At 42.8% G+C, this 120,788-nt stretch overlaps 2 protein-coding genes across 2 annotated transcripts; both read left to right on the top strand.

The window, feature by feature from the left end:
- The first annotated feature begins 28,504 nt into the window (after nt 1–28,504).
- Nucleotides 28,505–63,950, top strand: LOC106602450 (gamma-aminobutyric acid receptor subunit rho-2). Its single transcript, XM_014195114.2, has 9 exons — nt 28,505–29,096; nt 30,565–30,671; nt 55,562–55,629; nt 56,447–56,670; nt 57,982–58,064; nt 58,318–58,458; nt 58,744–58,896; nt 61,226–61,446; nt 61,754–63,950. Exons 1-9 carry the CDS (start codon nt 28,954–28,956, stop codon nt 62,102–62,104), a joined length of 1,491 nt encoding a protein of 496 aa, XP_014050589.1. The 5' UTR covers nt 28,505–28,953; the 3' UTR covers nt 62,105–63,950.
- A 291-nt stretch (nt 63,951–64,241) lies between these two features.
- Nucleotides 64,242–113,247, top strand: LOC106602443 (nesprin-3). The gene is made up of 19 exons (XM_014195100.2): nt 64,242–64,509; nt 66,129–66,284; nt 74,671–74,843; nt 75,174–75,312; nt 75,656–75,826; nt 79,362–79,517; nt 79,714–80,061; nt 90,210–90,346; nt 92,789–92,963; nt 93,798–93,980; nt 94,371–94,514; nt 94,796–94,930; nt 96,012–96,173; nt 96,413–96,585; nt 97,008–98,103; nt 99,669–99,827; nt 104,290–104,487; nt 105,675–105,719; nt 109,862–113,247. Exons 2-19 carry the CDS (start codon nt 66,141–66,143, stop codon nt 110,048–110,050), a joined length of 3,927 nt encoding a protein of 1,308 aa, XP_014050575.2. The 5' UTR covers nt 64,242–64,509; nt 66,129–66,140; the 3' UTR covers nt 110,051–113,247.
- Nucleotides 113,248–120,788: the final 7,541 nt, after the last annotated feature.

The following is a 120,788-nucleotide window of genomic DNA, read 5'->3' as shown; positions in this document are numbered from 1 at the left end:
TGAATCGACTGTGGAAGAGAGAGCGAGAGGGAAAGAGTAAACTGTTTACAGCAGAGCTCTCCAACTCTGCTCATGGAGAGCTACCTTCCTGTAGGTTGACGCTCCAACCCCAGTTGTAACTAACTTGATTCAGCTTATCAATCAGGTAATTATTAGCATCAAGTGTGCTAGATTAGGGTTTGGCTAAAAACTACAGGATGGTAGCTCTCCAGGAACAGGGTTGGAGAGCCCTGGTGTACAGTATATTCATAGCATGTTTGTCTCCTATTATTCATGATGGGAAGGAAATGGTGGATTGGTGCGAACAGATGCATTATGCTGTGCACATCTGATTTCTTGTATCTATACAGGGGTAAAATTGTGCATAAGAAAACAAAGGCATGCATATACAGTATACTTTGCATATGTGGCTTATTGATATAAGGCAATATAATTGTGCAATATCAAACAGATGCATTCTTCTTGTAAATAGGTCTTGCATGGAAATGCCAACAATGTTTGTGTCCCAAATAGCATCATATCCACTATATAGTGCTATGCAACATTTGTTGGATTTAACCTTTATTTAGTTTAGTATTGTGTAGTGATATACAGTACCAGTCAAAAGTTTATTTCTTTTTACTATTTTCTACATGGTAGAATAATAGTAAAGACATAACAACTATGAAATAACACATATGGAATCATGTAGTAACCAAAAAAGTGTTAAACAAATCTAAATATATTTTAGATTTTAGATTCTTCAAAGTAGCCACCCTTTGCCTTGATGACATCTTTGCACACTCTTGGCATTCTCTCAACCAGCTTCACCTGGAATGCTTTTCCAACAGTCTTGAAGGAGTTCCCACATATGCTGAGCATTTGTTGGCTGCTTTTCCTTCACTCTGTGGTCCAACTCATCCCAAACTATCTCAATTGGGTTGAGGTAGGGTGATTGTGGAGGCCAGGTCATCTGATGCAGCACTCAATCATTTACATTACATTACATTTAAGTCATTTAGCAGACGCTCTTATCCAGAGCGACTTAGAAATTGGTGCATTCACCTTATGATATCCAGTGGAACAACCACTTTACAATAGTGCATCTAAATCTTTTAAGGGGGGGGTTAGAAGGATTACTTTATCCTATCCTAGGTATTCCTTAAAGAGGTGGGGTTTCAGGTGTCTCCGGAAGGTGGTGATTGACTCCGCTGCCCTGGCGTCGTGAGGGAGCTTGTTCCACCATTGGGGTGCCAGAGCAGCGAACAGTTTTGACTGGGCTGAGCGGGAACTGTGCTTCCTCAGAGGTAGGGGGGCCAGCAGGCCAGAGGTGGATGAACGCAGTGCCCTTGTTTGGGTGTAGGGCCTGATCAGAGCCTGAAGGTATGGAGGTGCCGTTCCCTTCACAGCTCCGTAGGCAATCACCATGGTCTTGTAGCGGATGCGAGCTTCAACTGGAAGCCAGCGGAGGAGCGGGGTGACGTGAGAGAACTTGGGAAGGTTGAACACCAGACGGGCTGTGGCATTCTGGATGAGTTGTAGGGGTTTAATGGCACAGGCAGGGAGCCCAGCCAACAGCGAGTTGCAGTAATCCAGACGGGAGATGACAAGTGCCTGGATTAGGACCTGCGCCGCTTCCTGTGCAAGGCAGGGTTGTACTCTGCGAATGTTGTAGAGCATGAACCTACAGGATCGGGTCACCGCCTTGATGTTAGTGGAGAACAACAGGGTGTTGTCCAGGATCACGCCAAGGTTCTTAGCACTCTGGGAGGAGGACACAAGGGAGTTGTCAACCGTGATGGCGAGATCATGGAACGGGCAGTCCTTCCCCGGGAGGAAGAGCAGCTCCGTCTTGCCGAGGTTCAGCTTGAGCTGGTGATCCGTCATCCACACTGATATGTCTGACAGACATGCAGAGATGCGATTCACCGCCTGGTTATCAGAAGGGGGAAAGGAGAAGATTAATTGTGTGTCGTCTGCATAGCAATGATAGGAGAGACCATGTGAGGATATGACAGAGCCAAGTGACTTGGTGTATAGCGAGAATAGGAGAGGGCCTAGAACAGAGCCCTGGGGGACACCAGTGGTGAGAGCGCATGGTGCGGAGACAGATTCTCGCCACGCCACCTGGTAGGAGCAACCTGTCAGGTAGGACGCAATCCAAGTTAGCTTTAGCAGTGCGAAGAGCCTCCGTGACACAGAGAAGAGCAGTCTCAGTTGAATGCCCAGTCTTGAAACCTGACTGATTAGGATCAAGAAGGTCATTCTGAGAGAGATAGCAGGAGAGCTGGCCAAGGACGGCACGTTCAAGAGTTTTGGAGAGAAAAGAAAGAAGGGATACTGGTCTGTAGTTGTTGACATCGGAGGGATCGAGTGTAGGTTTTTTCAGAAGGGGTGCAACTCTCGCTCTCTTGAAGACGGAAGGGACGTAGCCAGCGGTCAAGGATGAGTTGATGAGCGAGGTGAGGAAGGGGAGAAGGTCTCCGGAAATGGTCTGGAGAAGAGAGGAGGGGATAGGGTCAAGTGGGCAGGTTGTTGGGCGGCCGGCAGTCACAAGACGCAAGATTTCATCTGGAGAGAGAGGGGAGAAAGAGGTCAAAGCACAGGGTAGGGCAGTGTGAGCAGGACCAGCGGTGTCGTTTGACTTAGCAAACGAGGATCGGATATCGTCAACCTTCTTTTCAAAATGGTTGACGAAGTCATCCGCAGAGAGGGAGGAGGGGGGAGGGGGAGGAGGATTCAGGAGGGAGGAGAAGGTAGCAAAGAGCTTCCTAGGGTTAGAGGCAGATGCTTGGAACTTAGAGTGGTAGAAAGTGGCTTTAGCAGCAGAGACAGAAGAGGAGAATGTAGAGAGGAGGGAGTGAAAGGATGCCAGGTCCGCAGGGGAGGCGAGTTTTCCTCCATTTCCGCTCGGCTGCCCGGAGCCCTGTTCTGGCTGTGAGTCGTCGAGCCACGGAGCAGGAGGGGAGGACCGAGACGGCCTGGAGGATAGGGGACAGAGAAAATCAAAGGATGCAGAAAGGGAGGAGAGGAGGGTTGAGGAGGCAGAATCAGGAGATAGGTTGGAGAAGGTTTGAGCAGAGGGAAGAGATGATAGGATGGAAGAGGAGAGAGTAGCGGGAGAGAGAGAGTGAAGGTTGGGACGGCGCAATACCATCCGAGTAGGGGCAGAGTGAAAAGTGTTGGATGAGAGCAAGAGGGAAAAGGATACAAGGTAGTGGTCGGAGATTTGGAGGGGAGTTGCAATGAGATTAGTGGAAGAACAGCATCTAGTAAAGATGAGGTCAAGCGTATTGCCTGCCTTGTGAGTAGGGGGGGGAAGGTGAGAGGGTGAGGTCAAAAGAGGAGAGGAGTGGAAAGAAGGAAAGAATGAGTCAAAGGTAGACGTGGGGAGGTTAAAGTCACCCAGAACTGTGAGAGGTGAGCCATCCTCAGGAAAGGAACTTATCAAGGCGTCAAGCTCATTGATGAACTCTCCAAGGGAACCTGGAGGGCGATAAATGATAAGGATGTTAAGCTTGAAAGGGCTGGTAACTGTGACAGCATGGAATTCAAATGAGGAGATAGACAGATGGGGCAGGGGAGAAAGAGAGAATGTCCACTTGGGAGAGATGAGGATTCCAGTGCCACCACCCCGCTGGCTCGATGCTCTAGGGGTATGCGAGAACACGTGGGGAGACGAAGAGAGAGCAGTAGGAGTAGCAGTGTTATCTGTGGTAATCCATGTTTCCGTCAGCGCCAGGAAGTCTAGGGACTGGAGGGTAGCATAGGCTGAGATGAACTCAGCCTTGTTGGCTGCAGACCGGCAGTTCCAGAGGCTGCCGGAGACCTGGAACTCCACGTGGGTCGTGCGCGCTGGGACCACCAGGTTAGAGTGGCAGCGGCCACGCGGTGTGAAGCGTTTGTATGGCCAATCCCTCTCCTTCTTGGTCAAATAGCGCTTACCCAACCTGGAGGTGTGTTGGGTCATTGTCCTGTTGAAAAACAAATGATTGTACCACTAAGCGCAAACCAGATGGGATGGTTTATCGCTGCAGAATGCTGTGGTAGCCATGCTGGTTATGTGTGCCTTGAATTCTAAATAAATCACGGACAGTGTCACCAACAAAGCACCATCACACCTACTCCTCCATGCTTCACGGTGGGAACCACTCATGCGGAGATCATCCGTTCACCTACTCTGCGTCTCACTGTGGTTGGAACCAAAAATCTCAAATTTGGACTCACCAGACCAAAGGGCAGATTTCCACCATTCTAATGTCCATTGCTTGTGTTTCTTGGCCCAAGCAAGTCTCTTCTTGTTATTGGTGTTCTTTAGTAGTGGTTTCTTTGCAATTCAACCACGAAGGCCTGATTCACAGTCTCCTCTGAACATTTGATGTTGAGATGTGTCTGTTACTTGAATTCTGTGAAGCATTTATTTGGGCTGCAATCTGAGGTGCAGTTAACTATAATGAACTTGTCCTCTGCAGCAGAGGGAACTCTGGGTCTTCCTTTCCTGTGGCGGTCCTCATGAGAGCCAGTATCAACAGCTTCATGATGACTTAACTACAAATCTCTATTCTGATCACACAAGATTATGTTTTCACCCCCACACACCATCTTAACATTAATTAAAAAACCATGTCGCTAGCCTACCGAGTGGCGCAGTGGTCTAAGGCACTGCATTGCAGTGCTTGAGGTGTCACTACAGACCCGGGTTCGATCCCAGGCTGTGTCATAACCGGCCGTAACCTGGAGTCCCATAGGGGGTGCACAATTGGCCCAGCGTCGTCTGGGTTAGGGGAGGTTTTGGCTGGGGGGGGGGCTTTACTAGGCTCATCTCGCTCTAGCAACTCCTTGTGGCGGGCCGGGCGCCTGCAGGCTGACTTCAGTCGTCAGTTAAACAGTGTTTCCTCCGACACAATGGTGCAGCTGGCTTCCGGATTAAGCAGGTGGGTGTTAAGGAGTGCGGTTTGGTGTCTTATGTTTCGAAGATGTATGACTCGACCTTCTCCTCTCCCCCGAGACTGTTGGGGAGTTGCAGCAATGAGACAATATCATAGTTGGATCGCAATTGGATATCACGAAATTGTGGAGAAAAAGGGGGTAAAATATAACAACAAAAAAATGTAGGCTGTGCCAAAAGGCTCCCTATATAATGCACAAGTTTTGACCAGAGCCATGTTCCATTCCGGACACTCTACACACCAATTCATGTGATGAAGTCATTGATAGTTAAAATAGATCAACAGCTGTTTCCAGTGGTAGAAAACATGCTACATTTGCCAAAGCTCAGGATTAACACACGTTCTATTTGTTACCACACGTGTTACTATAAACATGCGTCAACTGAATGGGTTAATGGGTTTTTTCCTTTGGCAGAGAGAGAGAGAGAGAGAACATGGAAAGTAATCAAACTGACTAACACTATCGTCAGATTGTGAAACTTTACTTTTGTACAGCTAACTTAAAGTAAACTATTAGAGGTCATCAGAAAAGACTTGGAATTGTACTTACGTTTCATATTCTGGTCAGATTCAGAAGGCTTTGTTCTTCAGTTGTGGGGTAGCAACTAGCTGATAACATCTATGATATGTTTGCACCAGCGGAGGCATCAAATGGAATGTCATCAAACACCTGGAAACCATGTGTTTGATGTATTTGATACCATTCCACTGATTCCGCTCCAGTCATTACCATGAGCCGTTCTCCCCAATTAAGGTGCAACCAACCTCCTGTGGTTTGCACAAAGAGGAGATATTGATAATCGACAGCTGAGCCTTCTATTGCAGTAAAGGGCTCAGTTCGACAGTGTTTTGGGTATTCAGCCAACATGCTGTCCCTGAGTAGAGTTTGGCTTAGGTGAAATAGTATCCTCTGTCTTAAAGAAATCTTCAGCAAGGTGCCAAAGCCAAAAACTTTTACTTCTTGCCTAGTGGTTAGAGCGTTGGGCCAGTAACCGACAGGTTGCTGGATCGAATCCCTGAGCTGACAAGGTAACAATCTGTTGTTCTGCCCCTGTACAAGGCAGTTAACCCACTGTTCCCCGGTAGGCCGTCATTGTAAATAAGAATTGGTTCTTAACTGACTTGTCTAGTTAAATAAAATAAAATAAAAAATATTAAATACACACGTCTTATAGCGTCAAGGCCTTCTGACCAGAGTTGGGTAGGTTACTTTCTAAATGTAATCTGTTACAGTTAATAGTTATCTGTCCAAAATTGTAATCAGTAACATAACTTTTGAATTACCCAAACTCAGTAACGCAATCTGATTACTTTCAGTTACTTTTGGATTACTTTCCCCTTAATGTGATGCTCCAGAACTGTATAATTTCAGCAGCTATTTTTGAAAGTGGTGCTCAGATCAGTTTCTGCTATGTTGCCAGCCATCATATCAAAGTAAACTTGGAGTCACGCAATGATATGTTGTGTGGTCCTCTCACTAAGACTTGGGGAAAGCATGCAGTTTATTATGTTGGGATCACATGCTATCGGAGTTATCGTAAGTTCTTAGTTCTGACTGGGAAGTTTCACTTGAACAACCCTCCAAGTTGGAATTACAAAATGTTGTTCCCCTTGTTACCTAGTTGTGACGTTTCACCACTGACCTTTCATCTTTTCAACCAAAAGATGATAACAAATCCGTTTTTGACAACTACAATATTGTGTATGTTAAGCAAGCTAGCTAACTTTATCATAAACAACGTTAGCTAGCTTATCAAGCTAGCTAAAATCTTATTGGTTGAAGAAATGTTCCGACCAAAAGGCACACGAATGAAATAAAGTTGTATTTCGACATCACAATAAGGAAATAAGAATCTCCGCCGAGCACGTAAACGCAGCATTCGGCTACAGATTAAATAAATTATGATGAACTTCAAAGGGTGGTGAAAGTGGACGATAAGGAGCTTGATGCCCTATTCCAATAAATATCAAGGGTCTTATTCTGGTGATAAGATGATCGATGCACGGCTGCTGTTTGACAAATAAAAATGATCTCGTTCTTTTGTCCATAATAATTTCATCATGATGGTATGCTATACAGAAGAGCTGTTGGCTAGAGCACACATGCCAATACATTGTGGGCACTTTCAATATAACGCAATAGTTTTGGTGACAAAACCATCAGTAGATTTGAAAATGCAATGGAAACCCATTTAACTTTTATTTAATATTCAGCACATGTAAATTTAACCGCAAAAGTTTTTATGTGCACTACATCATCACGCACAGCCTTTTATCCGCAACAAGTCAATTTGATCGAAACACATCTGTTGTGGGAAAATTGTTTTATGCAAATTGTTGAATATTGCCAATTGGATAGAAATCTAGCTAGAGAGAAAGATGTCATAATGTATTTTTTTCTGAATTTAAAAGTAATCCAAGAAGTAATCATCTAGTTTTTAAAAAGTATCTAATCTGATTAGTTACAATTTTTTTGTCAACAGATTACGTATAACTGATTTCATGTGATTTTTCATTACTCCCCAAACCCTGCTTCTGACAGACAAATACTACTACTACACACACGCACAAACACAAACACACACACATGCATGCAGACACACACACAATACAAATCCACTATAACCCAGTGAGTGTGTTGACTGTTGAATGATTGGGACACAACATTGAGTGTTTGTGAAGAAATATGTCTGAGTATACAGGAATGAAAATGGATCATATTATAATCACAATTTCTTCACAGCAGCAGATATTGAATTTCACACATCTCTCTTAAAGCTGAATATAAATGCAGATTTCCTGGAATTGCAGAGGGCAATTCAAACCAAACAGACTACAATAAAATATTATTTTGTCATGGGGACCCTTGGAAATACTCATAAAGAAGCCCCCATTGCAGATACATCGAGTTCTTTAGGGAAAATAACACCATAGTACAAAAAAATATTTTTGTTGGCAAGGATACCCTTAAAAATACTTGGAAAAGTCCCAGTTCCAGAAAGATAGAGAACTGCCGGGAGAATAACTGTACATGGAAAGATTTAGGACACAATGTTCAGAATGTTTCAGGTAGATATAGAAATGCATTAAACATTCAGAAGTTCTCTAGTGTCTATTCAACAAGGTAGAGAATTCCACCTGTTAGTGTTCTATGACTTGCCTGGATGCCGGTCTGTTTGATGCTCTCTATACTCCTCATGGAATTGTCATGTTTGGTGTTACAATGAGTGACAAGGAGTTGACAAGATAGCAGAAACAGATCTGTGACCAGGCTATTCTGACTATGACTCCATTCCATTTGCTCTGCAATATGGTGAATGCTAAGCCCTGCTGAGTCTGGTGACCTGTGCCCTGGCAAAGAGCCTATCCAGCTGTAGTGTCTGTTGAAGCAACACTAATACCCCTGCCCCGGCCGGGAGAGAAGCAATTTACCATCGTCAAGCGCACCAGCGCCTCATGACACTCACCTGGACTCCATCAACTCTGTGATTATCTTCCCTATATGTGTCACTCCCCTTCGTTCTTTCCTCAGGTGTTATTGACTCTGTTTCATGTCGGTGCGTTGTTTGTGTTTCATGTTTTGTTTATTTATTAAATTACTCACTCCCTGTACTTGCTTCCCGACTGTCAGCGTACTCGTTACATTTACCTTCAAATCACAGCCAGATAACAAGACCAATGTTTGACTATTGCCAAAACTTTCTTGGAAATAATGCCAGCACTTTAGGGGGGATCACTAGTTAGTGGCTGGCATGTTCTATTATGTCATTGTTGTTTACTCACAGTCATTGTTAGGACCAGTCCTGTAGCTCTCTTGTCTGCATCCCAGCTCTCTTGTCTGCTTCACGGTGGGAACCACACATGTGGAGATCATCCGTTCACTTACTCTGCATCTCACAAAGACACGGCGGTTGGAAGCAAAAATCTCAAATTTTGGACAGATTTCCACCGGTCTCATGTCCATTGCTCGTGTTTCTTAGCCCAAGCACGTCTCTTCTTCTTATTGGTGTCCTTTAGTAGTGGTTTCTTTGCAGCAATTCGACCATGAAGGCCTGATTCACACAGTCTCCTCTGAACAGTTGATGTTGAGATGTGTCTGTTACTTGATCTCTGTGAAGCATTTATTTGGGCTGTAATTTCTTAGGTTGCTAACGCTAATGAATTTATCCTCTGCAGCAGAGGTAACTCTGGGTCTTCCTTTCCTGTGGCAGTCCTCAGAGAGCCAGTTTCATCATAGCGCTTGATGGTTTTTGCGACTGCACTTTCAAAGAAACCTTTAAAGTTCTTGACATTTTCCGATTTGACTGACCTTCATGTCTTAAAGTAATGATAGACTGTCATTTCTCTTTGCTTATTTGAGCTGTTCTTGCCATAATATGGACTTGGTCTTTTACCAAATAGGGCTATCTAATGTTTACCACCCCTACCTTGTCACAACACAACTGACTGGCTCAAACGCATTAAGAAGGAAAGAAATTCCACAAATTAACTTTTAACAAGGCACACCTGTTAATTGAAATGCATTCCAGGTGACGACCTCATGAAGCTGGTTGAGAGAATGCCAAGAGTGTGCAAAGCTGTCATCAAGGCAAATGGTGGCTACTTTGAAGAATCTCAAATCTCAAATATATTTTGATTTGTTTAACACTTTTTAGGTTAATACATGATTCCATATGTGTTATTTCATAGTTCTGATGTCTTCACTATTATTCTACAATGTAGTGTTATAACCACATTATAACAGTTTATGACAAGCATTTCACTGTAAGGTCTACACCTGTTGTATTCGGCGCATGTGACAAATAACGTGATTTGTTTTTATTTGCACTGCCATTTATGTTATGGGTTATTCTGACTATTCTCTTATCATTGATTTCATATACAGTGGGGAGAACAAGTATTTGATACACTGCCGATTTTGCAGATTTTCCTACTTACAAAGCATGTAGAGGTCTGTAATTTGTATCATAGGTACACTTCAACTGTGAGAGACGGAATCTAAAACAAAAACCCAGAAAATCACATTGTATGATTTTTAAGTAATTAATTTGCATTTTATTGCATGACATAAGTATTTGATCATCTACCAACCAGTAAGAATTCCGGCTCTCACAGACCTGTTAGTTTTTCTTTAAGAATCCCTCCTGTTCTCCACTCATTACATGTATTAACTGCACCTGTTTGAACTCGTTACCTGTATAAAAGACACCTGTCCACACACTCAACCAAACAGACTCCAACCTCTCCACAATGGCCAAGACCAGAGAGCTGTGTAAGGACATCAGGGATAAAATTGTAGACCTGCACAAGGCGGGGATGGGCTACAGGACAATAGGCAAGCAGCTTGGTGAGAAGGCAACAACTGTTGGCGCAATTATTAGAAAATGGAAGAAGTTCAAGATGACGGTCAATCACCCTCGGTCTGGGGCTCCATGCAAGATCTCACCTCGTGGGGCATCAATGATCATGAGGAAGGTGAGGGATCAGCCCAGAACTACATGGCAGGACCTGGTCAATGACCTGAAGAGAGCTGGGACCACAGTCTCAAAGAAAACCATTAGTAACACACAACGCCGTCATGGATTAAAATCCTGCAGCGCACGCAAGGTCCCCCTGCTCAAGCCAGCACATGTCCAGGCCCGTCTGAAGTTTGCCAATGACCATCTGGATGATCAGTAGGACAAATGGGAGAAGGTCATGTGGTCTGACGAGACAAAAATAGAGCTTTTTGGTCTAAACTCCACTCGCCGTGTTTGGAGGAAGAAGAAGGATGAGTACAACCCCAAGAACACCATCCCAACTGTGAAGCATGGAGGTGGAAACATCATTCTTTGGGGATGCTTTTCTGCAAAGGGGACAGGACGACTGCACCGTATTGAGGGGAGGATGGATGGGGCCATGTATCGCGAGATCTTGGCCAACAACCTCCTTCCCTCAGTAAGAGCATTGAAGATGGGTCATGGCTGGGTCTTCCAGCATGACAACGACCCGAAACACACAGCCAGGGCAACTAAGGAGTGGCTCCGTAAGAAGCATCTCAAGGTCCTGGAGTGGCCTAGCCAGTCTCCAGACCTGAACCCAATAGAAAATCTTTGGAGGGAGCTGAAAGTCCGTATTGCCCAGCAACAGCCCCGAAACCTGGAGGATCTGGAGAAGGTCTGTATGGAGGAGTGGGCCAAAATCCCTGCTGCAGTGTGTGCAAACCTGGTCAAGAACTACAGGAAACGTATGATCTCTGTAATTGCAAACAAAGGTTTCTGTACCAAATATTAAGTTCTGCTTTTCTGATGTATCAAATACTTATGTCATGCAATAAACTGTTAATTAATTACTTAAAAATCATACAATGTGATTTTCTGGATTTTTTTTTTTTTTAGATTCCGTCTCTCACAGTTGAAGTGTACCTATGATAAAAAATTACAGACCTCTACATGCTTTGTAAGTAGGAAAACCTGCAAAATTGGCAGTGTATGAAATAATTGTTCTCCCCACTGTACTTATTTCAGCAATTTGAGGGTTTTCTGTATAGTTGTCTAATGTTGGTGGGGCATATTATTCTGTTTTCATGTTAGTCCTAAGCCACTGTGATGAATATAATTGTTTTTCTTGAGTGTATTTTTTAACAAAGCTGAGATTTACTTTGAATTCTAAAGTGTATTAATACAGGTAAAATCAGTTACTAAAACAGACATGGTGGCATAGCAGGAAGATGGGAATGCTGTAAATGCAGAGGATGTGAGTTCAATTCCCAGGAAAAGGACATGTTAAATAATAATTACTGAACAAATAAACATGCACAATGTAGTGAAAGTATGTCAAATATGTCAGTTGAAAACCGTGTAAGTTAAAAGCACTGTGTATTCTAATGATTCACTTTTGCCTGCAGGGCATCGCCTATTAAACATGTGAAAATTTGAATCCACATGTGAAACCGTCATATGAATTATCAACATGTGAATTGTTCCAAAACACATGGTTTCATATGATTTCACATGTGCAAAACAAGAGGAAATGTTACATGTGAAATCATCTGGAAATTTCACGTGAAACCTTCTGGAAACAGAAGATACTCTACAGGAATGATGGAGTCCATCCAAATCATCTTGGCTCCTGGACTCTGTCCACGAATTTCAGGGCTGCGTTGAAACAATGACTGGTAAATGATCCAGGACGTGCCCAGTTAATCCCTACCATTGTGACAATGAGTCGTCATAATGCTGCATCAAATGTACATGATCTTAGGGGCATTGGCAAACACAAATGTAATTGATGTACCCCTAATTGCACTGAATAAATCTGTTTATTCTACAGCTATTGTAAGCAGTAATCATGAGCCTATAAACCAGAGTTACACCGTTAGCACTGAGGCGGTGTGCAATAGTAGAAAGACCACATTATGCAGCTCAACCTGCACTATCAGCTCCAATATAAATAAGATGAGTAAGTCTACCTCTGATAAGCTTCCCAGTAAAGCATTAAAAACGATCAAGCAACCCAGAAAAGTGCTAAAAATAGCCCATATTAACATATGTAGCCTAAGAAACAAGGTCCATGAAGTCAATAACTTGCTTGTAACAGATGACATTTATATTCTGACTATCTCTGAAACTCACTTAGATAATACAGTGGTAGCAAGACAGAAATGCCAACGGAGGCGGTGTTGCTGTCTACTGTATATTCAGAACCACATTCCTGTAAAGCTTAGAGACAATCAAATGTTAAATACTGTAATAAGTAATATGGCTACAGGTTCATCTGCCTCACCTAAAGCCCATTCTGGTGGGAAGCTGCTATAGACCACAAAGTGCTTGTCATGGGCGTTGTAAGGATAGGACCAAGGCGCAGCAGGTAAAGTGCTCATACTTAATTTATTTAAAGTAAACACTTAAACAAAACAAACAAACGACGATAACAAGGCTCCCAGGCTATACAGAAAATAACCACCCACAAAACACAAGTGAAAACATACCCAACAAATATGGCCTCCAATTAGAGACAACGACAACCAGCTGCCTCTAATTGGAGGTCATTGCCAAAACCCCAACATAGAAATAGAAATCTAGATACACACATAGAAATAGATAACATAGAACATAAACCAAATACACCAAAACACACAAAACAAACACCCCCTGCCACGCCCTGACCAAACTACAATGACAAATAACCCCTTTTACTGGTGAGGATGTGACAGTGCCTATAGTCAGTATCTGGATAATATGTGTGAAATGCTTGATAATGTATGTGATATCAACAGAGAAGTATATTTTCTGGGTGATTTAATTATTGGCTGGCTATCATCAAGCTGGCCACTCAGGAAAAAACTTCAAACTGTAACCAATGCCTGAAACCTGGATCATGTTGTCAGTCAACCTACCAGGGTAGTTACCAACAGCACAGGAATTAAATCATCAACATGTATTGATCACATTTTTACTTACGCTGCAGATAGATATTTGCTTTAAAGCAGTATCCAAATCCATAGGACGTAGTGATCACAATATAATAGCCATATCTAGGAAAACCAAAGTTTCAAAGGCTGGGCCTAATATAGTGTATAAGAGGTCATACAATACATTTTGTAGTGATTCATATGTTGATGATGTAAAGAATATTTGCTGGTCTGTGGTGTGTAATGAGGAGCAACCTGGTGCTGCACTTGACGCATTTATGAAACTACTTATTCCAGTTACTAATAAGCATGCACCCATTAAGAAAATGACTGTAAAAACTGTTAAATCCCTTTGGATTGATGCGGAATTGAAAAATTGTATGGTTGAGAGGGATGAGGCAAAAGGTATGGCAATTAAGTCTGGCAGCCCAACTGATTGGCAAACGTACTGCAAATTAAGAAATCATGTGACTAAACTCAATTAAAAAAAAAAAACTACATTATGAAACAAAGATAAAATATATAGATAATGATAGTAAAAAGCTATGGAGCACCTTAAATGACATTTTGGGGAAAAAAAGCCAACTCGGCTCCTTCATTTATTAAATCAGATGGCTCATTCATCACAAAGCCCACTGATATTGCAAACTACTTTAATGACTTTTTCATTGGCCAAATAAGCAAACTTAAGGATGACATGCCAGCAACAAACGCTGACACTACACATCCGAGTATATCGGACCAAATTATGAAAGACAAGAATTGTACTTTTGAATTCCGTAAAGTCAGTGTGGAACAGGTGAAAAAACAATTGTTGTCTATCAACAATGACAAGCCACCAGGGTCTGACAATCTAGATGGACAATTCTTGAGGATACTAGCAGACGATATTGCCACTCCTATTTTCCTAATCTTCAATTTAAGCCTACTAGAGAGCGTGTGCCCTCAGGCCTGGAGGGAAGCTAAAGTAATTCCACTACCCAAGAATAGTAAAGCCCCCTTTACTGGCTCAAATAGCCGACCAATCAGCCTGTTACCAACCCTTAGTAAACTTCTGGAAAAAATTGTGTTTGACCAGATACAATGCTATTTTACAGTAAACAAATTGACAACAGAATTTCAGCATGCTTATAGGGAAGGACACTCAACAAGCACAGCACTTACACAAATGGCTGATGATTGGCTGAGAGAAATTGATGATAAAATGATTGTCGGGGTTGTCTTAGATTTCAGTGCAGCTTTTGACATTGTTGATCATAGTCTGCTGCTGGAAAAACGTATGTGTTATGGCTTTACACCCCCTGCTATAATGTGGATAAAGAGTTACTTGTCTAACAGAACACAGAGGGTGTTCTTTAATGGAAGCTTATCAAATATAATCCAGTTAGAATCAGATGTCTTCAATTAAATGAAACATCAAATTAATAACTGTATGTTTATCAGTTTGTTTTGGCCAATTCAATTTTTCATATTGTATTTCTAGAAATATTGATAGTGGATTAAGTGTGCGTGGGGAATAGTGGCAGTGCTGCAATGCAACAGAGGTAACTCTGGGTGGCGGTCCTTATGAGAGCCAGTTTCATCATAGCGCTTGATGATTTTTGCCACTGCAGTTGAAGAAACTTTCAAAGTTGTTGACATTTTCCGAATTGACTGACCTTTATGTCTTAAAGTAATGATGCTGTCGTTTCTCTTTGCTTATTTGAGCTGTTCTTGCCATAATATGGACATGGTCTTACCTTGTCACAACACAACTGGTTGGCTCAAACGCATTAAGAATTAAATAAATTCCACAAATTAACTTTTAACAAGGCACACCTGTTAATTCAAATGCATTCCAGGTGACTATGTCATAAAGCTGGTTGAGAAAATGCCAAGAGTGTGCAAAGCTGTCATCAAGGCAAATGGTGGCTACTTTGAAGAATCTCAAATCTCAAATATATTTTGATTTGTTTAACACTTTTTTGGTTACTACATGCTTCCAAATGTGTTATTTCATAGTTTTGATGTCTTCACTATTATTCTACTATGTAGTGTTATGACCATATTATAACAGGTTATGACCGTGAAGTGTCTCTCCAATATCTGAGAGATATAAGAAAGCTCAGGATTTTTTCCCCCCTGAGAAAATACCTGTATACCTTTGACGTGGAAATGCCCTATACACTTCCATTCATTTTTGGGCCCGGTACCATGTAACCTTCAGATGAGTCCTGTGACACTTGTGACACACCATTTGGGCGCTGCAGACATTTCAGTGAGAAGACAGATTTTCGAGATGTCTCCTGGTCTGACAAACACCACTGTAGCTTTGTCACCATCCACCACAGATGCAGAAGGCCCAAATCGGTGGATGCAGTGGATTTCGATGCAGCCCATGCTCAAAAAAACATATATCTAGCTTTAACAGATGGATTTTGATGGGTTTTCTTTTTTTTCATGTATTTTGCCTCGAGCGGAGCATGCGGGGGCTCAAGCTGAGATTTTTTTTTATTATGGCCAGCTCATGAGACCCCTTCATGATGTGAGGCCTGAGGCAATTGCCTCTTCTGCCTAATGGTAAGTTTGCCAGTGAGCACAGCAACACAGTCATTTGAAATCTGTTATTCAATTGAACCTTCGCGTTCTATTTATAAAATCACTGCAGTGTGTTGTTTTACAGTTATTCTGCACTGATTCCAATACAGACAAGCTAGTATCGCAACTTAATCACACAACAAATATTAATGTGTTGTGTAAGGAGTTTATTTCCACAATGGGAGTGAATCCATGTAAGGAGAGGAAAAATGACCTGAGCCATATGGAACTGATGCTCATATTCCCGGTGTTATCCCTTGTTTTTGTGATATTTCATTATTTTGGAATGTACAATACAGCTGTGGCTGTTGTATATCCTATTCCCTGTTGTGTTGAGTGTGGGTTAACCCTGAGGAGGATCTGAGGGCCTCTGCAGCCAGAGTGTGCCTACTGGGCACAGACATCAGTTCAACATCTAGTTTTGATTTACATTTGGTTCAGGTGTCAACTGATGTGAACTCAATGTGAAATCAACAACAAATGAAGGTTAAAATGTGGGTGAAAAAAAGATGAAATGCCCTTACGTTGATGACTTTTTACAAATCCAATCAGTTTTCCATTTTGATTCAACATCATCGCATAGAATTTTGGGGGGGTTGAAATTACATGGAAACAACGTTGATTCAACCAGTTTTTGCCCAGTGGGTGAGGTCTTGCCATGCAACTCTAATAGCCCGTATAGCTTTACTATCCACAGGTTGTCGTGGGGCCATGAAGATGTGTCTGGGGCTGACATGGGATTGGGCTTGAGTCTCAAAAGTCCTCCCTAGCTTCATTGAACTTCCCACATCACCTTTTTGACATGTGAGCAATGTGGTGATGAACTAAATGTCTCCATTTGCTTTGGAGGTTGCATTATATTCTATTCAGTCCTTTCACCTTTTAATTGAGCTAAAGATCAAGCATGTCCTGTTAAATGACACCCTATTGCCTATGTAGTGCTCTACTTCTGACCTGGGCTCCTAGGGCTCTGGTCAAAATTAGTGCACTATATAGGGAATAGAGTGCCATTTGGAATATGATGTCATTTGGGAGGCCCCTTATGGAAAAACCACACGAATTTCACGTGAACACGTGATCTCGTGTGATATCAAGTGATTTAATGTGAAGTTAATGTGATAACATGTAACAACATGTGAAGCAACATGTGATAACCTAAAAATACACGTGACAACATGTGAGAACATGATCTCATGTGAAATCAATGTGAAATAAATGTGACAACATGGGGATGCAAAATTTCAACATGTGATACATGACATTTGAACACATGAAAACCCAAATGTCTTTTAGAATATTTTACTTTGAAAGGCAAATTTACATTAATTCAATTTAAACAGTCATGGTCCCATGCAGCTTTTGTCTAGTTCCCGGTTTGTTCCAGGGACGTCCTCAAGGAAGTCCTCAAGGAACGTTGTGTCATGGTCCCCTGGAGGTTATTGTCCAGTTGCGGTTAAAATATGGTAAATCTACAACTAGTTACAGCCGTTAATGTTAAGACAGTGTGCTGCTTACTTAGGATTTGAATTCACAACCTCTTGGTTGCTAGCTACCTGAAGTACCTGCTGTGCCACCAGGTCTGTGGTCTATCAGAAATGAGTATTCAACAATGCCATGGTTTAAAGTATACTACCACACTCTCAAAAAATAAAGGCAGGATTAGGGTACACTACAGTGTGGTACAGTTTGGTACCTTGTAGGTATACTGGGACATTTTTCTACCCAATATTTTGAATATAAGGTACGATCATCACTGCACTTTGATAGGTGGGCGCAATGTATTGGTGGGACTCATTAGCATATTTGGGGGCTTGGTCAAATATGCAGTGTGTGTATTTGTGCCAACCGTCAGTGGAAGTGTTGCGGCAGTTTAAGTGTTTGATGGTTATTCCAATGCAAGTAGAGGACCTCCTTTGACACAGTCTGTTCTGTAAACTTTGTAAGAGAATCTATCAGTAATGAGTTGCACTCTGAAGAGGTTATTGTGCATTTTCCAGTAGCTTAACAGCAACTTGTTGCCAGAAGTTGCTGTGAATTTGTAATTTCTTAACTGGAAACTACTGGTCAGTAAGTTATTGTAAAAGTCACAATAACTTACTGGCAAAATTATATTTTTGTACACCAGGGAACAACACTGTACCATAACGGTACTCTTATTTTTGAGTGTTTGGATATATGTTCTTGGTAACAAATAACCCTATGGTGGCACTGCTGCTGAATGTCAAGTGTCCCTGAGCACTGCTTCTTTTTAGTTGGTGTTGTCAAATAATCACACAATTATTGACTTGATTCCAGGCAACTTTTTGCAGAAATGTATTCTTGCCAATAATTCTGTGGCCGATCTCTGTCACAGCCATAGACCTTGTGTCGAAGCAGTAAATTCAGGTTGCTGTCATCTAAGACAGCTTTTCTTAAAGTATGGGTCGCGACCCGGACCTGTTAATAGGGGGTCGCGACGTGTCAGGGTAAATTTGATAATGATTTCATTAATTACTGGAATTGATTTGGCCAATTGCATATGCGCTCTCTGCTTAGTTTGCCAGCTGCGTGAACGTGAGAGGGACATGCCCATGTGCTTCGCAGTTTACCGGATCTTTTTTCTTCCGTTTTCTTGAAGATCACTCCGCGACACACACAATGAAGCGCTGTCCTTCAGCAGCAGATGATGCGCTGTCTGCCACTAACTTGTCATTCCCACTTGCCATCACTCACCGCTGTCATCAAATGGACACATGATAGCCACAAGTTCTGACTGAGCTCAATTGTCATGAAACACATATATATAGCGATGAGTTTCTCTCTCTTTCATACAAACTTATAACGAGGAGTGCCCACAATGTGTTTTGTGTGTGGAAGTGCTTAGTAATAAGTCTCTCATAACGAATAAGAGTACGACCCTGCCTCACACAGGAAGCGGCGCAGGTCCTAATCCAGGCACTTGTCATCTCCCGTCTGGATTACTGAAACTCGCTGTTGGCTGGGCTCCCTGCCTGTGCCATTAAACCCCTACAACTCATCCAGAACGCCGCAGCCCGTCTGGTGTTCAACCTTCCCAAGTTCTCTCACGTCACCCCGCTCCTCCGCTCTCTCCACTGGCTTCCAGTTGAAGCTCGCATCCGCTACAAGACCATGGTGATTGCCTACGGAGCTGTGAAGGGAACGGCACCTCCATACCTTCAGGCTCTGATCAGGCCCTACACCCAAACAAGGGCACTGCGTTCATCCACCTCTGGCCTGCTGGCCCCCTACCTCTGAGGAAGCACAGTTCCCGCTCAGCCCAGTCAAAACTGTTCGCTGCTCTGGCACCCCAATGGTGGAACAAGCTCCCTCACGACGCCAGGACAGCGGAGTCAATCACCACCTTCCGGAGACACCTGAAACCCCACCTCTTTAAGGAATACCTAGGATAGGATAAAGTAATCCTTCTAACCCCCCCCCTTAAAAGATTTAGATGCACTATTGTAAAGTGGTTGTTCCACTGGATATCATAAGGTGAATGCACCAATTTGTAAGTCGCTCTGGATAAGAGCGTCTGCTAAATGACTTAAATGTAAATGTAATGTAAATTAATAAATTAATAAAACGACACGTCCTGACCAAACATCCACAGTATGATGGTAAACCCTGGGAGTTCTTTCAGAACAGGGCAGAATGCTTCAGGAAAAAGTGCTTCGACAGTGGAAAAGTAAGTCAGCTTGCAAGGCATTGTTGTCATTTTATAACAGGTGATGATAAGCAGAAGTAAGGGAGTACTAACTAACTCTCAGTTTCTCTTTCAAACAATCCCCTGGCCTTGTACACAGCGAATAATAGCTAACATTCGACCAAAGCGAGCTAGCTACTGATAGTGCAACCCTAAGTAACAGTACAGATGAAGATGAAAAATTATCAGGCCTACTGTACATCTTACTGTAGAAATGATTGTTGAAAACTAGTCTAGTTTGCAACTGTTGCTATTAAAATACAATAATAATTGTTATTCTTAACTGGAATAAACTGATTGAAGCAAGATGCTTTTTGAGGCAAACACACTCACACAGTTCTGGGTTGTTCATCTACAGCAGGAAGCAGTCTCCTGCCTGACTGAGAAAGCAGTAGATGTTCTGGTCCAGTTTGGCAATGAAATGTACCAATATTTATGTACAGGTGCATATTTTTCTAAGCTTGGGTAGCAGGAAAACACAGAATTTCTCATTTGGGTCCCAGGCTGAAAAAGTTTAAGAACCCCTGATCTAAGAGGTTGTAAGTTCAAATCCCATGGGGGGGGGGGGGGGTTGCATCCCAAGTGTGCTAACCAATGTTGATGTCAATTCCATTTAAGTTCCAGTCAATTCAGAAAGTGAACCCAATTGTATTTTACTGGTATAATAATTTAATTAGAATTGTAATTTCTGTTGTATATTTACAGACAAAATACAGTTTAGCTGTAGAAATATATTAAAACTTGCTTCCACTATTTTCACCGCAACTTAGTAGCCGGTGACTTACTTTAAAATGACAATAAATGTTTTTTAACAGTTTGTGCCATAAGCACATTTAAAGTATCCTATAAGTTGAAATGCAATTGCAAGTGAGGCATGCTGTAACGGTCGTCGTACATCATGGACCAAGGCGCAGCGGGTTGAGTGCTCATCTTAACTTTATTAGAACACGTAACAAACAAAACAAGACAATGATCGAACAAACAGTGTTGCATGCTAACACACAGCAGTACAACAACAACTTCCCACAAAGGGACAGGTGAAACAGGGCTACCTAAGTATGACTCTCAATCAGTAACAACGATGTACAGCTGTTCCTGATTGAGAGCCATACCAGGCCAACACAAAGAAATACACAACATAGAAAACCATAGAAATACAAAACAAGAACATTACCCAAAAACCCCGGAACACATAAATCAAACACCCCTCTTACATAAATACATATCCCATAAACCCCGAACCACATAAAACAAATACCCCCTGCCACGTCCTGACCAAACTACCATAACCAATAACCCCTTATACTGGTCAGGACGTGACACATGCCAAGTTAATATTTGCAGGATGGGCCAAAAATAACGCAAGTCTATTGCGATTGACAGTAAATATATAGCAAAACACTAGTACAGTATCCCATTAATGTAGAAATGTACACTGTACAAAGACTGTAAAATGTACCACAAAATTAACAGCAATGGCTAACAGTGTAGTTTAATGTTATCACATGTTGAACCAGATGATTTCACATGTGGACCATCACATAAATTCACACATGAAACGTGACATTTCACATGTGAAAATGTGTTTTTGGAACACTTCACGTGTGTGAAAAGTCACGTTTCATGTGTGAATTCATGTGATTGTCCACATGTGAAATCAAGGGAAAACATTTTTGGAACACCACGTGGCATTTCACACGTGAAAACGTGTTTTTGAAACACTTCACATGTGATCACGTTTTCAACTGTACAATTCCACGTGTTATCGCTGTTCAGCTAAAAAGGGGAATAAAATGGGATTTGAATTTACTACCTGGATTTGAGATCTTTCTGCTGCGTCACAGTCTGTAGATTTTCCCTAAACATTCATTACCTACTGTATAATACATCTCTGCACTTAGCAAAAGAGAGCCACTACTCTTTAATTATTTGTTATTTTTCCATTTCTTCTTTTTTTATTGTTTACTTCAGTTTATTTAGTAAATACTTTCTTAACATGTATTTTTTTCTTAAAACTGCATTGTTGGTTAAGGGCTTGTAAGTAGTCCAACGATGTGCGCTGAGAGTCAGGAAGCAAGTTCAGGGAGTGAGTGTTTTAATAAATAAACGCAACATAAAACAAAACAAGAAACATGAACGACGCACAGACTTAGCACTGGAACAGAAATAATAATGCCTGGGGAAGGAACCGAAGGGAGTGACATATATAAGGAAGGTAATCAGGGAGGTGATGGAGTCCAGGTGAGTCTGATGACGCGCAGGTGCGAGTAACGATGGTGACAGGTGTGCGCCATAACTAGCAGCCTGATGACCTAGAGGCCGGAGAGGGAGCACACGTGACAGTAAGCATTTCACTATAAGGTACCTGTAATACCTGTTGTATTCGGCGCATGTGACAAATAAAATGTGATTTGCTTTGATTTGCACTGCCATTTATGTTATGGGTTATTCTGACTATTCTCATCATTGATTTAATCAACTTATTTCAGCAATTTGAGGGTTTTCTGTATAGTTGTCTAATGTTGGTGGGGCATATTATTCTGTTTTCATGTTAGTCCTAAGCCACTGTGATAAATATAATTGTTTTTCTTGAGTGTATCTTTTAACAAAGCTGAGATTTACTTTGAAGTCTAAAGTGTATTAATACAGGTAAAATCAGTTACTGACACAGACATGGTGGCATAGCAGGAAGATGGGAATGCTGTAAATGCAGAGGATATGAGTTCAATTCCCAGGAAAGGACATGTTAAATAATAACTACTGAACAAGTAAACATGCACAATGTAGTCAAAGTATGTCAAATATGTCAGTTGAAAACCGTGTAAGTTAAAAGCACTGTGTATTCTAATGATTCACTTTAATCTGCAGGGCATCGCCTATGAAATATTGTGTGAAAATGTTCATCCACATGTGAAACCTTGTGATCACATGTGAAACTTCATGTGAAATATCACGTGAATTGTTCTAAAACACATGTAAAAATCCACATTATCACAATTGAAGTGTTCCAAAAACACATGGTTTCACATGTGCAACACGAGAGAAAATGTTATATGTGAAATCTTCTGGAAATATCACGTGAAATCATTTGATTTTCCACATGTGAAATCATGTTTTTCCATAAGGGGCACACTGGGCTACATGCAAAGTTCCTATATGCACACACTGATGTCTTCAATTCAATTAAACATCAAATTAATAACTGTATGTTTATCAGTTTGACCAATTCAATTTGTCATATTGTATTTCTATATTGATAGTGCGTTGGGAATAGAGGGGCAATGCTGCAACGCAGACACATTACAGAATGGATTCATCCCTTTTTAATATGAAAAGGCCATGCAGACTAACGTTTCATTAGCCTACATAATAACTGGGAACCAGCAGTACAGTTCCGTTAGCTTGAGTCCGTTTCAGTGGCTTGCTTCGGTGACAGTGGGAGATCTCCAGGCATACTGTACGTGGAAAGCAGTGGAGGCTGGTGACTTGAAAAAATGTACAGGATGGGAGACCCACGGTATAGACGAGGAACGCACAGAGACGACAAAGTGTATTTCAAAAATCGTCAAAGACTAATTATTTTAACCTAAAGCATTTAATAAAGACATTTAAAGTACAATATTATGGTGAATGGGAATGAGAGGGCTACTTACACCGTGTTGGAAAGGGATCATAGCAGTGATTCTATGAGGGTATGAGGCATGAGTTGTGGTGTTCAGAGGCTTGACCAGTGCAGGACAGGATTTGACTGGTAAGACAACACACTACACAGTTAGACAAAAGAGATAAGAATGAGTTAGTCCAAGCAAGGAGTAAAATCATTGATGTGTAATAATGTAAGTGTGTAAGTAATTGACTCTACATACAGTAATGACAGAAAATTGATAGGGGTACTCACAGTGCTTGGAGGAGAAATGTGCCAGTGGATGAGCCGGCACATGAGACGTGGCTTCAGTTCATGTCAGGAGAAAGTTGACAATGGAAGTGGAGTGGAGTAGTCATCACCTCTTATGAATCAGGGAACATGAGGGGACTTAGCTGTAAATACAAATAGCAGATACATTCCATTACATAGTAGGTTTGGACAACAAGTTTCTCTATGAACTTAAACTCAGACATCTCAAAATTCATGAGTTCAAACACCGACTGCGCATCTTGCCCACTTGACACATTAAAGTAGCCCAAGAAGCGTTCCTGACTAAAGCCCTGATCTACTGATATAGAGTTATAATGTTTAGGTGTGGCCTAGGCTGCTGCAACATTTATGTCATGAGTTTTTGCTTGTGTCTGTCCAGAGTGATTATGTGTTATCATCTTTGCTAAATAAATACCGGAGGAAAGTGGAAAGCCTACCTGAGCGCACGCTAAATAATTTGCTGCGTCAACCTCTCTCTTTAATATAACTTCATGGATGAGGCGATGGAAGCGATCAAATCATTCTGAATTGTTTTTAACATCCCAGAAAAGACAGTCGAAAGTTGCATATGTTCAGCAAGTAAAACATCATAATGTGCAATTACCTCTGCAAGGTCCTTGTAGTTGCCCTTGTTAACGGAACTTTCCCTCTCTCTTGTCCTCCGAAAAGCAAATTCTTGCATGTCCTGCTTTTGTTTTTTCGTTTAGCTGAACGATCAATGTTCTTCAGGTCACTGCACCCAACGTTCGAGCAAGGCTCAGACATTCCAAAAAGCAGGTAAGGCCAGCAATAGCCTGATGAAAGGCGCCCTGTTAACCAGCTACACTTTTGATTCAAGTTTGTATTGAACGCCCTCACATTTCATCCGTCTTCATGAAACTGATCGCAGGCAGAGGTCGAACCTCGCTTTTAATTCGCACCTTTTTCGTGTATCCCAGAGAATGAAAGAGGTTCTTCAACAAAAAGTCCACAACATTTTCGGCAGCATTGGCCATTCTACCAGTCTAGCGTAGAAAACTGTAACGGCCGTCGAAGGGAGTAGACCAAGGCGCAGCAGGTTGAGTGCTCATAATTAACTTTATTAGAACACTAAACAAAACAAGAAAACACCAGGACAGCCAAACAGTACTGTCAGGAACACGAAACACTGAACAGAAAATAACCACCCACAAACACAATGAGAAAAAAACCCTACTTAAATATAGTCTCTAATCAGAGGCAACGAGATACAGCTGCCTCCAATTAGAGACATAGACATAGACAACCTAGAATAAACATAGACAACCTAGAATAAACATCTCCAGCGTCGCTGGAGACCTCGGGCTGAGGAGCGTCGCTGGAGACCTCGGGCTGAGGAGCGTCGCTGGAGACCTCGGGCTGAGGAGTGTCGCTGGAGACCTCGGGCTGAGGAGCGTCGCTGGAGACTCAGGGCTGAGGAGCGTCGCTGGAGACTCAGGGCTGAGGAGCGTCGCTGGAGACTCAGGGCTGAGGAGCGTCGCTGGAGACTCAGGGCTGAGGAGCGTCGCTGGAGACTCAGGGCTGAGGAGCGTCGCTGCAGGCTCCGGACTGTGGGTCGTCTCTGCAGGCTCCGGACTGTGGGCCGTCTCTGCAGGCTCCGGACTGTGGGCCGTCTCTGCAGGCTCCGGACTGTGGGCCGTCTCTGCAGGCTCCGGACTGTGGGCCGTCTCTGCAGGCTCCGGACTTTGGGCCGTCTCTGCAGGCTCCGGACTGTGGGCCGTCTTTGCAGGCTCCGGACTTTGGGCCGTCTTTGTCGGTTCCGGACTGTGGGACGTCGCTGGAAGCACTGGACGGGGAACTGTCGCCGGAAGCTCTGGACGGGGAACTGTCGCCGGTAGCTCTGGACGGGGAACTGTCGCCGGAAGCTCTGGACGGGGACTGCGCACTGAAGGCCTGATACGTGGGGCTGGCTTTGGAGGCGCCAGACTAGTGACACGCACCACAGGGCTAGTAGAAGGAGCAGGTCTGGAGGGCACAGCCTGCACAACCCGTCCTGGCTGGATTGTCACTGTAGCCCTGCACGGGCGGGGTGCTGGCACAGGGCGAACTGGGCTGTGCTGAGGAATGATGGCTTCCGTGCGTAGAGCAGGCGCAGGGTAGCCTGGGCCTAGGAGACGCACTGGTGGCCAGATGTGCTGAGCAGGCATACTCCTTCCTGGCTGGATGCCCACTCTAGCACGGCACTTGCGGGGGGCTGGTATCTCACTAGGTTCGTTCTCTGATCCTAATTCTATGATTGGATGGACATCATGTCAGTTCATACTGCAAAAGCTTTGATTGGTTGGAGGACGTCCTCTGGAAGTGGTCATAATTACCATGTGTCTATGGAAGGGGGGTGAGGCCTACGAGCCTCCTAGGTTTTGTATTGAAGTCAATGTAGCCAGAGGAGGACAGAAGCTAGCTGTCCTCCAACTACACCATGGTGCTACCCCAGACAGTGCTGTTGAAGTTACTGTAGACCTTTATTGCAAAACAGTGTTTTTTAATGAATTATTTGGTGACATATGAATATATTTGGTATAGTTTTATCTAAAAAGGACAACATTTTATATGTTTCACTATTTTTATTTTTTATGAAATTTCACTGAGGATGGTCCTCCCCTTCCACCTCTGAGGAGCACCATAACCCTTACCTAACCCTAACCCAGCTAGCAATGAGGAATTAGCCCAGAAGCGCCCCTCTTCAAAATGAATGACTGCCCAGAATCGGCCCAAGGACATCAGGCCGTTTCTGTCTACCAGAATTCAGCCGACTTTCTCGGCTACTTACCAGAATCTCCCCAGAAGCGGCCCGATGCAAGTTTAAATAAATGTATACAAAATGACCTGATTTAGTCATTTTAAATATTACTATCATACATTTTATACATACAAATTATCCCCATCCACAAAAAAATACATTTTGTCTTGGAGGAAACACTATACACCTGGTGACCGAGTCAGCGTGCACGCGCCTAGCCCGACACAGGAGTCGCTACAGTGCGATGGGACAAGGACATCCCGGCCGGCCAAACCCTCCCCTAACTCTCCCGGCCGGTTAAACCCTCCCCTAACTCTGACGACACTGAGCCAATTGTGCGTCGCCTCATGGGTCTCCCGGCCGGCACGGGTCTCGAACCAGCATCTGTAGAAACGCAGTTTGCACTGTGACGCAGTGTCTTAGACCGCTGCGCCCCTCGGGAAGTTCCATCCACAAAGATTTGAATGCTTATCAATTGCCTTGCACAAAGTATGAAAATACTAAAATACTACACAGGACTCCTAAAGAATTTCATTTAAATGTTAATTGTATTTTTTGATCACAGAAACAATGAGAAAATATGGAAAAATAAATAATGAAATGTTAATTATATAAACCAGCCCATGTAATCATCTACCAGAGAGTAGCCCCAATCAGCCCGAGCCCCAGTTAATACATTTGGGCCAGATAACTCACACCAGAATCGGTCCGAGCTCAATCACCGCATCCTAGCAATAAGTAATACTGCAGTAGGCGGCCCAGACTCGGGCCACATGACATCGGCCGAGTCTAACTCTCAACCGAGTGCCCCTACTCTCAGCCGGAATCGGCCAAGATCCACTGTGCTTTTTATTAACTTAAGTTCAATAGAAGTTTTGAACTTCTATTAGCTATTTATGGCCTGTAGGCCTCATTGACCTGAGCTCATACAACTTGTTTTTGAGTAAAAAAGGAATAATGTATGGATTATTTTTTACTGTAACAAATACTAAGATTAAACATATTGTGCTATTTATCACAGACTACTTCACTGTCAGTTTCCTGGCCTCTCTCTTCCTCACCAGTGTCATGAGCAAAGATATGATCAAGAGCCTCACATACAGTATATCGTTTGGTCATTGTGCTACCACAGAATGAATTGTGAGCAAGGCCTCAAAAAAGCTTTATATACCAGAGCTGCAAGAAAAGTTCTATATATCATTGAAACAATGCTGCGATTGTTTGTGAGAATGCCAACAGGTGAAAGGTTCCCATGGGGGTTGACATGGAAGCCAAGAAGGGGAGTGAGGTGTGTGTGTGTGTGTGTGTGTGTGTGTGTGTGTGTGTGTGTGTGTGTGTGTGTGTGTGTGTGTGTGTGTGTGTGTGTGTGTTTGCTCAAACACACATGCATGTGAGGGTCTGGGAGAGGAAGTGTGTCCATCTGATGAATGGGCATGTGCCTGAACTCAATTGTATACACTAATTGTAGTCTGACCTGTTCATTTTTATTGGCCGGTCAAAAAGTAACACCACAGGTGTACAAAAGTTAAATAAAACACCCAAAATGTAACAAAAATCATCAACATGTATTTTGTGTGCTCAGGTGCCCTGCGCGGACAAAGTCATGGAACCTTATGACAATCAGATTAAATGAACTACATCTTTCAGAGAGAAACCGTGTAAATCGGTCCAATTCGACCAGAACACAACAGGAGGGTTATTTGACAACGTCAATGGGGTAGGGACGTCCCAAGGATCCCAAACAGCACAGATCGGGAAGAATTGCACTGAAATCCAGATAATATGCGTTTCAGGGGCTGGAGCTGAGTGAGAGTTGAGTGGGCGACGACAAAACACTTAACAAAAAGCCGCGCGCCATCTGCTGTTGATGTTGCTGCTTCTCCTGGAGGTACCCCAGGGACCCTGGTACCTCTTACCCCCCTGCGGATCTGAGAGCCAGGTCCCAGCGTGGAGCCCAGGTCCCCCCTGAGAATGGCCCTTATCATCTCAACTTGAGAGGAAGGAGGAATCACAGAGAGAATACTAATGGCCATGCCGTTGCACAGCACAGCGCAACTTTGAACTGTGTAAATTTGGAAAGAAGTGATGCATAATTGGGCTGCTTTTTTCTTCTTCTACGCATGCACTTTTCGCTTAACTGTACTGCACAACGAGAATCTTAAAGTGGGCTTCATCTATCCCTATAAATAGTGTTTGTATGTTTACCCACACATTCCGCAACCTCAGTATCTCCACTCAAAAACGAATTAAGACCAAGATTAGTTGTAGCAATCCCTCTCTGCGCCCCCGTACATTGGAGGTTGTGTTATTATTAGGTTACATACTTATTCCCGGGTTTTATCAAGCATGTTAAAAATGACAGCTGTGTAGACCCGGAGCTCCCTGCCTGCGTGTTCGCTGCGACGATGACCAACGGTGACTGGGGGCACTGGGCATCAAAACGGCTGTGCAGTTGCTAACCAATGACAATCGGAAGAATCCTCTCGGAGTATAGATTCCCAAGCGGCCGTATTCAAACACAACCTACACATTACCAAACCATCGCAGTTGCAATGCAATGCCTGTCAGAACGCTTGGTTTCCCGTGAGCGAGGAGATGCGTACAAAGCTGTGTGCCTGTAGGTCAACTGAACGAGGCTTTTGAAGTCACTTGTGGAATTTTAGACTTGCACGCATAACGATGCTTTATCTGACTAAATCGCTATTTTTATTCTTCTGTCTGGTGGTTATCGGGGAATGCCGTAATCACGGACACCGAGTACGGAGATGGACGGGAACCATGGAAACGGCAAAGCATGGCACAGAGACAGCAAATCATGGCACGTAAGTTTGTACCCGATACTGCTCACCCAGGTGTGGTTCTTGGTGTGCAATGGTTCAAGATCCGTTGTGTCTTCTTCATCTTCATCATTGAAATTCACAAAACTTGATAGGCAAAATTGGACATGGAAAAAAGATCCAATAACTAATTATAAAGGACGGGCGGTGAAAATCCAACAAGACCCAGACAGACAGTGGTAGATGACACGCAACCTGCTCTCAGAGCATTTCGTATTATTCTGTATGTAAATCCGTGACACTCCATTTAGTATGAACAGTTAAGTTTGGTATGGTTACATAAGACAATGGTTACTTGGGGCAAAAACTATAATGCGAATGTCTAGCTACACAAAAGTTGCGAGTTCAAATCTCATCATGGACAACTTTAGCATTTTAGCTAATTAGCACCTTTTCAACAACTTGCTACTTTGCATCTACTTAGGATGTTAGATAACCTTTCTCCTAAACCTAACCTTAACCCTTTTAGCTAACTCTTCCCCCAACACTAACCTTAACCTATCATATGTTTAGCAAATTAGTAACATATCATACATTTTGCATTTTCGTAACATATTGAAGGTTTGTAAATTTGTAACATAAAACACGTATTGCTATTATTAACATATAATACAAATTGTAATTCATAACATATCATACAAAATGGGCGATGGACATCCACAAATGATTACATTCGATACGAAACGTAACATATCATACTAAATGGAGTGTCTCTGATTTACATACAGAATAATGTGAAACGCTGTGAGAAAAGGTTGTGACACTAGACAGCCAGGGAAGACCCTAGGTATAGCCTACTTGTTGTGCCCGCTCATCAATTACAGTTTAGCAGCTGGCTGCCAGTGCCTTGAATAAGATCAGCATGACCACGTGTCTCAAAGCCACCTGTCAAAGCCATCAGGGAGGGAAGCACAGTTATCTGGATGTCACCCAGTTGGGGTTGAGAACTGCAGCTACTGTTTTCATTTAATAAAGCAAAGCAACATGAATTTCCATTCCACTTTGATTGTGCTTTATGTTATAGCAAACGTCAGGGCATGAAAGTGAACACGGGTCGCTGGTGTAAAAGGCAAACACCCTATGCATTGCGCAAATAGGGTTAGCCCATTTAGCGGGAATTGTAAAGTGGCTCATATAGCGAGGAAAGCATGTCCCTGTGCTTTGACTACTCAGAGGATGGCCTCACAGTCCGCCATCCCACTTCGGATGCCAATGTAGCGAACTGTGTGGTAACTGGCTTGAAAGGCAAGCACCCTAAACATTGCGCCAATAGGGTTAACCCACTCGCTACAATATTAATAGGCTCAGAGAGACCAAAGTGAGATGTTCTCCACTCATTTAGAATTTTATTTGATCTCATTCCAGATGTGCTTGTGTCAAGTTAGAAATGAATTATTCCGCCAGACAGTCGTCATGACTTATTATGATGTTGTCTTGTGTTGTCTTATACCAGTTCCTTGACAAAGAAGCCTCCAGATGTGACCAAAAATCGCAAGCTGAAGACAGAGCAGCTTCTGAAAGTAGATGATCATGATTTCACCATGAGGCCGGCATTCGGAGGTAGGGGGATCACACACACACACACACACACACACACACACACACACACACACACACACACACACACACACACACACACACACACACACACACACACACACACACACACACTGGCCGAAGAATCCAGATATGCTCCTATTGGATGGTTTTCAGGGGACCCCATTTGTCTGTAAGATGTCATGTGAAACACCTTAAACATCTTTCACAAACTGCATGAATTTCCCATTCATGGTATTTACCTACCTTAGTTGAATGTATGGACTGTAAGTCGCTCTGGATAAGAGTGTCTGCTAAATGTAAAATGGTAATGCTTTAGTGCTAGTTGACTTCACTCAGTTACTGAGTTCAATGGTTTAGCTGTAAGCCCATTCACAGTACTGTAACAACTGCAGTCCAACATGACAGGTCAATTAAGCACATTAGGTAAAGTGAGAGAACATGATCTCAACTTTTATCCTCCAATTACACACCTTCTCCTGCTTGTTAGAAAAGCAAAGCACAAAGTCAGGCTCTTACATCCTGTAAACTAGAAATACTTTTGGATAAATACAAGTATACAGTACCTGTGTATTGTTTAAACAATTAGATTTGCTGAGTTTTAAGCATTTCATATATTTAGAATGATTAGATCGGACATCCCCATTTAAGTCAAAACTCAGTAGTACAGAAAGTGTCTTCTCTGTTTCACCACGCTCTCCACCAGGTCTGCGTCACACCAAATGGTGGGTGTAACAGACACCGGGAATCTTCAACTTCAGTTAATCCTCCTCAACACTTAACGCCACTCCAGTTATCACTCATTTCAACAGCGCTCTGCTCCAGAGAAGAAAGTATGGGATGTTATGGGACGCATTTTATCCATTGTTTTTGATGGTAGGCCACTCTGGTAGGCCCACAGTATGATGAAATAACCACAGTAGCCTACTTGGCCACTGTTAAAACTGTAATTTAAAGTGGGTACAGCCGCAGTGTTCACAGTAAACTGGAAGTTGCACAGAATTTTCAAAACGTTCAAGTTTGCACTCAGCAGAGCTGAAATTTGCTCAGTGCCGAAAATAATTAGAGGGAACATTGCTCCTGACCCCAGATCCTCTCAAGCTCTGTCAGGTTGGGTGGGGAGCGTCGCTGTACAGCTATTTTCAGGTCTCTCCAGAGATGTTCAATCGGGTTCAAGTCTGGGCTCTGGCTGGGCCACTCAAGGACATTCAGAGATTATCCCGAAGCCACTCCTGTGTTGTCTTAGCTGTGTGCTTAGCGTTGTTGTCCTGTTGGAAGGTGAACCTTCACCCCAGTCTGAGATCCTGAGCGTGCTGGAGTAGTTTTTCATCAAGGATCTCTCTGTACTTTGCTCTATTCATCTATCCACCTGAACGTCTCCCAGTCCCTGCCGCTGAAAAACCTCCCCACAGCATAATACTGCCACCACCGTGCTTCACTGTAGGGATGGTGCCAGATTTCCTCCAGATGTGACGCTTGGCATTCAGTCCAAAGAGTTCAATCTTGGTTTTATCAGACCAGAGAATCTTGTTTCTCATGGTTCGCGAGTCCGTTAGGTGCCTTTTGGCAAACTCCAACTGGGCTGTCGTGTCTTTTATTTAGGAGTGGCTTCCGTTTGGCCACTCTACCATAAAGGCCTGATTGGTGGAGTGCTGCAGGTTGTCCTTCTGGAAGGTTCTCCCATCTCCACAGAGGAACTCTGGAGCTCTGTCAGAGTGACCATTGATTTCTTTGTCACCTCTCTGACCAAGGCCCTTCTCCCCCGATTGCTCAGTTTGGCCAGGCGGCCAGCTCTAGGAAAAGTCTTGGTGGTTCCAAACTTCTTCCATTTAAGAATGATGTCCGCTGTGTTCTTGGGGACCTTCAATGCTGCAGACATTTTTTGGTACCCTTCCCCAGATCTGTTGCTCGACACAATCCTACAGACAATTCCTTTGACATCATGGCTTGGTTTTTGCTCTGACATGCACTGTCAACTGTGGGACCTTATATAGACAGGTGTGTGCCTTTCCAATGAATTGAATTTACCACAGGTGGACTCCAATCAAGTTGTAGAAACATCTCAAGGATGATCAATGGAAACAGAATGCACCTGAGCTCAATTTCCAGTCTCATCGCAAAGGCTTTGAATTCTTATGTAAATAAGGTAATTCTGTTTTTATTTTTTATAAATTTGCTAAAAAAAATAAAAAAAAAACCTGTTTTGCTTTGTCATTATGGGGCATTGTGTGTAGATTGATTAGGATATTATATATATATATATATATTTATACACATTTTAGAATAAGGCTGTACCATAACAAAATGTGGAAAAATGGAAAGGTGTCTGAATACTTTCTGAATGCACTATATACTTTTCTTTATTTTAACACAAAATATTGTTTAAATGCCTGATACAATAAGAGAGAGTGCATTATAAGAAAATAAAGTTCAATTTGACAATAAATTGAATACCTGAATTCGCACCAAAATTCCTGAACTCTTTGTCCGTGCCAGTGAAATGTTTTATGTGCTAGAATTCAGTCAATATCTGATGAATTATACAATTTCAAAAAGTTTGGAGTATCTTCGTCCGTTGTTCAACTGTTGCATTTATTAGAATTGTAAAATAAAATGACCGTTGCTACTTTGAATGTGTGAAATCTAAGCAGACTTGTATTATTGGATGAGTTCAGATGAGACTTGCTCAGGGCTAGTCTTTGCGTTGATCCACTTAAAAGTTTGCTTCGTTTGTTGCAACCAAGAAATCTACCAACTCAAACTTTAGGATTGTTTTCTTCGTGACAAAGACAGCTTTTTCTAACAACGTTTGTAGATGCTGCATTTGAAAATGAGAAAAAATAAGGAAGAGAGAGAAAGAGCATGAACAAGTTTTCTTTTCTTTTGATGTTTTCATCTCAACTTGTTTCTTGTTTGGAGATGATCTGAGGAAAGTAGGGGGGCTTGTACTGCAGGGGAACGAAGGGGAATATTGATCAGCAGGGGGCCACACACACACACACACACACACACACACACACACACACACACACACACACACACACACACACACACACACACACACACACACACACACACACACACACACACACACCGTTCAGCGGGGCGTCACAGTGTCATGCAGAGCTGGAAATAGCCTGAGTACAATCATCCCCAACATCCCAACAGAAGGTGCATGGATCTAATCACACTACAATGGAACTGACTAACTCAGGGCTCATACAGTTACAGTCTCCTCTCTTCACCTTGAAGAGAAACACGTATGTGGAATTACACAGGACTAGTACAGAGGAACTAGTGGTGTGTAACTTTCTGCATGCAAATGGCCCAGTAAAGGAGCTTTCCTTGGACAGGCTTGGCTTCCTTTAGTCCCTCCATGCATTTTCAAAGTCTGTGCTTTTTGGGAAGTTTAAAGTGAATGTATGCATGTCGGGACACTGACTTGTAGGCTGCATGCAGTTTGTAGACTTACATTATGCAATTGCTTTGCCCTCTCCTTACAAAAAACACATGTGAAGTTTCACATTACATTTTTTCACTCTTGAATTGTTTTCCACCACTTCTATCTACATCTGGTTTCTCATACAGGAACCGACCAAGCCCGACCCTGCTTAGTTTCAGAGGGAAACCAGTAGTGGTATGCAGGGTGCTATGTTTCTGGAATGAAAGTGCCTAAAATTGCAGCTGGAAAAAAGCCAGCAAAAGCAAAGGCCATGGTAACGTAACCGAATTAGGGAAAATTGCAGGAAAAATGGGTCCGTTTTTATTTAACCGTGTTATCGTTTTACGTGCTCCTAACCAACTGTGTTTTTTTTCTTCATTTTTTTGCATTGTTTGTAACTTATTTTTTAAAAACTTTTTCTGTACATAATGTTGCTGCTACTGTCTCTTATGACTGAAAATAACCTCTGGACATCAGAACAGTGATTACTCACCACGAACTGGCAGAAGCTTTTTTTTCCTTTAACAAGTCCAACGAGCCCGACGTGAAGGACATACTGCTTTTCCGGGAACAGGCCCAAATCCCCGTAATTTGCGTGAAGAGTAGATGGAGAAAAAGAGGACAGAGGTCAGGCTGCCTTCTGAGAATTCGTAGGCGTTCGAATAAACCCCCACTGCCTTCCGTTCTACTAGCTAACACGCAATCATTGAAAAATAAAATAGACGATCTACGACTAAGATTAAACTACCAACGGGACATTACAAACTGTAATATCTTTTGCTTCACGGAGTCATGGCTGAACGACGACATTATCAACATATAGCTGGCTGGTTATACGCTGTATCGGCAGGATAGAACAGCGGCGACTGGTAAGACAAGGGGGGCGGACTATGCATATTTGTAAACAACAGCTGGTGCACGATATCTAAGGAAGTATCTCATGATAAGCTGTAGACCACACTATCTACCTAGACAGTTTTCATCTGTATTTTTCGTAGCTATCTACATACCACCACAGACCGATGCTGGCAATAAGACTGCACGGCGCTCCTAGTGGCGGGGGACTTTAATGCGGGGAAACTTAAATCTGTTTTACCAAATTTCTATCAGCATGTTAAATGTGCAACCAGAGGGAAAAAACTCAAGACCACCTTTACTCCACACACAGAGACGCGTACAAAGCTCTCCCTCGCCCTCCATTTGGCAAATCTGACCATATTTCTATCCTGATTCCTGCTAACAAGCAAAAATTAAAGCAGGAAGCAACAGTGACTCAATAAAAAAGTGGTCAGATGAAGCAGATGCTAAGCTACAGGACTGTTTTGCTAGCACAGACTGGAATATGTTCCAGGATTCTTCCGATGGCAGCGAGGAGTACACCACATCAGTCATTGGCTTCATCAATAAGTGCATCGATGACGTCGTCCCCACAGTGACTGTACGCACATACCCCAACCAGAAGCCATGGATTACAGGCAACATCCGCACTGAGCTAAAGGCTAGAGCTGCCGCTTTCAAGGAGCGGGACTCTAACCTGGAAACTTATAAGAAATCCCGCTATGCCCTCAGATGAACCATCAAACAGGCAAAGCGTCAATACAGGACCAAGATCGAATCGTACTACACCGGCTCCGACGCTCATCGGATGTGGCAGGGCTTGCAAACCATTACAGACTACAAGGGAAGCACTGCCGCGAGCTGCCCGGTGACACGTGCCTACCAGACGAGTTAAACTACTTCTATACTCGCTTCGAGGCAAATAACACTGAAACATGCATGATAGCACCAGCTGTTCCGGATGACTGTGTGATCACGCTCTCCGCAGCCAATGTGAGTAAGACCTTTAAGCAGGTCAACATTCACAAGACAGATTACCAGGACGTATTCTGCGAGCATGTGCTGACCAACTGGGAAGTGTCTTCACTGACATTTTCAACCTCTCCCTGTCCGAGTCTGTAATACAAACATGTTTTAAGCATAGCCCCTGTGCCCAAGAACACTAAGGTAACCTGCCTAAATGACTACCGACCCGTAGCACTCACGTCGGTAGCCACGAAGTGCTTTGAAAGGCTGGTCATGGCTCACATCAACACCATTATCCCAGAAACCCTAGACCCACTCCAATTTGCATACCGCCCCAACAGATCCACAGATTATGAAATCTCTATTGCACTCCACACTGCCCTTTCCCACCTGGACAAAAGGAACACCAATGTGAGAATGCTGTTCATTGACTCCAGCTCAGCATTCAACACCATCATGCCCACAAAGCTCATCACTAAGCTAAGGACCCTGGGACTGAACACCTCCCTCTGCAACTGGATCCTGGACTTCCTGACGGGCCGCCCCCAGGTGGAAAGGGTAGGTAACAACACATCCGCCACGCTGATCCTCAACACAGGGGCCCCTCAGGGGTGCGTGCTCAGTCCCCTCCTGTACTCTCTGTTCACTCATGACTGCATGGCCAGGCACGACTCCAATACCATCATTAAGTTTGCCGATGACACAACAGTGGTAGGCCTGATCACCAACAACGAACGACGAGACAGCCTTTAAGGAGGAGGTCAGAGACCTGGCCGTGTGGTGCGAGCACAACAACCTCTCCCTCAACGTGATCAAGACAAAGGAGATGATTGTGGACTACAGGAAAAGGAGGACCAACCACGACCCCATTCTCATCGACGGGGCTGTAGTAGAGCAGGTTGAGAGCTTCAAGTTCCTTGGTGTCCACATCATCAGAGGAAGGCCCTAAAAATTGTCAAAGACTCCAGCCGCCCTAGTCATAGACTATTCTCTCTGCTACCGCACGGCAAGCGGTACCGGAGTGCCAAGTTTAGGTCCAAGAGGCTTCTAAACAGCTTCTACCCCCAAGCCATAAGACTCCTGAACATCTAATCAAATGGCTACCCAGACTATTTGCATTGCCCCCCCCCTCTTTTACGCAGCTGCTACTCTCTGTTATTATCTATGCATAGTCATTTTAATAACTCTACCTACATGTACATATTACCTCAATTACCTTGCCCAACCGGTTCCCCCGCACATTGACTCTTTACCTGTACCCCCCGTATATAGTCTCGCTATTGTTATTTTACAGCTGCTCTTTAATTACTCGTTCCTTTTATTTCTTATTTGTATTTATTAAACTGCGTTGTTGGTTAGGGGCTTGTAAGTGAGCATTTCACTGTAAGGTCTATACCTGTTGTATTCGCTGCATGTGACTAATACAATTTGATTTGATTTGCTGCTACTGTGTACACAGATATATTACTCCTCTATGGCTGGAATATGGCTCTGCTATGACATTCATCTGCCAACTCGGAAATGTCTCGAACAGCAGTGGTCGCTAACATAATACTGAACCACCCAAGTGGCGTGCTATCCTGTGTATGTGCGCCCTGTCCTGTGTGTGTGTGTGTGTGTGTGTGTGTGTGTGTGTGTGTGTGTGTGTGTGTGTGTGTGTGTGTGTGTGTGTGTGTGTGTGTGTGTGTGTGTGTGTGTGTGTGTGTGTGTTGTGTGTGTGTATTTGTGTGTGTGTGTCCTGTCCCATGTGTATAGTGTGTCCACTCCTTTGGGAGGAACGCTAGAGTAATCGCCACCCAACTGGGATGTTTTTGATTAGCGACAAAATAATTTGTCGCCAAGGCTAAGCAATACTCACTGACGGCTGGCTTAACCCGTAGCCATCTGCTGTAGCCTTAACCCTAGCCTAGCCATCACATCTAGATGTGTATTAACTGCTGTAGCTAGCTGCTAGCCTTAGCTTACCCTGGCCAGTGATACCTAGCCGGCGATGCTAATGATCATGACCAGATTAAGCTGGCAGGGGATCCTCCTGCTGACTGTGTGGATTAGCACATAATGCACTAGGGACTTCTGCTGACAGCTGTTTACCATCCATAACACTGTCTCAACAGACAGACCAGATGTGCTGCCAGGCTGGCTCAGTTGGGCACTAAAGGACACAGACAGTACTGAGTAGTACTAAATAATTACAGTACAGACAGTACTGAGTAGTACTAAGAGTATTACTGTAACATACATTATACTAGCAGTGACATTGTCTTGCTGAACAACTGTTTGGTGGTGACCAGTAGATTTTGGCTGAATACCAAATGGCACCTTGTTTCCTACATTATTTATTTATTTATATATAGGGGATAATGCACATTAATCAACATCAATATTACAATAATGCAACATCCATGTAAATTTGTCGGGGTTAGCCAAAAGCTAATTTGCTCCTGTAGTCCCCGGGCAGGTAAGGGACTTTACACAGCCACTATACAAATACTCACAAAAACAATACAAAATACAAATACATTACATTCAATGATATATAATTCTGTTGGGTTCTGAGAATAGGAAATATTCATGTCACTGAGGGAGAGATGGTAATGTATAACATTTACATTATGTCAGGATATGTTATTGTTAGCCATCAGTTATCCTCTGGGAGGAGAAGAGACACAGTCTGGTACCAGTCACCATGACAGCCATGAGTTGGGGAGGAGTGAGCACTTTGGGGCAGAGGTCAGGTCATATGAAGTGAGGAAGAACAGATATCACTAAAGGTTCTGTCTAGCAACAGAGATGTATTGGCTGTTCAGATGTGTAGGAGGAGACTCAACATAGGAGAAAGGTTGAAATACTAGTGCTCGTGTGAATATGTTCGATCCTTTGGAAAGAATAGACTTGGTTTAAGCTTTCACAGTGTCCATCTGTCACGAGTGCTGTCTTCAAATTCCCCGTCATAAAGGAGCCAAGGCGCAGCGTGCCGGTAATTCCACAGCTTTATTGAAGGAAACCCAAACAATAAACAGGTACGCAGCAAGAAACGTAACGCACTGTGCCATACACACACAGAAATAACAATAACCCACAAACACAGGTGGGGAACAGGCTGCCTAAGTATGATTCCTAATCAGAGACAACGATAGACAGCTGCCTCTGATTAGGAACCATACTCGGCCCAAAACAAAGAAATACAAAAACAACATAGACATACAACACATAGAATGCCCACCCCATGTCACACCCTGACCTAACCAAACAGAGAAAAACGACTCAGGTCAGAGCGTGACACAGTCGAGTTCTTACTCTAATAATTAGAACCTAACAATTCTAACAACAACAACAACAACACTATCATCAACTGTCGTCTTGCATATGAGGAACCACAGATAACTCATGTGTACAGGTTTGGATAGATTTGAGCCATGTTTCAATTTAAATAAAAAAAATACAATAATCAGTGCAGCTTCTCAAGTCCATGGGCATTGCATTCCAGTATATAGTAGCTCTAACAGAGAAGGCAGATTGACCGATTTTACTGTGTCGAAAAGGGACAATGCAATCCCCTCTAGTTACTGCCCTTGTTATCCTGGAGGTGCTTTCCTTGAGCATGATATTCCGGTATAGGGGTGGAGGGGAAAGACCATGCAGGATCTTAAAGACAAGGCTTGCATCTACATAATGTTTAAAGCTATGCAGACTAAATAAATTATGTTTGTCAATTATATGACAATGGTAGTAGCTGTTTGGTTTGTTATCAAAAATCTTAAGTGTTTATTTGTAGAGTGATTCAATTGGTTTCAGAATAGTAGCTCCTGCTTGGGACCAGCATGTGAGGCAATATTTTTTAGTTGAGAACAAGTTCTCATTTACAATTGCGAGCTGGCCAAGATAAAGCAAAGCAGTTCGACACATACAACAACACAGAGTTACACATGGAGTAAAACAAACATACAGTCAATAATACAGTAGAAAAAGAAGTCTATATACAATGTGAGCAAATGAGGTGAGTTAAGGGAGGTAAAGGCAAAAAAGGCCATGGTGGCAAAGTAAATACAATATAGCAAGTAAAACACTGGAATGGTAGATTTGTAGTGGAAGAAAGTGCAAAGTAGAAATATAAATAATGGGGTGCAAAGGAGCAAAATAAATAAATAAATAAATAAATACAGTAGGGGAAGAGGTAGTTGTTTGGGCTAAATTATAGATGGGCTATGTACAGGTGCAGTGATCTGTGAGCTGCTCTGACAGCTGGTGCTTAAAGATAGTGAGGGAGATAAGTGTTTCCAGTTTCAGAGATTTTTGTAGTTCGTTCCAGTCATTGGCAGCAGAGAACTGGAAGGAGAGACGGCCAAAGGAGGAATTGGCTTTGGGGGTGACCAGAGAGATATACCTGCTGGAGCACGTGCTGTCAGAAGATCATAGCCTATATAGTTTGGCGGCCTCCAGAGGAAGGTCTTATAAACCTAAAGTTGGATTATCCAAACTTGACCGTGTTAACCACCTTTGTTCACATGTTTCTTAAATGTCAAGTTGGAGTGCAAAATGACGCCAAGATACCTGAAGTTAGACACATTAACAAGAACAGCTCGTTGGCAGGAATCAATGGATTTCTTAGAGAAGTACATACAAACAGTCTTATTTAAATATGTAAATGCAGGCAAGAATTAGTCATCCATTTAGAAACATGTACCATAGCTTTCAGTTAACTTGTTTACAACTAGTTGTCTATTTTTTGAGTGTACATACAGAACTGTATCGTCTGCATACTGTCACGTCCTGACCAGTAATAGGGGTTATTTGTATTGTAGTTTGGTCAGGACGTGGCAGGGGGTATTTGTTTTATGTGGTTCGGGGTGGTTGGTTGTTTAGAAGGGTGTTTGATTTATTATTTCCGGGTTTTGGGCTATGTTATATGTTTTGTATTTCTATGTTCATTCTAGTATTAGTATTTCTTTGTTTAGGTCATTGGGTGTTGGACTCTCAATTGGAGGCAGGTGTTTCCTAGTTGCCTCTGATTGAGAGTCCTATATATAGGTATGTGTTTGTGTTGGTAGTTGGTGGGAGATTGTACTAGGTATAGCCTTACTGCCCTGTTATTCGTCATTGTTTATTTTGGTTTGTCCTTCTTTGCCAATTCAATAAAATAAGATGAGTGCACGTAACCCTGCTGTGTTTTGGTCCAACAATGATTTTTCTTTATCATCTGATGAAGAAGATTGTGACACATACATTTGCATGTTAACTTGTGGGCAAGCAAGTGGGAGATCATTTATATAGATGGTAAACAGAAGGGGGCCTAATATTGACCCTTGTGGGAACCCAATGTTATAGTAAAGAGAGTCCGACTGAGTGTCCCCCAAACGAACACTTTGACTTCTGTTTGTCAGATAGGAATACATCCAACTAATGACTTCAGTGGACACATTAAGGGAGGATAGTTTGGCTAGGAGGACCTCATGATTCACAGTATCAAAGGCCTTGTTAAGATCCAAAAAGACTGCGCTGACTTCACCACCTATGTCCAGTTTAGATTGAATGTATTTCAGAAAATAGCAATTGGCTCTTTCGGTAGAATGGTTAGTTGTGAATCCAAATTGCATTTGATGTATGGAGTTGCCCTGAATGAGGTGATCAGTCAGATGATCAGCCACCCATCTTTCAGCTACTTTTGATAGCACTGGAAGAATGCGTATAGGTTGGTAATTTTCCACCAGTGTTGGGTCACCAGATTTTAAAACAGGTATCACTGCAGCAGACGTTCAAGCATTGGGGAAGAACCCATATTTGATGGACAGATTAACTAGATGTACAATAGGGGCAATCAGAGAATGTTTGTGTCTCTTCAGGAATACAGTGTCTAGACCAAATACATATTTTGTTCTAGCGCTCTTGAAGAAGCTAGTAATACTGCCCACTGCTGACGCGGAGATTTCAGGAATTCTGAATATTGGTTTATTATTATCTATGGGAGTGAGAACTGTGGTCTTGGTTGAAAATCTTTGAGTCAGTTCCCTGACAGAGTCAACCAAATAAATTGTTAAAGTTAGTGGATTTGAAATTGGAGTCTTGAATTAAAATCCCATTAACCTTTAATTCAATTTAATGTTAGTTTGCTGAGATTTTCCCAAATCACTTTGCCATTTCCTTTCGCTTAATTGATCACTCTAAGAAAGAACTCTGCTTTTGCTTTTTTAAATTGCTTACCACCTTATTTCTCAGTGGTGTAAATATAAGTCTGTCAACATTCTGAGCAGACTTCAGTGCTTTTTTTCAGGGAAGGACCCGTTCTCTCATCTGCCTCCAGAGGTCCTCGTTGAGCCATGGTAGAGAGGTTTTCCGTCTTGGTTTACGTTAAAATTTCAGAGTAAAAGAGGTATCCACTTTGTCAGTAGCTTACAGAAATGTTCTGTATCCAGACTCTGGGTCTTCATTGTGTAACAGATCAGACCAGTCAATTTGACTTATAGCTGCATCTTAAAGTATTATTTTGAACATAAATAAGCTGCACATGTCTCTAAGCCGCAGGTGCCTACCGGTACATTGAAACAAATGAACTTTACAGGCTTTAACGAAGCATGGCTTGTAACAAAAATAAATAGGCTTTAACGAAACACGGCTTGTAACAAAAATCAATAGGCTTTAACGAAACACGGCTTGTAACAAAAATAAATAGGCTTTAACAAAATACGGCTTGTAGTAAAAAATTAGCAGTAAACGGTAGCCTACCAAGAAAGTCATTGCTCCAGACCAAGCTCCCGTGCAGCAGCTCTATTTCCTTTTCCAACAGCCAGATCAATCGCCTTCAACTTGAAAGCTGCATCATATGCATTTGATGGGAAGTTTGAGCGCGCTCGATTTAATCTAAACAGTAAACAAAAAGTTGTTTGACCTTAACCCGTTCGGCAATTTTATTGGTCTAATGAAAGCTTCATGCCGCCAAAAAACTGAGCACGTCACAGAATGTGTTTATTTTTTATTTTTTATTTGAAAGCGGGAAAAATCCATATATTAGCCACGTCATTGTTTAAGCCGCGAGGTTCAAAGCGTGGGAAAAAAGTAGCGGCTTATAGTCCGAAAATTACGGTACTCTGCTCACTTTACAGGATTTCTTTTTATCGTACTGTTGCACATTTATATGTTTCTTAAATCTCTTTTTAGTTTGCTTTCTAACCACCAATGTAACATTGTGGTCAGATATACCAACCAGTTAGTCAGTTAGTGGACTTAGTTATTCGATCAGGTCTGTTAGTAAACACCAGATGAATTTGAGTCTGGGATGACTGTGTTACTCTGGTTGGACCTTGTATTATTTGAGTCAGGTTGAAATAATCTGTGATCTCTTTGAGTTTTTTCCTGCAAGTTTTGTTTTCCAGTTTATATTTAAATCTCCCATGAAGAAGATCTCCTTCTTTTGATCACGTTCTTTAAGCATGGCATTTAGATGGTCATAAAACAAGATATCAGATGTTGGTGGTCGATATAATCCAATAATAGTGAGAGACATATGAGGGGGAAGAAGACATTCAGCTCCATACATTCAAGGTCATTGGCATGTTTCCATATGATACGATTGCATTCAAAGTTATATTTCATGTACATAAGCTATCCACCCCCTCCTCATTAAAGGCAGAAATAGGAGAACATTTCTTCAGCCATGTCTCAGAGAAACAGAAAAAAATCAAGATTGGAGTCATTCAATAAATGTTCTATCTGTTCACTCTTAGAAATAATTCTAAGAATATTCAGATGACCTCCCAATATTCCTCTAGGCTTGGAACGAGGGTCCCAGAGCATTTTAGCCTGATTAACGGTTTGAAAAGTTTCATGGTACAATGTTTAAGGGAAATTAGTTTCTGTCTCGAAGGTGGGTTTTGTTTGGGACATGTATCAAGAGTTGGCATTAAAATGTAATTATCTGCAGATTGCTCATTCTCTTGAAAAGCCATGTTAGCGACAGAGGTTATGCTCACATAAACAGATGTCCTTCTCTGACCAGATAATATAGGCTACTCAATGCAAACATAATGCACTACTTGGGAATAGGGTACCATTTGGGACGTAGCCCGAAGACATGACCAGTTTGCACTGCATTTTTGCATGTCTGTAGGTCGACTTGACCCCAATTTTGCTCCACAAAGCACTTGAGGGCAACATGAAGTCGTTTGACAAAAGTGCATGGAGTTTGCATAAAGACATCACTCTGGGATGTCTTTAGAAACCTTTGATATGCAATATGCTGCCAAGTTTTTTTATGTGGATTTGGAATATTATTTATAATATTACATTAATATTATTCATTAGTTCATACTATTAAATATTTCAATACAAATTGACTCCAGACAGCTTCTGACTGTAGACAGTATAATACTCCTTATAATAACATCTAGGCTGATGCACTGTTACATTCACCACTTAGTTCACTGAGTTGAGATGTCAATGTAAATTGACTGTAAATTGCCATGTGTTGTTTTTTTATTGACATTTTAGGTACAAGCCATCACCATGCTGTCAATTGATTTATCGCAAGTTGTAAAAAAGGAGAACATTGCATTGATGACTACTATGCAGAAACAGTCAGAAACGATTGATCTCCTGGGTCTCTTTTAGGCCAAATGTCAGACTGAACTGGGACAAAGTTGGGGCAAATCGAACCAAGGTCAGAGTGACAGAATGCAAATACACATGATGTTAATGTATGTAACAGAGTGAAACTTCCAGCACTTAGATTAGTTATTGTCTATGCAAGTTATCCCAATTAACCAAAGCCTTTATTTCACCCAGTGATGCAAACAGAAATTGGAAATTGCATCATGTAATAGCAAAGATTTTTTTTTAAATAATTGTTTCCACAGACAAGCTAATAACTATGCATCTTAAAAGGGAGCGGAGAGCCACTTTGATATGCAGTAAATGGCACCCTATTCTCTATATAGGGCACTGTGTACTATATACTAGTCTATATAATGCCCTATGGGTCCTGGTCAAAAGTAGTGCACTATGAAGGGAATGGGGCGCCATTTGGGATGCAACCCTCATCTAATTCTCAGCTCAGATACTCTTGATTGATAATCGAAGACAGATTCAGAAGCGAAAACGTGAAGACGTTCCGCATTAGGTGATTTTGAATCACAGACAATCAAAAAGCAGCTTGCAGGCCAATCCAAATCACAACCTCTTCTGAAATAACATGTCAGCTATTATTACTAATTTCTCTGATAATGTCTTCGCTGGAGTGAATCTGTCTCCATACATGGGGCATTCTACAGAAGTGGTGCAAATTGTAGTCCCACCCCAAAAAACTATATATATATATATATATATATTAAAAAAAACAGTTAAGTCTCCAAACTTTGGACATTTATTTACATCATGATATGTTTTATTTCAATCCAAGGCAATAACAAACATATTATAAAATTAACATTGTACATACTGTATATAGTACATTGTACATAATATAGTACATTGTTTATGCACTTATTTATATTATTTCAATAGAACATCTTGTAGTTTATTTGTAGGTTTTTAACAAATCTTAAAAAAAAAAATGCTCTCCCCTCTTTTGATGTCACTATCGAAACACACACATTGAAAGACTGTAGAATGAATGTGCCTTAAGCCACACCCATACAAATATCACCAGGTGATGGGATTGCACCCCTCTCCAGCATGGCCACATGGTGAGTAGTCTGTTTGCACACATTTTTGAGAAAATGAGTTAGCAAGTTGATAAATCTTCATGTATTTTTAAGTGTCACTACCGAACATCTAATATACAGCAGCGGCAGTGTTATCTCCATTCTAAAGTTGCATGCACCATGCTATACTAACTGAGCTACAGAGGACCACCATGTGGATAGTGGACAAGTGCACACTTCAGGAAAAAGTGTAGCCAGCAGAGGGGCTCCAATGCTCCAAGAGCCCAAACATTTACATATATTTGGCAGAAACATAGGTGTCTTTAATGTGCTATACTGTACTGTGCTCTACTGTACTGTTTACTTGAGTTTCTTACAATTGAAGAAAGGGCCCGTGGACACTTGATCGAGTGGTCTTGGTGTTGGGCCACTGAAGACCACATAAATTCAGTCTTTAATAACCTTTTACTGCAGTGGGTTAAATCAGGGTCACACAGAGTGTTTCTTGGTAGTCTTAAACAAAGTATAAAAAGTATACACCTCACAAACATGGTTATGTGCTTAAAAAAAAGACACCTGTACCATGTCAGATATATATATATATATATATGTGTGTGTATTACATTTTGAGTTTTCATACAAATATTACACTTTATATACATCACAGAAGACTGAAATTTAACAAAACCATTTGACATAGAAACACTGGATTTTCAGTCATTTGACCTCAGGAAAGGGGGACCTTGTCATGGCCTCAACTCACCGGGTCTGGATCTTGGGACCAATGTCCTGGCATAAATCGTGGTCTCGGCTCCTGGATATATATTACCTTAGTCTTTGGTTTACAAACCATATGCATCCCAATTTGAAAAAGACAATGCTCTCTGATCATTGACTACTTTTAAATGGTGGAAACCCCCTAATTTGGTATGCAAATAACATTTCTAAAAGTAATTTGTAATAGAAGGTTAAAAATGATCACTACTGTGCATGGTTCTCCCTTTTATTGCAACTCTTTCACTCTGCTTCGGTAGTGACAAATTTAGTGGGGTGGTAAAAAATTCAGGTAAATATTTCAAATATGCAACACAAACAAATTGTGTGATGAGTATACACTGAGTGTACAAAACATTACGGACGATCTTCCTAATATTGAGTTGCACCCCACACACACACACTTTCTCAACAGTTTCCCGTGTGTATCAAGAATGGTCCACCACCCAAAGGACATCCAGCCAACTTGGCACAAATGTGGGTAGCCTTGGAGTCAATATGGGCCAGCATCCCCGTGGAACACTCATTTTCCGAGTCAGATTTGTTTGTTTGGGGGATGTCTGTAAACACAGCAGGAGTTTTAAAATGGCCTTTTTGTCTGGCATCTCGCAAACACAGGCCGTGTCTAGACTTGACAGTTCATGTAGCTTTTGTATTCTGATCATAGAATTCAGAAAATGTCATGCGTCTACACCTACCATGTCTACGTTGTGTCCAGATTCCCTTGTCCCGCGCTATATTCAAATTCTAGTATGCCGTCTGCAAACGGCAGAACAGGCTAAATCTGTTAATAACACAACAACTTGATGGCAGTAACCAAGTACTGTAACTAACTACCCAGCTAACCTATGTAACCAGCCAGCAAGCTAGTTAGCAAAGCTAAAGAGATTGCAAACAGGTTAGCATAACAAAAATGTTTCCAAATCAAATTTATTTATAAAGTCCTTCTTACATCAGCTGATATCTCAAAGTGCTGTACAGAAACCCAGCTTAAAACCCCAAACAGCAAGCAATGCAGGTGTAGAAGCACGGTGGCTAGGAAAAACTCCCTAGAAAGGCAGGAACCTAGGAAGAAACCTAGAGGAACCAGGCTATGAGGGTTGGCCAGTCCTCTTCTGGCTGTGCCGGGTAGAGATTATAACAGAACATGAACAACAAGATGTTCAAATGTTCATAAATGACCAGCATGGTCAAATAATAATAATCACAGTGGTTGTCGAGGGTGCAACAGGTCAGCACCTCGGGAGTAAATGTCAGTTGGCTTTTCATAGCCGATCATTCAGAGTATCTCTACCGCTCCTGCTGTCTCTAGAGAGTTGAAAACAGCAGGTCTGGGACAGGTAGCACGTCCGGTGAACAGGTCAGGGTTCCATAGCCGCAGGCAGAACAGTTGAAACTGGAGCAGCACCACGGCTAGTGTTGGCTAGCTGGCTAGTGTTTATGAAGACAGAAAACACGTTCAACGTTTAATGAAAAAAGGTGCCCATCTTCTTTTGGATTGGATTGGCGGATCGCATCCAATTTAAGGTGCATACACTGCCACCTACAGCCTACCTACATGAAATTCTTTGCGATACAATACTCAATGAACTCAATCTTATTCTTATTTTTCTTCTGTGGGTTTAATGGTGAACTACACATTGACAAAAAAACTAAAACTCCCCACTTCTTCCTTCCTTCCTTCAAATCTCCATATCACCCTTCTCAGGTTCTATGGCCTGAGAGGATGGTAAAACTTGTGACAAAACTCCATGCAACTGCACATTCTGTTGCACCCACAATAATATATATTTTTCTGGACTTCCTCTCCACCTTGGCAGTGCCATTAATCACCATAGCTATAAAGGCCACAAAGTCCACCTTCTTAACTTTTAAATATCTGAATCTTGCTGGTGACCGGCAACCCCTGCAGCAAAGGCCTACCTACCACCTCTTCAGGACCACTATTCGAACCCTCAACCCCTTTAACAGCCTCTGCATATGACATGCTCTGGACTGCCCTGACTTTGGCCACCTCATTCTCGTTCACCCTTGTTGGGTATTCTGAAGACATGGCTTCATGGTTCTCACCACAGTTACAACATATCACATCTTCATTCCTTTTATAAGATAGGATATGATCTTTCCCACAACTTGAACATCACAGCTTTTCCTTTCTACAAACACTTTAAATATGTCCAAATGCTTTACAGTGATCACACTGCATTGGTCTTGGAACAAAAGCTCTGACTCTGTAGTTTATATATCCCAATTGCTCTTTTAGTTGATACTCCATATCAAAAACAAAATTAGATATCCTCTTCACTTTATCTTCATTCACCACACGATTCATCCAACAAGCATCAATCACTCCAGGAATATTTTTTATTTCTGCAGTATCAACTTCCCACCAAACTCCAGGTATTACCACCATGAGGGGTGTCCTTTCCCGAAGAAACACTCACGACACTTAAAACTCAAATCGGTTGATAAGCAACACACATTCCTTCTGATCCTCAGAAATACAAAAAATCTAAACAAGCCCACCTCTCGTGATCCTCATAGACTTCACTTTACCCAACACTCTCTCTACCAGTTTGGATAGCTCAAATGGATTCAAGATTTGACATCCATCCAGCTGATCCTCATCAATAAATCGTACTCCTACAAGACAGGAAGTGACATTCTCAGCACTATGCACTACTTTTCGCCTTTCTCCATTTATTTGAACAATATTCCACTTCTCCTCGATTCCGCCGCCATTAGATGCACAAACCACAACGGTGTCTGCTTCCTCAATCTTTTCCCCGGTCATCGTCGTCTTCTTCTACGAGGTTTAACGGCGGTTGGCATCCAATTTGTTGCATTTCCGCCACCTACTAGACTGGAGTACAGCTCCCTTATACTTTGCTTGAAAAATAAAAATGTACTAAGTAAATACCCTACCATCTAACACTACACTCACTAATTTCAACATTATATAAAATTAACACCACCCTACTCCACTAATTAAATGTATTTATTCCTACCTCATGCCATCATCCTGAAAGGATGGGACATCACGACTTAACACACCCTGCAACTCTTCTGATGTCAAGTCTCGCACACCCAAATACCTCTCTGCAGCTGCCACCACAACTTCAATTTTCTGCGACTTCCGTTCCATCCCTGCAGTACAGTTGATAACCATTGCTATAAATACTAAAAATCCAATCTTACTGAAACTTAAATCACTTTTTGGCCTATCCCTCTGTACTGGTAAATCTCTACTACTCTCACCCCTCCTCCCCCTTAGCCCATCTTCCTCTACTTTCTTCACTGCCTCAGCTAATGACAACTTCTGCACTACTCTAACCTTGGAAACCGCAACCTGCCTCTCTCGCACGGGGCATTTCTGATCCCCAGCTCCATGGGCACCCCTACAATTAACGCATTCCACTACTTTCCCCAATGCTACACATTCCTTTGTCTCATGCCCTTCTGCACATTTCTCACCCCTTCAACCCTCCCTCCTACACACTGCCCATAAGCTTGACACCTGTAACATCTTTATGTATTCGGCACATACGCTCATACAGGATAACTTATATATCCTAACTTCACTTTGTCGGGCAAAGACTCAACTTCAAAACTCAGAAGAACAGACAATGACTCTTCTGTTTCCCCACTCTCGCATCAAACGACGAGCATCACCTACACCGGAAATCTTTCCCCTCAGCTGGTCAACTTTTATATTTACTGCTACCCCAGTTATCACTCTTTTCATTGGTTCCCTTTTCTTGAGAATGAAACAATTCACTTTTCTTGCCCCCATTCGTTTTACTCTGAGCGCATTCTCCCTCTGACCAACAGAAACACAAACAATTATCACTAGACCACTTCTGGTTACCCTCACCGATTCCACATTACCCAACTCTTTTTTTCACCCACTGTGAAACCACAAATGGATCAGCCAAAAGGCAAGGGTCCACTTTATCTACTTTTTCTAGTATTTCTAAAATAATGTGAAGGGAAAGGTGAAAAAATATACTCCTAACATTCAAAAGTGAACAAAAAACGAAAACTGTACTCCTTCAGTCATATTCAAATGTCTATTTAGATCCCTAAACAGGCTCAGGAACCTGGGAGGGGGAATCTCTTTATTCAGTATTCCCTGTAACAGGTCCTGTTTAGGGATCCGGGTGGTCATTTGATTAATTGTTTATGGCTTGGGGGTAGAAGCTGTTAAGGAGCCATTTGGACCTAGACTTGGCGCTCTGGTGCCGCTTGCTGTGCGGTAGCAGGGAGAACAGTCTATTACTTGGGTGACTGGAGTCTATGACAATTTTTTTGGTCCTTCTTCTGACACAGCCCAGTATGTATGTCCTGGATGGCAGGAAGCTTGAACCCAGTGATGTACTGGGCCGTACGCACTACCCTCTGTAGCGTCTTATGGTCGGATTCCGAGCAGTTGCCATACCAGGCGGTGATGAAACCGGTCAGGATTATCTGGATGGTGCAGCTGTAGAACTTTTTGAGGATCTGGGGACCAGGCCAAATCTTTTCAGTCTCCTGAGGGGGAAAAGGTGTTGTCGTGCCCTCTTCACGACTGTCTTGGTGTGTTTGGACCATAATAGTTTGTTGGTGATGTGGACACCAAAGAACTTAACTCTCGACCCTCTCCACTACAGCCCCGTCGATGTGAATGGGGTGCGCGTTCAGCCCTCCTTTTCCTGTAGTCCACGATCAGCTCCTGTGTCTTGCTCATGTTGAGGGAGAGGTGGTTGTCCTGGCATCACACGGCCAGGTCTCTGACCTCCTCCCTATAGGCTGTCTCATTGTTGTCGGTGATCAGGCCTACCACTGTTGTGTCATCAGCAAACTTAAAGATGATATTGGAGTCTTGCTTGGCTACGCAGTCGTGGGTGAACAGAAAGTACAGGAGGGGACTAAGCACGCACCCCAGAGGGGCCCCCATGTTGAGGATCAGCATGGCAGATGTGTTGTTGCCTACCTTTAGCACCTGGGTGCGACCCGTCAGGAAGTCCAGGATCCAGTTGCAGAGGGAGGTGTTTAGTCCCAGGGTCCTTAGCTTAGTGATGAGCTTTGTGGGCACTATGGTGTTGAATGCTGAGCTGTAGTCTATGAACAGCATTCTCACATAGGTGTTCCTTTTGTCCAGCTTGGAAAGGGCAGTGTGGAGTGCGATTGAGATTGCATTATCTGTAGATCTGTTGGGGCGGTGTTTGAGTTGGAGTGGGTCTAGAGTTTACAGGATGATGGTGTTGATGTGAGCCATGACCAGCCTTTCAAAGCACTTCATGGCTACCGACGTGAGTGCTATGGGGCGTTAGTCATTTAGGCAGGTTACCTTCACTTTCTTGGGCACAGGGACTATGGTGGTCTGCTTGAAACATGTAGGCATTACAGACTCGGTCAGTGAAGACACTTGCCAGTTGGTCTGTGCATGCTCTGAGTTCACGTCCTGGTAATCCGTCTGGCCCCGCGGCCTTGTGAGTGTTGACCTGTTTTAAAGAGAACGTCTATGGAGAGCGGGATCACACAGTTGTCCTGAACAGCTGGTGCTCACATGCATACTTCAGTGTTGCTTGCCTCAAAGCGAACATAAAAGGCATTTAGCTCGCCTGGTAGGCCTGCGTCACTGGGTAGCTCGCAGCTGAGTTTCCCTTTGTAGTCCGTAATAGTTAGTAAGCCCTGTCACATTCGATGAGCGTAGGAGCCGGTGTAGTAGGATTCAATTTTAGTCCTGTATTGACGCTTTGCCTGTTTGATGGTTCGTCTGAGGGCATAGCGGGATTTCTTATAAGCTTCCGGATTAGTGTCCCGCTCCTTGAAAGCGGCAGCTCTAGCTTTTAGCTCAGTGTGGATGTTGCCTGTAATCCATGACTTCTGTTGGGGATCTATACGTACAGTCACTGTGGGGACAAAGTTGTCGATGCACTTATTGATGAAGCTGGTGACTGAGGTGGTATACTCCTCAATGCCATTGGATGAATCCCGGAACCTATTCCAGTCTGTGCTAGCAAAACAGTCCTGTAGCGTAGCATCTGCTTCATCTGACCACTTCCGTGTTGAGCGAGTCACTGGTACTTCCTGCTTTAGTTTTAGCTTGTAAGCAGGAATCAGGAGGATAGAATTATGGTCAGATTTGCCAAATGGAGGGCGAGGGAGGGCTTTGTATGCGTCTCTGTGTGTGGAGTAAAGCTGGTCTAGAGATTTTTTCCCTCTGGTTCCACATGTGACATGCTGGTAGAATTTAGGTAAAACTGTAACGTTTACACTGGGAGTCGTGAAGCAAGTACAGGGAGTGAATTAAGTAATAAATGAAACATGGAACAAAACAAGAAACACGAGTAGCATACATACATAGAACACAGGAATAGGATCAGAGTCAATAATACCTGAGGAAAGAACCAAGGGGGGTGATAGATATAGGGGTGGTAATTAGGAAGGTGATGGAGTCCAGGTGAGTGTCATGAGGTGCAGTTGGTGGCAGATGTGCGTAATGATGAGACAACTGGCGACATCGAGCGCCGGGAGAGGGGGAGCGGGAGTAAACATAACAATTCCCCCTCCCTGACGTGCGGCTCCAGCCGCCGGGATACACCAACCAGAGGGACGGTCCCGAGAACCAGGAGCGTGCCTGTCGCTTCTGCTGAGGTGCGGGAGCCTGACGAGCCGGCTGAGGCGCGGGAGCCTGACGAGCCGGCTGAGGCGCGGGAGCCTGACGAGCCGGCTGAGGCGCGGGAGCCTGACGAGCCGGCTGAGGCGCGGGAGCCTGACGAGCCAACCCGAGGCTTGAGAAACTGTTGAGCTTGAGAACCTGTCGAGCCAGCCGAGGCAAGGAAGCCTAATGAGCCAGCTGAGGCATCCCTGGTTGCGTCGGCACTTGGACCCGACGTCACCAGTAAAAAAAAAAGATAAATCCCTGTTGCTTCCCCTTGGTGAGGCGTTATTCTGTAACGTATATGCTGGGAGGCGGGAAGCATGTACAGGGAGTGAATTTAATAATAAATGAAACAAAGCAAGAAACACGAGTAACGTACAGAACACAGGAACAGAATCAGAGTCAACAATTGAGGAAAGAACCAAGGGGAGTGACAGATATAGGGGAGGTAATCAGGAAGGTGATGGAGTCCAGGTGAGTGTCGTGGGGCGCAGGTGCACGTAACAATGGTGGCAGGTGAGCATAATGATGTGATAACTGGCAAGGTCGAGCACCAGAGAGGGGGAGCGGGAGTAAACGTGACAAAAACTGATTTAAGTTTGCCTACATTAAAGTCCCCGGCCGCTAGGAGCGCCGCTTCTGGATGAGCATTTTCTTGTTTGCTTATGGTCTTATACAGCTCGTTGAGTGCGGTTTTAGTGCCAGCATCGGTCTGTGATGGTAAATAGACGGCTACGGAAAATCTAAATGTAAACTCTCTTTGTAGATAGTGTGGTCTACAACTTATCATGGGGTACTCTACCTGAGGCGAGCAATATCTCGAGACTTCCTTAATATTAGACATCTGTACATTGATCTTGTACTGGTATATAGCTCCATTCTTGTGTATTTTATTTAATTCCTCGTGTTACTATTTTATTTTTAAACTCTGCATCGTTGGCAAGCACTCGTAAGCAAGCATTTTACGATAAAGTTGTATTCGGAGCATGTGACAATTTTGATTTGATTTGAATATGGGCCTTGGTCCTCTATTGAATTACACAGATGTAAGTGTTACTCACTGCTGGCCACTGTGGGTGGAACAGAGGTACTGCAAGGCCATTACATGAAAGACAAGAGTACAGTCAGAGGTTTTTTGGGTACTTGCCCTACTTTTAGTACCAGAATACAGTTGCGTAATTTATCCAGCGTAATTTGTACTAAACCCCAACGTTTCCGCTCCCGTTTACAGTACCAGTCAAAAGTTTGGACACACCAACACATTCAAGTTTTTTTTCTTTATTTGTACTATTTTCTACATTGTAGAATAATAGTGAAGACATCAAAACTATGGAATAACACATATGAAATCATTTAGTAAGCAAAAAAGTGTTAAACAAATCAAAATACACTACCGTTCAAAAGTTTGAGGTCACTTAGAAATGTCCTTGTTTTTGAAAGAAAAGCAATTTTTTTTGTCCATTTAAATAACATCAAATTGATCAGAAAAACAATGTTGACATTGTTAATGTTGTAAATGACTATTGTAGCTAGAAACGGCTGATTTTTAATGGAATATCTACATAGGCGTACAGTGGCCCATATTCAGCAACCATCACTCTTGTGTTCCAATGGCATGTTGTGTTAGCTAATCCATGTTTATCCATGAGCACAGCTGAAAACTGTTGTTCTGATAAAGAAGCAATAAAACTGGCCTTCTTTAGACTTGTTGAGTATCTGGAGCATCAGCATTTGTGGGTTCGTTTACAGGCTCAAAATGGCCAGAAACAAAGACCTTTTTTCTGAAACTCGTCAGTCTAAACTTGTTGTGAGAAAAGAAGGCTATTCCATGTGAGAAATTGCCAAGAAACTGTAGATCTCGTACAACGCTGTGTACTACTCCCTTCACAGAACAGCGCAAACTGGCTCTAACCAGAATGGAAAGAGAAGTGGGAGGCCCCGGTGCACAACTGAGCAAGAGGACAAGTACATTAGAGTGTCTAGTTTGAGAAACAGATGCCTCACAAGTCCTCAACTGGCAGCTTCATTAAATAGTACCCGCAAAACACCAGTCTCAACGACAACACCGAAGAGGCGACTCCGGGATGCTGGCCTTTTAGGCAGAGTTCCTCTGTCCAGTGTCTGTGTTCTTTTGCCCATCTTAATCTTTTATTTTTATTGGCCAGTCTGATGGCTTTTTTTCTTTGCAACTCTGCCTATTAGGCCAGCATCCCGGAGTTGCCTCTTCACTGGTGACATTGAGTCAGGTAATGCAACGACAAAGCAATGATTTTGCTTTGAAGTTCAACGCTGATCGTTCTCCTAATTGCCTGTGGAAGAATCCAGCTCAATCACTGTAACCAGGTATCACCATCTATGTGCCACCTGACATGCCATACTGTAGTTTGTAGGAAGAAAAAGAGGGTGATATGCATATCTTAAATTTAACAATACCGGTGCTGGACTAAGAAATAATACTGAGATGAAGGAATGAGAGGCCTGCACAACGAATATTGCTTCTCCCCAACGCTTTATTTCTGCACCCAAATATACAAATGTCTTCATCTTTTTGTACAAATATGTTTTTCTATGTGGTTTCTTTGGTTTTGTTTTCCAGGCCCGGCTATCCCTGTTGGAGTGGACGTACAAGTGGAAAGCTTGGACAGCATCTCAGAAGTAGACATGGTAGGTTAAGGCTAACGAATTTTTGTAATACCATTAGTTAGGACACAAAAACTTCCAACTGCGCATTGTGGAAATAAACTTATAGTAAATTACCCACATCATTAACACTTATGCCATTTCTTCCTGAATCCAAATAGACACGTTTTGTTGGTATTTTTTGTCCTGCTAAATCCCTTATGTAACAGACTGTAACATTTGGATCGTCTTTATTTACCATGCAGATGGTCATCATAATGATGGGTACTCCCAACTGTTGCTAGTCATTACATAATGGGAGAGGGAGAGGGGTGAAATAGGGAGTGAGAGAGGGATGATCTCTACTTTAGGGGTTTTGTGAGGAGTCAGAGTATGCGGAGGGAGATGAGGAGTAGGAAGGGGTAAAAGCTGAGGAGGAGGTTTGAGTCTTTTTGTAGTGGAGCTCAACCCCAGAGGCATGAGAGGTTGCAGAGAAATCAAAGAGACTGCTTTGACCATTGACTTTCAGGCTACGCTTAATTTCAGCCCCAACAGGATTTCAACCCAAAGTGCTGTAAGCACTGACAGCTGGGTTAATGATTTCTATTTACATGTATAAACTGTAGCACTATTCTCAAAGTCAAAGCTCCACATAGATTTGTGTAACTTACTCATTGGGATAAGTCAAACCCTTATGACCACAGTAGCATAGTTATGTATGATTACGATTTGGTATAGTTTTGCACAATCACTGGGCACTTTCATTTTGCATCATAACGTTTCTACATTTTAGACCATTCTATTGGTCCACTCACCCTGGGTACTGGGCAATGCATAACTTTCCCCTTCTCTGTTCCAATAGGACTTCACCATGACCCTGTACCTGAGACACTATTGGAAGGATGAGCGCCTGACCTTCACCAGCTCCACCAATAAGAGCATGACATTCGACGGGCGTCTGGTGAAGAAGATCTGGGTTCCAGATGTGTTCTTTGTCCACTCCAAGAGATCCTTCATCCACGACACCACCACAGACAACATCATGCTCAGGGTCTTTCCCGACGGACACGTCCTCTACAGCCTGAGGTGGGTCTGGGATGCTTTGGGGACAAGGGTTGAAAGATTCCGGTCACTTTTCCAAAATACCCTTGTATTTCAATCTTGTATGGAAGATTTCCGGAATGAGAAGGAAATAAGCAGGAAATCCAGAATCCTGGAATTTCTGGAAACCTGGGCATTTTTGTAAAGTTACCGGAATTTCGCAACCTTATGGTATGGGTCATTCTATGCCATGCAGGGTTGGGGTCAATTCAATTTTCAATTAATTTTGAATTCACTGTGCTAGCGCTGGGATGGAGCAAAAGCCTTCACACACTGTGGCCTTCCATTGCCACGATTCGCCTCCCCTGCTACAAAGTGATCAACTCCTAAAATTCTCAATACTGGGATTATGTATTTAGCTGTTGACATGTAAGAACGAAATGTAATCCGTTTAGAATGTTAATAGTATCCTAAATGTTAATATTAAAAATAACATGGTTCTGTGCAGGATGTAGGATGACATCTAGACAAGAAGATTAATTTGCTTTTTGCTTCTGTTTGTTAAAATTTGAAATGTGCTTCTGGCTGATGATGTTTAAAAAAAAAATCTGTTTTTGAAAACTAGGCCAAAATGTGAAGGTACTACTAAGTTGTTGGTTGTGCCAGATTGTTCTATTATGCTTCCCAAAGTCGTTCACCAGACATTGGATGAACAAATTGTGGTCTAATGGATTGAGAACATGTTTATTGTTATTCATGAAAATGGCCCTGTTTTTTCAGATCGTCTACGAAACTCAGCAAAAAAAGAAACGTCCCTTTTTCAGGACCCTGTCTTTCAAAGATATTTGTGACTAACATTTCTGTTAGTCACATTTCTGTGGAACTTGTTCAGTTTATGTCTCAGTTGCTGAATCTTGTTATGTTCATACAAATATTTACACTTGTTAAGTTTGCTGAAAATAAACACAGTTGACAGTGAGAGGACGTTTATTTTTCTGTTGAGTTTACATACAGTTATAATCAGTATTGAATTGGTTGTATGGAATAGTAAGGACAACAGAAAGGACCAACTTTATTTGGTGTTGTAAATAGGTGATTCAGTGTACTGTATATGTACAGTATATGTAGTGAGTCCGCACTCAAAAAAATAGATTTTCAAAGTTATGTCATGCTATTTATTTATTCCAAAAGACAAAAAGGGAAAATACCATACAACTTTGAAAATCTTGTAATAGCATACAATAACTTTGAGTGCGGACCCTCTACAATGAATCTTATGTGTTGCAAACAGGCTCATAGGGGAATCTTAGGTTAGTTGATGTCGCATCATGGATCTGTGTTGTCCTTACTGTACAGGGTGACAGTGACAGCAGCCTGTAACATGGACTTCAGCCGCTTCCCTCTGGACACCCAGACCTGCTCACTGGAGCTGGAGAGCTGTGAGTAACTGTCACTAACTACTATTAAGGCTGATACTGTCATAACCTCTCACAATTTTCATAAGGGGATGAATCCTAACTAAGATACACACGGAAATCTCCATTTGACATCAATAGATGATGTACTCAAATGCCTACGATATCTCTAGTTAGGATTTTTCCCACTGGGCACCACATTTAGTATTTTTGACTACAGTAAATACACAAACAGAACAATATTATGGAGAGTATATCTAATGTTTGTGCTCCCCAGATGCCTATACGGATGAGGATCTGATGCTGTACTGGAAGAGTGGGGATGAGTCCTTGAGTACGGACGACCGTATCTCCCTGTCTCAGTTCCTCATCCAGAAGTTCCACACCACCTCTCACCTGGCGTTCTACAGCAGCACAGGTACACTAAAGTACATTACAGTGCAGTACAGTTAAGACGGCAGATCAATGTTTACGGACAAATAGGGTAATTTTGGTTGAGCTAAAGGTATTGACGAAGATTAGGATCACGATCAGTGGTCAATGAGTTATTGGCACAGGAAACAACCACACTATGATTTGAGTTAACTCCAATACACAGTAATTTCAGTCATCACAATAACCACATGGAGGGAATCATAAGCATTGATATTCCCATGATATTATTGACCCATACTTTCCTTTGGTTTTGTGTCCTCCTGTACAGGCTGGTACAATCGTCTGTACATCAACTTCACCCTGCGGAGACACATCTTCTTCTTCCTGCTTCAGACCTACTTCCCTGCCACCCTCATGGTCATGCTGTCCTGGGTGTCCTTCTGGATCGACCGTAGGGCTGTCCCAGCCCGCGTCTCACTGGGTATAATTATGGTGGTGTAATAGCTACCAATAGCTCAGAAGTCTTACCGTTTATGTCATCTCTAGTGCTGCTTATTCCCCTCATTGTCAAATTTCCGGCATTTGGTGGTATTGTGTAAGTATCACAATGGTTTTCAGCGTCGAGCGTTGAACAATAAAGCCCTCTTTGTCAGTCCTAATGAAGATATATTGGTGTTGTACGATTACAAGAAAGAATACATATTCAAAAATACTCAGATAATTATTGAAATGTCTGAACTCTATTCTGGTAAAGATGGACTTTGCAATTCATCTGATCACTCTACATAACATTCTGGAGTATATGCAAATTGCCATCATACAAACTGAGGTAGCAGACTTTGTGAAAATTAATATTTGTGTCATTCTCAAAACTTTTGGCCACGACTGTACAGTTGAAGTCGGAAGTTTTCATACACCTTAGCCAAATACATTTAAACTCAGTTTTTCACAATTCCTGACATTTAATCCTAGTAAAAATTCCCTGTCTTAGGTCAGTTAGGATCACCACTTTATTTTAAGAATGTGAAATGTTAGAATAATAGTAGAGCGAATGATTTATTTCAGCTTTTATTTCTTTCATCACATTCCCAGTGGGTCAGAAGTTTACATACACTCAATTAGTATTTGGTAGCATTTCCTTTCAATTGTTTAACCTGGGTCAAACGTTTCAGATAGCCTTCCACAAGCTTCCCACAATAAGTTGGGTGAATTTTGGCCCATTCCTCCTGACAGAGCTGGTGTAACTGAGTCAGGTTTGTAGGCCTCCTTGCTCGCACACGCTTTTTCAGTTCTGCCCACATTTTCTATAGGATTGAGGTCAGGGCTTTGTGATGGCCACTCCAATACCTTGACTTTGTTGTCCTTAAGCCATTTTGCCACACCTTTGGAATTATGCTTGTGGTCGTTGTCCATTTGGAAGACCCATTTGCGACCAAGCTTTAACTTCCTGACTGATGTCTTGAGACGTTGCTTCAATATATCCACATAATTTCCATTCCTCATGATGACATCTATTTTGTGAAGTACACCAGTCCTTCCTGCAGCAAAGCACCCCCACAACATGATGCTGCCACCCCCGTGCTTCACGGTTGGGATGGTGTTCTTCGGCTTGCAAGCCTCCCCCTTTTTCCTCCAAACATAACGATGGTCATTATGGCCAAACAGTTCTTTTTTTGTTTCATCAGACCAGAGGACATTTCTCAAAAAAATACGATCTTTGTCCCCATGTGCAGTTGCAAACCGTAGTCTTGCTTTTTTTAATGGCGATTTTGGAGCAGTGGCTTCTTCCTTGCTGAGCGGCCTTTCAGGTTATATCGATATAGGACTCGTTTTACTGTGGATATAGATACTTTTGTACCTGTTTCCTCCAGCATCTTCACAAGGTCCTTTGCTGTTGTTCTGGGATTGATTTGCACTTTTCGCACCCAAGTACATTCATCTCTAGGAGACAGAACGCTTCTCCTTCCTGAGCGCGTGGGCCCATGGTGTTTATACTTGCGTACTATTGTTTGTACAGATGAATGTGGTACCTTCAGGCATTTAGAAATTGCTCCCAAGGATGAAACAGACTTGTGAAGGTCTATAATTTTTTTTCTGAGGTCTTGGCTGATTTCTTTTGATTTTCCCATGATGTCAAGCAAAGAGGCACTGAGTCTGAAGGTAGGCCTTGAAATACATCCACAGGTACACCTCCAATTGACTCAAATGATGTCAATTAGCCAATCAGAAGCTGCTAATGCCATGACATAACATTAAGCTTCTAATGCGGCCTACCATAGTGGGTGCCCCATCTGTAGTAATGGAGACAAGCTTACAAACGGGCAGTTGGAATTTGTTAGCAAAAAGCTTGAAAAATATCTTCACCCCTTGTTTTAATAGTTTTATTTAACTAGGTAAGTCAGTTAAGGCCTTGAAATACATCCACAGTACACCTCCAATTGACTCAAATGATGTCAATTAGCCTATCAGAAGCTTCTAAAGCCATGACATCATTTTCTGGAATTTTCCAAGCTGTTTAAAGGCACAGTCAACTTAGTGTATGTAAACTTCTGACCCACTAGATACAGTGAAATAATCTGTCTGTAATCTGTCTGTAAACATTTGTTGGAAAAATTACTTGTCATGCACAAAGTAGATGTCCTAACCGACTTGCCAAAACTATAGTTTGTTAACAAGACATTTGTGGAGGGGTTGAAAAACACGTTTTAATGACTCCAACCTAAGTGTATGTAAACTTCTGACTTCAACTGTATTTATTTTTAAACTGACAGACTTGAACTTTTGTTATTTCCTTATTTTTTCCACTGCAGGTATCACCACAGTGCTCACCATGTCCACCATCATTACTGGAGTGAACGCCTCCATGCCCAGAGTGTCCTACATCAAGGCTGTGGACATCTACCTGTGGGTCAGCTTCGTGTTTGTCTTCCTATCCGTGCTGGAGTACGCTGCCGTCAACTACCTGTCCACCGTGCAGGACCGCAGGGAACGTAAGATGAGAGACGAGATAAGAGAGAGGGCCAGGTCACAGGTAATGAGATGCTACCATAGTACTGTACAGCTAAGACAATATTCAAAGAGTAACTGAATATCTCTTGTGAATACAGTTTGCTCTTAATTTCATGCACTTCGGTTGGACTGCGAGACACTGCTGACACATTAGACATCCTCTTCTTTTCTTAGGCCTATCTTAACACATGCTAACACATGAATGTTTGGTCAAATGTCTCATTGACATGCATGATTAAAAAATGACAGGCATGCATCTCAAGTTAGTTTAGATACATTTTTCCTGCCATAACCTCGGTCTTTCCCTCACCTTCTCTCCTTTCCTGCAGTCGCTGCCCTGCGCCTGTGGCATGTCCCAGACCAGGACCATGATATTAGACGGGAACTACAGCGAGGCGGACACCAACAGCCTGGCCGGCTACACCTCAAGAACTATGGTGTCCGAGGAGGATGTGGAGATGCCACATGAGGTGATGAGCGAGAAGCAGGCTCCTCGGGAGCACATGGTGGTCCACCTGTCTGTCAGTAGCGAGTCCACAACCACCAAGAAGAAAGGTATCCGGGCCCTCAAAATTATCCAGAATACACATGCCATCGACAAGTACTCCAGGATGTTATTCCCTGGCTCCTACGTCCTATTCAACTTCATCTACTGGTGTTCATACTGTATAGGAGCGTAGCGTCTACTGTATAGGTGCAGTATGGGCCCTGGTCAAAAGTAATGTACTATGTATTGAATAGGGTGCCATTTGGGACACAGACTATGTTTATCATACGACTGTGTTTTAACACACTCGTCATGGACAAGAGAAAGGCTAAGAGAGACTGCAACTGGGTTTTACATGGACATTTGATACTAATGGCCAATATTTGGATGGACTACTAACTGGTTTGACTGGGGTATTGGCCCATATGAGACTGATCTATATGGGTTTATGTTTATTATGTATATTAAGGTAAGTGTGACTCACTCACGAATGACGAGGGAGATTGCGAAAGTCTGAGAGACGGAGACTGAGTTTTACGTGGATATTTGGCACTGATGGACAAAGAGAAAAGCACCAGAGAGAGAGACAGAGACATCATCCCACTGTAGTTTGTGAATTTCTCTCAATCGATTCCACAGGGTGATTCATAGTTCTGCAAGTACGTATTAGCTGTTGTTCAAAAACTCTTTTGTCCAAATAACTATCATTTCAAGTCTTTTGTACTCTGGGCTTGGCATTTGACCACAGAGGTGTGTCTACAATGTTGTTAGCTTTTCATTCAGGTCTATTTGGCATTCAGGTCTAAGTACCAGTTCAGTCTGTTGAAACAACTCAGTGTTTAACAGAGTTGAGTTTAATGGTTACGTACAAAATGGCACCCTATACTCTTTATAGTGGACTACTCTGGGCAAAAGTAGTGCACTATATAGGAAATAGGGTGCCATTTGGGATGCACATGATGCTCTGGATTAGAGCATCTGCTACATACATATGTGAAATGTTATGATGCAATATACTACAGTGTATATAATGGTTTGTGGTTCAAGTGAGGTCTTAGGGGCGCAGGTAGCCTAGTGGTTAGAGTGTTAGACTAATAACCGAAAGGTTGCAAGATCGAATCCCTGAGCTGACCAGGTAAAAATCTGTTGTTCTGCCCCTGAACAAGGCAGTTAAACCCACTGTTCCTAGGCCGTCATTGAAAATAAGAATTTGTTCTTAACTGACTTGCCTAGTTAAATAAAGGGAAAGTAAATAAAAGTGGTGATAAAACAACTGTGATGTCATTAAAGCACAACAACAGTAACAACAATGTAGAGCATTTCAAGCTGTGAGCAACAGTTACTGGGACATTTGCAGCTTACTGTGTAAAGGAACTGAGGAATTTTGTATAGATATGTATTTTCTTTTCTCTGATACCTCTCATATGGTCATTATTGTATGGTTACATGCCATTGTAAAAAAGAATGTAGGCCTATAATGTAAATATATAAATCTAAAAACAAGTACCTTGTATCGTGCCACTGTAGCACTTAATAATGATTTGTGTAATGAATTACATGTTTAAAAACATTTAAGGTGTCCCATGCCATCAGCCATCATACCTTAACAAGCTATAGCCATGAAAGGCAACACATATGGCTTTGCTTGAGATATTGACCTTAAATGTACAGTATAGAAGATTGTAGCCTAAAACGAAATATACTTTTATTTTAAGCACTAGAGGCTTTAATAGTCAGGTGAGAAGCTGCAACCCTAAAATTAGATGAAAGATGATATTCTCATTCTAATTACATGGCTGGAACAGCTTTTAGTAAACCCTTTTTTTATGTCAATGTGTGAGCAGAAATTAGCTTTACATAAATGCAGCTGTAGGCTATTCATTCACTAGACAACAGTTCACATTAGTTTTGTGAAACCATAATACTACTTTAGCCATTCCATTTTGAATAGGGAATCAGTATGGGAAACGATTTTCATGTATCACCATGTTGATATTTTTCATTATGAAAATAAAATGTATTGTATAATTTGGTGGTATTAAAATATTATTGATGAAATGTGTTAGCATTTCTGTTCCGTTTGTTGCAAGCATTACAACTGTTCAGACTATTAAACTCCCCCCTCCCCTGGCTACTGCATCCTATTTAATTTACTGGTGTTCCTATAGGAGCAGTATGGGTATGGGAGCCTGGTGAATAGTGTGCCATTTGGGACAAACTATGTTCATCATACTAGTGTGTTTAACACACAGTCAAGGACAAGAGGGACTGAAATTGGTGTCCCCTTCACACACACACACACACACACACACTTGCTCTGTCAATCAGACTGAGTCCAGAAGCCCACAGTATCTGTCTAGCTCTTCAACGCGCGCCTTTCAGTTTTAATTGTTGACGTAATACACTCACGCCCCACGATTATCAGTTGCTCTGCGGATTTGCTGCTCTCGTCTGGCTAAATCCGCTAAGGTTAGGCTATGCAGCTATAGCAGAGGCCTCTCCTACACTTCCTGCGTTATACTACAAGTTTACAGTGCATATTAGGTCATTTGTGGACAGGAACGCTAGCTGTTACTTTCGCCAAATGCACAGGAATCGGTAAGTCATTTCATATCGTCTATTATTTCGGTTATCGGTAGGGCTGTTCATGTTATGGATATTTGTACCGTAAATAGCATGATGACAAACGTATTATGGACTCCATCGTCACAATATCACGTTGTCAGACTTCAGTAGTTTCATATTATGGATAGACATTTCCCTTTGTAGACCTATATCCCAATATGTTTTAATTCGAAGTCTCTATTATAAATATAGGTTTGAAAACGTCCCGAAATAGCTTCCCGTTTCAGTCGTAGGGCTATTTCCATAAAAGTTATTTAGATACAGGCAAATGATCAAGACTTGGGGCAAAGATTGCAGATCCTTATCGTTTCAGGCAATATATAATTATAATGCCACAGGGGAGTGATGCAATGTAACGTTAGCGAGTGCGTGAAAGATATCAATCATGTTGCGAGTCTATTTACGAAGCGTGAGCTGTCAAACAACATATGGCGGGGAGTAACTTACCCGTAAACTCTGAAAGTACATTTTTAAGTTTGTCTATTAGACTATTATTGGCTTTGAAATGTAGGTAAAGTTTACTTTCTCCATTAATATAGCGCTTACATTTTTACTATATTATGTGTACTTTCAATTTTTCTGTTATTCTATATTATGAGTCGTTAGAGAACATACAAGATCCACAGTTGAGTATAACTTCCCTAAAAAGGGGATACGTGGGGAGTTTTGATCTGTCGGGGAAAATGAGTCACTCAGAAAAATGAGTTTGGCTTCATTTTCTGACCTGTGAAGAAAAAAAAAGAGCTGTGGTGCCCATGTGCTTTCAGACCACCCCTTCTTTCCTTCCTAACATTGCATTATCATGACAAGGCCTACAATGCCCACTATTCTAGTCAAGGATTTCAATCTTCTTGAGAGAGGAGTCTAGTAGAAACAGATTTTAGCCTAGTAGAAAAATAGATTTTAGCCTATTAGAAACAAAGATTTCTGTGTTTTTTAAAAGCACAACATTTTTTACAGACATCACAAGGTCTGCAGCAAGACTGAATTAAGCCATCATGTCAAATACACCTTATTACACTACAAGTATCATTGGTGTTATGTTCACACACACTCAGAAAGTATGCAAATGCATAGATATGCTATATTGTCTGGTGAGTGCAATAACGTAACAACCTCATTCCTTCAAACCAGGAGTCAACAGTGCAGCATTGACTGAAGTATGAGGATTACATCAGTTCAAGGATTTATTTTGTGGTGGTGTCTCCTTGAATCAGATGTGTTGTGGTAGATCCTCCCTAGTAAAGTATTGCCAACCTTCTCTAGAGAAACCGATGAACCAAGAAGTAGGCCTAGGCCTGGTGTTGTGTAGTTTTACTCAAGTGTTTACATCCTGAATACGCAGCTGTGAGCGGCCATGTTGAGAGTATAGATTATTTGATGAATTGTGGGTAAATTGTGACTTACTGATCTACAAATGATGATGAGGTATTTATGATGCAAGGTGATTTGTAGATCAGTCAATCTGCAGTTTCCTATTTCGGCTGCCATGTCAAACAAGCCCATCTCCAGTCCATCACCTGACAAACCTTCGGTTACCAATGCACTATATACAGACTAAACCTCTCTCTCCTCTCTGTGTTTCGCCTCAGTCTGGCTCCCACATGACTCAGCAGGAGCAGCAGGAGTTTATCGATAGCCTGGAGGCAGCTCAGTCCTGGATACATGTCGTTCAGGAGAGGCTCCGGGTCAATGACAACACCCAGGGCCCCCGAGCAGCCCTGCAGGCCAGGCTCAGAGAGACAGAGGTGAAACCCAACCCTAAACACTGACACAGAACTCTTAACCAGGGATGGGAATAAATTACAATTACAAAATATAACTACAAAATACCCTAAAGACCAATGTATCAAAAATAAGATACTTTTGTATTTAATTAAAATGCATGTATTTTAAAATACGAAAATAGATTTGCAAGTAGCTGGCCGAACAGCAACATTCTTAGTAACAGTTAGAGAAACGTTTTGCTCTGACTGTGATATGTTGTTGTTTATCTACCTTAGTTGAATGCACAGTCACTCTGGATAAGATTGGCCTTGTTTCTGGGCAGAGCTCATTCGAGTAATACTCATCATGCTTTGACATTGTTAATTTTTACATATACATATAGTTACAGTGCATTCGGAAAGTGTTCAGTTCTCTTGACTTTTTCCACATTTTGTTATGTTACAGCCTTATTCTTAAATTGATTAAATCGTTTTCTACCCCTCAATCTACACACAATACCCCATAATGACAAAGCAAAAGCAGTTTTTTAGATTTTATTTCTTAAAAATGTAAATGTGATATCAGTTTCATTTTTTTATACATAAGTATTCAGACCCTTTACTCAGTACTTTGTTGAAGCAACTTTGTCAGCAATGACAGCCTCGAGTCTTCTTGGGTATGATTCTACAAGCTTGGCACACCTGTATTTGGGGAGTTTCTCCCATTCATCTGTGCAGATCCTCTCAAGCTCTGTCAGGTTGGATGGGGAGCATCTCAGCACAGCTATTTTCAGGTCTCTCCAGAGATGTTAGATCAGGTTCAAGTCCAGGCTCTAGCTGGGCCACTCAAGGACATCCAGAGACTTGTCCTGAAGCCTCTGTGTGCTTAGGGTTGTTGTCCTGTGTGAAGGTGAACAGTTGCCCCCAGTCTGAGGTCCTGAGCACTCTGGAGCAGGTTTTCATCAAGAATCTCTCTGTACTTTGCTCTGTTAATTTCCCCCTCTATCCCGACTAGTCTCCAAGGCCCTGCCAATGAAAAACATTCCCACAGCATGATGCTGCCACCACCATGCTTCACCGTATTGATGGTATTGGCCTGGTTATGAGCGGTGCCTGCTTTCCTCCAGATGTGACGCTTGACATTCAGGCCAAAGAGTTCAATCTTGATTTCATCACAATAGAGAATCTTGTTTCTCATGGTTTGAGAGTTCTTTAGGTGCCTTTTGGCAAATTCAAAGCGAGCTGTCATGTGGCTTTTTACTCAGGAGTGGCTTCCATCTGGCCACTCTATTATAAAGGCATGATTGGTGGAGTGCTGCAGAGATGGTTGTCCTTCTGGAAGGTTCTCCCATCTCCACAGAGGATCTTGTCCAATCAATTGAATTTACCACAGGTGGACTCGAAGTTGTAGAAACAGCTCAAGGGTGATTAATGGAAACAGGATGCACCTGAGCTCAGTTTCAAGTCTCATAGCAAAGGGTCTGAAATACTGAAGTAAATAAGGTATGTTTTTTTAAATTTGTAATACATTTGTAAACATTCCTAAAAACCTATTTTTGCTTTGTCATTATGGGGTTGTGTGTAGATTGATTTTAATCCATTTTAGAATAAGGCCATAACCAGTGGAGGCTGCTGAGGGGAGAACGGCTCATAAATGGCTGTAACGGAGCAAATGGAATGGCATTGAAATAAGTTTGATGTATTTGATACCATTCCACTGATTCTGCTCCAGTCATTACCATGAGCCGTTCTCCCCAGTTAAGGTGCCACCAACCTCCTGTGGCTGTAACGTGACAATGTGGAAACAATTGAACGGGTCTGAATACTTTCCGAATGCACTGTAATTTACCAGACGCTCTTATCACAACAGTGCGATCAGACGTTTGATACCAATGCAGGCTGAAAGGGGGCCACAAAATTGTAAACCACTATGAAGGGGGAAAAAAATGCTATAGAAAAGTATTTTGAAAATACAAATTACAGCTTTCGAAAGTATTTTGCATTGGAGATGCAAAATGCATTGGTGTGTAGTTCAGCCCAGTGTAATTCAACATACAAAATACTCACAAATACTGCCAGTTTCTGACCCCAACTAACCTCTGACACGGTCTTAGGAGATATGAGCAAAACCCAGCCCTAACTAACCAGTCATACTCGCTCAGAGGGGAAAGAGGTGAGACCGAACCCTAACTTCTGAACGAGGGTCAAAGACGTTTCACACTGTTCAGCCATTCTGAATCATACTGTGCAGGCTCAGATACGTCTTTTCACATGGTCCTTTCCAACATGGCTGTTAAGACTGCCCTCAACCGATCCCTCACCTTTAACTCCTGTAATACAGTAGGACACTGGTATGTGACACCGGAGTCCAGTTTTCCTTTTTCGTTCAGATGCTTCCACCACTCACTCAGTTTCATTGCCCTCGAGGGAAGCTTCTGTATGCTTTTTAATATATATATTTTTATATATACACATACATACAGTTGAAGTCGTAAGTTTACATACACTTAGGTTGGAGGCATTAACTCGTTTTTCAACCACTCCACAAATTTCTTGTTAACAAACTATAGTTTCGGCAAGTCAGTTAGGACATCTACTTTGTGCATGACAAAAGTAATTTCTCCAACAATTGTTTACAGACAGATTATTACACTTATAATGCACTGTATCACAATTCCAGTGGGTCAGAAGTTTACATACACTAAGTTGACTGTGCCTTTAAACCGCTTGGAAAGTTCCAGAAAATGTCATGGCTTTAGAAGCTTCTGATAGGCTAATTGACATCATTTGAGTCAATTGGAGGTGTACTTGTGGATGTATTTCAAGGCCTACCTTCAAACTCAGTGCCTCTTTGCTTGACATCATGGGAAAATCAAAAGAAATCAGCCAAGACCTCAGAAGAAAAATTGTATACCTCCACAAGTCTGGTTCATCGTTGGGAGCAATTTCCAAATGCCTGAAGGTACTGCGTTCATCTGAACAAACAATAGTATGCAAGTATAAACACCATGGGACCACGCAGCCGTCATACCGCTCAGGAAGGAGACGCGTTCTGTGTCCTAGAGATGAACGTACTTGGGTGCGAGTAGTGCAAATCAATCCCAGAACAGCAAAGGACCTTGTGGAGATGCTGGAGGAAACAGGTACAAAAGTATCAATATCCACAGTAAAACGAGTCCTATATCGACATAACCTGAAAGGCCGCTCAGCAAGGAAGAAGCCACTGCTCCAAAACAGCCATAAAAAGCAAGACTACAGTTTGCTACTGCACATGGGGACAAAGATTGTAATTTTTGGAGAAATGTCCTCTGGTCTGATGAAACAAAAATAGAACTGTTTGGCCATAATGACCATTGTTATGTTTGGAGGAAAAAGGGAGACGCTTGCAAGCCGAAGAACATCATCCAAAACGTGAAGCACGGGGGTGGCAGCATCATGTTGTGGGAGTGCTTTGCTGCAGGAGGGACTGGTGCACTTCACAAAATAGATGGCATCATGAGGTAGGAAAATGATGTGGATATAATGAAGCAACATCAAGACATCAGTCAGGAAGTTAAAGCTTGGTCACAAATTGGTCTTCCAAATGGACAATGACCCCAAGCATACTTCCAAAGGTGTGGCAAAATGGCTCAAGGACCACAAAGTCAAGGTATTGGAGTGGCCATCACAGAGCCCTGACCTCAATCCTATAGAACATTTGTGAGCAGAACTGAAAAAGCGCGTGCGAGCAAGGAGGCCTACCAACCTGACTCAGTTACACCAGCTCTGTCAGGAGGAATGGGCCACAATTCACCCAACTTATTGTGGGAAGCTTGTGGAAGGCTACCTGAAACGTTTGACCCAAGTTAAACAATTTAAGGCAATGCTACTAAATACTAATTGAGTGTATGTAAACTTCTGACCCACTGGGAATGTGATGAAAGAAATAAAAGCTGAAATTAATAATTCTCTCCTATTTTTCTAACATTTCACATTCTTAAAATAAAGTGGTGATCCTAACTGACCTAAGACAGGGAATTGTACTAGGATTACATGTCAGGAATTGTGAAAAACTGAGTTTAAATTATTTGGCTAAGGTTTATGAATACTTCCGACTTCGACTGTACACACACACACACACACACACACTCCACCGGTCAAAAGTTTTAGAACACCTACTCATTCAAGGGTTTTTTATTTTTACTCTTTTCTACGTTGTAGAATAATAGTGAAGACATCAACTATGAAATAGCACATATAGAATCATGTATTAACCAAAAAAAGGGTTAAACAAATCAACATCTATTTTATATTTGAGATTCTTCAAATAGCCACCCTTTGCCTTCATGACAGCGTCGCACACTCTTGGCATTCTCTCAACCAGCTTCCATGAGGTAGTCACCTGAATGCATTTCAATTAACAGGTGTGCCTTCTTAAAAGTTACTGTGTGCAATTTTGTTCCTCAAAGCCAATCAATTGTGTTTTGACAAGGTCGAGTAAGATAGCCCTATTTGGTAAAAGTCCAAGTCCATACATATTATGGCAAGAACAGCTCAAATAAGCAAAGAAAAATGACAGTCCATTTATTACTTTAAGATACGAAGGTCAGTCAATCCAGAAAATGTCAAGAACTTTGAAAGTTTCTTCAAGTGCAGTTGCAAAAACCATCGAGTGCTATGATGAAATTGGGTCTCATGAGGACCTCCACAGGAGTGGAAGACACAGAGTCACCTGTGCTGGAGAGGATATTAGAGTTACTAGCCTCAGAAATTGCAGCCCAAATAAATGCTTCATATATATACATTTCCCATTTTCGTGGTATCCAATTGGTAGTGACAGTCTCGTTGCTGCAACTCCCCTACGGACTCGGGAGATGCGAAGGTCGAGAGCCGTGCGTCCTTCGAAACCCAACCAAGCCGCACTTCTTCTTGATTCATTGCCCACTTAACCCAGAAGCCAGCCTGTTACGAATCCCTTTTGGCCCTGCAGTCTAGGGGGGGATGGATACGAGACCCGTAACATAAATCATGCAAATTATAATAGTGACGAGTAACAATGAGATCAAAAACCACAGACAACTTAAGTTTACCGTCAAACTCTAAAGGTTTATTTTAAACACACGGTAAAGGGTGTGAGAAAAGGGGCTGAGCTGGACCCAAGCAAAGAAACAATAATCCAAAACACCCCTAAGCTAGACTAGCCTACTTCAAGAACAGCTAGCTAACTAACCAAAAATACAGTGGGTGGTCCGCCCAGTTCTAACTAGGGTACTTAGACAAAGTATTCCTACGGGTAATGTATGCCCATGGGCGACTTGTCTTGGTACCCCCCTTTCCCACCAAACAAACAGTCAACACTTTAACAAAAACAATACTCACAGGTGGGATGGACAAAGTGACATGTAGTTTGCAAAAACAAAATAGATCAACACCGAGAGCAAGAGATAGATAGATAGAGCTGGGGACACAGAGAGAGAGCGCGATTGAGAGAATGAACACAGAGTGAGAAATGAGCTACAGAGAGATTGAGAGAATGAACACAAAGATTGATCTGGGGAGGAAACAACTGACTGGGTTTTTAAACCAAGGGAAAGGGGCTGTGATTGGTTGAGGGAAAAGGAACAGGTGTCTTCTGATTGGGGACTGATTGATTGAGGGAATGATGATTGTCACCTGTGAGGGGAGAAGGAGAGAAAAGAAATACAAATACAGGATACACACTACCTGTATCCGTAACACAGCCGCACTAATGTTCCGGAGGAAACACTGTATACCTTGGGACGGTGTTTCCATGCACTGTGCCCGGACTGCCAAAGGAGTCGCAAGTGCGCAATGGGACAAGGACATCCCTGCCGCCAAACCCTACCCTAACCCGGACGATGCTGGGCCAATTGTGAGCCACCCCATAGGTCTCCCGGTCGCGGCCGGCTGTGACAGAGTCTGGACTCGAACCCAGAATCTTTAGTGGCACAGCTATCACTGCGATGCAGTGCCTTGGACCACTGCGCCACTTGGGAGGCCCTAGCTTCTATATGCTTGACTAGGGCTGTTGCGGTGATCATATTACCACCACACCGGCGGTCACGAGACATGAAGGCAGGCAAATTCCACATGACTGTTTAGTCACGGTAATTTGGCTTCTCCAAGCTCTGGTGCTGCTGCTGGTCATTACTAGCCTACCAAACTTGCTAACTGCCTGGTACTCAGCACTCTATTGTCCCTCTAATCACTCTGACATCAATGCAAATGTATTATAAAATCTAATCAAACACTTCATGAGCTCATGTTGCGCAACATTTTTATAGGCTATGCAATTGCGGGAGAAAACAGAGTGATGGCCGCTAATAAAAACAGGAGGATCCCATGAGCTTTCTATAGGCTAGGCCTACTATATTTATTTTTCAACTTTCCTAATATTAAGCACATTGCTTATATTTACAACAGGAGAATAGCCTACCTGGCTGGCATGAAAGTAAACCATGGGGAAAAGCATCCTTCATTCGCTATTTAAGTGCATAGATGTTATGTATTTTTTTCCCGCTGCCCCTGCTTTGATATAGGTCCATGATAATGTTTCATTCTAACAAATGTATTATCTAGTATATGTAAAGACAAGATTAAATCAAGAATGGGCTCCCGAATGGCGTAGCGATCTAAGGCACTGCATCTCAGTGCTAGAGGCGTCAGTACAGACCCTGGTTTGATCCCGGGCTGTATCACAACCGGCCGTGATCGGGACTGTAAGGGTGCGCACAATTGGCCCAGGGCCATCTGGGTTAGGGGAGGGTTTGGCCCAGGGAAGGCCGTCATTTGTAAAATAAGAATTTGTTCTTAACTGACTTGCCTAGTTAAATAAAAGATTAGTCTGATGGGTGACACTTAGCCATTATCACTTGTGAATGATGTCCAGCATAAGAAACAATGCCTTTTTTTTTTGCAACGTAGTCACACGCATCATGTAGCCTAGTCCATAGGCCTATATGTTTTAATAAGGTTTGTATTGCAACTGAAGTGGCCAAATAACACGTGAGTTTCAAGTTTGGGGAAGCTCATTTTCACCATAAAAATGCACCTTTTTATAATAAAAGCAATACATGCATAATTGCATTTGCGTTCATTTTTGATAATGGTGTTTTCCCACTAATGGAACATTATAGCCTACTACCACGTGTGCATTGCTGCGCTTATAATGTGAAGAAATAGCCTAATCATTTAGCTTAAAATGTTGATAAAATTTGTAATCTGTTGCGTCAGCTGCATTGCAAAAAAAAAGTTGATGCTGGTGGTTGTATTAATTTGGGCTGTATCGCATCCCACAACTGTCCCAGACATTTTGGAATATGTATTTCTCGCACAGAATAGAATAGGTCGACTTTTGTACTATGGGGGATAGTAGATTGACATAGGCTACTTCTTTTGCTGTTCGTTAGGCCTACTAATCTTGTTGGCTGATGAAAAGTAAATGTGGACAGTTCTTCCAATATCTTCAATATGCACCTTGGAATTGGATAAAGATGCACGCAGTTGCGTCCCCGATGTGTCTGTCTTCACTTGTAGCCTGTGAGAAAGACCCGATCACGTGATTGAGAGTCTTGTGAGAGACGCTTCAGATTGCGCAGCACACTCGGGAAGAAAGGCACAACGCAGCACTCCGGGCCGCAAAAGGCATGTTTTTTTTAGGATGCATTACAGCCACAAAGGGGATGCCGCTGTGAAATTCGAGGTATTATCAAGTGCTCCTCAAATTGTGAATGAGAGACTATTGGAGTGTGTACAGCCTGCGCAAAAAAACAACAAAGCAGAGCTCATGCCTTTCAAGATACTTTTTTCAAATCATCATTAGTCTCTCATCATGCAGCCTTAAAATGTATTAAAATCTAAACATATAGCCCAATGTTTGTAGAACACCTAAAGTTACATAACTCTAAATTTAAGCATATAGGAGTACCTATTTGTTAACTGCTCAACACAGAATAGCCGTATGTGCACACTCCCTCAAATCATTTGGAGAAAATATTAATATTTTATTCAGCTTTGTTAAATTTTTATACTTATAAGCAAATCTTGTCTGCTAAATGAACTACTGTAGTGTAGCCCACAGCCATTTGGCATAGCCAGATCAGGACCTAACATAAGGACAACTTAGAGTATGCTATTATTTTCTTCTGAAATAGACTACATTTTCTTCATATCATGCTTCTTTAGACCTGTCTAAAACAAATAATGGATTTATTGTGAAGTTGTAGGCTATATTACATGGATTTATTAGACTTTTTTAAATGGCTTGTAATCTGTGTGGAAGCCAGAAGATGCTAAATGTGTTTGTTTATTTACTTGACAATCACCGGCTGACAATTTCGTGACCGCCATAACCCTATGCTTGACCACATTATGTCAGCCCAAAATTCATGATCTCATCAAGCATCTCCTGTGTGTTATTGGTGGACAGAAAATCCACGAGTCTGAGCATGAGGGTCGCGTGAAGATGGACATGGTGCTGGTGGCTGCTGAGGTCTTACTGCAGAATGGAGACCAGGAGATCAGGAGCAAAACCCACGCCAGACTCAAAGAGCTCAAAGCATCATGGGAGGAGACCTGCACCTTCATAATCCACTGCCACAGGTAGCTAACCCACGACCCCTCCGTGACTTTCCCTGACCTCCAATGACTTCTGTGGCAGCTGAAAAGGGCAGGTCAATTACTATGTCTCCTTTTAAAAAGGAATTGCCATGAGTTTTAGTGTCTGTCACATCAGCAAATATTACACACCCATGGAAAATGTATGCATGAGGGAATACATTCTATTTGTTCAGTTAAAAATATTTGATTGTTAATGGCATGGCAGAAGGCCTTGTTTTTGTTTAGGCCATATTAACACAATTTTCTAAGGTCTTTGTTTTTCTATGGTCGATATTTACTCTTCAACCCACCCTACTACTCTCTCTTTCCCAGCCGGATAGAGTGGGTGTGGCTGCACTGGAGTGAGTACATGAAGGCGCACGAGGAGGTTGAGATGTGGCTGGTCCGCATGCGCCGCAGTCTGGAGCCGGAGGTGGAACTACAGCTGGGGGTGAAGGAGAAACTGTGGCAGGTGAGCGAACACACCTGACGCTGGCCTGGGTGTCAACAATGGTAATGTCTATGTTTAGCCAGTCTGGAAACTCTCTAGAGTGTGAGTGAAGAGGGTAGGCCGTGGTTCCAATGGATACTGAATATAAAGTAATACTACTGATACCATATCAGAAGCCCAACTGTACTGCCATATTTTGAGTCTGGCTGTTTGGTCATAAGAAATAATAAACCTAGCTACATCAAGCTAGCCTTCAAATGCTGCCAATCATTCCTATAGAGCACATAAACCGATGCACACAGTAGCTAACTTGTGTGTCTTCCAGGTAGAAAGTATATAATGTTATCTAATGTGTGTGTTCCAGGTGGACCACCAGCATGTCTTGCTGAGTGACGTGCAGGGCCAGGCACTGCTGTTGGAGAGGCTGATGGATGAGGCTGCAGCGCTGCACAACCGTACCCAGGACCCCAGTGTGGACCAGGAGGCACAGGAGAGACTGCAAGAGGCATACAACAGCATACGGGACAGGGCTGAGGTGTGTGTGTGCAGTATAATGGAGGCTTTCTGATGACTCGTACAAAATCTCCATCTATTCCCTTGAATTTTCTGCACAAAACTCAAGCTAGCATTCCTGTAATGAGCTTAGAGGCCTTAACGGGTCCAAAAAGTAGGACCCATTCCGAAATGGACCTGGGGCTTTCTCACTCGGAAAGAATATGCATGAATAAATGTGTTAAATATAGCGACCCATTCCGAACGGACCCGAAGAAAACTAGACCTGGTCGGATCCAGACCCGGGCCGATCAGAGTGAGGGAAGCAGCAGAAAAGTTCATTTTTAAGATACTTTATTAACCAGAGCTGATAAAGCGTGAGGGAGAGGAGGTAGAGAGAGCTGACGCTCTAGCAGGGGCCGTGCTGTGTATGTAGGCTACTGTGAGTGTGAGCAAGTGACATGGTGAGCAGGGGGGATGGAGAGAGAGACGAGAGCCCGCAACCAACCAAGACGACTCGCACTATAGGAGACTAATAGCTGCCATAGCTAGGTTATTTATCATCAAATATGATTACCTATTACCTGTCTTGACTGCATTAAAACTGGAGAAGCTAATGTTAGCTAGCTAGGCTAATGGAGGCATGCGCTTTCTCGTCCTACACAGTTACAAATAAGAATAACTCCATTCAAAATATTAAGTAGCAGTCTACCTGTTGGCTCTTGGTTGTTGTAGCCTATCCTTCTTCCTTTTAACTTTTAGTTGTCATTTTAATTCCATTTTCCATTGATTAGATATCTAACTCTTGCCACACATGTAGGCTCTATGACTGTAGCCTATTGCCACTTTGATGATTAGCCAACAACGACAATAAGCTACACGTGCCACTGTCGTGAAAAGCAAGAGCAGCAGCAAAAATGATTACATCTATTTCTTTCTACTGCAGCAGTCGTGTTCTGACCTGTACTAGTCAATCCGGACAAGTCAATTAAAATTACACACACCCGAAATCCATGACTGTCAGACCCGTGATATTATTTAGAATTTTGGATCTGGACGAAGGTAGGCTATATAGCGAACACAATAGAATGATCGAAACCGTGTTGCTGTCATTGAGTGGTATTATTTCCAGACAGACAGGCTGCAGGGTAGTAACTAGGTTCTCAGAGTCGAGTAACTTGAGTCTCTAAGCATTGTTAGTGAATACTCTTCAATTTGTTGCGAGCTTCTTTTGATGTGTACGTCCTTTTTTATTTTTCTGTAGTCACACAATCAAGGCAATGCCGTTCCTGTTTCTTTCTGTTTCATCTAGGTCTTTGAAACATCTTACAGTCCACAACGGTCCTCTCCTCTCCCTGTCTGTCTCTACTTTCAAAGGGAACAGTCTTTCGGTGCTCCTCGCCCGTTTGAACATGCTTAGCTCATGGCAGAGCTGTGCGTTTGGTCCAAAGGGGGAATATCATTCTAATGATTTATATTCTCTTTCATATGGAGGTTGTTGCTCAAAAGAGGAAAACATTTGTTCCCCTATTCTTTGAAAGGAGCTAGAACCACCTAGTTCTACAGTGTCTTCAGAAAGTATTCACACCCCTTGACTTTTCTACATTTTGTCGTTACAAAGCGGGATTACAATGGATTTAACTGTCACTTTTTGTCAACATACTCTGTCAAAGTGGATTAAAAACAAAAACATTTGTAAAGAATATATGAAAAATTAAACAGTAATAGATCTTGACTAGAGATAAGTATTCAAACCCTCTGAGTCAATACATGTTAGAATCACCTGTGGCAGCGATTACAGCTGTGAGTCTTTCATGGGTAAGTCTCTAAGAGCTTTCCACACCTGGGTTGTGAAACATTTGCCCATTTATTGTTTAAAAAATTGTTCAAGCTCTGTCAAGTTGATTGTTGATCATTGCTAGACAACCGTTTTCAGGTCTTGATTTTCAAGTAGATTTCAGTCAAAACTGTAACTAGGCCATTCAGGAACATTCACTATGTTCTTGGTAAGAAGCTCCGGTGTAAGTTTGGCCTTGTGTTTTAGGTTATTGTCCTGCTGAAAGGGGAATTCATCTTCCAGTGTCTGGTGGAAAGCAGACTGAACCAGATTTTCCTCTAGGATTTTGCCTGTGCTCACCCGCTTTGCGTCTTTTTTTTTTTTTATCCTAAAAAACAAACCAATCCTTAATGATTACAAATATACCCATAACATGATGCAGCCACCACTACTGTGCTTGAAAATATAGAGAGTGGTACTGTTGTAATGTGTTGTATTGGATTTGCTCTAAACATAACGCTTTGTATTCGGAAAAAAAGTGAATTTCTTTGCCACATTTTTTGCAGCTGCAACAAGGCACTTGTTGCATGTTTTGGAATAGTTTTATCTGTACAGGCTTCCTTCTTTTCACTCTGTCAATTAGGTTAGTATTGTGAAGTAACTGCAATGTTGTTGATCCATCCTCAGTTTTCTCTTATCACAGCTATTAAACTCTTAACTGTTTTAATCCCTGAGCAGTCTCCTTCCTCTCCGGTGACTGAGTTAGGAAGGATGTCTGTATGTTTGTAGTGACTGGGTGTATTGATACACCATCCAGTGTAATGAACAACTTCACCACGCTCAAAGGGATATTCAATGTGCGTTTCTTTTTATTTTTTACACATCTACCAATCGGTGCCCTCTCTTTGTGAGGCATTGGAAAACCTCCCTGGTCTTTGAGGTTGAGTCTGTTTGAAATTCATTGCTCGACTGAGGGACCTTACAATTATCTTTATGTGTGGGGTACAGATATCCCAAGTGGCGCAGCGGTCTAAGGCACTGCATCTCAGTGCTAGAGGTGTCACTACAGACCCTGGTTTGATTCCAGGCTGTATCACAACCGGCTGTGACTGGGAGTCCCATAGTGCGGTGCACAATTGGCCCAGCATCGTCCAGGTTTGTTTGGCCTGGGTAGGCCGTCATTGTCAATAAGAGTTTGTTCTTAACTGACTTAAATAAAGGTTAAATACCTCCTTTTTTTATCATTCAAAAATCATGTTAAACACTTATCGCCCACAGAGTGAGTCCATGCAACTTATTATGTGAATTGTTAAGCACATTTTTACTCCTGAACTTATTTAGGCTTGCAATAATTGTGTTGAATACTTATTGACTCCAGACATTTTTAGCTTCTTATTTTTTATGAATTTGTAAAAATGTCAAACATAATTCCACATTAACATCATGGGTTATTGTGTGTAAGCCAGTGACATAAAATCTAAATTTAATCCATTTTAAATTCAGGCTGTAACGCAACAAAATGTGGAAAAAGTCAAAGGGGTGTGAATACTTTCTGAAGGCACTAAGCTAGTAGGCCCTCACTGAATACGATTCACCAAGTACACCAATGGGATTTCCTAGCTCTGTTATTATAGAGCATTTTCTGTTGCTTTTTCTAAAAGTTTTCTTGCAATGTTTTCATCTTATCTTTTAAACCTACAGAATCTAGGAACATGTAATTTTCAAATACTGTATGTAGACCCTGGTATGGTGCTGGAGATGATGAATGAGGGTAAAAAGGGGTGGATTTCCCCTTCAACAGGAGAGGCTGTCGGTGCTGCAGAAGATAGCTGAAGAGCACCAGATTTACCATAGCTACGTCCTAAAGTTCCAGGCCTGGCTGGTGTCCAAGGCTAAGGAGCTGAACACACTTACTGAGACAGAGGACACAGCCGAGAACAATCTCCGAGCCCTACAGGTGAGAGTAGTACACCCTAGTTATTCGACTCCTGGGAGGGACAAATGAGCGTTCACCCTAGTCACATCACTGTTCTTTTTTTCTTTTTGCCGTAACAAAACAAAAATAAAACATTGTTTTACTGTAAAGTTTGTTATTTTTAATGCACTTTGAATTAAGTATCATGACACAGAATAACTCCTCTCCCCTCTGTCAGACCCTGGACGACAGTGTGGCCAGTGAGGAGCGGACGCTGCAGCACATCGAGGGCATGGCGGAGGCAGTGCGGGCCAACACATCGCCCGGGGGGGTGGAGGTGGTGGAGGAGGAGGTGGAGGAGCTTCGTCTGGCCTGGCAGAGGCTCCGACAGAGCCTGTGTGAGGCTGGGGAGGTCCTGAGGAGCAGCCTAGACTCCCAGAGCCAGTACCAGAGCCACTGCCAGCGCCTGGGGGAGGACATCGCACAGCTCCAGGACCTGCTTCACAGACTGACCAGAGACCTGGAGACAGCCATGGAGGGAGACAGGACAGAGGAACAGATGGTTGGGCAGTGGAGGAAGTACATGGTGGGCTTTATACACACTCTCTGTCTCTCTCTCGTTCTCATTTTCTCTCTCTCGCTAGCTCTCTTTCTAATTTGATTTCCTTGTTGTCTACCTCTCTCTCTCCAGTCTTCCCTCTGCCTTCCTTTTTTACCCTTCTCTTTTCCACTCTTATCTCCTTCCCCTTACTTGTTCTTTGCTTTCTTTTTCTCTTTCAATGTCTCTCTGTCAATTTCACTCCTCAACCCAAGGCTTACAGCTTTAGTTACTAGCTACAATAAGGGTCTGACACGGCATGGGAAGTTGCTCTAACTATTACCTTGCAGGAATTGGCCCTCTGGCTACATGCCTGGAAGAGGTGTGGTGGAGATGACATAGAAGATAATGGTTGTGGGATGGTATTGTATCCTCACAGTCAAAACGTACCTGTTGTGTGCAGGTGCTGTGGGGCAGGTTCCCACAGTCTATGGATTTGTATTGATTGTCTGAAGTGGCTTCATTCCTCTTCTAATCTCCTTCAATTTACTGATGTCAAAGAATTGGACAGATGCAAGGAAATGCCTACATAGGCTTTCAATAAAATACTTTTACCTGTCCTGTATTTTCAGATCATAGGGTTCTGGTGAAAAGTAGTGCACTATGTAGGGAATAGGGTTCCATTTAGGACTGTAGATGGAGAGGACATAGGGCTCGGAAGCTATCAGTTTGAGAAACAAAAGCTAGCAGAAGAGTGATAAGATTTGACAGAGGCCAAAACAATTAGTATAGTCATTTTATCCCAGTGTCTAGACCAGGGCCCAGATTCACAAAACCTTCTTAAGAAGAAAGGTCTTCTTAACTGCCATTTATTTTTCTTTAACTATAGATTTAAAATGAAAGTTAAGCAAAGTTGCTGTTTCTCAAAAAGGTTATTGGCAAATGTATTGCACTATTTCTTACAGTATGTTTCTCATTTAGCAAAAAAGTTAAGAAAATAGATTTAGAAAATAAAGTTATTGGAAATGTTTGAATTCCAAGATAGCTAAACACTCAGGGCAGTGAGAGAAAAAGCTCATGAAATCAATTCAATGTTTAATTCACTCTCAAACTTGAGATTATTATTTGATTATTTTAAACCCAAGAACATGTTTTAGAACAGTAATCTCAGTAAGAAATATGCTAACATGATTGCTATTGCTAGCTACATAGTTAGCTAAAATGGTTGCCTAGCAACAAACATCTTAAGAAGGTGTAAGAAGATATTTCAGAAGTTTAAGAAAATCATTCAATCTTAAGATATTGTTGAGGAATTGCACTTACCTTATGAACTTTTTTTTTCTTAATTAAGAAGCATCTTAACTTCTCAGGGCTACGTGGGACGCTACCGTCCCACCCACGGTTCACAATATTCAACAGCCAGTGAGAAATCAGAGGGCCGAATTCAAAACCACAAAATGTCATAATTCAAAGTTCTCAAACAAACAACTATACTGCTCAAAAAAATAAAGGGAACACTTAAACAACACATCCTAGATCTGAATGAAAGAAATAATCTTAAATACTTTTTTCTTTACATAGTTGAATGTGCTGACAACAAAATCACACAAAAATAATCAATGGAAATCCAATTTATCAACCCATGGAGGTCTGGATTTGGAGTCACACTCAAAATTAAAGTGGAAAACCACACTACAGGCTGATCCAACTTTGATGTAATGTCCTTAAAACAAGTCAAAATGAGGCACAGTAGTGTGTGTGGCCTCCACGTGCCTGTATGACCTCCCTACAACGCCTGGGCATGCTCCTGATGAGGTGGCGGATGGTCTCCTGAGGGATCTCCTCCCAGACCTGGACTAAAGCATCCGCCAACTCCTGGACAGTCTGTGGTGCAACGTGGCGTTGGTGGATGGAGCGAGACATGATGTCCCAGATGTGCTCAATTGGATTCAGGTCTGGGGAACGGGCGGGCCAGTCCATAGCATCAATGCCTTCCTCTTGCAGGAACTGCTGACACACTCCAGCCACATGAGGTCTAGCATTGTCTTGCATTAGGAGGAAGCCAGGGCCAACCGCACCAGCATATGGTCTCACAAGGGGTCTGAGGATCTCATCTCGGTACCTAATGGCAGTCAGGCTACCTCTGGCGAGTACATGGAGGGCTGTGCGGCCCCCCCAAAAAATGCCACCCCACACCATGACTGACCCACCGCCAAACCGGTCATGCTGGAGGATGTTGCAGGCAGCAGAACGTTCTCCACGGCGTCTCCAGACTCTTTCACGTTTGTCACATGCTCAGTGTGAACCTGCTTTCATCTGTGAAGAGCACAGGGCGCCAGTGGCGAATTTGCCAATCTTGGTGTTCTCTGGCAAATGCCAAACGTCCTGCACGGTGTTGGGCTGTAAGCACAACCCCCCACCTTTGGACGTCGGGCCCTCATACCACCCTCATGGAGTCTGTTTCTGACCGTTTGAGCAGACACATGCACATTTGTGGCCTGCTGGAGGTCATTTTACAGGGCTCTGACAGTAGCGGTCCTGCTGCTGGGTTGTTGCCCTCCTACGGCCTCCTCCACGTCTCCTGATGTACTGGCCTGTCTCTTGGTAGCGCCTCCATGCTCTGGACACTACGCTGACAGACACAGCAAACCTTCTTGCCACAGCTCGCATTGATGTGCCATCCTGGATGAGCTGCACTACCTGAGCCACTTGTGTGGGTTGTAGACTCTCTCATGCTACCACTAGAGTAAAAGCACCACCAGCATTCAAAAGTGACCAAAACATCAGCCAGGAAGCATAGGAACTGAGAAGTGGTCTGTGGTCCCCACCTGCAGAACCACTCTTTTATTGGGGGTGTCTTGCTAATTGCCTATAATTTCCACCTGTTCTCTATTCCATTTGCACAACAGCATGTGACATTTGTCAATCAGTGTTGCTTCCTAAGTGGACAGTTTGATTTCACAGAAGTGTGATTGACTTGGAGTTACATTGTGTTGTTTAAGTGTTCCCTTTATTTTTTTGAGCAGTGTATTTTACACCATTTTAAAGATAAACCTCTCCTTAATCCAACCACATTGTCCGATTTCAAAAAGGCTTTACGGCGAAAGCATAAAGTTAGATTATGTTAGGACAGTGCCAACACAAGAAAAACCACACAGCCATTTTCCAAGCAGGAGAAGGGTCACAAAAACCATAAATACAGCTAAAATGAAGTACTAACCTTTGACTATCTTCATAAGATGACACTCCTAGGACTCAATGTTACACAATACATGTATGTTTTGTTCGATAAAGTTCATATTTATATCCAAAAACCCCATTTTACATTGGCGCGTGATCTTCAGAAAATATTTTTCTTCCAAAACTCCCGGTGAATCAGCACAACAATTTACAAAAATACTCATCATAAACGTTGATAGAATATTAAACTGTTATTCAAAGAATTATAGATGAACATCTCCTGAATGCAACCGCTGTGACAGATTTCAAAAAAGCTTCACGGGGAAAGCACACTTTGCAATAATCTGAGTACGGCGCTCAGAAAAATACATCATACAATACTGATACCTGCCATTTTGGAGTCATCTAAAATCATAAATAGCATTAGAAATATTCACTTACCTTTGATGATCTTCATCAGAAGGCACTTCCAGGAATCCCGGGTCCACAATAAATGTTGTTTTGTTCGATAAAGTCCATAGTTTATGTCCAAATACCTCCTTGTTGTTTGCGCGTTCAGTAAGCTACTCCAAATGTAGGAAGCGCGCCGAAAATTTCACGACGAAAAGTCAAAAAAAGTTATATTTACCTTCGTTGAAACATGTCAAACGTTGTATAGCATCAATCTTTAGGGCCTTTTTAACATAAAACTTCAATAATATTCCAACCGGACGATTCCAATGTCTTGAAAAACGTTATGGAACACAGCTACCTCATCACATGAAGGCACGCCAATGAACTCATGTCATTTTCTGGGTCACGAACTTCCCGGCCTTCTTGTTCGCTCTCTGTTCACTGCAAAAGCCTGAAACAAGGTTTTAAAGACTGTTGACATCTAGTGGAAGCCTTAGGAAGTGCAAAATGAACCCTCAGTCACTGTGTGTTAGATTGGCAATGACTTGAAAAGACTACAAGCATCAGATTTCCCACTTCGTGGTTGGATTTTTTCTCAGGGTTTTGCCTGCCATAAGAGTTCTGTTATACTCACAGACATCATTCAAACAGAAAACACACTGAAGTTTCTAAAACTATCCAAATCTACTAATGATATGCACATATTTGACTCTGGGCCCAAGTATTAGGCAGTTTACTCTGGGCACGCTTTTCATCCGAAATCGAAAATACTGCCGCCTATACCTTGACTGGTTAATTTTTTGCGTAAGAAGTGTTTTGTGAATCTGGACCCAGGCGTCTCCAACAGCTAAATCGTGAGCTACCAGTAGCTCGTGGCCCACCTATGAGTAGCTTGCCAATAAATTCTGAAAATGTTTTTTTTCACGTGTTCCATCGCAAACTCTCTCATAATATCAAAGCCACATTGACATTATCCCACCCCTGGTTAGCCACTATTGCCTTAAAAAGCCAAATGTAACACTATCTGCCAATTAATTTCCAGCAATATTGCCCGTCTCTCTGTTTGGTGCGCGCATTTGTCTATCACTCTGTATGTAGCCATTAAGCGATGCTAATGATAACCATCTTGTGGGAAGACAGACTTTCCCCCAAAACCTTATAATGTTAACCGCAAAGTAGTTTTACCTGACAGGACAATATCAAGATTATTTGTATCAATTGGGTGGGGATTGTTTTGCAAACTCTGCCATGACGTGCTGCAGCAAAATTGGGTTGTTCAATCAACACATGCTGTATTTTCTAGGCCTAATATTTTGTAGGCCTAACGCAGAAGCATCGCCAGACCAAAACATTTCTCTAGACTTCAAAAATGGTCTTCTGATGTGATTTAAGCATTGACATGGACATCCATTTTCATTGTTTCTCTATGAATAATTGTAATATTGAGGATGAAAAAAAACGGAATTAAAAAATACAAAAAAAAAACAGGAAAAATAAAACCAAGAAAATATTATTTTTGTGGGCCCCCTTAGAGTTGTTGATTACCCATTATTTTACCAGGTCTATTGACAAAATATATTGTACACCAAGGACCAATGGTAGAGTTGCAGGGTAGTGGAGAAGAGATTATTTTTTTTATTTTAAAATGAGTAGCTCGCAAGGTTTCAATTTGTAAAAGTAGCTCTCATCCTAGAAAAGGTGAGAGACCCCTGGTCTAGAAAAATCCACTTAACCAATTACAGCATCAGAGGCCACTTTGTCCCTGCTGCTTTCATTCCACTGAGGTGAATTTCACCCTTGTCAAGGAGGATTGCAATAGTGGCTTAAAATTGCTTGACATTAACGTGAATTACATCTAGTTTAAACATTTTCTCTTCTATGGGAGAAAGATCTTGTATAGCAGTTTAACTCTGGCACTAAGGAGGAAATTAAGTTGGTGTTTATCACAATTTGGTTGTTTTTCAAATCAAATCAATCAAATTTATTTTTATATAGCCCTTCGTACATCAGCTGATATTCTCAAAGTGCTGTACAGAAACCCAGCCTAAAACCCCAAACAGCAAGCAAAGCATGTGAAAGAAGCACGGTGGTTAGGAAAAACTCCCTAGGAAAAACTCCCTAGAAAGGCCAAAAACCTAGGAAGAAACCTAGAGAGGAACCAGGCTATGAGGGGTGGCCAGTCCTCTTCTGGCTGTGCAGGGTGGATATTATAACAGAACATGGTCAAAATGTTAAAATGTTCATAAATGACCAGCATGGTCAAATAATAATAATCATAGTAGTTGTCGAGGGTGCAACAAGCACGTCCGGTGAACAGGTCAGGGTTCCATAGCCGCAGGCAGAACAGTTGAAACTGGAGCAGCAGCACGGCCAGGTGGACTGGGGACAGCAAGGAGTCATCATACCAGGTAGTCCTGAGGCATGGTCCTAGGGCTCAGGTCCTCCGAGAGAAAGACAGAAAGAGAGAATTAGAGAGAGCATATTTAAATACACACAGGACACCGGATAAGACAAGAGAAATACTCCAGATGTAACAGACTGACCCTAGCCCCCCGACACATAAACTACTGCAGCATAAATACTGGAGGCTGAGACAGGAGGGATCAGAAGACACTGTGGCCCCATCCGATGATACCCCCGGACAGGGCCAAACAGGCAGGATATAACCCCACCCACTTTGCCAAAGCACAGCCCCCACACCACTAGAGGGATGTCTCCAACCACCAACTTACCGTCCTAAGACAAGGCCGAGTATAGCCCACAACGATCTCCGCCATGGCACAACCAAAGGGGGGAAGACCACGTCAGTGACTCAACCCACTCAAGTGACGCACCCCTCCCATGGACGGCATGGAAGAACACCAGTAGGCCAGTGACTCAGCCCCTGTAAAAGGGTTAGAGGCAGAGAATCCCAGTGGAAAGAGGGGAACCGGCAAGGCAGAGACAGCAAGGGCGGTTCGTTGCTCCAGCCTTTCCGTTCACCTTCACACTCCTGGGCCAGACTATACTTAATCATAGGACCTACTGAAGAGATAAGTCTTCAGTAAAGACTTAAAGGTTGAGACTGAGTCTGCGTCTCTCACATTGGTAGGCAGACCATTCCATAAAAATGGAGCTCTATAGGAGAAAGCCCTACCTCCTACCTGCTTAGAAATTCTAGGGACAATTGGGAGGCCTGCGTCTTGTGACCGTAGCGTACGTGTAGGTATGTACGGCAGGACCAAATCGGAAAGATAGGTAGGAGCAAGCCCATGTAATGCTTTGTAGGTTAGCAGTAAAACCTTGAAATCAGCCCTTGCCTTAACAGGAAGCCAGTGTAGGGAGGCTAGCACTGGAGTAATATGATACAATTTTTTGGTTCTAGTCAGGATTCTAGCAGCCGTATTTAGCACTAACTGAAGTTTATTTAGTGCTTTATCCGGGTAGCCGGAAAGTAGAGCATTGCAGTAGTCCAGCCTAGAAGTAACAAAAGCATGGATGAATTTTTCTGCGTCATTTTTGGACTGAAAATTTCTGATTTTTGCAATGTTACGTAGATGGAAAAAAGCTGTCCTTGAAACAGTCTTGATATGTTCTTCAAAAGAGAGATCAGGGTCCAGAGTAACGCCGAGGTCCTTCACAGTTTTATTTGAGACGACTGTACAACCATCCAGATTAATTGTCAGATTCAACAGAAGATCTCTTTGTTTCTTGGGACCTAGAACAAGCATCTCTGTTTTGTCCGAGTTTAAAAGTAGAAAGTTTGCAGCCATCCACTTCTTTATGTCTGAAACACAGGCTTCTAGCGAGGGCAATTTTGGGGCTTCACCATGTTTCATTGAAATGTACAGCTGTGTGTCGTCCGCATAGCAGTGAAATGTAACATTATGTTTTCGAATGACATCCCCAAGAGGTAAAATATATAGTGAAAACAATAGTGGTCCTAAAATGGAACCTTGAGGAACACCGAAATTTACAATTGATTTGTCAGAGGACAAACCATTCACAGAGACAAACTGATATCTTTCCGACAGATAAGATCTAAACCAGGCCAGAACTTGTCCATGTAGACCAATTTGGGTTTCCAATCTCTCCAAAAGAATGTGGTGATCGATGGTATCAAAAGCGGCACTAAGATCTAGGAGCACGAGGACAGATGCAGAGCCTCGGTCTGACGTCATTAAAAGGTCATTTACCACCTTCACAAGTGCAGTCTCAGTGCTATGATGGGGTCTAAAACCAGACTGAAGCGTTTCGTATACATTGTTTGTCTTCAGGAAGGCAGTGAGTTGCTGCGCAACAGCTTTTTCTAAAATTTTTGAGAGGAATGGAAGATTCGATATAGGCCGATAGTTTTTTATAATTTCTGGATCAAGATTCGGCTTTTTCAAGAGAGGCTTTATTACTGCCACTTTTAGTGAGCTTGGTACACATCCGGTGGATAGAGAGCCGTTTATTATGTTCAACATAGGAGGGCCAAGCACAGGAAGCAGCTCTTTCAGTAGTTTAGTTGGAATAGGGTCCAGTATGCAGCTTGAGGGTTTGGAGGCCATGATTATTTTCATCATTGCGTCAAGAGATATAGTACTAAAACACTTTAGTATCTCCCTTGATCCTAGGTCCTGGCAGAGTTGTGCAGACTCAGGACAATGGAGCTTTGGAGGAATACCCAGATTTAAAGAGGAGTCTGTAATTTGCTTTCTAATGATCATGATCTTTTCCTCAAAGAAGTTCATAAATGTATTACTGCTGAAGTGAAAGCCATCCTCCATTTGCGAAGGCTGCTTTTTAGTTAGCTTTGCGACAGTATCAAAAAGAAATTTCGGATTGTTCTTATTTTCCTCAATTAAGTTGGAAAAATAGGATGATCGAGCAGCAGTAAGGGCTCTTCGATACTGCACGGTACTGTCTTTCCAAGCTAGTCGGAAGACTTCCAGTTTGGTGTGGCGCCATTTCCGTTCCAATTTTCTGGAAGCTTGCTTCAGAGCTCGTGTATTTTCTGTATACCAGGGAGCTAGTTTCTTATGACAGATGTTTTTAGTTTTTAGGGGTGCAACTGCATCTAGGGTATTGCGCAAGGTTAAATTGAGTTCCTCGGTTAGGTGGTTAACTGATTTTTGTCCTCTGACGTCCTTGGGTAGGCAGAGGCAGTCTGGAAGGGCATCAAGGAATCTTTGGGTTGTCTGAGAATTTATAGCACGACTTTTAATGCTCCTTGGTTGGGGTCTGAGCAGATTATTTGTTGCAATTGCAAACGTAATAAAATGGTGGTCCGATAGTCCAGGATTATGAGGAAAAACATTTAGATCCACAACATTTATTCCATGGGACAAAACTAGGTCCAGAGTATGACTGTGGCAGTGAGTAGGTCCAGAGACATGTTGGACAAAACCCACTGAGTCGATGATGGCTCCGAAAGCCTTTTGGAGTGGGTCTGTGGACTTTTCCATGTGAATGTTAAAGTCACCAAAAATTAGAATATTATCTGCTATGACTACAAGATCCGATAGGAATTCAGGGAACTCAGTGAGGAACACTGCATATGGCCCAGGAGGCCTATAAACAGTAGCTATAAAAAGTGAGTGAGTAGGCTGCATAGATTTCATGACTAGAAGCTCAAAAGACGAAAACGTCATTGCTGGTTTTTTTTTTGTAAATTGAAATTTGCTATCGTAAATGTTAGCAACACCTCCGCCTTTGCCGGATGCACGGGGGGTATGGTCACTAATGTAACCTGGGGTGAGGCCTCATTTAACACAGTAAATTCATCAGGCTTAAGCCATGTTTCAGTCAGGCCAATCACATCAAGATTATTATCAGTGATTAGTTCATTGACTATAACTGCCTTGGAAGTGAGGGATCTAACATTAAGTAACCCAATTTTGAGATGTGAGGTATCACAATCTCTTTCAATAATGGCAGGAATGGAGGAGGTCTTTATACTAGTGAGATTGCTAAAGCGAACACCGCCATTTTTAATTTTGCCCAACCTAGATCGAGGCACAGACACGGTCTCAATGGGGAAAGCTGAGCTGACTACGCTGACTGTGCTAGTGGCAGACTCCACTAAGCTGGCAGGCTGGCTAACAGCCTGCTGCCTGGCCTGCACCCTATTTCATTGTGGAGCTAGAGCCCTGTCTATGTTCGTAGATAAGATAAGAGCACCCCTCCAGCTAGGATGGAGTCCGTCACTCCTCAACAGGCCAGGCTTGGTCCTGTTTGTGGGTGAGTCCCAGAAAGAGGGCCAATTATCTACAAATTCTATCTTTTGGGAGGGGCAGAAAACAGTTTTCAACCAGCGATTGAGTTGTGAGACTCTGCTGTAGAGCTCATCACTCCCCCTAACTGGGAGGGGGCCAGAGACAATTAATCGATGCCGACACATCTTTCTAGCTGATTTACACGCTGAAGCTATGTTGCGCTTGGTGACCTCTGACTGTTTCATCCTAACATCGTTGGTGCCGACGTTGGTGCCGACGTGGATAACAATATCTCTATACTCTCTACACTCGCCAGTTTTAGCTAGTTTTTGTTGTTGGTGTGTGTTTTGTGTGTAGAGAGCGAGTTGCCAGGTGCCCAGGCTGGTCTCTGTGATTAGATTTTTAAACAATTGTTCTGATTTTCCCTTTTGGTATTCCCCTCAGAATGTCCGGAATACTCTGTCAGCAGAGGAATCCCAGGTGGAGAACATCAAGGCCCAGCTTAAAGAACTCTTCCGCTTTTCCCAAGATTCCCGGCATCTCTCTGATGACGTCCTGGCTGTAGTGAAGGAGCACCAGAGGTGAGTGGACACTCAGAGCGCATCACAGTGTAGAAGAAGAGTGACGATGGAGAGGAAGGTGCTTTTTAAGATTTATGAGAATTAAAAAAAATAAGCTCTGCGAGTACTTTTCCTATTTTAGACTATTGAGATTCACCTTTACAGGGATGGTTCAGCAGAATTTGCTTCAAGTCTAGGTAGCAAATAATGGACTTATCAGATACACTATATATACAGTACCTGTCTACTCATTCAAGGGTTTTTCTTTGTTTACTATTTTCTACATAATAGAATAATAGTGAAGACATCAAAACTATGAAATAACACATATGGGATCATATAGTAACCAAAACAGTGTGAAACAAGTCAAAATATATTTCAGATTCTTCAAAGTAGCCACACTTTGCCTTGATGACAGCTTTGCACACTCTTGGCATTTTCTCAACCAGCTTCACCTGGGATGCTTTTCCAACAGTCTTGAAGGAGTTCCCACATATGCTGAGCACTTGTTGGCTGCTTTTCCTTCACTCTGCAGTCCAACTCATCCCAAACCATCTCAATTTGGTTGAGGTCGGGGGATTGTGGAGGCCAGGTCATCTGATGCAGCACTCCATCACTCTCCTTCTTGGTCAAATAGCCCTTACACAACCTGGTTAAGTGTGCCTTGAATTCTAAATAAATCACTGACAGTGTCACCAGCAAAGCACCATCACACCACCACCTCCATGATTCATAGTGGGAACCACACATGCGGAGATCATCCGTTCACATACTCTGCGTCTCACAAAGACACGGCGGTTGGAACCAAAAATCTCAAATTTGGACTCGTTAGACCAAAGGCCAGATTTCCACCGGTCTAATGTCCATTGCTCGTGTTTCTTTGCCCAAGCAAGTTTATTCTCCTTATTGGTGTCCTTTTAGTAGTGGTTTCTTTGCAGCAATTCGACCATGAAGGCCTGATTCACGCAGTCTCCTCTGAACAGTTGATGTTGAGATGTGTCTGTTACTTGAACTCTATGAAGCATTTATTTGAGCTGCAATCTGAGGTGCAGTTAACTCTAATGAACCTTTCCTCTGCAGCAGAGGTAACGCTTGGTCTTCCTTTCCTTTGGCGGTCCTCCCGAGAGCCAGTTTCATCATGGTTTTTGCGACTGCACTTGAAGAAACTTTCAAAGTTCTTTTACATTTTCCAAATTGACTGACCTTCATGTCTTAAAGTAAATGATGGACTGTCATTTCTCTTTGCTTATTTGAGCTGTTCTTGCCATAATATGGACTTGGACTTTTACCGAATAGGGCTATCTTCTTGTCACAACACAGCCGATTGACTCAAATGCATTAAGGAAAGAAATTCCACAAACAAACTTTTAACAAGGCACACCTGTTCATTGAAATGCATTCCAGGTGACTTCCTCATGAAGCTGGTTGAGAGACCAAGAATGTGCAAAGCTGTCATCAATTCAAAGGGTGGCTACTTTGTCTTCACTATTATTCTACAATGTAGAAAATAATCCAAATAAAGAAGTCAAACATTTTGACGGTACTCTAAATACAAAAGTATGTGGACACCCCTTCAAATTTGTGGATTCTGCTATTTCAGCCATACCCGTTGCTGACAGGTGTATAAAATCAAGCACACAGCCATGCAATCTTCGTAGAAACACATTGGCAGTAGAATGGCTTTACTGAAGAGCTCAGTGACTTTCAGTGTGGCACAGACATGGGATGCCACCTTTCCAATAAGCAGTTAGTTAAATTTCTGCCCTGCTAGAGCTGCCCGGGTCAACTCTAAGTGCTGTTATTGTGAAGTGGAAATGTCTAGGAGCAGCAACAGCTCATCCGCGAAGTAGTAGGCCACACAAGCTCACAGAACAGGAGAGAAGCCATGCTCCCCCCTTTGCTGTTATAGCAGCAATGGGGGGACCAACTCCATATTAATGCCCATGATTTTGGAATGAGATGTTCGATGAGTAAGTGTCCACATAGTTTTGGTCATGTAGTGTATGTTTTCAAAACCGTTTACCTATATTCTGATTATTCCCAGGGATACACAACATCCTGAAATACGTGTAGATATCTTTGTTAGAAAGAATACTATGTTCCCCTTGACGGAGTGATGCTGAATGTAAAAACATGGCTCAATTTATTCCACCTTCCCTTACGGATTTGCTTTTGATGTTGTATGATAATTAATGCAAACAGTCTTTGCTCTCTCTATAGGGAAAGACAGGATGTCTATGCTGTTCTATAACAGAATAATTTCTTGAAACGTACAGTTATTACTTGGTCTTAGTGTAACAGGCTAAATGTATAAGCTGCATTTTTCCTCTGACTTTTTACTGTGTGTATATGTATATATATATATATATATATACACACACACACAGTACATTTTGTCTTTGCATGCAATGCACCATATCTAACCTGTTTGAAGCCCATCTCCTCTCCCCTGTCTGCCTATAGTGTGAAGTGTCGTGCAATGAAGCTGTGTGTGGAGTCAGAGACAGGCCTGAGACTGGTGCTGCAGGACCCTCTGCATGGCTTCTCTCAGTGGAGCCAGCTGGTCTCTCAGGTGCTGGAGGCCTCAGCAGAGGTGTCTGAGTTCTCCCACATCGCCTTGCTAGTGCAGAACATCGAGGTATAAACACCACACTGCACTGCAGGCTGCTACTGATTTGATCAACTATTATTCCACCAGGGGAAATGTGTTTGGTCATGTGCTTAAAAGGGATGTAGCAGGATATGATACAGAAAACATACAATGCAGCTAATACAACACGGTAAAATGCATTGAGAAAAGGTGACATTCAATCCCATCAATCAAGCAGCTAAACCAGGATTGTATTGGCTGAGAAACCAACTTGTAGTCACTGTGGCACTCAAGGCCTGGAGACTTCCACTGTAATAATAATATACCGTAGTCATGGTACCTTAATTAGGTAAGCTATGGAAATCCATTCAGCCCTACATACAGACAGTACTTGACAGAGATTGGCTTGGGCCGTGTCCTAAATGGCACCCTATTCCATATTTAGTGCACTACTTTTTATCAGGGCCCATAGGGCTGTGGTCAAAATTAGTGAACTATATATGGAATAGGGTGTCAAATGTAGTGCACTATATATGGAAGAGACTGCCATTTGGGCCTTCTCCATCATCCTATCATCCTTCTCCATCATCTATCCTCCGCAGTGGACAGCATAAAGTGGCTTTCCCTATATAACCTCCTCCCCTCCAGACATGGAAATACTGAAAGCACAGGTCAGGGAGTTCAATCATTCCCTGATCTATGAAAAAGAGACATCTGAGGATCATGCTTGCTTTACGTTGGCACAGAGGAATGTGTGATCTAGATGCCCTGAGGCACATATTTCTACAACACATACCTTTCATCTGTGGCGTGGCCCTCTTGAATTTATTTTCTCTCTTTTTTTGTCTTTGTTTCCTCCATTTCTTTCTATCCCCCCTACAGAGGTTGATGATGCAAAGTCTGCAGCTGCAAGAGCGGTTGAGCCTCCTGCAGGTGAAGAGAGATCTGCTGGCTTCAGTGTTTGGCTCTGACAGAGCAGAGAGTCTACTGACGGAGCTCAACGCCGCTGTGAGGAACCGAGAGCTACTGCACAGCCAGCTTCTGCAGAGGAAGGGAAGACTGCAGGTGTGTGAGTGCGTTCGTGTGTGTGTCATTGGACTCTGGTCATATGTAGGGCATTATTAGGGAATTGGGTGCCATTTGGGATGGAACGTAATTTATGTTATAAACTGGGTGGTTCGAGCCCTGAATGCTGATTGGCTGACAGCTGTGGTATATCAGACCGTATACCACAGGTATAACAAAACATGTATTTTTACTGCTCTAATTACGTTGGTAACCAGTTTATAATAGCAATAAGACACCTCGGGGGTTTGTGGTATATGGCCAATATACCACGGCTAAGGCGTGTATCCAGGCACTCCGCGTTGCGTCGTACAAAGAACAGCCCTTAACCGTGGTATATAGGCCATATACCACACCCCCTCGTGCCTTATTGCTTAAGTATGTCCTTAGGGTTTGATCTCGAGGACGAAGGACTTTGGCGACGCCTACGAGTCAATCAGGAGCAAGCTGACCCTCCTGAGAGACAGACTGATCTCAGCAGACACCCTCCAACCAGACATACTGGCCAAGAAGAGCCAGTCAGACCAGCTACGGGTGGGTCACTTACTGCATTCTTAACCTGTGGCTCATTCTCAATGAATCTTTCCTCGCATCCTCACTCCTCACCTCCTTCTCAAAGGCTTTGGAGAAGAAGGTTTGAGTGGAGGGACCTTCTCCTCCAATATGGTTGACAAGGAGGCGACGAGGTAGGATGCAAATAATTGAGGAAAGATTAATTGAGATTGAGCCTGTGTCCAGGGGGCACTAAGAGACTCGTGTAGAAAGAACATATAAGCATGTATAAAGCATTCATAAAGTTGCTTTGTGTCTCTCAGGTGATCAAGAAGGACTTGGAGGACTGTGAGGCCCACATCACAGCTCTGGAGACTCTGGTGTCATCCAGCTCCGCTAACAAGACCCGGTATGAGAGGCTGTATGGGGACTGGAGGAACCTATACAAGGCAGTCCGGGTAAGACGGGAAGGATTTGACCAAGCAGAAGTTTTGAAAAAGATGATACTTTAGTGGCAAAACATTGCTTTTGAAATGGATTACATTTCCCATTCATCAATCTGCGTATTTGTGAAGTAATATTTTAGCATGTGATTGCATTTGCTTAATGTGTTGTGTATCAGTGTGTTCATTTGGCTGTGTGAGTTTTGTTATACACTCACCTTCAGACAGTGAGTCATGTGGCTTGCTATAAAAAACAGGCAGGCAAGCATCGAGGCATTTAGTTACTGCTCGATTGAACGTTAGAGTGGGCAAAACGAGTGACCTAAGCGACTTTGAGCATGGTACGATCGTCAATGTCAGGCACGCCGCACCCATTATCTCAGAAACGGCCGCCCTCCTGGGCTTTTCACGCATGACAGTGTTTCGGGTTTACCGAGAATGGTGCGACCAAACAAAAAAATATCCAGTCAGTGGCAGTCCTGTGGGCGCAAACAGCTCGTTAATGAGAGAGGTGGAAGGAGAATGTCAAGAATCATGCAAGCTAACAGGCAGGCCACAAACAGACAAATAACGGCTCAGTACAACAGTGGTGTGCAGAACAGCATCTCGGAAGGCACAACTGTCAATCCTTGTCATGGATGGGCTATTGCAGCAGGCGAGCACACTGGGTTCCATTCTTATCAGCTAAAAACAAAAAGAAGCGGCTCCAGTGGGCACGCGATCACCAACACTGGACAAATGAGGAGTGGAAAAACATTGCCTGGAACATTGACAGCGACTTCAGTTTACTTGAGTGGCCTTCGCAGTCCCCAGACCTCAACTGAATAGAGCATCTTTGGGATGAGATGGAACAGGCTGTTAGCAGCATGAATGTACCGCAGTCCAATCTGCAGCAACTGTGTGATGCCATTGCGTCAGCAAGGACCAACATCCCTGTAGAATATTTATGACACCTTGTAGAATGCACCAAAGAATTCAGGCTGTTCTGGGGGCAAAGGGTGGGGTCCACCCCGGTACCAGATGGGTGTACCTAATAAACCGGCACTGAGTGTTTGTCTTTGATATTAACGTGTGTGTGTGTGTGTGTGTGTGTCAGGTGAAGGGGAACGAGAGTGAGGAGAGCATCAGGGAGCACGAGAGTTTCCACGAGAGCCTGCTGAATGTAGAGAAGTGGCTGATGATTATGAGGCAGAAGCTGGAGTCCTACCGCAGTTCTGCTGGGGAGTGGAGCGTGGACAACAGACAGCATGAAGCTGAGGTACTGACATACCACACATCTGTCTGTTAAGTGGCACTCTGATTATGGCGGATTTGATGAAGATAGACAAACATGACAAGGCACTGGACTACTATGGAGAGGATATCCTGTGTTAAAAGAAAACATGTTCTCTACTGACAAAGAGTTATGGGAAATTAACTGTAACTCTATCCAGTGCTGTACTTGCATGTAGTTAATACGTCCGGTCCCATCGTGTTATTCCTCCTCCGGTCCTGTAGAGGGCACTAGGTGAGTTCCCAGAGAAGGAGCTGCAGCTGCACCAGACAGAGGTGCAGGGCCAGGGGGTGCTGAAGAGGACCTCTGAGGAGGGACGAGTGCACATCCTCAGGGACATGAAGCGCCTGAGAGAGTCCTGGATGGCCCTGCATGACCTCAGCCTCAACCTCTTCAGGTACATTACACTATAGCGGGCTTGATGGGAAACCTCTTAGAATTAGATATAGAACTTTGGAATCGACAACTATGCTTGACAAAGATGGCTGCTATTATCATCACATTCTAGAGCTATGCACATCTATTGAATCTTCCACTCTAGTGAATGATAGTGTCTCTATGGGAGGACTACTCTAGTAGCATTACTACTAATGCTACTTCATCTCTAGTTTAGTGTGTTTCAGTGGAGGTTCTTGACAACCTCATATGGCTTGTGCACATCTATCTCCAAAAACTTTACCAACCATAGCCTTTTACAAAGAAGTCAATATGTTGCATATGCCCTCCCTGCATCTGGGTGAAAAGTATTTAATGCCGCCAATTACACACCAATCCTAAGAGATTCCTTCACGTACTGACTGTCTGCTGTTCCATTCCCAGACTGCTGAATGGGCACAGCTCCTCTGAGGACCCTGACTTAGACATCCAGAGGGTGAGAGGTCAGGCTGGGGAGTTGACAGGTCCAGCTAGGGAGCTCTTTCCTGGGGAGGGAGGAGACCTGATCAAAGGAAGAGGCTCCAGCAGCAGGAGGGAGGGTGCTCCAGAGGGATCCCCAGGAGAGGACCATGGTGTCTGGGTCTCTCAGAGCTATGGATCAGAGTCTGGGAGAGGGGGAAGAACAGGGTCAGGGGCAAGGATGGAGCAAAGCGAAGGGGCAAGTTTTAGAGCAGAAGAGGGTGTGTGGGTCGAGGGAGGGTTCGAGGGCAGTGTGGAGGATATGGATCTCTCTGAACATGGGGAGAGACAGGGCAGTGGCCAACAGACTCTGGGTCAACAACTGGGTCCAATGACGTTAAGCCAAGGAAGCAGTCAGAGACCGGGACAGGGCAGTGGGGTTGAAAGCAGGGGCAATTGCAGGGAGAGGGAGAAGGGTGGCGGTGAGCACAGCTTTGGTGTTGAAGAGGTGGACTCCATTGCCTGGAGAGGGGGGTATGGTCAGGGTCAGGGAGGAGAGGGGGAGACCAGAGGGGGAACCACAGGGATAACCTCAGGCCACACAGGAGGCAGAAGCCCCCAGTGTGGAGTGGTGGGGGGCTCTGGGTCCAGGAGTAGCGGAGTGGTGGAGGGCTCTGGGTCCAGGAGTAGCGGAGTGGTGGGGTGTACTGGTTTTACAGGTAGCGGTGTGATGGAGGGATCAGGCTCTAGGAGTAGCGGAGTGGTGGTAGTCGGGGCGTCTGGGTCCAGCAGTAGCGGGCGGACAGAGGAGTGGGTGGATGAGCAGAGGTCCAGAGGTGTGGCTGAACCTGTGGCCATGGAGGTAGATGTGGGGTTAGGGCTAGGTCATAGTCAGGGCAGCAGAAGCAGCTATGGAGAGGGAACAAGTGAAATGGGAGACCAGAGTGGAAGTGGAGGGGGACACCTGCGACACAGAGGGTCCTTCACCCTGATCAAGACAAAGATGGAGGATTCAGTCATGGAGCAAGGCTTTGCTAGAAAGACTTCTGGAGGGCTACAGAGCTCAAGTCAACACACCACGGTACGGTTTACTGTCTCCAATGATTCTATTAACTCACAATCACATACTCATTATTTTCTAGTTAATAAAGGAATATCAGCTTCAAATGGGCATGGTATAATTAAGCAATATGGCATGAGGGGGTGTGGTATTTGGCCAATATACCACGGCTAAGGGCTGTTCTTATGGATGACGCAACACGGATACAGGATGCAGCCGTTAGTCGTGGTATATTGGCCATATGCAGTACCACAAACCCCTGAGGTTCCTTATTGCTATTATAAACTGGTTACCAACTTAATTAGAACAGTAAAAATATTTTTGGGGTTGTCATACCTGTGTATACGGTCTGATATAAAACAGCTTTAAACCAATCAGCATTCAGGGCTCGAACACCCTGGTTTATAACAACATTTTACATTTTAGACATTTAGCAGACGCTGTTATCCAGAGTGACTTAGTTGGTGCATTCATCTTAAGATGGCTAGGTGAGACAACCACATATCACAGTCGTATTAGCTAATTTTTCCTCAATACAGAAGTTATCAGCAAAGTCAGTGCTAGTAGGAAAAGACAAATGAAAGGTTTATTTTTTGGGGTGGGGGGGATTTCTTATTTAAGATACTCTTTGAAGATGTACAGTTTCAGATGTTTTCGGAATATGGGAAGGGACTCTGCTGTCCTAGCATCAGAGGGAAGCTGGTTCCACCATTGGGGTACCAGGACTGAGAAGTGCTTTGACTGGGCTAGGCAGGAGCTGGCCTCCTGTAGGGGTGGGAGGGCCAACAGACCGGAGGTGGCAGACTGAAGTGCTCGGGTTGAGATGGAAGGTTTGAGCATAGCCTGAAGGTAGGGAGGGGCAGTTCCCCTTGCTGCTCTGTAGGCACGCACCATGGTCCTTTCCATGCCACCTGACAGGAGCGACCTGCCAGGTTGAATGCAATCCAGGAGTGTGCAGAGCCTGAGACGCACGCACAGCCCTGAGAAGGTGGAGAGGAGGATTTGATGGTTCACGGTGTCAAAGGCAGCGGATAGATCTAGGAGGATGAGAACAGAGAGGGAGTCAGCTTTGGCAGAGCAGAGAGCCTCTGTGACACCGAGGAGAGCAGTCTCAGTTGAGTGCTCCATTTTGAAGCCAGACTGGTTAGGATGAAGATTGTTCTGAGAGAGATAACGAGTCAGTGACAGCACGCTCAAGTGTTTTGGGAAGAAAAAAAGGGATATCTGTCTGTAGTTTTTGACATCAGAGGGGTCGAATGTTGGTTTCTCGGCGAGAGGAGCGGCTCTGTGAGGAATGGGAGAAGGTCTCTAGAGAAGGGAGAAGGGGATGTTGTCGGGTGGCTGGACAACACTAGTCGCAGGATGGAAAAAATGTTAGTTCTGTCTGAGTGGGACCAGTGGACTCAATAGGCAGAGTGAATGAGGAGCGGATGGCGTCAACCTTTTCTTAAAACTAATTGACTCATCACTCAATATTCTCATTAACCGATATTACACTGCCGTTATAAACCAGAATATTTAGAAAATTAGCTAACTGATTCTCTTTTGTGAAATATCACCTAAAGTAAGTTGTTGTGGTCCTTCAGGCAGGTCCAGGGTCAGCTCTGAGTGCAGCGGAGTACGAAGACAGGAGGAGGGTGTTTGAGGCCTGGCTACAGAAGGAAAACGATACTCTTTCAGGGATTCTCAAGATCAAGAGACCGCTGAGCACCAGAGAACTCAAGATCAGGCAGAACACACTCAAGGTTGGTGCTGATGAATTCTCTCAGAAATATACAGTATTCTGCTCCTGTTTATATTCACACAGAAATAATGAGGTACTCAAGTGCTGTGGCCATCTTAGGGTTTTTTTTTTTTTATGTATTTCAACTTTATTTAACCAGGTAGGCCAGTTGAGAACAAGTTCTCATTTACAACTGCGACCTGGCCAAGATGAAGCAAAGCAGTGCAACAAAAACAACAGAGTTACACCTGGGATAAACAAACGTACAGTCAGTAACACAATAGAAAAGTCTGTATACAGTGTGTGCAAATGAAGTAAGGCAATAAACAGGCCAATAGTGGCAAAGTAATTAATTAAAATTTAGCAATTTACACTGGAGTGTGCAGATGAGGATGTGCAAGTAGAAATACTGGTGTGCAAAAGAGCAGAAAAACATATGGGGATGAGGTAGGTAGTTGGTTGGATGGGCAATTTACAGATGGGCTGTGTACAGCTGCAGCTATTGGTAAGCTGCTCTGACAGCTAACGCTTAAAGTTAGTGAGGGAGATATGTCTCTAACTTCAGTGATTTGTTTTGGGGCATTTTTTTTTTTTTTGGGCAATTCGTTCCAGTCATTGGCAGCAGAGAACTGGAAGGAAAGGTGGCCAAAGGAGGTGTTGGCTTTGGGGATGACCAATGAAATATACCTGCTGGAGCACATGCTACGGGTGGGTGTTGCTATGGTGACCAGTGAGCTGAGATAAGGCGGAGCTGTACCTAGCAAAGACTTATAGATGACCTGGAGCCAGTGGGTTTGGCGACGAATATGTGGCGAGGACCAGCCAACGAGAGCATACAGGTCGCAGTGGTGGGTAGTATATGGGGCTTTGGTTACAAAATGGATGGCACTGTGATAGACTACATCCAGTTTGCTGAGGAGAGTGTTTGAGGCTATTTTGTAAATGACATCGCCGCAGTCAAGGATTGGTAGGATAGTCAGTTTTACGAGGGTGTTTGGCAGCATGAGTGAAGGAGGCTTTGTTGCGAAATAGGAAGCCAATTCTAGATTTAACTTTGGATTGGAGATGAAGGAGTCTTGTATGGCGTTGAAGCTTGGTTGGAGGTTTAACACAATGTCCAAAGAAGGGCCAGATGTATACACAATGGTGTTGTCTGCGAAGAGGTGGATCAAAGATTCACCCGCAGAAAGAGCGACATTATTGATAAATACAGAGAAAAGAGTCGGCCCGAGAATTGAACCCTGTGGCACCCCCATAGACTGCCAGAGGTCTGGACAACAGGCCCTCCAATTTGACGCACTGAACTTTATCTGAGAAGTAGTTGGTGAACCAGGTGAGGCAGTCATTAGAGAAACCAAGGCTGTTGAGTCTGCTGATAAGAATGCGGTGATTGACAGTCGAAAGCCTTGGCCAGGTCGATGAAGACGGCTACACAGTACTGTCTTTTATCAATGGCGGTTATGATATTGTTTAGGACCTTGAGCGTGGCTGAGGTGCACCCGTGACCAGCTCAGAAACCAGATTGCATAGCGGAGAAGGTACGGAGGGATTCGAAATGGTCGGTGATCTGTTTGTTCAGTTGGCTTTCAAAGACTTTAGAAAGGCAGGGCAGGATGGATGTAGGTCTGTAACAGTTTGGGTCTAGAGTGTCTCCCCCTTTGAAGAGGGGATGACCGCGGCCGCTTTCCAATCTTTAGGAATCTCAGACGATGCGAAAGAGAGGTTGAACAGACTAGTAATAGGGGTTGCAACAATGGCGGCGGATAATTTTAGGAAGAGGGTCCAAATTGTCTAGCCCAGCTGATTTGTAGGGATCCAGATTTTGCAGCCCTTTCAGAACATCAGCTGTCTGGATTTGGGTGAAGGAGAAGCGGGGGGGGGGGGGGCTTGGGCCAGTTGCTGCGGGGGGTGCAGAGCTGTTGTCCATGTTGGTACGGTGGAAAGCATGGCCAGCCGTAGAGAAATGCTTATTGAAATTCTCAATTATCGTGGATTCATCAGTGGTAAGTGTTTCCTAGTCTCAGTGCAGTGGGCAGCTGGGAGTAGGTACTCTTATTCTCCATGGACTTTAGTGTACCAAAACATTTTGGAATTAGTGCTGCAGGATGCAAATTTCTGTTTACAAAATCTAGCCTTTGCTTTCCTAACTGACTGTGTGTATTGGTTCCTGACTTCTCTGAAAAGTTGCATATCGCGGGGGCTATTCGAAGCTAGTGCAGTACACCACAGGGTGTTGTTGTGCTGGTCAAGGGCAGTCAAGTATGGAGTGAACCAAGGGCTATATCTGTTCTTAGTTCTACTTGTTCTTAGTTCTACTTTGAAAGGGGCATGCTTATTTAAGATAGTGAGGAAAGCACTTTTAAATAGCAACCAGGCATCCTCTACTGACGGGATGAGGTCAATATCCTTCCAGGATACCCGGGCCAGGTCAATTAGAAAGGCCTGCTTGCAGAAGTGTTTTAGGGAACGTTTGACAGTGATGAGAGGTGGTCATTTTACCACGGACCCATAACGGATGCAGGCAATGAGGCAGTGATCGTTAAGATCCTGGTTGAAAACAGCAGAGGTGTATTTAGACGGCAAGTTGGTCAGGATGATATCTATGAGGTTGCCCATGGTTACGGATTTGGCGTTGTTCCTTGATAATTTGTGTGAGATTGAGGGCATCTAGCTTAGATTGTAGGACAGCTGGGGTGTTAAGCATATCCCAATTAAGGTCACCTAGCAGTACGAACTCTGACGATAGATGGGGGGAGAGATCAATTCACATATGGTGCCCAGGGCACAGCTGGGAGCTGAGGGGGGTCTATAACAAGCAGCAACGGTGGACTTATTTCTGGAGAGATGGATCTTTAAAAGTAGAAGCTTGAACTGTTTGGGCATAGACCTGGATGGTATGACAGAACTCTGCAGGCTATCTCTACAGTAGATTGCAATTCCGCCCCCTTTAGCAGTTCTGTCTTGACGGAAAGTGTTGTAATTGGGGATGGAAATGTCCGAATTTTTGTTGGCCTTCCTAAGCCAGGATTCAGACATGGCTAGGACATCAGGGTTGGCTTAAAACAAGTTACTTTCTAAGTAATATACATACTTTGTGAGAACGTCTGGAGTACGTTATGTTCAGAATGCACCTAACAAAGCTCTAGGATGGTCGAAACTAATCATCTGGCCGGCTGAGTTTTATTAAGAGCCCCGATCGCTTGCTGTACGGTTTTGGAAACATAGCATCTTTCATATTAGCGAGAAATCATTTTTAAAAAACAGGTTAAATTACTACACCTTTATAGGGCTGTTTGGAGTTCCCACGTCCATATTTCCATGTTACAGCGCTTGTTTACGGAAGACCGAGGCATACCTCTGCTAATTAGCTATCTACGTCTCCGAGCACCCGTGTGTAAACAGAAGGCGGACGCCGCAAACGTGTTGTCACTGAAAAATACTGTCGGCTGCAACTGTGTTAAAACTGGTTAAAACAGTGTACAGTAAGTGTCTATTTGTGAAATTATTTTGATGTGATATGAAAGTAGAAGGCTTTATATTTATATAATCGTACCGCAGTTGAGAATCAATTTACGTTTTAGAGGATTTGGCTGTTTTGGCTGCCAGAGCCAATTTGCCTCTAAACAGAACATGTAAGGTCCTTAGACTATAAGGAGTAGCGTTTGGCTCCTTTAGTTTATTACTGGGCTTGGTAGAAACATGCCTTACAGCAAGGCCCTAACAAATACACACCCCAGATACACACCACAAACCTTCAAGCTCTCCTCTAGACGACTAAAATAACTTGGCAGCTAAACTGACGGCTAGTACACTTACATCCCAACCACAAGCTGCCTGACAGTCAGACAGGTTATGTCCTAAATGCCACCCTACCCACTGGGCACACACTGGTTGAATCAGCGTTTCTACGTCTTTTCATTTGAATGAAATTTCCAACGTGGAATAGACATTGAATTGACATCTGGGTGTATTCTCTCACCTCACTCACATTTATATACTTTTGATATAGGGCACTGGCCCAAAATAGTGCACTATATAGTAAATAAGGTGCCATTTTGGATGCTAGCAGGGCATGTTGGAATGTTTTTGTCAGGATAGGATAACAGAGCACAAAGCATGCCTCAATGTCAGCAGACATTGAATCAATGCAGAAAGGGGATTGAAGATGTATGCTTGTTTGTTTGGGGATATACAGTATGTATGTGCTGCTGTGGTTTCAGTAGAGAAAAAGGGTTAAGAAGTATTCCTTCAGGATTTACTGCTGTAGCTATTCTTCTGTGCAAAGATCCTGTGTAGACATTACACACAGACACACACACTGCTTATTGTTATTACTTTATGCAACAATTCCTCTGCTTACCCCTCAGCCATATGCAACTGTTTAGTCTCCTTCATCCTCCATCCCCCTGTTGTTCACTTGACTCTTCTCTCCTCCTCCTCCTCTCTTTCCATCCCCCCCTCTCTCTCTCCTCTCACTCCCACAGACTTTGCGGTCCGGTGTGGGCTGGGGTCAGGAGCAGTTCCAGCTACTGCTGATGTCTGGGGCGGCTGCAGCCGGAGCCGGGGCCGGGGCTGACCATTGGGCTGAGGATGTTGGTATGGAGGAGATACGTTATCGCTGGATGCTCTACAAGTCCAAACTGAAGGATGTAGGAGACCTCAAGGCTCTGTTGAATGTCAAGGTAAGAGATGCTGTAAACATTGTATTGTGCCTCCCAAATGGCACCCTATTCCCTTTTATAGTGCACTATTTTTGGATCAGGATCTATATGGCTCTTGTCAAAAGTAGTGCACTATATAGGGCAGTGGTCACCAACTCCAAGGAATTCCTAGTCGATCACCAAACATTTCTGTTAATAAAACAACGATAGGGCCTCCCGAGTGGCGCAGGGGTGTAAGGCACTGCGTCACTACAGATCCGGGTTTGACCCCAGTCTGTGTTGCAGCCGGCCGCGACCGGGAGCCCCATGAGGCGGCGCACAATTTGCCAGCGTCGTCCAGGTTAGGGGTTTTGCCGGCTGAGTTGTCCTTGTCCCATCGTGCTCTAGTGGCTCCTTGTGGTGGGCACATGCACGCTGACTTCGGTCGGCAGCTGTATGGTGTTTCCTGTGTCGACTGGCTTCGGGGTTAACCGGGCAGTGTGTGAAGAAGCAGTGCGGCTTGGCGGGGTCGTGTTTCGGAGGACGCATGGCTCTCGACCTTCGCCTCCTGATTACTACTTCCATATCACGAAAAAGGGGTAAAAGTACCCTAAAACAATTGGTGTGTGTACAATGTAGAAAATAGTCAAAGTAAAGAAAGACCATCAGATGCAGGCCATCAGTCCAGTAAAAATAAAGCATGTATATTTTATGTTCACTCAGCTGTGCCTCACAATTAATACAACAAATTATCTATTACCAGTTTGATCATATACCACATTTTTTAAATATAATTTCAAAATGGTCTGAGAAGAAAAACATTGGCAGGGCAATTCAAGCATAGCCATGTATTGGGCCTATAACCTACTACACAAACCTCGTTGCTACAGAGATTTTTAATTGGTTAATGTTGCGTAGGTTTACATTTTTTAAGTCATGTTTTTAAACAATCTGAGTGGTAGATCACGGTTTGCATTTTGACTCGAAGGTGATCTTGACTTAGAAAAGGTTGGTGACCTCTGATATAGGGAATTAGGGTGCTGTGTAAAATGTACATCCAGCAGAGCGCGTTGAAGAGTATCCCATAATAAAGAGATAATACATTGGTCTACCACAAGGGAGCAGTGTATCATCAATGTTAGGTAATGGTCTGACTGAACTGTACTGTATAAAGCATAGTTTTACAGTATTTTTTTCACAGTATAGTTTTCTGGGTTTATTTCCATTAGGGTGCAAGTGCTGCTGGACAGGAGGAACACACCAGGACAGCTAAGGTACAGTTATCAATCCAGCTCAGAGCTTGTGTCATGGTCAAACATTCCTTTTAATATTCAGTGTAGTTCAAAATGGAAAAACGTGTGGTCTAAACACATCTATTGCTACAACATGGGTTTGAATGAGCACACTCTCTCCTATGTGTCTTTGTCGTATTAAGAAAGAAAACATGCAAGGAGTGGGACTGCTCCAGAGAGTTTAAAAGCAGTAAAAGTCCCTCTTCAGGGGAGTCTTTGAGCCTCCCCACTCCCCTGGGTTTAGAAAACACAGCTCTAGGGCCACTTGTCTGACCACCCAAGACTGGCAGCAAGTCAAGCCTGCTGTCTCCAAAAAAAAAAAAGTTAATTTGGCAGCCCAGTGGGGTGGAGCAACCTGGTCTCAGAGCATTCTGTATGTAAATTCAGGACACTACATTTAGTATATGTTTTGTATGGTATATCTTAATTTTTGGATGTCCATCATCCATTTCATATGATATGTTATGAATTACAATTCGTATGATTACGTTACAAATTTGCAAAATGTACCATATATTTTGAATTTGCAAAACGGAAAATATGTTACGAATTCCAATTTGTTGTGGCTAACATTAGCTAGGTGGCAAATGTTAGATAGGTTTAGGAGTTAGGTTAAAGGGTTAGGGGAAGGGGAAGGGCTAGCTAAAAGGATTAGGGTTCATGGAAGAGTTAGCTAACATGCAAAGTAGCTAAAAAGGTAATGTAGTCCTGATGATATGCGAACATGCAACCTTTGGGTTGCTAGATGTTTGCGCTATACGCCCACCCTGACCAACCACCCTCCTTTCGTTTTTACCTTAAGTAACCTTCTGTGTTATGTAACCATATCAAACGTAACATATTTTACTAATTTGAGTGTCCCGGATTTACATTTACTTAGTTACATCTAGTCTTTGAGACCAGACTGGGTGGAGAAGAGATTAAGAAATGCCATGCCCCGTCACTCCCTCCCTCGCCCACCCTCAGGTCTCTCTCTCTTTCTTTCTCTCCTTCGGTGGGGTGGAGTGGAGCCTCCCTCCCACACCCTCTCCGATCCCCACAGCCTGAGGGCCCTCGCTATTACACAAAATTCCAGAGGATTTGCACCATGGTCGCGGAGGTAGATGATGCCTCAGGCATAGTTCTGAGGTCAGTTTAAGGGCAACTTGTACCTGGAGCCTTGGTTTCAAACCTTGTTCTCTCTCCATCTGTTGATGGCTAAGTAAGTGGACAGCCTCTTCCCAGTCCTCTGCTCTAGGTATAAGTTTGCTTTTGGCACAGATCTAGGATCAGCATACCCTTCTACAATCATCACCTTAACCATTTGGAGAAAGGGGGGAATGGATAACAAATCCTTGTCTAGGAGCAACCTCATTCTACTCTGTCCTCACCCGGTCTCTTATCACTCTCGCTTATCTCTCTCTGTCGCTCTCTCTTGCACTCTGTCGCTATCATAGAGCTGTGAACGCAGCAGGTGCATGGAATGTAAAAAATAAGCAGAGTAGCTCACTGAGTTTACCCCCAGGTTGTTGATATGAGTAAAACAGCAGACACAGATGAAAGAAAAAAATGGTAGTGTGACTCACAGCAAAGACAAAAGTACATTCTAAAGTACCCCAATGACAAACATCAGCGCACTGCAGCATCTGCGCTAAGACACTGAAACTCATCCATCCACAAATCACTGTATAGGAATTGTGGTTGCTAGTTTTGCAGGCTGTCTCTCTACATCTGTCATAACTTGGATTTTCACGCTGCATAGACGACTGTTATTACTTCCCTTAGTTATTTTAGTAATGTTTTAAAGGTGCTTGTTAGCATTCTTAATGCACACTATCCTATGATTGTAGACATGGCTCCTGTACCACACACACACACACACATGCCTTTGTCCCACGTACACACACCTATGCAGAGATCAAGGGAGATGGCTAACTCTTCAGGTCTCATTAGCTAGTTTAAGTTCCTTTCTGACCTGTCATTACTTTGGAGTATAAACATAGGGTTGTTTACATAATCGCGCCCCCTGGACTACAACCTTCCTATCTACTGAAAAAAGGCAAACCCCAACAACAACTTCCTGGTCAACTTTAACACAAACATGCAGAGGATGGCATGGAAGATTGCAGAGGACCCCTCCAATTTACTAAACTCAGAGTTCACACACCACCTGGCCTGCATTATACCTCTCCACTGCCCAACAAACTCACACCCCCTGGCCAACAGCAATCTCTTTCACTGGCTACACACAATCCTCACTTACACCAGATAATGAATTACCCAAAAATTCATCACCAATCTCATTTATCATTGAAGTGCATAAAAATGATAAAATAATCCTCTTCATCACCCCTATTCCCGTTAGAACAGCTCTGAGCAATTTTCACTCTGAACACCGAGCTGTCTGTAGCTCTGTCAGGCAGGAGGCTGAGTTTAACGGTGCTTGACGAGCTTAGCGCTTGTATACAATGATTGATTGATTGATTAATCTCTTTAAGGGCGCTTAGCACCTGTCTGTCAAATGGATTGCTATTGGGACTGCTTAGTTTGAGTATCTGAGACTGAGGTGTTGGCAGTTGTTATTCTTCAATAACGCAGACCCAAAAGGAAATCGGGGGGAGAAAATATATTTATTCAAATCATAGTTTTTATGCTGGGAAGTAGATGGTAGATTCTTCCCTGTCTGCAGTGTTTTCTTCACTGAATAAAGAGCCATGATGTAGTTTATACCCAAGCCTAGCCTGTCGTTGACCAATTAGAATTCTTTGCAATAAAATTGGGCCAATAGCCAAATACCAAGTATCCCGTTTCAGGCACAATGTATAGACAATTTGGACCAATGAGAACTTGCCACATTTAGCTATGAGTCCCGGACTGAAACCCCTCCTGTGTCCATGACCCATTTAATTTTCAGCTCCCCGTTACAGAAAAACAACTATTTCCATTGATCGTTAATTCCCTCTTGACCTCTTGTCCTCTGCGGTTGTGTATTTATCTTAGAATATTCTTACAGAGGTGATGGGAGTTTGGATGTAGAACGAGGAAAGGTGCAGGTCTGTTGAGAGGCTTTCTCTTGCCCTTCCTCATCTTCCTCCTCTCTCGATCCTAGGTGCTCTGGAAAGTAGTTTGAGAGGGGGTTGATGGAGCCGTTCTCGCTGAGTGAGCGAGCGTGAAGGTGGAGGGCAGAGAGGACAGAGTGGGCGAGGATTTACTCGCTTCACTTGGAAGAGCACTCTGCTCTGCGGTGTGTGTTAATGCTCCGTGTGTGTGTATGTCATCACAATCCTGATTATATTGAAAGGGCTGTGAGCTTTTACTGTTTGTTGTTTACGTAGCGAGCGAACACTGACCCTACTGTATGAGTCATCTTAAAAGTGACTTAGTTTAACACTCCCTTTCAAGGGGCAATCTGGGATATGTACATCAAACTGGGACATAAAACTAGAATTGTACTATAATGGATTGTCAGTCCATAACGCTGTCTATGAATTTGAGTGGTTACATTTCTTAAGCCTAGCTGACCACCAACAAAATGTAGCTGAGCAGTCGTTTTGTTGTTGTTGGAATCCCAGATTACCCCTTTAAGATGCCTATCTGACTGAGACATTGGCACGTTGTTTCATTATGAACCAGTCAAATGTGGCGTCATTATCTAGCAAGTATGAGAAGCATTTATTTAAATTTCAGCATCACAGAATGTTCCTCCATGTTGAGAGGCAGATGTACAGGGAGTCTGGTGCATTGGATTAACATTCAGTTGGATGGGAGACAGAAATACGCTGAGAGTAAAACACACACACTTTTGTATTCATTTTGATGTCAGTTGGGGTTGAATTTGAGGCATTTCTGGTTCCCATATAATTACATGGCCCCTCTAAAAGATTTATGGTTTCTCCTCAATCACTGGTTATTTACTCGTGCGCTCAATGGTATAGACAAGGAATGTAGAAGTTGTAAAAAAAATTTTTTTTACTTTACATGTGCATTTGAGAGAAAGTTTGACAATGGGATTTGATGGGTTCAATTACGATACTCACATCTATTGATGTCTGTGAGTGTTTGTGTAATTGGCTATATTTCCCTTACTAAATTACAGGCATGGGAAAGTGTGTGTGTGTGTATGTATTAATATTGTCTCCCTGTAGGGGAAGACTCCAGGCCTGCTGTACCGTGTGTGTCGGGTGGCCCTGCCCCTCTGGCTCCTGCTGTTGGCCCTACTCCTCTTAGCCTTCTTCCTGCCCTGGATGGACGAAGGCTCCAGCTGCTCTCTGTCCAACAACTTTGCCCGCTCCTTCAACATCATGCTACGCTACGACGGACCTCCACCCACATAGAAGGATTATATAAGTTGATTCCTCTTCACCCTCAATCCATTGTGTGTGTAAGTGCATGTGTGTGATTATGACTGTGTATGTGTGAGAGTCTGTGTGTGTGTGTGTTAAGGCATCCGCATGCTTCCCAGCCGAAACAGTTCGGAGAAGTTTGTCCATATATTATGACATTTTGTGACGTTTTGGACTTGTGACGTTTTTTTCGGCTGTTCGGGCACACAGACGAGCCGAAGTCTACACCCCTTCGTCGGTGATTGGTCAACAATAGGGATTCTTCAATAAAGTCTTTGTTGTCATTCAACGAGACGACTCGTTTTCATGCAAATTCTTTCAATTGAGAAATACTGCACCAAACATCTTAGATGTAAAATTGCGCGACTAAGCTCTCCTCTGCAAAAACGTCAAAATGAATGACAGATTTCTTGGGTTATCTTGAATTAGTTCTTACTATTTTGAGGAAGTGTATACTGGCTACGGTGTTTTCAAATGGACAAACAGTAATGTTGCTGCTTTTTTTCTAGTATTTCAAGTGAATGTCTTTTAAGGGAGTATGCGAGAACACTCGTTCGGCTAGGCGCCAGTCGAACTGAAGCATGCTGACGCCTTTAGTGTGTGAATGTGTGTCTGTGCTGGATGTGTCACTGTGTGGGCGGGTAGCCTCGGCTCTTTCCACCTGTTCCTCTTGACTCAAGCTGTTCTCCACTCTGCAACCCACATGATCAAGCCAATTCAGCTCCTCTATCACACAGGCTGGCAACACATCCATCCATCCACAGAGTAGAGTGCTCCACTCCCTCTCCTTTTTACAGTACTACAGTAGCTACAATAATGGCCACCAAGCACTTTAGGAGAGGAGAGGATGTGGATTTTTATTTTCTCTATTTGGAGGGATTTAATGTCTTTGAAAATTACTGCGTATGATCATACACCCCCGAAAAATATCATGGTTCACTACCCCTTTAAAGACTGGTGTATAACAGAGATGTGAATGCTTTTAAACTGCGCGAATAACGTTATGCTTTTTTCTATTTTTGCGTAATTGTAAGCTTTATTTTTTACCTGTACATAATGCCTTTTGCATACAGTACCCTTATCAATTTTAGCACTGTGTTCATAACAGCATTTTAGGTGCAGGATGTGCTCACATCCCAAAACACAACGTCTGGGGTGTATTCATTACATCTTGCAAAGGAAACCCTTTACCGTTTTCAAGGACCAAAAGGAAGCAAACAGAGGAAAAAAAACGGAGAGGGACCTACCTGAAATTGTCAAGTAGGAACTCTCGTTTTCATTGTTTGGAGTAAACGGACATAATGTTTTACAACAGAATCAGCGTAATGACTACACCCCTGTTCTATCATGTGTCAATTCAAGTGAATCAATTTGACATGTTTTGTTTCAGTGTTAATACAAAACAGTCAATTTGTGATACTGACCATACAGAAAATCAGTCAGTGCTGGTATACATGATGTACCTACTTTTGACTGTATACGTTTATTGTATTTATACTGAACTGTAGGTATGTTTGAACAATATGCTTTTCTTTCCTAAAGGTGCTATGCTATATTTGAACACTGTCGTAATGATCCCTTCGCACAGTTTAACTTTTATCTTTGCCCCTGACGTTTTCTTGGACCACAGAGTACTTTAGATGCCAAGTTTGCTTTCTTTATACTACGTCATGTTCAGCAGGGCCCAGATTATATCATGGAAAGCTCCTGTTATGGGAGAATATCCTTTTTTGAGCAGACTCTTAAAACGACGCAATGACCCAGTCGACCTTTTCTCTCTTTCCTCTCTTGCATCCCCGTCTCTTCCCTCATTCACTTTTGTACTTTTCCCTCCCGCACATGTTTGTTTTACAGACCCGAGGGTTGCTAGGGCAACGGAAACCAAATCGCATTAAATCTGTTAGTGTCCTATCACACAGCCCAGATATTTTTGTTACGACAGAAAAATTAGGTTATAACCCACAAGTAGTTTGATGTTTTTACCATTTGATTAAAGTTGAACTGTTAGCTTTTGTTCAGAATGAGGGAGAGCGTGTGTTTCGTTTGACTGTCCTTGTCTCAGAATGTTGAAGCACAATCTGTGTCTGTTTTCTCCGTCAGGGAAGGTTTCAGAGGGCTGTCTTCGTCTGTCATCATGAATGTTAAATGACAAACTTAATTTTAAAGAAATAATTGAAGGAAACCCGCCTGCCCTACCTGTACAAAGCAGACTTGAACCGAAATATGTATACCATTTTACTGTTATCTATACACAAGTTATGCAATGCTCTTATTCAGTCTTCATACATATTTATGAAACATATCTAGCTCTTTTAAATGTGAGAATATTAAACGTAAATGCTGTAATAAATACAGAGTACTAAACGTCACCATAATATGCAGCATTCTTTTGAGTACCAATTAGCAACAGTAGGCCTACCTGGCAGTCTGGCACCTCTGCTTCTTGCACTGCTAGTGAGTTAGATGCGTATGCAAACCTTTACAATCAATGCAAGTTCAAATGTATACCCTGCCAGGAACCTTACTGTATGTGTGTAGCCATACATGTGGAGCATCCATATGGACGTTCACTTGAACCTTTTTCAGAAGTGCTCATCTTGAAAGGATCTGCAGTGGAACTGGGAATTCAAGGATAGGTGAGAAACAGTGGTGGAGAATGAAGGGAATATCATGGAATACTGTATCAGATTACTCCGCAGTGTGCATAGGAAGTTGGGTTGAAGAATTCAGCTTTTTTTATTTTAATTTTATTTTAACAGATCTCAAGGTTGGAATATTTCAGATACCTCCTTATTCCGGGAATATTCCAACCAGGATTTATGGAAAACTTTTCCAAAATTCCCAGGTTATCAACATTTTCCAACCCTAATCAGATTCCTCTAGGTGTTTTATAAGGAGTTTGTCTACTAAGTGCTCTGCTAAATGTATCAATGTAATAAAAATGGACATTAGATTGGAATAGCGTGTCCTGCAAATTGAGTATCTGCTTTGCAATTTTTTTTTACTTTTAAACGCACATGCATGCAGGAATGAAGATTCAAAGCTTTTGTAAAACGGTACAATATTATGCTCTATTTTATTACTATATTTTGAAATGAATGAAATGCTTAAAATGTATCAACTGGGCCTAACCAATATTTTTGTATTGTATTCAAAACTGGCAATAAATATGCAGTGTGTATAATTGATATCTGAGTCTGTATGGTGTTGCCCATGGTTGAGCTGCTGTTGTTGGGAATTACTGGATCAGCATGAGTAAAATGCCTGAGTTACCAGATCTGCAACTCAAATGGCACCCGATTCCCTACATAGTGCGCTATTTTTGACCAGAGCAGGGCTCTGGTGAAACCAGAGTCAGTCACCACCTTCCGGAGACACCTGAAACCCCACCTCTTTAAGGAATACCTAGGATAGGATAAAGTAATCCTTCTAACCCCCCCCCCTTAAAAGATTTAGATGCACTATTGTAAAGTGGTTGTTCCGCTGGATATCATAAGGTGAATGCACCAATTTGTAAGTCGCTCTGGATAAGAGCGTCTGCTAAATGACTTAAATGTAAATGTAAATTTGGGATGCACACAGGTTTAAAGTGTAGCAGGCTGTTTAGTTTAACTAGCCTCTGGTTAGTCAATGATTGAAAGGCTCTGAGCATGTCTTGGAGTAAGCACACATTTCCTTATCACATACCAGGATGTTAGGTGAGGTTGTGAACTTGTGCCTGTACATGTCAAAAAAAGACTTCATGGCGGCCAGTATGATTTAGCAAAAATGGTGAATTATTCACAAAAATATGAACACAAATAAACATAGGAGATCAGCATATTATATTACAACGGGTTGCATACTAATACACATACTAGGTTGCACCTCTATAGGTCATTATTTCATTCCATAAAATATCTTTCCTCCTTTCTGCCCTTTTTGGATGTGAGATGACTGAACAGGTGTACGCATTCACTTCTACACCTAGTTTCCACCATCTTGCTTTTACCTTTCCAGTTGTATCAGCTCTGTGAAGGGGTGAGCAAAAGGCAGAAGGGAGGGGACAACATTTTGGAATTAAATACTGCCCAGCTAGTCATATCTGATAGGTGCAGATAGGTTTTTCTTAACCTGTGTTGAATAGAGGGTTAGGACTGAACGGGTCTAACAAGGTGGACCCCACTGAACACGCCAGACACACTGACACCCAAAACCTGACACACAGCCACTGCCTCAGTCAAATATGAAGCATTTACTAGCTTTTCTACCGCTTGCCTTGCCATTTCTCTCTCTCTCTGCAAAACAGCTCAAGAGATGTGCAGTTGTATCGCAGTATGACATTCTCAGTAAATTAATTTGGCTGTGATTTAGGCCACGAGTGAAGCAAGAGCATCTCATCTGAGGAAGACACATTAGCTGCCCTGCCAAAACATCTGATTTGTTAGTTACAGATGAGCTCCCAATTCTACACACCCACGCACACACACACAACCTCTTGGTAAACAAACAATATTTATGTCTGGTGCTCAGCTTGTGCATGACAAGCACTCTGGTGCAACGCTCAGGTGACCGTTTGCCTTCCAGGTGTGTGTGTGAGCCAGCCACTAGGGGCAACAGTGAGTACTATTACCATGAAGTAGGCTTGGGTTTGCTTGGGCGTTGTGGACGGGGGTGGGTGGCGGATGGCCGTAATCCCATGACTGGATCCGAATTCATTACGAATGGATCCAAAGGTCATGACTGGATCCGAAGGTCTCGTGTTCAATCCCAGTGGTAGACACTCATATATTTTGGGGGTTTTAACCCAATCCCAAACCTTAACCCTTGACCATTCAGAATGGATTTCTAAGCGTAATGTTTTAACCCTATCCCACACCTTAACCCTTAACCATTCAGAATGAATTTCTTAATGTAATGTTTTAACCCTATCCCACACCTTAACCCTTAACTTAGAAACACGTCGACATTTGGTTTGGAGAAATGGGACGATGCTGCGCTGGAGGAGCAGGGTGTCAAAAACTCTTTGAAATGTAACATTGGAGCAACTTCGAAACTTGCCGTTTGGATAAACGTGGATAAATGTCAGAATCTGAAGTCAGTGGCACACTTTGCTATGTGCGCAAGCCCTTGTTTGGCCTAATTACTTCAAGTGGAATTCCCTCTTGGTGTAGTGGGACTGTTTTCTCTTCTCCTCTCTCTGTTCCATGTGTGCGGAATACCACCATCCCACTCACTGATATGGGTAGTAGAGCTGAAATCACTGTGTCCCTGTGAATGTGTGTGGCTGTATGTGTACTCCTGTGATTTTTAATGTGTTTTCCTACTACACACGTACACAACAGATCACAAACTCTTACCTAATACATCTCTTGTGTGTGTGTGTGTGTGTTGCACTGATTGTTTCCTTAAACCCACGTACACAGTACCTCACCACACTCTCGATCAGTGTGCATGTGTATTTCACTGCCTCTACCCATCCACCCACTCTCTGCAAACTGCATCCTCGCTCACACACAACCCTGCTTTTCTCAGCTACACCACTGACACTCAATCTGTCATGTTAAAACATCTGTGATAGAAATACTCTACTCCTTCCTACTCACAAAGCCTTCCTATAGGATATTTAGTACTTCCCAGAGAATATATATAGAGAGACATACACACAACAGTGGTGGTCTGTGCCATTTAAGATGAGGGAGGACAATTTGTATTTTTTTTCATGAGCATAGCCTTATTTCTATTACAGCATATTAGATGACTGTCATTCATATTCCATTCAACCAGTTCAATGTAACATCGATAGGTTTAGGCTACTACATGATACTCAAATTTTCCCTATACCCATCATGAGGTTGCTGCAACCTAGTCTATGAAGGAAAGTTTACAACAGATGCACAGGTCGAGATACATTTTTGTAATCAAGGAGACAGACATTGTGCAAGGCAGTATTGAATGTGTCAATCTTGCCTGCACCTAGGATGTAGGATGTAATCATTAGTCCAACAGTTGCAAACGAGAGTTCAGGTATGTTTATCCCCGTTCCGTTTGCTTCCGTTTAAGAAGCGTTTTTCAACAGAATTGGCAAACACAGTTAACTTTCATATCAACCACATACAAACAGCGTGGTCCCTTTCATAGTTCGATAATTCCTTCTCGCATCTACACGCTCTCCTCCTCTTACCATTTCCCTTCGCTTGTGGACTTCAGTGCACAACACATCAGCTGTGTGACCAGGTGAAAAAACCTACGCACAGCCTACATCGTTGTCACCATATTAGCTAATGTCAAGTCAACATAGCTACTAGAACTAACATGTTAGCAAACGCGCTACAATCGTGCAGTACAGTGTACAGTCAGCAGGCAGATTAGCAGTTACACCGGTGGGCCCCAGTGGCAATAAATTAATTAAACCAAACCTTGACTTGACTTGGAAGAGTTCCTGTGTTGGATAGCCATAGCCAGCTAGCTAACATAGCATCCCTCTTTCTGTTTCAGCCATGTGTTTGAGTAGGCTAAACTAGATAGCTGCATTGGCTAGCTAAGTAAGTGAAAGAAATATGAAATATAGCTAGCTCTCTCTCTTGCTTCTCCTTCATTTTGTAACAAATTAATTTGTTCAAAACTGTTCAACTATTGTCCTTCTCTCTCTGAGTCAACTACTCACCACATTTTATGCACTGCAGTGCTAGCTAGCTGTAGCTTGTGCTTTCAGTACTAGATGTATTCTCTGATCCTTTGATTGGGTGGACAACATGCAAGAGCTCTGATAGGTTGGAGGACAACCTCCGGAAGTTGTCATAATTACTGTGTAAATCTATGGAAGGGAGTGAGAACCATGAGCCTCCAAGGTTTTGTATTGAAGTGAATGTACCCAGAGAAGGATGGAAGCTAGCTGTCCTCCGGCTACACCGTGGTGCTACCCTACAGAGTACTGTTGAAGCTACTGTGGACCTTCATTGCAAAACAGTGCGTTTTAATCAGTTATTTAGTGAAATGTGAATGGATTTAGTATAGTTTTATCTAAAAAGGGTCACTTTTTTAATGTTTCACCATTTTATTTTTATGAAATTCACTGAGGAGGATGGTCCTCCCTTACTCCTCTGAGGAGCTTACACACACACACATACACACACACATACAGCATCTTCAAAGCCTGGCTAAATGATATTATACAATTAATTATCCTCTTTCTCTATAAGGGGTGATTTGTCATCATAAACGATAGACCATCCTTTATATAGTAAGATGGGAGAGAGTAAAGACAAGACAATGAATGGTCTGTCATTTACAGTGCATTCAGAAAAGTATTCAGACCCCTTACCTTTTTACACATTTTGTTACATCAGAGCCTTCTTCTAAAATTGATTTTAAAAAGTATTCCCTAATCAATCTACACACCACAATGACAATGCGAAAACAGGTTTTTAGAAGTGTTTGCAAATGTATAAAAAATGAACAGAAATACCTTTACATAAGTATTCAGACCCTTTGCTCTGAGATTCGAAATTGAGCTCAGGTGCATCCTGTTTCCATTGATCATTCTCGAGATGTTTCTACAACTTGATTGGAGTCCACCTGTGGTAAATTCCATTGATTGGACATGATTTGGAAAGGCACACACCTGTCTATATAAGGTCCCACAGTTGACAGTGCATGTCAGAGCAAAAACCAAGCCGTGAGGTCAAAGGAATTGTCCGTAAAGCTCAGAGACAGGAATGTGTTGAGGCACAGATCTGGGGAAGGGTACCAAAACATTTTCTGCAGCATTGAAGGTCCCCAAGAACACAGTGGCCTCCATCATTCTTAAATGGAAGAAGTCTTGAACCACCAAGACTCTTCCTCGAGCTGGTTGCCTGGCCAAACTGAGCAATCGGGGGAGAAGGGCCTTGGTCAGGGAGGTGACCAAGCACCTGATGGTCACTCTGACAGAGCTCCAGAGTTCCTCTGTGAAGATGGGGACACCTTCCAGAAGGACAACCATCTCTGCAGCACTCCACCAATCAGGCCTTTATGGTAGAGTGGCCAGACGGAAGGCACTCTTCAGTAAAAGGCACATGACAACCCGCTTGGAGTTTGCCAAAAGGCACCTAAAGGACTCTCAGTCCATGAGAAACAAGATTCTCTGGTCTGATGAAACCAATATTGAAATCTTTGGCCTGAATGCCAAGCATCATGTCTGGAGGAAAGCAGGCACCATCTCTATAGTGAAGCATGGTGGTGGCAGCATCATGCTGTGGGGATGTTTTTCAGCGGCAGGGACTGGGAGACTAGTCAGGATCAAGGGAAAGAAGAGCGGAGCAAAGTACAGAGAGATCCTCAGACTGGGGCGAAGGTTCCCCTTCCAACAGGACAACGACCCTTAGCACACAGCTAAGACAATGCAGGAGTGGCTTCGGGACAAGTCTTTGAATGTCCTTGAGGGGCCCAGCCAGAGCCCGGACTTGAACCCGATCGACCATCTCTGGAGAGACCTGAAAATAGCTGTGCAGCAACACTCCCCATCCAACCTGACAGAGCTTGAGAGGATCTGCAGAGAAGAATGGGACAAACTCCTCAAATACAGGTGTCCCAAGAAGACTCAAGGCTGTAATCGCTGCCAAAGGTGCTTCAACAAAGTACTGAGTAAAGGGTCTGAATACTTATGTAAATGGGATATTTCAGTATTTTTTTAATTCTTTATTTGTAAACATTTCTAAAAATCTGTTTTTGCATTGTCATTATGGGGTATTGTGTGTAGATTGATGAGGAAAAAATACAATACTGCCTGTAACGTAACAAAAAGTCAAAGGCTCAATACTTTCAGAATGCACTGCATGATGCCTGAAGGGCACATGTTCTGTAGATAATGCACAAACACATAGTGCATGCATACCCACACACACACACACACATTTGTCCTTTCCATTCTCCAGATGATCAATCATGATTCCATGTAACCACCATGTAACAGTATGTTCCCCTGTCAGTTGAGAGAGCACAGCAGCATACTTACTGCTGTTTACACAGTCCAAATGTTCCTCCCTCATTCACTTTGGACACATCCATTCACTTTAGAGATATCTCCTCAAAGCAAGACAACTAACACAATTACTGTTAAAGGCATGACTGGTTGTATTCCATCTGAAAATGTTTTCCCCCAATCCTATCACTAGCCAATAATAATCATATTATACACTATTTATACAAAAGTATGTGGACACCCCTTCAAATTAGTGGATTCTGCTCTTTCAGCCACACCTGTTGCTGACAGGTGTCTAAAATCGAGCACACCTCCATGCAAACTCCATAGACAAACATTATCAGTAGAATGGCCTTACTAAAGAGCTCAGTGACTTTCAATGTGGCACCGTAATAGGATGCCACCTTTCCAACAGGTCAGTTTGTCAAATTTCATCCCTGCTAGAGCTGCACCAGTCAACTGCAAGTGATGTTATTGTGAAGTGGAAACATCTAGGAGCAGCAATGGCTCAGTGCCCAACCACACTAATGCTCTTGTGGCTGAATGGAAGTAAGTCCCCGCAGCAATGTTCCAAAATCTAGTGGAAAGCCTTTCCGAGAAGAGTGGAGGCTGTTATAGCAGCAAAGGTGGGACCAACTGCCCATGATTTTGGAATGAGAAGTTCGATGAGCAGGTGTCCACATACTTTTGGTCATGTAGTGTATTTCACTGCATCTTTTTTTTTTGTGACCTTGGTCAGTGGCTTCTGTATATCTCTGCTATGTGTTTTTGTAATGACCTAGATGAAAGGGGGGAAATGCTTAGCGGCAGGTTGAAAGGCTACCACTGTGTGCATTCCAAATGGAACGCTATTCCCTATTTAGTGCACTAATTTTGACCAGGACCCATATCTCTGGTCAAAAGTAGTGCACTAGTTAGGGAATAGTGTTTCGGATGTATGTACTGTGGCTGGACATATGACTAGTGAGCTACCTGCCTGCCTTCCGGAACAGTAGGTTGTTGATTCTATTATGGTAACCGGATTCAGACAATTGTCATTAGACTGCAGAGTAAACAGAGGAGAGAGCTGTATTCAAGGGGCGGAGGGTAGACACAGCATCAAGGTAAACACCCAGCCAGCACATTTGGTTCGTTGGGAGTTGTGGGAACGTTTTTGGTTTCACATTGGATGTGGGAACGAAGCCATACGTTTTCTGACCATTGAAACTGAACGTTTTTATTTTTTATTTTTAAATGAACATTTAACACGACATACTACTATTAGCCCATACAAAGTCATTGAATAACAGATTCACTACATGGAACAACAGATAGTACCTAAAAAAAATCTAAAGGAAGTTTTTTCCGAAGTGTTTTTCCTAAATGTGCGAGATATAAGAAAGATCAGGAAAAGTATTTTTTTTTTGTACATGTATTTAACTCCTTAAGCTATATGGAATTATTTTAAGGTCATACAAAGGACCCTTTTGCTGTTTGATTTGGAATTTTAAGACACATTGACGTATGAAATAAAATATATGCAAAAATAGTTACAAAAAAATGTTAATTTGGCCTTACTGCTATTAGCCCATACAAACGCATTGAATAACATAGTGCAGTAGTCCTTGCACAGTCAGGGCTCTCTCTCAGCTCAAAGGTGCTCCACAGCAGTATAGTCCCATGATCACTTAGCCTGTAAACACCACTTAGGAACTCCAACTGCCCTCTCACTGCACCTGGCCCCTTTGTCTTGCTACTGCTGTCTGCTGACCACCTCCATTTTGTAGTTTGATTGACTGACCGACACTT

The sequence above is a fragment of the Salmo salar genome, chromosome ssa01, assembly GCF_905237065.1.
Source record: "Salmo salar chromosome ssa01, Ssal_v3.1, whole genome shotgun sequence".
NCBI lineage: Eukaryota > Metazoa > Chordata > Actinopteri > Salmoniformes > Salmonidae > Salmo > Salmo salar.
Note: the sequence above shows the minus strand (reverse complement) of the source record. Positions and strands in the feature narration are given on the sequence as shown.

Excerpts from the sequence above, each read along its gene's own strand:
- LOC106602450 (XM_014195114.2), top strand. The coding sequence starts at position 28,954 with ATGCTTTATCTGACTAAATCGCTATTTTTATTCTTCTGTCTGGTGGTT. Across the intron at positions 56,671-57,981 it reads CACGTCCTCTACAGCCTGAG|GGTGACAGTGACAGCAGCCT; the intron begins GTGGGTCTGGGA and ends CTTACTGTACAG. Across the intron at positions 58,459-58,743 it reads GGCGTTCTACAGCAGCACAG|GCTGGTACAATCGTCTGTAC; the intron begins GTACACTAAAGT and ends CCTCCTGTACAG.
- LOC106602443 (XM_014195100.2), top strand. The coding sequence starts at position 66,141 with ATGACTCAGCAGGAGCAGCAGGAGTTTATCGATAGCCTGGAGGCAGCT. Across the intron at positions 74,844-75,173 it reads TTCATAATCCACTGCCACAG|CCGGATAGAGTGGGTGTGGC; the intron begins GTAGCTAACCCA and ends TCTCTTTCCCAG. Across the intron at positions 92,964-93,797 it reads TGCTAGTGCAGAACATCGAG|AGGTTGATGATGCAAAGTCT; the intron begins GTATAAACACCA and ends TCCCCCCTACAG.